At 48.9% G+C, this 143,741-nt stretch overlaps 1 protein-coding gene and 1 long non-coding RNA gene across 2 annotated transcripts; one reads left to right on the forward strand and one right to left on the reverse strand.

Moving 5' to 3' along the window:
- Positions 1 to 1,848: 1,848 nt before the first annotated feature.
- NECTIN1 (nectin cell adhesion molecule 1) lies at positions 1,849 to 72,765 on the reverse strand. The gene is made up of 6 exons (XM_033120511.1): positions 72,532 to 72,765; positions 18,479 to 18,829; positions 17,613 to 17,915; positions 17,083 to 17,200; positions 15,389 to 15,540; positions 1,849 to 6,091 (listed from the first exon to the last, which is right to left on the reverse strand). The coding sequence occupies exons 1-6, from the start codon at positions 72,608 to 72,610 to the stop codon at positions 5,544 to 5,546; spliced, it is 1,551 nt and encodes a 516-aa protein (XP_032976402.1). The 5' UTR covers positions 72,611 to 72,765; the 3' UTR covers positions 1,849 to 5,543.
- Positions 72,766 to 73,658: 893 nt separating this feature from the next.
- Positions 73,659 to 77,851, forward strand: LOC117030879 (uncharacterized). The gene is made up of 3 exons (XR_004424450.1): positions 73,659 to 73,781; positions 75,215 to 75,300; positions 77,757 to 77,851. It is a non-coding gene; the product is annotated as an uncharacterized LOC117030879 (long non-coding RNA).
- Positions 77,852 to 143,741: the final 65,890 nt, after the last annotated feature.

Here is a 143,741-nt window from a genome sequence, read left to right on the forward strand (position 1 = left end):
CTGAGAACGGGTGGGAATTCCTTCCTGGAAACCCTACGTGGGACTATCTATCACAGTGTCACACAGTGCCTGGCCCAGGGTGACCGAATGAATGAATGCATAAGTGAATAAATGAATCCCTCAATTCATCAAATTCCCTTAACCATCTGCAACCAGAGGGAGTAAGGTAAGGAGGATGGGAGAGGGGTCTTTATGGTATCCAAAGAGAGGAGCTCTGGCTGCCCAGCTGTCTTAGTCCTGGGCCCACAGCCAAGGTAAGGCAATGGTGGGCACACCACAGGGGACCTTAGCCACTCAAGTGGGTTTTGTCTCCAAGCCATCCAGCATTTGATCCTCTGCTCTGCTGAGTGTTGGATGGGGAGCAAGGGTTGAGGTTTGGGTGAAAAGAGCCTAACTAGTGCTTTACTAAGCCTAGCTCAACTAGAAGCTAGGTGTACCCTGGAGTCCTGGTATCCTGGGGAGAGGGGCTGTATCTGGTTTCTCAAGCCCAGAGGCTTGTGTTCCTTCCACTGCCAGAGAAAGTCTTAGCTAATTTGCTGGAATGTTCTAGTTAAATGCCAATTCAGATGTTTTGTCCACTGCTCTCTTCCAATATATTAATAATGTAATTAGTATTTATTGCCTGCACAAATTAAAAATTAACTTAAATGGACAGCCTGGAAAACTGAGGAAGTAACCGCTTAACCAACGTGCATCAACATCTAAGCAGTCTAGGGTGCTGGGTTGGCTATCCAGTGAAGGGCCCAGCCAGCTGCCAACAGCTGCTGGCTTCTCCATGCCCGATTCCACCTGTCCCAGGTTCTCCATTGTGCCCCATTCATAGGTGGAGAGCACATGGCCTTCCCCAGATGTGCAGTGCTTTATGTTAAGCTGCCACCTTGGCTTCCAGCATCTCTATTTCCTTTCTTCAGGGATGTATGGTATGGATTTCAATGAAAGGAGATACTACTGGGGGTGACTGGGAGGGGGCAGTCATTGAAGCCCCTGCCACTCCCACCCCAGAATGGATTTGTCCTGCATTGCAGCCCAGAAGATGAGAAGCAGATACAGCAGTGAGGAGACAGGAGTGAGAAGAAGAGCAGTAAATAAGGAACTAGGAGAACTTTCCTCCAACCAGCCCCCTGGAGAGATGGGTTGTGTCTCAGAGAGAGCTTGCAGGGGATGGGGCCGGGCAGTATCCTCAAAATAGAAGATGAAAGGATAAAGCTCCCCATCTCTTACCTATCTCCAGGGATCTAACACAACAAGTATGACAGTGCTTGTGTTCTTCTCCAAATAGCCACAGGAAGGGATTTGGCAGGAAGAAGGACAGCAGGGAATGGGGGAGTGAAGTAAGATGGGAAAATTGGAGAGGGCCTGAGTGGGACCTCTGCATATCTGGGACAGAAGGGGCCTACACTAAGGAGATCAGAGGACTCCAGCCAGCACAGGGCCCTTCCTCTCCACTGTTAGCCCCCAACCTCTGAGGACATGTACCCTGAAAGGGCTCCCTGCCTGTGCCTGCGGAGGCCAAGCCCTCCCAAGGCTGCTGTCCATAGTCTTCCTGCTTGTGTGGAAACTGGTTCAATGGTAACCTGTGAACTGCGGGTGAGAACTCAGGCTGGACCGTCACATTCTCCCTTGGGACTTTTGCACGGGTCTGCGTCACTGTTTCAGAACAGTAGAATCTGTGCACAGGGGTGGAGGCTCCCTTCCTTTCACTACCGTGCTGGTCACATCTCCAGCTTTGCCCTGTCCCCAACCCCATGGCTGTGGAGAAGGAAGGGCACAGCTACTCCAGGGAGATGAGAGGAATGACACAAGGTAAGGCAACCAGCATTGTTTTAAACACTTTATTTATAAAAAAGTACATTTTTTTCTTTAGTACATATTTCAACCCATCAGTTTTTTTGTTTGTTTGTTTTTTAATACAGGTAAAAGAGGGTGATGCAAACACCCCCTGGGTCAGAACCAGGAGAATCTGCTAGGCCATCCCTGGGACCAAAGATGAAAACAGTGACAAAGAAACTGAAGCAAAGCTTGTGCATCACTCAGAGGGGAGGGGTGGCAGCTTCTCCTGGATGTTGTTTCCATTTATACAAAAAAAAAAGATCCATTTTTTTCTGGCCAAGAATACCATCCCTCACAGCAGGGGTCGGAAGAGCAGCAGCACCAGTGGGGCTAGGGCTCCTCTGGGCGGTGGCAGCAGCAGCAGCAAGGCCCCAGAAGCCCTCACTATCTGGGCCCTGGCACAGGGTCTGCTTCCTGGGCACCCATGCCCAGAGCACGTCCCCCTGTGGGTGTGTGGAGCCTGGGAGAGACCCACCTGCTGCTCACTAGGAGAGGGTGGCTGGTGACAGTCAGACTTCAGAAGACTGTCTGGCCTCTAGGAGGCCTGGGAATACTCCCTTCGTCCCAGATGAGCTGCCCACACCCTCCTAACAATCCCTGGTTCCTCTGCTTGGAGAATGGCAGAAAAGTTATTGCACCAGTGACTTGGGCACCTGGGAGGGGGCTGGCGGAAGGGGCACGTGACCTGGGAACAGGGCTCCTGAGTGTCTCCCTTACAGCCTGAGCACTGGGAAACCGTCTTTCCTCAAAGGCTTCAGGAGGACAGCCTATTCCTCTGCGGTGTGTGCGTGTGTGCGAGTGTGTGCCTGTGCTTGGGTGTGTCGGAGCTGTGTGTGGCCCCCATGTGAGTACTTGTATGTACTGGGCCTGACGTGGCTGCACTTGCATGCTGTGTTCACTGACTCTGTGCTGTTGCTTTTCAGATCCTTCCAGTAAAAGGGCCTCAGATGGTTCTACATATTAGAATATCAAAATCGTAAGGAAATGGGTATAGGTGGAGTAGGGGGTGGGCAAGGCCAGGAAGGGCAACAAAAGGCAGAACGACAATTGGGGACGTCTTGGCACAATTAATACCAAGTTTATTTCATTTCCAGCAAGGGGAAAAGCTTAGCTCAGTCTGGAGTCATGGAGAAGGGAAACATCCTCATCTGTCTGCTAGGCCAAACCTCCCCTTTGCCAGGTGGCTGTGTCTGTGGGCCAAGTACCCACCTCTCCACAAACTTGGGGTACAGAAATCCACATCTCCCAGGCCCAAGTGCCAATCCCTGACTCATGCCCATGCTCAGCGTTGGGTAGCAGCTAACCTGCTGGACATACTGCTGCTGGGCTCCTGGTAAGGCAGGAGCTACCACGTGGCTCAGGCACCACAATTTGTGCTTTACTTGGGGGGGGGGGTGGTATGAGGAGGTGTCTTAAGGGGGACTCAGTGCTTTGGTTGGGCCTGGGCGCCTCCTAAGTCCATCATAAAGTGAGGAATAGGGGCTGGCAGTGCAGGGTAAGGGAGACACAGGAGTAGGATTCCTTTTAGTCTTATGGTTTTAGGGGACAGAGAACGATTCTATCAGGCAGGTCTCTGGAATTTCCTCCTGCCTGGGGGCAAGAGGACCAGACAGAGGTGTCATAGTGGCATGAGGTGGAATGGGGCAGTGATGTACCATGGAAAAGGGCCTCTGCCCTGGGGGGGGACACTAATACTGCTGGGAGAAGCAGCCCAGCTCCTTCAAACCCCTCTGCCCTATGGCTACAAAGACTCCAGAATTTTCTCCCACAACTCCATTCCATCCAGTACCCCCCATGCCAAGAGGGGAGAGCTGCCCCAGGGCTGGCATGGCTTCAGATTTCTGCTACGTGGCTACTGGGTGGCATGGGCTGGGACTAGGGTAGTGTGGGCCAGGTGAGGGTGGCCCAGCTGGAGGGTTCAGGGTGGCCAGGGCAGAGAGCTGGCTGGGGGTCCAATAACAGCACCAGGGAAGGGAGGAACAGGGCAGGGGCTTAAGAGCTCCCCTGGGAAGCCTATGGCAGGGCAGGTGAGTGCCCGTGGGGCACAGAGTGGTCTGCACACCCCCCTCCCCCCTAACACTTGCCATCATATAGAGCCCTTGACACCCTGGGCTGAGTTCATTGGAATCCCAATGGGGAGGCATGAACCTGCCTTTCCCATCCCAGGGTCTTTCCCATCTAGAATGCCGGCAGGGGGGTGGGGGGTAGATGGAGGAACTGAGGCACTTTGAGCTGGGGTAACTGAGAGGGCTAGGAGGGGCCTTCCCCCATTGTAGAGATGGGAAGGCCGAGTGTTGGGTGACTGACAGGAGCCCAAGGCCCATTCAGGGGGCATCTACAACTCAAAGGGGAAGCTTCTCCAAGGCCCCCCTCATCTAGAATAGAGACCAGGGATAGTGACGAGCAGGAGCTTCTGACTTGGGACCCCTGGATCCCACACACCCCTTGCACTTCTGGCCTTCATGGGCGAGGTGCTGCCTGCACCCTTCAGTCCGCGACTGTATTTGCAGAGATTCTACCACACGGCTTCCTTCCTCATGCCCTCCACATTGGTACTTTCTTAGATCTAACTCCTGGAGGCATGTCCCTTCTGGGATCCCAGCCCTGACTTCTCCAAAGAATCAAGAGTTGCTTGCACTTGACAGATAAGGGAGAAATCTGAGAAACTTCCATGCTGTAAGAAGTAGTTTAGGGCCAGTCTGAGATCCTAGGGTAGAGGTATCAGGGGGCCTAGTCTCAGCTGTCCTGGAAGTTTCTGAGGGCTGCCCCATCGTCAGCTGGGAAGGGGGACGAAGTGGAATAGAGCGGTGCAGGCCTTGGGCAGTGTCCAGCCTGGGTAAGGCCTGTGACCCCAGGGGGTACGCAGGGACAGACGGGGTGGTGTGTGTGCGCGAGTCAGTATGTGTATGTGTCAGTAGAGGTATGTGGGAAGTGTGGGCCAGAGTCCACCTGGAGCCCCACTTTGTGGGGAGCAGAAGCATAGTGGGGTAAAGAAGAGGGTCCTGCCAGAGCTGGGCCAGCTTCACTCTCTGTAGGCCAATGAGGGAAAAAAATGTAAAACCAACTCACCAGGAAAACACAGTCCATGGCCCCAAGTGGGACCTCAACTTGATTCACTTAACAAGTCAGACAACTCGGGGTGCTCTGGGGAAGACACAACACACCCCCTACCTGTTGGGTGCAGCTGCTGTCTAGATCGGGGTCAAAACTGCCGGCTGTGTCAGCCCATGGTGAGTGGTGATGTGCTGGGTCCCCTCTTCCTGGGAAAACAGGAGCAGCATCTGGGGGTGGGTGGGGCTTTTCCCCTTGGAGGCCCTTCATCCTCTCACCCCCAATGGAGAGGACACAAATCAATTCCAGTGTTGGGGGGTGGGGGAGGGATGGTCCCCAAACCCTGGAGGGATGCCCATGAGACGCGACTAGGGCTCCCTGCAGAGAGGGCAGGTGGCTATGGTCAGGGAGGAGAGGTACAGCAACACCAAAGCCACAGTGAACACAGCACCATGGGGAGGACTGGGGACAGGGAGGACATCAAAACAAAACTCGGGTGTATCTGCCCTGGGCTTCCGGGCTCCCTGGGAGTGCAGGGCTGGCTTTGGGCAGCTGGCTGAGTCTCTGTGAGCTCCTGGAGGACTGGGTGGGAGGGGGAGGGTGGGGGGCGTGCGGGTGGGGTCTGGGTAGAAGGGGAGCAGACAGAGGCTCTGGAGAGGGGACTACACGTACCACTCCTTCTTGGAAATGAAAGACCCGTCGTTCTGAGAAACCATGTTCTCGGCCAAGTCCAGCTGCTCAGGGTCATACTGGTAGCCCAGAGTCCGGTCCCCGTAACTGTCCTGACAGGCTTCTGCCTCATCCACCGTGAAGTAGGGCCTCTTGGTGTCCTCATCGTATTTGGGGTGGGGGCCGCCCACTTTGCGCTCACCCCCTCCACCGCCCTCCTCCTCCTCTTCTTCCTCGTAGCTGCTCCCTCCCAGTGGGCCAGGCTTCTTCTCATCATCTGAGTCGTCAGGGTACTGTAGGTTCTGGGCCATGGGCGGGTGGTGCTGGGGGATGCCCGCCTTGCTGTAGCCGTTGCCGTATACGTGCTTCTTAGTGCTGTAGTCACCCTTGAAGGTGTGACGGCGCCGGCGCAGGGCCACCACGATCCCGCCAACCACAATCAGCACCAGCAGGATGCTCCCTGCCACGCCCCCGATGATGGCCGTGGGCACTGGCCCGGCTCGCCGCCCATGTTCAGGAGGAGATGGGGTGTAGGGGAATTCTGGTGAGGAAAAGAGATGGAGGAGACAGTGTCAGTGTCTGCTCAGTGCAGGGAGTCATGGAGGCAGGGGAGTGAAAGCTACAGTTCCAGGGCCTCTTGGCACACCTCTCCAGACGCCTAATGTGTAGCAGTGTTTGTAGCTCGAGCGAGAGAAGAGAGGCAGAGACAGTGGTGTAGCTCAGAGCTTCCACACTGACTTTTTCCTTGGAGTGATGACAGCCCAGCTCACCCCTATTAGAAGGGCAGAGAAGCACAGGTGCCAGCCCACCCTTGACCCCAGTGTGCACTGGACGCATTCACTGTCACAATACCCTATGAAGTACGTATACTATTAGTTTCCAGTTAACACCAAGGAGACTAGTCTTGGAGAGGTTAAATAACTTGCCCAAGGCCATCAGCCAATGATGGAATTTTTGTTCTGTTTCAAGTAAAGCCTGCACAAACATCACCACTACCCCTCTGCCTGACACCTGCTGGTCACTGGGTGCCTACCTTATTTCATCTGCTCCTAGAGTACAGGGAAGAGGACGGGTTCCCAAGTGCTGGCTCCATAGATGCCCCATGAGTGCCAGAAACCAGAGCTGTGGTTCTTGGTTGCAGTCTGGCCCTGTAGGGCAAGGTGGAGGCCAGGGGTGCTGCCAGGCTGGGCCATGACTATGATGCTCGTGAGCCTGGCCGTACAGAAAGGGGCTTGAGAGCATAGGAGTATGTAGGAAAGATGACGATTATACACCGAGGACACATATGTGGGCACACACCCCTTGTTGTCATGGTGAGCCCATATGCTTGTGCTGATGTGATGGGTGTGTATACAGATACGTTCACACTGAGGACAAAGTGGAAACAAGAAGGTGGGAAACAAGAGAAAGGAAGCAGGTAGGAAAGAGCGAAGGCTGGGTGAATGACTTTCTTTGCCACTGGGGCCAGGCCAGACTGGTTCTGCTCTGGGCAATGCTGCCCCTGCCCTTTCTTTACAGGGCCCTGCCAGAGGCCAAGGCAGGCCAAGGAGAGGCTGAGGGAAGCGGTTCCCAGCACCACCACAGGGTGGCACTGAAGACCATAGCTGGCTGTGGTCAGGAGGAGTTGGAGGGCAGGTCCAGGGCAAGTCTGGAGGCTGACCTCTCTTGTTCTCACCTCTCCTCTCTTCAGGTCAAGGGAAAGGGTTGATTTGGGCAAATGCCTGGCCTCTGGGGATTGATTTCTGCCAGCTCACTCTCTGATTCAGCTTCACTCATTCCATGGGAATCCTGCTCTTCCTATGAGACATTCCCTTCTCCCAGAGCCTGAACTGCTGGAAAGGCTAATGAAAAACACTGGGGCCAAAGAAGGGACTGCGGTTTGTTCAGTGGGCTGCGCTGGGCCCACCCAGATGTTACTGGCCTCTCCACATCCAGGAGTTGGCAGAGAGAAGCTCAACCACTGAAGACTCAGCTCCTCACTTGTCCCCACTGTGTCCTCAGTGCAGGTCCTTGAGTGGCTTCCCAATAAATACATATTGAATATTTGTTCTCACTGCCTACTTCCAGAATAGTCTGGGAACCTCAAGGTTCAGATGGAACACCAGGTCCCATCTGTTTACTGCCTTTAAAAGAGCTGCACACCTGCTCTGCATGAGGTGGGAGCTGCCTCCACAAGGGACCAAAGAGGCAGCTGACCTCTTCTGTACTTGCTACCTTTTCAGTTCTCACCCCATAATGGAATGCTCTCTCCTCTCTTCACCTGCTGCATCCATGCATCTATCCATCCATCCATCTACCCACCCAATCAGCAAACGTGTATTGAGCTTCTACTTTGCTAGTCACAAGACACAAACTCATAGCCTAGCTGAGGAACCAAATCGCACTCTTAGAGACAAAGACAAAGCAGCATGCAGACATCAAGGGCATTGGCAGAGAAGTGCCTCAGGAGTGCAGGGGAAAGGGAGCACTGTGGCCTGGAGTTAGAAAAGGCTTCCCTTGCCTTCCATCACATGGGTTCCTTGACCCTTGGCTTTCCTCCCCGAGAGTTTAGTCTCTGGCTGCATTGCTGGGCCTTCTCTCTCTTCCTTGGAACTTCAGCCCTTACTCTCTGCTTTCTTTCCTAGTGACAGACCTGGTCTCAGAGTCTTGAGTTACCTTTCTCCTGCTGGCTCTTCAAACCATGTCAGGTGTCTAGCTCTCACCAACTCTGGGACTTTATCTCCAAAGGCCTCTCAGATAATATTTCCCAAACTGTAGCTCACGGAACCTCAAACCACTGGCTCAAAGGGTCAGCAAAAACTGGGGTTAAATACTTTGGGAAACATCAGTTTAGGCAAAGCATCAGAGCCCTTCATCTTTTCATGCACACTGTGAACTTTAAGAGGAATAGGATACAGTATTTCCCAACCTCTTGGAGCATGACCCCCACCCTTCTTGACTCAAGGGCCATTTTTAGGACTAGCATTTGGGTACACGCTTTGAAAACTCTCCTTTAGCACATCTTCATTTGGAATTCTCTCCACCATCTCAGACCCATCTGTCCTAACCTGGTTCACCATCTTCCCTCCAAACCCTCACCATTCAACACGACAACTCCCATTACCATTTGTCTACTCTTCCAATTTAGAACCTCATTTATCTTTGACTCTTCCTTCTTCAGCTCTTGGGTCAAAATCTATCATCAAATCTATCATCATCTTGCTGACTCTTCCTATTCAATATCTTATCACTTTATGCCAGGTTTTACTGTTGTAGTAGATTCCTGAATCTCTCACCTTCATTTGGTCTCTGCCCTCCTTTAGCTACTTCATCCAGGTTTAATTTCCACTCCCTTTCTCAAGACGAGCAGTGACTTCCACACTACCTGTTAGACATGCCAGTCTGGTCTTCAAAGCTTCCATCATGCAACTTGATCTTGGCTTTGGCTAATGCACTGTCCTTGCTGTCCAAGTTGATTCTTTACGCAAACCTTTGCTCATGCAGTTCGTCCTGCCAGGATTGCCTTTCCTCATCCCCATCTGCCTATTTTAGTTCTTTAGTCCCTTCTTTGTGTAGCCTTCTCTTCTCCAGCACACACTTATCTTTCTCTTTAGAATTTTTACATACCAATGGTCTGCACCTCTCATTTTGGAATAAACAGTAGCTAATTCTATTCCATTAATCATATACTGACATGGCGCAGTACAGCCTATGATAAAACACCCTGCAATACATGAAAATTAGCCATGATGGGCCCCAGTCTTTCTGCCAGTGTTCAAATTGCTAAAGTTCTTCTTTTCTTTTTCTTTTTCTTTTTCTTTTTTTATTTATTGGGGTGACAATTGTTAGTAAAATTACATAGATTTCAGGTGTACAATGCTGTATTACATCATCATAAATTACATTGTGTGTTCACCACCCGGAGTCAGTTCTCCAAGTTCTTCTTTTCTGCAGGAACGATGAGAGGTTTGAGGGAATAGCAGCTTCACAACAACTGGGATTGGCTCAATTTAGTGTGCTACAATTGCATACAATGTAAGTTCTAGTACATTTACTTTCACGCTTGCGGTGATGGCAGAGACTCAATGAAAAATGAAGCTCTCCTACATTTTATTTGACTAGATTGAATTTCTTGGACCCCACTAATCACAGTATGGTAGAGTTTACAGTATTACATGTTTCACGAGAGTGGCTGGTGCCCCAAACTAGTCTGTATACTCAAATTCAAAGTAAATCTAGAACCTGACCACTTATCACCATCTCCATCACCACCACCCTGACCTAAGCCACCAAAATCTCTCACCTGGATTATTGCAATAGCTGCCTACCTGGCTTCCCTGATTCCACTCTTTTCCTCTATAGACTATTTTCAACACAACAGCCACAAAGAATCCCGTTAAATCTGGGAAGCTTAAACGCTCCATGTGATCTGTGCCTCTGCCCCCCACCTCTAACTTCAGCTCTTGCTCTTCTCCACCCCAGGAATTCTCAGGGCCTTTGCAGTGGCTGCTCTGCAACTCTGGAAGGCTCTGCCCCCAGGTGTCCCATGGTTACTCCCTCACCTCCTTCAGGGCTTTGCACAAATGTCCCCTTCTCACCAAGGTCTTCTCTGATTGTCCTATTTAAAATTGCAGCTCATGAACCCCCATCCACAGAATTTGGGACCCCCTTACCCTCCTCTTCTTCTCTTTTCCATATCTCCTTCAAAATGACTACACAATTTTTCAAATGTATTTTATCTACTGCTTGTCTGTTCCCCTTGTGCTAAAACGTAAGCTCCACAGGAACAGGGACTTTGGCTCACTGGTGTAGCCCCAAGTACCTAGATTGCCTGGCACATGGCTGGAGTTCAAGAATTAGTTAAATGAATTCTATAAAGGCAAGGCTATGCCTTAGAGGTGAGCCTTGCTCTAGGCAGAGCAAATATTCAGGAGACACGTAAATAAATGCATGCATTGGGGACCTCATTTCATTGGAGGGACAGGAGGAGTGGAGTGGAGTGGTGGCTTGGGGACAGATGATACTGGACCTCTTTCTTTTCTAGGCCCTCCTGTTTAACTTACTGTTTTTCCTAGTTCTAGGGAGGTTTGCTCTACCCTGGAGATATTTTGGGACCAAAGGAACCCAGGTTGTTTGGCTTCTTTAGGGTCAGGCTTGTGTAGAGGCAGAAGAGTGACTAAGATGACCTTCCAGCATTGCAGACTTCAGAGTGAAGATGCCAAGCGAGGGTACAAAAGAAAGGATCAGATACAGGGACCTGATTAATTCGTAAGCAGAGGGGCTGCTTGGGGTGGAACGCACCCCCCGCCCCCACTTCTGTCCTTCCAGCTGTCACATTCAGCCAGTAGCTCGTCTTTGTGCCAGGAGCAGAGTCTCAAGAGCTGCAGCTGGGAGGGGAGAGAAGAGCTAAGCAGTGGAATAGGGTAGCTTGTGCTTGCTGGCAGGGGTCCAGCCTACACCCCTCCCCTCCTCTGACAATGGGGGCAGCTCAGCCCTGTTCCTGAAGGATTGCAGCTTCCCCTCTGGGGCAGTATGGGCTCTGCATTCCTGCCCTGCTTTCCTCACTGAAGTAGGTGGACTGTTGCGGGGGCTTTGGATGGATTTGAGGTAGGGTAAAGAGTTAGGGTTTATAGTCTGGATCTGGGATCTGGAGGTGGCTTGGGGTTAAGAAGAATATTTGGGCTTGCTTCTAAAACCAGTGCAGGCAGGCAGGAAGTGCTCCGGCATCAGAAGATTGAGCTAGGAAGCTGTGAGAACTACACCTCCCAGCATGCAGTGGGGTGGGCCACAGGGAAAGTGGGAAGGACTGAGGTCAAACTCTGGGAAGCCGTTCTCCTGCAGCTGCAGCAGCTGTGCATCTGTCAGACCATTGGACAGGCCCTTGTCAAGCTGTAGGAGAACCGAACCCTCCCAGGCTGTGGGTGCACCTGCCCTCTCAGACTCTTCACACACTACCATTTGCCAGCCTAGAGAAAGGCACATCTGCCCACAGCACAACCATGGGCTCCCATTTGCACACTCAGCACGTAGAGAGTCACTCGCCTGCCTGCTGGTGCACGTTTACATGCTCAGAGACACACACTCATGCTCCAGCATGCACACTCGGAGGCTCACAGCCCTCCTCCCTTCTAGATGTGCCTTGAAGCCCCATCAGCCCTTGGTCTGAAGAACGCCAGGCCTAATGGGGAGACCCTGTTACCTTTACCCCCAAATGACGATCCCCAATGGATGAGCCTGGGACTTCACCAGAAATGGGAATTAGGACAGACACCTGCACCCTAGAGCCTCCCTGCCCTTCTCTGAGGGTGGCCTAGACACTCTCCTCCTGACATCCCCAGTCCCAGGGATACTGCTGCCTAATTTGGCCTCTTTAGTCTTGTAAAAGCCATAGCCTGGGCACCCCTCTCACCTTCAGCATTACCCCCACAGGGAAAAGGGAGGGGAGATCACTGAAATTGCTCCTCAGTAGGAGGGCCCCAGACCCTATGAACATTCTGGTGAATTTGTTTCCTCTGCTATCTCATCCCCATGGCCACAGCCCAGGCCTCTTGTCCCATGAGGGAAACCCTTACTGTACAGCCCCTAACTAGCCCCCGATGCCACACACAAAGCTTCTCAAACGCTCAGTCTAAACCAACCTGCCTTGCTACCATGTTTCCATGAAAATAAGACCTAGCCGGACAATCAGCCGTAATGCGTCCTTTGGAGCAAAACTTAATATAAGACCCGGTCTTATTTTATAATATAAGACCGGGTCTCTGATGTGATGTGACGTGATGATGTGAGGTGATGTGATGTGATGTATAATATAATATAATAATAATATAATATAATATAATACAATATAATACATAATATAATACCGGGTCTTATATTAATTTTTGCTCCAGAAGACGCATTAGAGCTGACTGTCCGGTCTTATTTTCAGGGAAACACAGGATCCTGCTTCTCTGCTGAGAGCCCCTCAGGGGCTCCCTGTGGCCAACAGTGAGAAGGTCACACTCCTTCCATTTTCCTCCCATACTTCCCCTGCCTGGGAACACCCACCCTCCATCATTGCCCACTTACTTATCCTTGTAGGAACAACTGAAATACCACCACCTCCAGGATCCGGGACCTCAAGTGTACCACAGTGGTTTGTACAAGTGGTACAGTGGCCTGGGACATGCGTGCTCTGCACACCTGTGTGTCTCTGTCACTGTCCCTGTTGTACACCTTCTTCTCCTGCCCCCGCCTCAGCTGTTCTTCATTTCCTTCTCCACATGCATCCTATTACCTGAACGGATGGCCCAAATGAAAAATTAAATTTCCACTTATCTGTCTTACTTATGCATTCCCTCCAGACCAGTGAGGCTTAGAGGTCAGGGCCTGGCTGTGCCCCTCAGAGTGGGTCCCTAAAGAATGTGACAGGCACTAGCCAATATGGAGTAAAGGCTGCTGGGGTTGACTGCTGCTTGGAAATTGCCCGTGAGCACAAGAACAGGCAGCTCTGAGAAAGCTCAGGCCACTTGGCTGAGTCCTCCTGAAGGGGCTGAGGGACCTTCCCTCGGGACGGCCAGCTAAACAGCTCCCGGGCCATCAACGATTCAGTGAGTGTCACGCTTCCATGCCTCCTGCCTGCCAACAACAGGGCCTTATGCAAGGCCCACGTCTGTCTTTGGTTACCATCCTTGTCCTCCAGGAAGCATAGGAGGGCATTCCGTGTGCCTTAGGTGGCCCTGGCCTACCTGCCCACAAGGCCGCCTAGGCCTGCCCACCAGCACCATGGAGTGGGGGGCACCACTGCAGCAATCCCCTCAAAGCAGACAGCCACCTCCACAGCCGGTCTCTCTTTCTTCCTTTCCTCTCTTCTCGGTAGCCATGGCCTGGGAAGTTGCCCCTTGCCTTCCTGCTCGCCCCTAGACCTGGCGTGACTTCCCAGTGAGCAGCCCTGCATTCACAGTTGTCTTGCATCCTCCTTGGCTTTGGGAGAAGGGAGGCCCGAGCTTCCTGTCCCAGCCTGGCCTCTGAGGTGGCAGTGCTGCTTAGCCCCTTACGCCTGCAGGGCTTTCGGCCGTTCCATTCATGCTGGGGCGTAGGGTCAACTGGAGGATGTTGCTTCTGGTTTCTTGGCCTCCTCCCCTGACTTTCTAATCACCAGTTTCCCCAGAGGACCTGGGAGGTGGAGGGGGCTACAGTATGCAATGGTGGCATCGGGGGAAGGTACCCCCATGTAGGGAGTGCCCGCTGTGTGCTGGTCTGTGGGATACGGATTTGGGGTGATTGTGAGAAGCCTGAGACAAATATGATCATGTCCATAGTCCAGACTGGGACGCAGAGGCTCAGAGCTGAAGGACTGGCTCAAGGCCACAGAGCCAGGAAGAGCCAGTAGGTGGACACACTCCAGCCAAGTTGGTACGGTCCCTCATATGCCAGGCCTCTCTTTGGGGTGCTCGTGCTCTCTTATGACTACTCCTCGAACCCTCATCCGCCCCAGGGCAGAACTCAGGCACCTATGAGGCTCTTCCTGAGCTTTGCTCAAACTTTCTCCAGGAGGGAGAAGTGTATGTCTCTGGGGCCCTCTATTCCTTGCCAACCTTTGGGAACCTTAAACCCTCGCCTGGGGAAGGGGCTGCCTCAACTTTCTCCAGGCTCCACCTCTGACGATCCTTCTCCCTTAAGCAGTCTGAAGGCCAAAGGCAGGGAGTTGAAGAAAAGAGCAAGTAACAAGTGGCTAGACACTACCCCACTGCGGGGGACAGGCCGATAGAAATGCCCGGAGGACAGGTATGCGCGGCCCCCGGACAGCTTCTTGCTGCTCTTTCTGCAGTTGTGCCTCGAATGTACCGACAAACGGGGTCTCTCCTTCCTGAGACAGGCCTAGAGCCAATGAGTCCTCGGCGTTTGCCCAAGTCCTGCGTCTGCAGCCCCGTAACCCTTACCCAACTTTCTGAGGTTACTTCCTATGCATGACATGCATCCTCTGATGTTACTTCATGTCCATCTGAGCAGCAGAATGACACCACTTTCTGTTCTGACTGTCACTATCTCACCCTGAACCTAGCTTAGTACAATTTTAAAGACACTCCCCTTTCCAGTTGTGAAGTTGTGATGGCAGTTTACTCCTCTATTGATTTGTTTTGTCTTTTCATTAATAATGACAGAGGTCAAGATAATCATAGCGCATAGGCCATTTATTGGCAGATGGGTCCATGCTAAGTACTTGGCCTACATTATGTATAATTCTGACAACAACCCATCAAGGCATCTTGTATTAGCTCCACTTTACAGATGAGGGCTTGTCCAGAGTCCCACCCGCCTGGCATTGGAGCCCATGGTCCGTCCATGTACCATGTGGAGTCTCCTCCATGACATCTGAGTCCAGGCCCCCACTTTGCCCTAAAAGGTCAGGTGGCTGAACCTCCTCATCTGCACTGACAGAGAGAAAAATGCAGGGAAAACAGCAATTCAGTGGCAGGGCACAAAAACCACCCTAGCTGGGGCTATATATCCTTGCTTTCCCTCCAGGATCTCTGCTGAGGCAAGCCTTGCCCTCCAGCCCATGCGGGTTTCCTGAACTGCAGGAGCAGAGCTTGGAAGACACGAGCTCCGCCTACAAACCCACCTCCACCACCAACAGCACTGCTGTAAACAACATTTACTTCCTCCCCTATTGGGGATCACTGTGACTATCTCACACACAGCCTTAAACAGGAAAGAGAAAGTCAAAGCTAGACCAATAGCCAGAGCTCAAAGGACAACAGGAGAAGCAGGAAGAGGAGACAAAAGCTTCCTGCAATGAAAGAACCAAAAGGTGGGGGACATTGGCAGTGGAGCAAGCAGTGGTTGAGGAGAGGTAGGGAAGGGTGCAGCTTCCTACCTGTGATATTGACCTCCACCTGGCCTGAGCGGGTGCCAATGGGGTTGGTGGCTTTGCAGATGTAGGTTCCTGCCAGGCTATAGTTGATAGGCCCCCTGAAGAAGAGGGTTCTGTTCTGGGCCTCCACGCCCTTGGGGAGAGAGCCATTCAGCCTGCAGGGATTGGGAGACATGGCAGAGAGGATTATGATTCTGCAACCCCAAGAGGCTGCCCCTGTGTCACCCCCCTGGCTCCAAACCCACCAGCCCTTCTGTTGAGTTCATAGGTAGGGTCTGTCTTGGAAGGAGTGAAAATAGTACAATAATAATCTCTTGCATTTGGCAGTTTTATATTATTCAACATTTCACATTTGATCATCATAGCACCAAAATGCAGACAGGATAGGTAGATACAGGTCCCACTTAACAGATGAGGAACCTGAGGTTCAAGTCCAAGGAAACACAGCTAGTAAGTGGCAGAACTGGAGCTCTAGCCAGATCTTTGGACTGCTGGCATAGCGTTCTTTCTATTAGGTTGGTGCAAATTGTGGTTTAAAAGGTTAAAAATAGTTGCAAAAACCTCAGTTACTTTTGCACCAACCTAATAATACTCATGGTTCCTGATCGTTGGTCCTTGGTTTCCTGGGTAGCTGGTTAACAATACAGATGTTTGAGTTCTAACCTCAGATCTACTGAAGCTGGACCACTGGGGCCATAGTCTGGGAATCTGTATTTTAACAAGCTGCTCAGGTAATGAGATGTGACCCTATGTTTAGGAATTGTGTTCCATTTCACCATCTTATGTTCTTGTTGGGTATGTTACAGGCCTTTACATGTTGGGAGTGTCCTGGAAGTTTCCAGACTTCCAGGATGAAGGGGACCTTTATCCTTCCTCCTGATCCCCAATGCCACAAAGCAATTTTTCTGTGGGACCTAGTGGGTCCTTGGTTCAGAGCTGCAACTGGCAAGTAGGCCCTACCTATTCATATGTTCAGAAGCATTTTTGGTTCTAGGAAGTAAAGGGTAATAGCTAGGGTATCCAGTGCCTTCCACTTCCTGGAAAAAAGAGTATAGACCCAATCTGGAGAGCTGTTTTCTGGCCACCCGTGTCAACCTTCCCCTTGGCTACACCCTTCTCTCTGCATGTTCCATCCAGTTCTTCTCTGGGAAGAACTGTGGCGCAAGCCATCAGGACCCGTCAAGGGCCTGCAGCCAAGAATGGGATGACACAGGAGATGAGCACGGGCTGACTGCTGCCTCCTCCTGAGAATCTGGGGTTGCTGGAGAGAAGGAACAGGAACAAAGAAAGATTTGGAATGCTCTAGAAAACCAGCTTCCTTGGGGACACCTTGATAAAAATAAATACTGGGGGCTAGGGTGGCAGTGACTCAGCCTGAATCACCAAAGGAAAATGACAAAATTATTAGGGAGAAGAAGGGAGGCAGATCACAAGGGAAGACCCCTCTGGCAGAATAGTTTGTCCCACCAATCCTGATGCTGTCAAACATGGGTGTGTGTGTGTGTGTGTGTGTGTGTGCGCGCGCGCGCGCGTATGGGGGGGGATTGTCTCTCGTGGCCCCTCCCCTTTTCACTGAGAAACCTGAGGCTACACCCTAATTTACTCCCTGCCTAAGCCTCCTGGAGGTAGAGTGAGTGGGCCTCTCTGTGACCAGCAAGGTACCTTGCAAGGCAAGCAGCCAGCCCCACGACACTTACGTGGTCCAGTGGTACTCAGTGGCTGGGGGGTTAGCGTCAGCTTTGCACGTGAGCTTTACATCCATCCGCTGCAGGTACCAATTCCCATCAAACCCCTCGATGGTCACCTCGGGCTCGTCTGATGTTTGAAAAGGGTGCGGTCAGGAGAGCAGGACTTGGGGCAAGGGAACCTCAGGCAGTGAAGAGATGGAAAGTAGCAGTGACATGGAAACAACCAGAAGAGGGCGGAGAGAGGGAGGGTGAAGATCACGGACTCTCAGCATAGAAGCAGCAAGGGGAACAAGGAAGGATGAGAGAAAGGATGAGTAATGGGAGGTAAAGAGAAGAGAGGAGGGGAGGACAAAGAAACCCCAGAAAGAGAAAGGGAAAAGGAAGAAAAAGAGGGGAGGAAGAAGGATAGAGGAAAGAAAGGGAGTGGGGAGAATGACAAGAGATGGGAAGAAAAGGAGGAGGAAATACTGGCAAGGGTGGGAGCAGTGGAAAGGGACAGTGGTGCCCATCCCAGGAGGCCCACCGCCTCCCCCACTCACACTGCACACTGACGGTGATACTTTCCCGGAAGCGGTCCATGTGGTAGTTGACTATGCAGGCCAGGGACTGCTGGTGGGCTTCCCGGCTGGGCACCAGGCGGTAGCGGCTGATGACAGTCACTGTGCCATTGGGGTTCCGGATCTCCTGGAACTCCGCCTCACCCTTCAGTCGTGTTTCCCAGGACACCACACTGGGTGGCTTCCCATTGGCAGAGGTGCAGGTTGCCACCAGGACCTTATCATCGTGCCCCTTCTTGGCTCGAAGCACTGCCTGGGTGCCCTCTATCCAGTTAGTGGGTTTGGCTGTGGGGAACCAGAGAGAGCCATAGGACCAGGTCTACTACCGGGTCAAAGATGCACAGGCCCAGGAGGGTATGCACCTGCCAGGCCTTGCTTCAGGTCACCCTGCCCATCCTTGCCTCTCAGCCAAAGCGACTCCAGCATTTCTCCAGGGATGTCTTCATGTCTAACCTCTGCCCTTCCTGCTCTACTATTTGTATCCCCTTTTGTCAAGTGCAGGCCTTCTTAGAGACTTGTCATGATCAAGGCAAACAGCTCAAGCAGCCCTTTTCCTTACCATGGTGTCTGATGCTTCTGCCTGCCTCCTGGCCACCCACAAAGTACCCCATAGTGGGGTTTCAACCTGAATACTGATCCTCAGCTCTGTCTACAGCTAAGGCCTGCCCCCAGTCCTTAGTGAACTGCGAGACAGCCTGGCTAGAAGGGATTGGGAGTGCCATGCTTGGGGCTTTGGGAGCATGGCAACCCAAGGAGAATGTCTGGGGCCATTGAGGCACACACCCAGGATGCTCAAGTCCCCAGCCCACAAGCCTCTCAGAAGGAAGGCAGAGGTGGGGCCAGCTTACCCATCACAGTGAGATTGAGCTGGCTCTCTCGATTGCCAGCAGGGAAGGTGGCAAACTCACAGATGTAGACACCCTCATCTTCCAGCTCCAGACGGGAGAGGCGGATGGTACCATCAGTGAAGGAGGGCCGAAGGAATTCCACGCGCTCGCGGTAGGGAATCAGCACAGAGACACCCATGGCTGGGTTGTAGATGGCCACATTTTGCTTGGAGCCATTGGTGGCCTTCTGCCACGTGACCTGGGTGATCTTCACACCAGGCAGTGGATTGGCGAAACTGCAGTGCAGCACCACATCTGTGCCGATGAAACCATACATGGAGTCGTTCACCTGGACCACCTGTGTGTGGTTACCTGGTCAAGGGAGACAGCAGGGAGGAGTCAGCGACAGACACAAACCCCCTCCTGGTGAACTGGTCAAACTCCCTGTGAGTTCACAGGTCTTGTCTTTTCTAGCAGTCATTATTCTTTTTATTCTGATTATAAAAAGAATAATTGCTTGTTATAAAGGCACTGAGCAATACTGAAAAATACTGAAAAAAAAATGACAATCCGCGATCCCACCACTCAGAAATATCACTGATAATTTTCTAGGAAATATCCTTTTACTTTTTTCTCTGTGTCTACATAACCATCTGTTTAATTAATTAATTTTTCTTTTTTTTTTTTAACAAAATCAGAACCTTACTGTACATATTGTTCCATGAGCTGCCCTTCACCTGGTGAGACACAGTATCACCCAGATTGCCCCATGGCAGTTAATATACACCCACACCCTCCTTCTTGATGAGGACAGTTAGATGCACTGCTTTTTTTTTTTTTTTTTTAAATCTATCTAACAGTTTTTTTTTTTTTTTTTTTTTTTTTTAAGATTTTATTGGGGAAGGGGAACAGGACTTTTATTGGGGAACTGTGTACTTCCAGGACTTTTTTCCAAGTCAAGTTGTTGTCCTGTCAATCTTAGTTGTGGAGGGTGCCGTTCAGCTTCAAGTTGTTCTTTCCGTCTTAGTTGTGGAGGGCGCAGCTCAGTTCCAGGTCCAGTTGCTGTTTTCTAATTGCAGGGGGCACAGCCCACCGGCAACCTTGTGGTTGAGAGGACGCGCTCCAACCAACTGAGCCATCCAGGAGCTCAGCGGCAGCTCAGCTCAAGGTGCCGTGTTCAATCTTAGTTGCAGGGGGCGGAGCCCACCATCCCTTGCGGGAGGAATTGAACTGGCAACCTTGTGGTTGAGAGCCCACTGGCCCATGTGGGAATCGAACCGGCAGCCTTCGGAATTAGGAGCATGGAGCTCTAACCACCTGAGCCACCGGGCTGGCCCAGATGCACTGCTTTTTGAGTAGAGCCCCAGCCAAGGAGCCACCCAGCTGCTTTACCTTCCTGTGCCTCTGTTCCCTCTTCTGACAAATGGGGCAGATAATCCAGTGGTCTCTACCTAACAGCGTTGCTAGGAGAACCAAATGGTATGATGGATGTGAAAGTGTGTCAGGAGGCAGGAAGTGCCGGGGGAGCACAAGGGCCCATAGTGGCTGTCACTGTGGCCACCCCCACTGTCTTCTCCCTCATGGCTGAGTCCCGTGCCCTGAGGTGCACTGGCTTGGCCCCTCTTAGCCAGCGGGGCAGAAAGAAGTAGGCGCTACACAAAGCTCAGCTTCCTTTGGCTCCCAGTGGCCTTCATAATCAGGTCTAAATGCCTTTACTTGGCATTTGATGTCCTCAGCATCTGGGCCCTGCCTTTTTGTCTACATCTCTCCATATACCACGCCGTCCAACCAAGTCGACTGGGCCCCTCCTCAGAACATGCCATGTTTCTGTATTTCCCTCCCGCCCTCCCTCCTCCCATTTATTCAACCACCATTTGCTGAATCCATTTATCAGCTCTTGGATTTTTATCAAGGAGTGATTCTGTCCCAGCCCCCAAGGAGCACAGAGCCTCTCTATGCAACACTTTCAGACTCTTGCTCATGCAGTTCCCTAGAAAGCCCTTCTCCTTCCCCACCTGTGGATAATCTACTCAGGCCACCCCCTCCTGGAAGCTTCCCCGATCTTCCCATCTGTGTTAACCTAGCCACTGAGATTCAAGCTCTTTTCTGACTTGGAGTGTGGGTGTTCACATCTCTGACTCCCCACCAGACTGAACCTATCCAGACCAGGGTCTGTGTCTGTAACATAACTGTACCCCAGTGCCCAGCCCAGCATCTGGCACACAATAGGTGTTTAGTAAATATTAGTTTTAAAACTATAATATTTACAAATCAAGATGGAAGCAGTGAGAGTGGAGATTTAAAAGGAAGGAGGATCAGTGAAGTTGAATGAATAAATTTCCTCTAGTTTCCCTGTCAGTTGTCTTCTCCCCTCTAGAATGTTTGTTTTGTCTGAGCTTCCTTAATCCTGGACTTGGCTCAGCCTCCTTAACTTGGGGCAGCCATCTCCTCCAGTGGGTGTCTTCAGCTCTCTCTAGCCTGAGCTCATTCCTGAGCTCTGTCATTGGCCATGCATTTATTTGTACATATCATGTCCCTGCATCCTTACTTCACTCAGTCAATTTATGGAGCGCCATCAGTAATAGCAATGCCAGGCTCTGTACTGACCCAGAGGCAAACAGATGGCTCAAATGGCTTCCCAAGGGAGTCTGAGATTCAAGAGTCGGAACGTGGGGCTCACACTTGCCTCTGGGTGGTGGAGACACGGGAGCAGGACACTCCTCTGAGAGCTCCAAAGCCCATCCTCAGCGAAGCAGGCTGCCCTCCACTCCTCCCCTCGAGGGCACGGACTAGGTCTCTCTAGATCACTATGGTATCCCTTGAACTTGACACACAGTAGGTACTCAAGAAATGCTTGCTCAATAAATATCTCTTTGGACTCTCCAAGCCAGGCCCTTCCCTGATGCCCCCTTCTCTACACCTACTCACCTCCACACAGTCCTTAAGGCCCACCTGGGGTATGCACACCCCACCCCTCCAGCGGTCCCCTTTGCTGGTCTGGGGGTTCTGACATGTCCCTGAGTAGATGCACTGTGGGCTGGTGGGAGTCTGAGGGAGGAGCACCCATCAGGAAGCGAGGAGGGCTGTGTTCCAGCCACTCTGTCATGAGCTTGCCTGGGAATCTTAGCGAGGAACTCCCCCTCTGAGCCCCATTTTCCTCCTCCATGAGGGCACAGGCTGGACTCCCTAATCTCAGTGGCTCTAACTGTCCGATTCTCTGAACTGGAGCCCAGCCCAGCTGTGGCCCCACCCCAGATATAGTCCTATGGTGAGGTCAGTGGGTCAGACAGCCCAGGACTCGAGCTGACTGGACAGGTGACAAGCAGTTAAGCCCTAGACTCGTCCAGCAGAATAAGTGGGTGCTCCCTGACCTCAACCTGTACTCACCAAGCCTGCCGAGCAGCTGAGATACTGTGGGTATACTTGGAGAACTTTCACTACACAAAACTAAGAACAGGAAAAGCCAGTTGGGAAGGCTTGGGACATGGGCACACGTTTGGAGGTGGGAGAGGGTGTGGGCACTAGAAGCCATCCTGGGATTGGTGTCAAGGCACGGTGGGGCCTGCTGTGGAACAAGGCCCACCCATTTCCTCTCATCTCCCCACAGGTACGGGGACAGGCAGGGTTCAGTGCCTGGCGCACAGACTAACATTCATTTGTGGCATCTTCAGCAGTAATCTCACCCTTCAGAGCTGTGAGTACCAGGAGAGGAGATCGCTGATAGCAGGTGTGGGGTGGCGAGGGCACTGAAAGGGGCTCAGGTACCCCAGAGATCGCTCTTACCCATTCATGTTCACCAGGCACAGGTGGCCCTCCCCACCCCCACGTCTATTTTAGGGTGAAGCCGCTCCCTTCTCTCTGGTGTTGCTCTCTCAGAAGCAACATCATGGCATGGGTCAGTGTGGAAATTGCCTGGTGAGCCTGCTCACCACATACAAAGCGGGTTCTCCTGGCCCTTGCCCCCTTTGCCCCAGTGATGGGTGGGCAAGGTGGGGCGGGAGGACTCAAAGGAGCAGCCAGACTCATTTTGATGTTAGCATCTGTGCGCACCGTCCTCTGTTGGCAGGCATGGGGAGGTGGCCCTGAGGGTAGGCATAAGGAAGCTCTTGGAGTATGGGGTTTGGCGTCACTAAGGTTGGGGATCCAGAATTCTGGAACTGAGAGCAGCTGGGAAGACTGGTAAGGTCTGAAGACCCTCCCTTTCTTCCCCTATCCCACTCCAGGCTTAGAAACTCAGAACCCAAGCTTCTGGCTTAAGGCTGCCTGTCTTGGTCTGAGGATGCAGGGTCAGGGAGAACGTCTCAAGTTCTTTACAGGGGGCAGATTGGGAGGCTTTCAGAGAGTGGGGGCAGACCCCTGGTGACCCTGACAGGCACGGTCAGAATGCTAGTCAATGGCGGAACAGGGCTCGCCACTGAAAAGGGAGAGAAAAGGCTGATGGGAGCAGGAACCCAGGGACAGGGCCCTCGTCTGTACAGGGAAAGGTGGGCCGTCAGCCTCATCTGGAAGCCTGAGACTGAGGGAGGCTCCTTAGAGATTATACAGCTTCTCTCCATGGTCGTCCAAGCCTCTCCATCAGTCACTCTGGCCCTGACAACCTGAAAAATGATGCTTGTGTCTCCCCTGCCCAAGCACTCCTACCCTCTGAAGGGCTGTTCCGTCACCATCCCCTTCAGGCAGTATGGTGAGGTTGTGAAGACCCAAACAGTGTGGGTTTGCATTCTCCCTCTGCCACTTTCGAGCTGTTAAACCTTGGGTAAATGACTTAACCTCTCTGTGCCTCAGTTTGCACTAAGGTTGGACGTCTGTAAAATGGGAATTACATTAATACATACCCCATAAAATAGTTATAAGGATTAAATGAGTGAGTACATGTGAAACTTAGAGAAGCAGCATTTAGCACAAATTATATGCTCAATAAATGTTAGTGGCTGTCATCATCATCATCATCTCTACCACCACCATTGTCATCACCACCGTCATCACCATCACAATTATCATCACCACTATCATCGTTGTCACCATCATCATCATCATCATCATCACTACCACCACCATTGTCATCACCACCGTCATCACCATCACAATTATCATCACCATCATCGTTGTCACCATCATCATCATCATCAATACCATCACCACCGTCATCACCACCGTCATCACCATCACAATTATCATCACCACTATCATCGTTGTCACCATCATCATCACCATCATCACTATCACCACCATTGTCATCACCACCGTCATCACCATCACAATTATCATCACCACTATCACCACCATTGTCATCACCACCGTCATCACCATCACAATTATCATCACCACTATCATCGTTGTCACCATCATCATCATCATCACTACCATCACCATTGTCATCAGCACCGTCATCACCATCACAATTATCATCACCACTATCATCGTTGTCACCATCATCATCATCACTACCACCACCATTGTCATCACCACCGTCATCACCATCACAATTATCATCACCACTATCATCGTTGTCACCATCATCATCATCATCATCATCACTACCATCACCATTGTCATCACCGCCATCACCATCACAATTATCATCACCACTATCATCGTTGTCACCATCATCATCATCAACACTACCATCACCACCGTCATCACCACCACAATTATCATCACCACTATCATCGTTGTCACCATCATCATCATCATCATCACTACCACCACCATTGTCATTACCATCACAATTATCATCACCACTATCATCGTTGTCACCATCATCATCATCATCATCATCACTACCATCACCATTGTCATCAGCACCGTCATCACCATCACAATTATCATCACCACTATCATCGTTGTCACCATCATCATCATCATCACTACCATCACCATTGTCATCAGCACCGTCATCACCATCACAATTATCATCACCACTATCATCGTTGTCACCATCATCATCATCATCACTACCACCACCATTGTCATCACCACCGTCATCACCATCACAATTATCATCACCACTATCATCGTTGTCACCATCATCATCATCATCATCATCACTACCATCACCATTGTCATCACCGCCATCACCATCACAATTATCATCACCACTATCATCGTTGTCACCATCATCATCATCATCAACACTACCATCACCACCGTCATCACCACCACAATTATCATCACCACTATCATCGTTGTCACCATCATCATCATCATCATCACTACCACCACCATTGTCATTACCATCACAATTATCATCACCACTATCATCGTTGTCACCATCATCATCATCACTACCACCACCATTGTCATCACCACCGTCATCACCATCACAATTATCATCACCACTATCATCGTTGTCACCATCATCATCATCATCATCATCACTACCATCACCATTGTCATCACCGCCATCACATCACAATTATCATCACCACTATCATCGTTGTCACCATCATCATCATCATCAACACTACCATCACCACCGTCATCACCACCACAATTATCATCACCACTATCATCGTTGTCACCATCATCATCGTCATCATCATCATCATGTCTCATCTATGAAGCATTAAGCTTCCCTTCCTGAAACTTCATTCAACATATATTTATTGAGCACCTACCGAGTACTGGGTGCTCCTAGACTCCCTTTTCCAGGAAGCCCTTCTGACTCTCATGTCTTCCTACTTAGCTGACATCTGTATGTATACCCCAACCACATATAACTTGTACCCCATTATTTTTTGTTTTCTGGCATGTGTATCTAGTGTGCTTCCTGTTGTGTGTTCCCCTGTCTCCCAACAGATTGCAAGCCCTGTGGGAGAGGGAAGGAGCAGGCTTGGCCTTGGGTTGAGTTGACCATGTCACAGCCGACACTGGTAGGGTCCAGAGATTAGAGACGACTCTCTTCAGTTCTTCAGGCAGTCATGGCTGGTCCACACAAGGTACTCTCTCTCCTTGCCTGCAGGAGCAATCCCAGATTTGGGAATGGGACCACGAAAATGCTAGCATATTGGAGCTCCATGGACCATGTAATCCATCATTTTACAGAGGAGACCAGAGTCTGCATGGGTTGGGTCACTTGTTCAGGGACACAGAACAGCAGCACCCAGCCCAGTGCTCTTCCCACTCTGCCATAAAAATAGACTCAGCTTCTCAATCTAACTCCCCAGGGCCTCATTCTGGGTGATATCCCTCCTGGAATGTAATCTCAGTGCCTCCAACACTCCTTTGGAGAAATGGCATGAATACCAGTTACAATGCCTGTGGGCCAGGGATGGAACCCCAGCTGGATCCCAGTAACTGGGTGTCAGATGGTGGATAAGAAACAGGGACTTTTGAAAGCAAATGTGGGGGTTACCCATAAGAGGCTGTTATGTACAGAGCAGGAAGGAGCCAGAGAGGTGGGGAGTGAAGGGTGGAGAGATCCATGGGAACCTGTGCCCTTGGTAGAGAGGTTCTTGCATCCTGTAGATATCAAAGAATGAGTCTTTTTGTTAAGCACTGCCTTTATTCTCCCTGACCACTCTAGGGATTCCAGGGTCTGGGACCCAGGCCTCTGGGACTGTGTGCAGTGCCTCAGTTTCCCCTCTAGAGCTTGGGTTGGGCAGTTCAGGCTGCCTTCATGCTTTCCCAGAAGTGCTGAGCCAACAAGGCAAGCATTGGGTTGGGCCTCTCCAGACGGCACAGACCTGCAAAAGCCCAAGCTCAGCAACAAAACACAAAGGATCCTCAGTTGTGGCCGACAAACCTGCTCCCCAGGGCCCTGCCCGCCTGCCCTGCCTGCCGTGGAGCTAATCCCAGGCGGGGGCCACAGGGTTCCCACGCAGCAGGGTGTGGTCCAGAGTACGGAGGAGTGGCATTCTGCTCCCAGTACCCACCTTGAGCAGTTTCTCTTCCTGCCCTTTGAAACCTCAGACCCCTCTCCCTGGTCAAGCAGGCCGGGGTTGTGCCTGCATGGGTGGGTGGGTGGAAGGAAGGGCCCAGGGGAGGGAAACTCGGGGATTTCTGGCATGGACCATCTCTTCTTTTGTCCCCACTCCTTTCCTGAGACTGCCTGAGTGTCCTCAGTTGTGTGGGCAGAAGTGGCAGGCCCGGCCTGGAGAAAAGTGGGAGCACATCGGGAGAGGGACACTGGGCTCCCCAACAAGGGCCTCTCTGAAACCAAAATCCTTTGGGATGCTACACACCCCTCCCCCTGGAAACTGACAGAAAAGAAGAGGACATCCGGTGAGAAACCAGTTAAGTGGGAATGACTCACCCTTTGGCGGGGGGTGGGGGGTGGGGGTGGGGCCCTCCAGTTGAAACCCTGCTGAGTCAGCACAGTGACCTAAAGGTAATATACGGGTCCCTCCTCCCAGTGCAGCTTCTTTGAAAATGTCAACTCCCAGGGCTGGCTAGCTCCTCACTTTTGGAGGCCAAGGCTGGTCCACCTGTGGGAGATGCTGGCTAGTGAGGAAAAGGGTGAGATCAGGAGGGATTCCCCTTTCTAGAGTCCTCTTCTCTGGGAAGGTTATGCCAGTCAGTGTCACCTGGACACAACTGTTCTGCTAGCAAGCACCTACATAAGTCCTTTGAACTTGTCCTGTCTCATCTCTACACCCCAGGCACATCTCCCCATTATCTGGGAGCTCCTAAAGTGCCTAGGCTGCATCTCGAGCCTCCCTTCTGCACCCAGGACAGGGTCCAAGGTGACCCAGGTCAGAGGGTTCAGTGAGGAAACAGAAAGGCAGCAGCTGACCCAGTTCTTGTCCCGCACCCCCAGCCACCTCTCACTGGGGCTGAAAGGCAAGGGGGCGTGAGGGGTGAGTCTGGGCAGAGCGTCCCTGCCCTGTGCCAGGGCCGTTGTTAGCCCAGCGGTATTGCTTCCCCTGCCTCCTGCAGTGCACGGCCTTTGCCTGCTAGTAGTGGGGCCTGGGGAATCCTTTCTGGGCGCAGTGCCTGCTGGATGGCTCCAGGTTTCCTGGGGCCTTGAATCCCTTCCACATCCACCTTGCCAGCAGAGATGATAACATCCCGTAATCCCACAGTCAGGGGCTAATTGCTACTGTCCAAACTCAGGCGCCTCCGTCCCTCACTTGGGGTCACAGAAGCTGCCAATGTTTTCCTGTGGCTGATACCCCTCCCACCCCAATCCCTACATGGAGCTAGTTAATGAAGGGCTGTGGGACTGGCGCCCAGTGCCTTAGGCGGGTGAGTGCAGTGCGTGGGAGAGGAAGGGGTGCGGCAGGCTGGGAAAAGCCCCAAGAAATAGCCGGAGTGCGAATCCAGCATCTTCCAGACAGGCTGGGTCAGCCCTGCTCCCGGCATCACGGAAGCCCGAAGGTGGGGGTGGATGTGGGGGCTACTCTCGCAAGTCCCATCTCTCTCTGAAACCTGGCAGGACAGGTTGGGGGACAGGGATGAATCAGGGGGCTGGATTTGCCTTCTCACTGAGGAGCAAGAGCTGGGACACCTGGACTTCTCTCCTACAGGCTTGTTTCATGCTGGCTACCCCATGTCCAAGGCCTAGGGCAGGGCTGGTCCTGAGCAGCCCGACTCTAAGTTTGCACCTCAGAAGAGGGAGCCTCTCAGCTCTGCCCCTTTCCATCACTAGACTCAGGCCCTGCCTCTTGGTCCTCTCTGGGCTGCTCATCCTGAACCTGCCATCTTCCCTCTGGCCAAGTGGAGGGGAGGAAGGGTATCTACTGGACATTGGGAGAGGTGGGCTCTGGTCCCTGATACTCAGTCACTTTCTTCTGTATGGCCTTAAGTAGGGGAGCTTCCCCCCGACTCAGTTTCCTTTTCTGTAAAATGAGAGTGTTGGACCCCCTGATCCTGGAGGATGATACTTTGGACATCAATTGTCCAGCTCTCTCTCTGTCCCAGCTCTGCACCTTCCCTGAATCAGCCTCTTGGTAGACACTTCTCTACCAAGTGGCTGCTCTACCTCCGTATGCTGCCCAGGAAGACCTCCCAGATTCAGTGGGATGCCCAGAAAGACCAGGCTGCACACGGCTGAGCTAGGGTGACAGGGCTCTTCCAAAGCCACACAATCATCAAGTGCAGCTGGTGCTCGCTCCTCAATGCTTTTGAATTCCTCTTTGTTGTCCATCTCCACTGGCCCCAATCCGGACTCCTAAGCCCATCCCAGCAGCTCAGCCCCCACCTACCTCCAAGCAGAGTCTTACTTCCTTTTTTCTCAACAGTCCTGGGCTGGGACTCTACCCCAGTTAAGTCAATCCCAACCCCTTGCCTTTCAGTCTTAGCACCCACCGCCTCATCCCTCCCACCACGTCCCCTCCTGCTCCCCACACCTGGCCTCTGGTGCAGGCCACAGTCATCTCTTACCTAGTCTACCGTAGTATAATGCCGAGTGTACATACCTGCGTCCAGGCCCCCTCCTCTAACCCATTCCCCACTCTCTAGAAATCATTCTCTATTTAAAATTCTTCCATGGCTTCCTGCAGCCCTCAGGATCTGTCCAAAGTCCTTTTGGGCTCTGGACCTCATCTGGGGTATCCCAGCCTCCAGCCACCTCCTCTCCCTGCTCTCTCCTGCCACATGGAATAATGCCATCAATTCCCTGCCATGCTAGTCCCTCCGTTAAAAACACACACCCTGTCCCTGAAGTGGTCTCCCTAATGAGACAAGTGTCCATCAGATACCCTACAAAATCTCTACAACAATATTGATTATATTCCCCAAACTGTCTTTCGTACCCCCGTGGCATCTTGTGGCTACCAACTGTGCTGTCTAATCCCCTCACCTTCGCCCTCATCCCCACCCCTCCCATCTAGCAACCCTCAGTTTTTTATCTATATTTCTGAGACTGTTTCTGATTAGTTTGCTCATTTATTCTATTTAGATTCCACAGATAAGTGAGATCATATGGTATTCGTCTTTCTCCGTCTGAATTATTTCACTTAGCATAATGCTCTCCAGGACGCCTGACCACTACAGTATACACCTGAAGCCAAAGCTGAATAATACTGAATGTCAACTATAATTTAGTATATAGTCATGGGATGTGGAGTAGAGCATAGGGTATAGAGTCAATGGAATTGTAACAGCTGTATACGATGTGAGAGGGGTAGTAGATTGGGCAGGGGGGGTCATCACTTTGTGAGGGGTGTAAATGTCTAACTATTATTGTTTTGTACGCCTGAAACTGAAAAAAAAAGAAAAAGAAAAAGACAAAAAAAGTTCAAAAAAACCCCAAAACGCACACCCTGTTACCTGCGGCAGTCCTCTTCATCGGTCTGGAATAACCTTAGCCTCCTTGACTCGAGTTTCCTGGAGCCTCCCCCTTCCCTCCATGAGTGACACCCTGAGGGCTCCATATTTCTGTCACAGCATTTCCCCTACTGAGGGGAAAAGCTAGGACTTCTGCCCAGTGCTGGCATATAGTAAGTAAAAGGGGGCCCCCAAGTGGTTGGTGGAGAAGGCTATGAGCCAGTTTGGGTCCAGGGCCAGGGCTAGTTGTTTCTCAGGTCCGACTACAGCTTCCTGGAAATTGCACATTAGCCAAGGAGTGGGCCTATACAGGAGGACACAGCACAGTGTGGGCAGGTAGGGGAGGAGGACAGAGATAGAAGGTAAGGCCTCATATCTGCATGGAAGGGAAGCAGGTCAGGGCCTGAATCTTTTCCTTCTTGACTGAAACCAGGAAGCTACACCAGGAAGCTACAAAAGGGTTAGGTCTGCCTAACCTCTTGTCTACCCCAACCCATATCCTTTGCTGGCTTCCCACTTGCCAATTCTTGATCACTTTCCTCTCTCCTCCATCCCAGTTCCTCATACCCAGCCCACTCCCACCTACTTCCTAACTCCAGACCATGAGGTGAAAAATATTCTTCACACTCAAGCAAGCTGTAGCCCTGAGGCTCTGCTCCCAAAGTCAGCCCTGCAAAGCCTGCATGACCCCGAGCTCCACAACCCTCCCAACACAGCCTGGGTTTGTCCTGGCCTGCCCTTTGAGGCCTCAAAGACCTGGAACAGCCTGGCTCTAAGGCCAGGATGCAGATAGGTCCCATCTCTGCAGCCAACGCCAACGTCGTCCACCCTAGTTGCGGCAAACAATTCCCTCTCTCTCTCTCTCTCTCTCTCTCTCTCTCTCTCTCTCTCTCTCTCTCTCACACACACACACACACACACACACACACACACACACAGGGAAGACTGGATTCCCCTCAGCAAGGGTGCATTTTTAAGGACACATTTTGGGAAGTATAGGCAGCAGCCTCTTCAGAAGGCCTGTGTTGGCGTGGGAAAGGCTGGGGGCTTCGGAGAAAGCAGAGGGAGAATTCCCTAGGCCTCCCTAGAAAAACTTTTAAAAGCTAATATTGACATATGCATTGCCTCAGCCCTGTGGGTTCTGTGCTGATATTCACCACCTGTTTGAATGCGGAGGTCTTCCAATCTGCCTCTTACCAGGAGGGGCCTATTGAACCGCCTCAGTGCCCAGCTCTGCCAATGCCCCATCTAGCTCCAGGCAGCTGCCTGCACAATGGCCAGGGGCTGGGACTGTGCAAGAGGGGAAGGCAGTCAGGTGGGAACATGGTACCTGCTTTAGGGTAGGTCATTCTAACAGAAAAGGGTTGGGTGGGAAACTGACAGGGAAGGGGTTAAGAGGAATATGGTGGGGGTGAATAAAGTAATTGATCCATGAGCACTGACTTTGATTAAGATAGACCTCGGCTTGTACCTGCTACTTATTCGCTGGGGGACTGAGCAAGCTGCATCAACCTCTCTGTGCCTGTTTTCTCAAGTATAAAACGGGGACAATTGTAGTACTGTATCCTAGTGTTGATATGAGTATTAAATGAGATAATTCATATGAGCTGTTAGCACAGTGCTTGGCACAGTTATGCTACACAAGTGGCTGCATTATTGCTATTTTTATAGTTTTGGGCAAAGATGCTGCCTAGGAATCAGGTAAGCTGGTCTCCATCTCAGCTCTACTAATGCATCGTGTGATCTTGAGCAAGTCCCTGCTGTGTCTGTCCCAAGGCCACTTTCCCAGAGCAGAGGTCTTCAACTAACGGCACTGTTGACATCTGGGGCTGGATAATTCCTGTGGGGCTATCCTGTGCATTGTGGGATGTGTAGCTGGCCTCTGCCCACTCCCTGCCAATAGCACACCCTCTCTCAGTTGTGACAACTGAAGACATCTCTAGACATTGCCAAATGTTCCCTGGGGGGCAAAAGTGTCTCCAGTTGAGACCCCTGGCCAAGAGTAAGGGGTATGAAGCTCAGGCAGGGGTGCTACATTATATGATGGAAATGCAGGGCAGACTCGAGCAAGCTAGATGTAGGAGGGGAGTGGGACCCATGGTTGGGGGCCACAGTGCAAGGGAAGAGGGTGCAGAGGTGGGTAAGAGCTGGGGTGCAGGCCTTCCTGTCTGGAGCACCTACTCTCGGCTCTGTAGGAGGAGGGGTGGTGAGGTGCTTGTTTGGAGAAGATAGGTGGAGAGGACTGAAAACCCTGGCGAGTTTGGCCCAACTGCTGTTTGTGAGGGTTATAGAGTGGCATTCATGTCCTCTGAGGATGAAGAGCATGGGGAAAGGGGAACTGGGGGAAAAGACACAGATGGAGACACGCAATAGAAATGTGGCTGGAACTCTTGGACAGGGAGGCAGGAAGCTGCGAAGATGAGGGGCTGTGTTTCTAAGAGCAGAAAGAGGTCAGCAGTGTCTTCCTTTGCCTGGTAAACTGTTATCATTTCGGAAGGATTTTCACCTCATTTGGTTCCTGCTTAAGTGAAATCCACAACATGTGTTCCCTGCATTAGTGGGGTGTTTGTGCTTAATTAGTGGCAAATTCCTTCATATTAAAGTCATTAAGTTTTGCTGTTTGCTCTTCTCACCCCAGGTCTGGCTCTCTTCTGTCTTTCCTTTTAACACAGGCGGCAGACTGCAGGTTCCAGATACACACACACACACACACACACACACAACCTCCCTTCCCTGTGGCATTCGAACCCTACAGCACCAGCCCTTGTGCCTGTCCCACCCTGGACTGGCATTTGTTGCTCCTAGCACCTCTTTCCACGCCCCAATCTCCTCCACCTGGGCTGGCAGCTTTGCCTTCTGTCCCAGCACCTTCTGCCTCTGGGGGCTCCTCTGAGGCAAGGCTTGCTGGTCAGAATTCTTCCTGCCAGGAGGGACTCTAGGGCTGGACTGGGAGGGACCATGTGGGCTTCAGGGTGTGGGCTGTGGCACTGCTGCTGATCCAACAATGAAGAGAAGGAGACTACAGCTCAGGACACCATGTCCGCACAATCCAACAATGCAACAGGACTAAGCGCTCGACTTGCACTCCTAGTGTGGTATTGAGGGTCCCTGGAGGGGTACTGGGATGGGGTGGCAGAGACTGCCTTTTGACCTCATTCTCCAGGAAGGCTTTGGTCTTACCAGTCCCAAGTACTGAAATACAGTGACCCCTATGAAGATGCTTTGTGGCCACAGCACAGTGGTGACCCTGAACTCTTAAACAGGGAGGTGGGGTCACTGATTAGGGCCCAAGGCAATCTCCTCCCCTCTACCTGCTTCTGAGGCATCTTAAGGAGGAGAAGGTGCCTACTGCAGGCACCAGATGTACTGTTTCACTTCTGGACGGGATTCACTGGTTTGGATTCAATGAGTGGTGCTGTAGTCAAACTGCAGCCCAAGGTTGGGTTAAACACAAGATTCCCAGGCAGGGCTGGAAGGGCTAGGTCTTTGCTGAACTCCTCATTGTACACATGATGCAAAAAGCTGAACCAGGCCTCGGGGATTAGCTGCTGGGACTCTTTCTGCAGACTTTGTAGGGGGCAGTGCAATGAGGTGCTCTGGGGCCAGCAGAAGGGGCCTCCTCTGGTCCTGGACTCAGAGGTGCTGGGAGAGGGAGCAGTGATGCACAGCCCCTTGTTGGTGAAGCCCCTCCTGGAATGTCTTAGTTGCCACAACCTAGTCCCAGACTCCAGCAGTTTAGCTTCCCTTTCCACATCTCCTGGTTCAGGACTGTCTCCATCCCCCAAAACCCTTCCTTGTCACCTTCCTATGAGCTCTGCTCCTGGACTTCAGGTTGAAGGGAAGCAGTCTTTATGCACTCCAGGCAGCATTAAACCTCTTTAAAGGGCAGGGTCGAACGAGCACACAGGAGGTGGTGGCAGGAAACGGGGAACTGGCCAATCTCTTTGATTGGCCTTCCTTAGCTGGTATTGCCCCAGGAGCCTCCTCAAAGGGTCTCTCCAGCAGGGAAGCTGGAGGTGGGCCAGGAGGGCAGGTCGCCCAGGTTCCAGCAGATCAGGGTCTTAGGCCTGCTGGAGTGGAGGAGAGGAGGCAAACCCTTAGTCCTCATTGTCCTTTGACTGATGAGAGAACCCAAACCCCACAGAGGAGTGACCTCTGGATGCCTCTGAAAGTCAGGCTGATGTCCAGGCAGCATGTGAGTGGAGCCTGGAGTAGACTGGATCACAGGATGCGACAGAGGTGAGTGGCACTTAGGGAGGGAAAGTCCTTTAACGACCCTTCCATTACACTCAGAACCTACCTCTTTTTCACACCCCCATACTCAACCTGCTCAGGCTTGGCTATCACCCCCAACCCCGATTTTCTGTCCAGTCTAAGTCTCACGTGAAAAATGAACATTTCTCCTCCAAATATAAGCAACAGGTGCTAGACCCCACAAACTCCCCAAATTCTCTGATACTATTACACCAGCCTTACTGTAGCATCCCCAACTCACTGTACACCCCCGTGTTAACCCTGAAAAGCAGCCTCCCTAACCACTGAGTAAACCCCAATGCTAGCCCCAGCCCACTCTCAATGGCAGTGCCAACGTAGCCAACAAGACCTGGGTTATGATCCTAACCTCTTCCAGGTTTTAACCACCAGGTTAAAACTCTACGTGTGGCTGTCATTTCAGTCCCAATCTCAATTCACTCCAGGTCTGAACTCAGCCTCAGCTTGGTGGCACCCCAGAAGGAAGGCAGTCATGGCTCACAGTTTTCTTTCTACCTGACAGCCCTCCCCCTTGGGGTGGCCAGAGAAGCCTGGGTCATCAAAGGGTCCTGACATGGTGTTGCAGGGAGAGGCTGGCTGAGCTTGAAGGCTACCCCTGGGTATGGGGGTCCTGCCTGACTAGGGGCTCTGTGCGTCCCATATTCTCCTGCTCACGGCAGGGCCTGACAGACACATCAATCCCTGGAAAGCCCTCTCTGGGCTGGCTTTTCCCCCAGTACCCAAGAGGCTGAAAGGGGTGGTGGGAGGGCACATGTTTTAGTTTGTCCTGCTGCTAATTTCAGCTTCAGCGCTTACTAGTGGTTAAACCCACACACAAGTCCCACAACCTTCTCGAGGCCCAACCTATTCACCTGTAAAATGGGCTGAGATCAGCTACCTTATTTGCTGGGGTGAGGGCAACTGTACACAGTGACCTCCATGGTTCCAGGGTCTCTTGGGACACCTCCTGCCTGGCTTCACTGTGCTCCTAACACCAGATGCCATCTTCCCTTCCTCCACCTCCCTTCTACTCCTCCCTTTCTCAGCAGCACTGAAATCATCACACTCTACTTGGCAAAATGCTGAGAGGAGCAAGTGCCTGCCATTGTCACAGCCTGTTTTCTTCCCACCCTGCTGGGCAGGGGCATGTGGGTTGAGGAGACCTAAGAGGCAGGTGGTGAAAACCCCACGTCCCAGTCACTTTCCCAGCCCTACACCCCGTCTCCCAGTTTCCCCTATCACTGGCAGTGTCAGAGTTTCCAGTGTGGGGTCTTTTTCATCTTCCCCAACCCCTCCTCCCTACCAACATGAATCTATCGGGAGCCTCACCCAGCCCTGCTTCCAGCTCAGACTTGTTGGGGCTTCAGGAGTCACTGGGTAGGGGCCCAGCATGCCAGGACCTGCTTCTCGTCCTGCCTTGCAGAGACAGCGAGCACGTAGGCAGCAAGGCACAGCGCCCAGCGGCAGGGAGGCAGCCCAGGCTCTGGGGCCACCATCTTCCCTCCCTTGCCTCCCCTCCGCTCCCTTTCCCTTCCCATGCCCTCCCTGCCCTGACCACTACACTGCCCAGAGTGGCCTCTGAAAGCTCAGCTGTGGTAGGTGGCAGCAGTGTGTGTGTGTGTGTGTGTGTGTGTGTGTAAGAGCAGATCCCCAAGTTCTGCCAAGTCTGGGAAGGGAGTGGCCTGCCTCCTTCAACCACCCCAGGACTGGGCCCATCCCCTTAGCTGTAGAAACTAGGGGTTTCACATGCTCCGCTCCCTTCCTTGGAGAGAAAGTAAGAAATGATGACATTCCCTGCTGGCCCCTTCTAAAGGATGGCAAGAATAGTTAACATATGTGTATCAGTTATGTGCGCTAGGCCCAGGTCTGGATGTTCACATGCATTAATTCAGTTAATCCTCACAACTGTGGGAGCTTCATAGCATTACTGTCTCCACCTCGGAGGTAAGGAAATAGATCAAGTAACCTGCCCTAGGTAACCTGCCCTAGGTCTTCCTCTGTCTGTGGGACTCTCCACCTAGGAAACGCTAGTGGTCACACCTTCCCCCATCGCCTGTGAAGCTGATTCAACATGGGACAGTCTTGCTCTGGAGGCTGTGCGCTTCACTACCACGCTGGCTGCCCACGGCCTCCCTCTCCCCTTCCTCCGGAGACAAATGGTGGGCACACACCTACCAAGCCCCACAATCGTGCTGAGGGTGTCCAGTGTGCACGGCCCCTTGCTTGCCGGCAGCCATGCTGATGGCGCTGGGAAGGCTCCTTCGTGAGGAGGGCAGATGCCATCACCTCTCTGCCTGTCACCCTCGCTCTGGACGAGGCTGAGCCCCACACCCTCCTCCTGCCCAGCTGGGCCTAGGGCAGCCCTGGCCAAGGGGATATTACTGGGAACTCCTAACACATAAAACCTCCCTTCTGCCCTTGCTCCCTTTCCCTCTGGGTCCAGGAGTTAAGAAACTTAACTTGCAGTCCAAACTCTGCCAATCTGCCTATGGATCTTCCTCTTTCTGTCTGTGGGACTCTCCGCCTATGAAACGCTAGTGGTCACACCTTCCCCCATCGCCTCTGGGGCTGTGGGGCTGGAAGGACCAGATATGCCCAAGCACTTCCGGAATCTGCGACCAGCTAATGAGGGCTGCCATTGACTAAGCACCTGTGATGGTCAGGCATTTACATATATAATCTCACTTCATCTTCACAACCATCCCATGAAGGGAGTCCCCTCAGCCTCAGGCCCAGAGAGAAGACTGACTGCAAACTCTGTCCTTTCCCGAGGCCCCAGAAATGCGAGGTTCTCATTATTTTCCTTCTCATTTTCCGTCCTGCTCCTCCCACCTGGCATGCATGGCTCCCCTTCCACCAGCCCAGCCCCAACCACGCTTGTTTATTAGATGCCCTGAAGCCCAGGAAGTGGGCAGCAGGTGAGCAGGTGCTAATGAAGAATCTGCAGACTCTACCTGGCTCACTGAGCAGGAGCTGGAGGCCTTGAGGAGATTCTCTGGGGCTGGCTCAGTCCCCAAGGTGAACAGGCAGCTCCAGCAGCGGGCTTCTCACCAGAGGTTGCTGGGATAGCATTTCAAATTAGCTTAATGAGTGAGGCCCTAGCTTTTTAATTGGGGCCCTCCGCTTTGCAGCGTTGTCTCCTGCTTTCATTTTCAATGCTGGGAAAGGGTGAGCTTTTTTCTGTCTTGTTCCCGTGCATCTTCACACTGGCTAACGGCTCCTCGTTCAGAAAGGCCCCTATAACTACTAACTGGGTTTAATTACTGGAGTAATTGATGATTCTATTGGAAAACTGAAATGTTGTAGGTGAATTTTGTGTATAAATAAATAGGAAAGTCCAAGGGACAGAGAACTCAGAGTGAGACCCAGGCAGAGCCTAGGGTGGGAAGGATAGGCTGAGAATCCTTTAGCTGGCCTAAGCTCCTGTTTACAGGTGAGGAAAAGTAAGTGCGGAGAAAAGCAACTCACCCAAGGCTGCCAAGAAGTTGGTGGGGATGGGGAAGGAGGAGGTGCCAGAGCTGGGCCCTAGAAGAACAGGGGGTGGGAATGTGTGACGTTAGCCTGTTGATGGCTCAGTAATGTAATAATGGACATGAGAGCACCTGGGGAAGGTTCTCAGTCAGACACCAGGCCACAGAAAGTAATGTGCTGGTTTCTCTTGTGGGTACAAAGGCCTGGTCTCTGGGTCAGTAGATAAGTAAATAAGTAATCAAGCAGGAGGCAGATAGGAGAACAAAGAAAGTGCAGTAGGCGGGTAGTGGAAGGCTACCCTGTTTCCCCGAAAATAAGACCTAACCGGAAAATAAGCCCTAGCATGATGTTTCAGGATGGCATCCCCTGGACATAAGCCCTAATGCGTCTTTTGGAGCAAAAATTAATAAAAACATAGACTGTGTAGATACCTGACCAATGCGCTATACACCCAAAGAGCTGAAATAGAATAATATTGAGCGTGAACTATAACTAAATATATAAGTATATATAGTCATGGGATGAGGAGCACAACATAGAGAAGATAGTCGATGGTATTGTAACAGCTATATAAGATGTCAGAGGGGTAGTAGCTTGGGGGGTGGGTTATCACTTTGTGAGGGGTGTGAATGTCCAACTGTTGTTGTTTTGTACACCTGAAACTAATAAAAAAAAAAGAAGAAAAAAAATTAATAAAAGACCCGGTCTTATTTTCGGGGAAACAGGGTACTACCTCCACATCCCACTAACTGCGGATCTTTCTCCTGTGGCCCATATGGAGGAGGTGTCTCTTAAGGTGTGTCCTGTATCTGTCCTGCTTGGCTCACCTCTACCAGCCTCCTCCTGAAGAGTTGGGGAGGAGGGTGAAGGCGGGTAAGACATGTCCCCTTGAACTTCCTGGTGACCTCTAGGTTTGTACTCTTCCGGGGAGGGAGGAGACTGGGGGAAGAAATAGGAGATGAGAAGGGGTGAGAGAGGACTAGCTGCTGGGGGGTGGATATTTGGTCCACTGTAGGGTGGGCCCAGTGTCCCCATGGCCTCCATGATGCCTCCATGCTCAGGGCCCCAAATCCGTATGTCCAGCTGCCAAACGGGCATCTTACCCAGCGCGTGCCCACACTGAACTCTTCTCTTTCCAGCTGCTCCCTCCCAGGGCCCAATCACATTATATCCATTTGATTTTCCTTCCTCTGAATTTCTAGACTGCAGATCCCCTGATCTTCGGATCCTTACTGTAGCTCAACGAGGAGTTTAACTGCCCCCCCCACCTTATGTGGAACCCTGGCACAGATAACAGTAAAAATAGCGAAGCTGTATTGAGTACTTACTATCTAAGAGGTATTATTAGCACTGGATCTCATTTCATTCCCACAAAAATCCTCCAAGAGGTCCTGCAGTTAATGCTTGGAAACTGAGGCTCAGATAGGTGAAGTGGTCAGTCTGCTCAAGCCACACTGCTGATAAGTGATTAGAATACAAATCAGATATTGTCACACAAATCCCAGCTCTCCACTGCCTTGGGGTAAATCTAAGCTACTTATCAGCCTTTATGATCTGTACCTGCCTACATTCCCAGCTTCTTCCATCCCTTCCATGTCCCCACTCTCCACACCAGTCCCTGTGGAAAAACTCCTACCCGCATTGAACATTCAAGTCCCTTATTGCCACCATCTCTGAGCTCAAGTTTCCACAGCACCAGCTTTCCCCACCTGCACAGTCGTGGGCTCTGCCAGGAGACACATTACCTCTGAAGCCCCAGTACCCAGCACATGGTAGGACTTCAATTCATGTTTGCTCAATGAATTGGGAGCCAGGCTAAACAGTGAACAGACTCAGGGACACGGGAGTCTGTCGAATTCTCCGGGTCACTGAGATCTTTTAATCAAGACTTCTTAGGAAGTTCACGATCAAAGGAGGATCAGACTTCCTGGAGAATGCCATGATTATTTGTAAACAGGGAGGATTCTCTATAAGAGAAAGGCTGAGAGGCCCCATAAGCGGACATGCATCCAATCCTAGCTCCCAATGGGAGGTGGCAGACCCCCTATCTTTGCTATCCAGTCCAGCCTGCCAGGGCTAATCTCATCACTCTGATCTTCTAGGCCCATTTACTCTCATGATGCTAGCTTCTGGAATGATCTAGAGGAAGGTGCTGTCCATTTTTTAGATGTTGAAATTGAGGCCCAGAAGGGGGAGGTGACTTACTTGAGGTTATACAACAAGAGACTCTGAGTCTCATGACCTTTTACTTCCCTGGTCTCATAAGGATGAGGAAGAAGGTGGGATAGAAACAGTCCTGGCTGAGTGAAGGCTTCCAGGTTAGGAGTCTTTGGAGGGCAGGTTGGCATCCCATGCCTAGTGCTCAGAGACCCAGACTGGCCTAGATCAAGGGGAATATGGACATCAACCCTCTCCCCCGCTGCCCCCCACTTGGCCTCAACAGCCAGCCAGTCTGGGCCCCTTGTGGGTGCAACTGGGAGGTGCTTTGGAGTTCAGCCCCCGCTCCCCCCCCACCCCGCTCCCGCCCCCCACCCCGTAGGGTGGAGGAGGGAGGGAGGGAAGCCTGAAGAAGCAGGTCAGAGCAATCCTCCCATGTGCCCCACCCCCACTGCGAGCAGGCAGAGCCAGGGCCTGCAGGACCAGAACCCAGGCACCCTGTCCTGACATGTCCCAGAGAACAGCATGAGTGTGAAGTGAGGCAGTGAGTCAGGGCTGGGTGGCAGGGGAGCGAGGGGGAGGTCAGAGAGGGGCAGGCAGGGGGCTGGGAGGTCTGTCCCACCTCAGAGAACATGGGGACTGAGACTGGCAGGAACCAGGGTGGGAATGAAGCAATGTTGGCTCAGCAGGTCTTTGGCCCAAAGTCTCTGCCTCCCGGTTACAGGCCCAGACAGGTCCTGGAAGCAGGGCTGCTGGCTTCAGATAGAGGCAAGGTGGGAAGCAGCATCTCGCCTCCGTTGTCTGTGGCAGAACCTCACCAAGGTCTGATAGTACTGAGATAGCAGCACCACTTCACCTTGACAATGAGCTACAGTCAACAGGAGACCTGGCAGGCCAGGGTGGGGGAGGGGCCGCCTTCATCTGCCATTTATTTCCCCGCTTCCCATTAGCCCTGACAACTCTGGATGCTGTCCACCACAGTCGGAGGCTGGTCTGGAGAGGCAGCGCCCATGCTGCTGAGGTGAAGGCCCTTTCTGCCACAGTGGATGTGGGGGCTGGGGAGGTCAGGCTGGGGATTTGGGTGGTGAGTCACTTTGAACCCAAGAAAGACTGGTTCTTGACTCATGGCAGAGAAGGCAGGGGGGTGGGATGGTGGATGGTGGCTAGAGGTTATGCTTTTTTTTTTCTTAGATGTGAACTCAAGCAATTAAAATATGCATTTTTTTTTTATACAATCTGCCCTGCTGTGTACCTTCATCTTTGCTCCAGCCCTGGTCCCATCAGAATGGTTGGCATTTCACAGAACTTTTCATCTTCAAAGTGATTAGACAGATGGAGTGAGTCCCTAAATTCTTACAAGGCTCAGCTCTCCTTCCTTTTAGGCATCCTCATCCCTAAAAATAAATCCTGTCTAGTATCTATGCCTCTTGCCTCCCAGAATTTTAGCAGCAAGTTATTACCGCCAATATTGACTGAACACCTTCTATGTAACAGGCACTGGGATGTGTCTCCCGTTTAGGATCTATATCAATTTCACTTCCATCCAGTGGAGAAAGTATTGATATTCCTATGTTACATAGGAGGGAACTGAGGTCCAGTGGTTGAGAAATTTGCCAAGTTACATTGCTAAAAAGTAGTGGGTCCAGAATTTGAGCTGCAGTCTTCTGGCTTCTGTGTACTGTACTCACTTTCAGAATGAGACCATCTTCTGTTTCTCGGTCTGCTCAATTAGAACCTCTGGTTCTCCACAGATTTGCTGAAGTATCTAGGATGGATCTCCCCAGAGGACAGGGTGTGTATTAGAGGCTGAAGTCCTCGGGGACCTGCTCAGTCCAGATCTCCTCCCAGCCCTGTTCTGGGAGCAGAGAAGGGAAAGGAGCAAAGACTGCGGTTTTGGAGTAGCTGAGCTCTTGCCATGGAGCCACATGGTGCCCGAACAGGTAGCTGGGACCACCACCTGTCCAGGCCCAGGCCTTGTCTTGCCTGACACACTGCCCCAGGCACCAGTTGGCAAGGGCTCCCAGGTGGACTTGGGCAAGAAGTGATATCTGTGCTTGACCCTCTGGGCCAGGCGGGCAGCAGCAGAGGGCAGGTCATGCCCAGCCAGAGGTGGGGGGGCTTGAACTTCTGAACTGCCCAACCAGAGGTTAGAGAGAGCAGCTGTCAAATACTGCCTCTACTGTGTTTCCCCAAAAATAAGACAAGGTCTTATATTAATTTTTGCTCCAAAAGACGCATAGGGCTTATGTTCAGGGGGATGTCATCCTGAAAAATCACGCTAGGGCTTATTTTCTGGTTAGGTCTTATTTTCGGGGAAACGCGGGGGGGGTAAGGTAGGGTAGGGGTGGGGGTATGGTATGGTGGTGGTGGTGGAGGGGGTGGGGTAGCAAGGTTTTTCCCCAAACAACTCACCCAGATGAGCATATAAATCTCTTCCCTTTCTTTTAAGGTCTTTGTATTACAGAATATTTGCCAATTTTCCCTGGGAAACTGCTGAAATGTTCTACACTCTTCACTGACAGAGAAGTTCTTACTGATGCCTGTCCTCGATTCTTCTTGCTTGCAATGCAAACCACTCCGTCCTATGGTATGCTTCGCCCTGTGGGATCAGGTACCAGAACTGGAGCTCTGGCAGGGCCTCCTCTTAAGGAGAGACCAGGAGGGCTAGAAAGGGGACTTGGGTGGCAGACAGACCTGGGCTGGGCAGTTCCACTCACTGTCAGTAAGCCCCAGTGAGTCTCAGTTTCCTCATCTGTAAAATGGACTTAGTATTTTACCACAAAATGGCTATAAGGATTCAATAAAATAAAGTATGGCCATGGTTAGTGTGACATAGAGTAATTGCTCAGGAGGTGGCAGCTGGTATATAGGTACTTGGAGGTTGTGGACAAGCTGAGACCATCCCTTAAGTCTGGAGGAGTCCCTTTCCAGCACCCCAAAGTGGGCTCCAGGCCCTCCCCAAAGGCCAAGGCTACTCCTATTTGTCTGGATTCTAGAAGCTGCCCTGTGCCCTCCTGCAAAAACTGGGCAGCCTCAAAGATCTGTAATAGGTCTCAGATAGCTTGATTGTTTTCCCTCCAAAATCAGCACCCTCACTGTCTGGCCTGGTCCTGGAGTCCTACGGGAGGTAGGCTGGGAACCCAGCAGAGCTCCACAAAGCACTGCTTCCTGCAGAGAGTAAGAGGCAGTGCCCTGTGTCTCCACCAGCCGACCTCCTGGGTGGGTGCCAGCACAGAAGTGTATCACACTGTGGGCCCTGAGGATGCAGAGAACAGAAGGCTTGGGACTGCCAGATGTTTGATGTGGGCTCAGGGGCTTCCCCCAACCTCCTTGCCCAGTTCTGAGAGTCTAAGAAAGTTCTGAGTGTCCTCACAGGAACTCTGGGACTCTTTTTCTCATGTCCACAGGCAGACACCAACTATGCCAGCTCCTCCCTCTCCCTGCACCCCAGCCTGGCCACACCCAGCTCTGTCAGTGCCCAGCCCTGAGTCCTGGAGAGCAGAGGGTCCCAGTCCCAGCTGCCTGCCACACCTCTGCACTCTGGCACCTCAGGCGGGTAGGCTCGGCTTGGCCTTGGGGGCTGGCCGGAGTCAAAGGATGGCTGGGAGGGCCCCATTCCAACATCTCTTCCCTGCTCCCTCATCACCCACAAATGTGCGAGGGAGTGTGGTAAAAGCCAGGGACAGGGCCTTTCGAAAGACCATGGGCACTAACTCACCTGGCTTCTAAGTCCTCAGCATGACCTTCCAGAGCAGGTGGTAGGAAACAGCTGAGAAAACTGGCTCAGCGGTACTGGGGACTGTGCAAGTCAGTCAGTGGTGGAACCAGGATGAAAACCCAGGCCTGTCCGTTCACTCACCCCTCCTCTCCAAGATCTCCAGAATGAGAAGACTGCTTTTCAGGCCCACGAAGGTGAGAAAACCCAGAGCCTGTCTGCGTCTCTATTCCCCATCTGAAGAGTGGGAATTACAATCACCACCACTCCTGCACTGGCAGGTTTGTGGAGGCATCAGCTGAGACAAGCTGTGAGAAGAGAACTGTGTTGCTGGAGAAGAGGTGCCTAGCTGCTACCATTTCATAATATGAAGGCATGGAACAGGACCATATGCCCCTGTAGGGGTGAGGCCCCTCCTGAGAGTTTTGCCAGGAAGCCTGGAAGGGTTGGGGGTAGTGACATTGCCCCTGGATTGGGGCCTGTGGTCTGACCCCACTGGGCATATGTCCTACTCCTCCCCACCCCCCACCCAAGGACGTTGTACTATCTGGCTGCCACCAGCCTCTCAGACTGTTCTTGGCTCTGAGGGTCCATGACTGACAAATCCGTTTCGTTGTAATGATGTTATTTACCAAGCACTAACACCTACTTTATGAAAGGGGCCTGAACTGGGAGTCAGGAGACGCAGGCTCTAATCCATAAGCCAGTGGAGCATGTGACTTTCTCTTTCTAGGCCTCAGTGTCCTCATTTAAAATACAGGAGCTGGTCGGTTAATGCTTCCTTCAGGTTCTCTCCAGCTCAGCCAGTCTGGGAATCACTGATCTGTAGCCAGCCCCAATAGGCTCCGGGTGCAGAAGGCACAAAGTTCTTGGGCCTCAGTGGGATGCTGCTGGTGTCGGGGGTGTTTGCATCCACGTGTTCCCAGGGTCCAGAAGCTGCAGGTGGCAGAAATGGACCCTCGGAAATGCTATCACAACACAGCAGGATAGAGAGCATACTGGGTTTTTCAACTCTCCAAGGCGTACAAATAAGGTGTGGCTGATTCTCAAGGGCTTCTTGTGTGCCTGTTGTGGAGAGGCGTTTCTCAGAGCCAGCAGTTCTCTGAAATGGCAAGGCCGGGCCCTGTTCTGGAGGGCACGTGGAGAAGAGAGGGCATCAACTTTACCAAATGAATCCAGGCTCTTGCCCAAGTCAAGGGGCGGCCTGCAGAAGCGCCTGAACTTTAGTAGCTAGGGGAGGCTCCTTGGCTGGAGACCTTGAACTCACACCCAGGAAGTGAGGCATCTGTTAGTAAGCGAGACTCTGGCAGTGGGTCAGGTCTCTGCAGAGCCCAGGGATGGGGTGGAAGGGACAGGCCAAGTCCAGGGAGCAGAGCACTTGCCCAGCTGGGTTCTGATCCTGCCTCTGCAGCTATTCCCTGTGTGGTGTCAGTAAGGTACTTAACCATTCTGCTTCCATTTTGCCATCTGTGAAATGGGAATACCAATGATAGCTTCTTAATACCTCCTGAGATTATTGTTAGGGTCAATTCAAAATGACCTTGTGAGTATGAAGGAACTCGAAGACCTTTCCAGTGTTTTACTTAAGTTCCATCTCCCAAAGTGAAGTCCCAAGGAGCTGCCTTTGCGCCAGGAAGGTACTTGCTGCTTCATAGTCTCCCAACACCTTGGATGAGGCGGGGGGGTACTAGCTTGGTTTCACTGATGGAATGGTGGAAGCTCAGAGAGGTGAAGTAGCTGAGACTTGGTGCTAGAGGTTTTCTGGGGCTACATCCCCAAGGTGCGTCATCTACCGTGTTTCCCCGAAAATAAGACCTAGCCGGACCCTCAGCTCTAATACGTCTTTTGGAGCAAAAACTAATATAAGACCCGGTATTGTACTATGTTATGTTATGTTATGTTATGTTATGTTATGTTATGTTATGTTATATTATATTTCTTATATTAAAATAAGACCGAGTCTTATATTAATTTTGCTCCAAAGACGCATTAGAGCTGATGGTCCAGCGGGTCTTATTTTTCGGGGAAACACGGTATGATGGGACTTGGCACCCCAGTAAGCGAACAAGATGGCTTTGTGGGTCCCTCTCAGTGTGCAGTCCCTAAAACAGGACACCGAAGTTCGAAGTCTGCCTTCTCCCAGACTCCTCGTTCCTCCTGCTTGTGGGGGGCATCTGGCGAGGAGATGAATCTGGGGGAGATGTTAATTAGTTCTGACAAATTAATAAAGAGAGAGCCTAATTTATTCTCCAGATTTCATTTCCTTTCCTGTGCTTTATTTTCCTACCCAACAAGCTGCTGTAAGGAAACGGAGGGAGAGAGTGGCGATGGTAGGTCACTGTGAGACAGGCGTCGCCCAAATCAACGTGCCTCCTCCTCGCTGGCTACCCCCCCACCCTGTATCCACCCCGCCCCTGCCACTGCTTCAGGAAGCCAACCCCGGACATTAAGCTGTCAAACAGCTCCCAATTATCTCCCTCTATGCCTGCTGGCTCCAGGGGGTGACAGCTGTAGCAAGCTGGTGTTGAGTCATTCTGTCACCAGCCTACCCTGCTCTGGGAAAATGCAATTTAATGAAGTCCGATGGCAGGGCTGGGGCAGGACAGGGGTCCCAGGAAGAGGGTGGCACCAGCTTGGGAACGGATTGTAGTCTCTTTTTTTGCAGGACAGCATCTTCGATCTATCTGACATTATTTCACCTTCAGCTTCAAGCCGAGACCCAGCAGAAAGGCGATCCTACACCTTCGCCTGCCTCCATTTGCCTCTTAGCCACTCTGAGCAACCCAAGGCATTCACCTTCTCCAGGAGGGTCTCTACCTCCATTGGCTGCCTGTTTAGTAGCGTATAGTCATGACAGCTGGGAAATTCTTCCTGCTGTTTAATCTTGATCCCTTTTGCAGAAGAGCAAGTGCATTACCCCATGCCTTTTGATACAGAGCCCAAAAGAGGGTCAGCCACCACCAAATGCCATCTAGGCCAGTCCAGGGCTAGGGAAAGAGGCTGTTGGTGTCCTGCCACGCCAGCTCCAGTGCTAGAAAAAAGCGCCTCTTCCCTTTTGATTTTGGCAGGGTCAGGCATGGCCTGGCCACTTGTCCCCTTCCTGGTCCTACCCCATCAGAGGCATTTGCTGGAGACCCACATTCTCTCTAGCTGTATAGCAGAGAGGCTCTGGCTCCGGGCTCCTGGGTTCAAATCCCAGTTCTGTCACTGGTAGCTGTATGACTTTAGACTTTCTGTACCTATAAATATGGAATAATAGTAGTAAACTCCTTGTAGGTTGTTGGGAAGCTTAAATAAACGTCTCTAAACAAAGCACTGAGAGCAGGGACCGGTAGCAGAAGAGCTCAGTAAATGTTAGCGTGTAGTGCTGCTGACCACGAAGCCTTCTCAACGCCTAAAGGTACCTGCCGCCTTTAGTTGATGCAGGGCCCTTCAACTATTAAACGGGCCTTCTCCCCGTTTCTTCCCACTCCCCTCTCTCCAGTGCCCCTCACCCTTCAGGTCTCCCTAGACTAGGCTAAACCCCCTTGCTGTGTGTTCCCACCAGGCCATCTCCTTTGGCCATTGCCATACCCATAATAACTTGGTCAATGTCCCCCAATAGACCATAATAAGCTACATGAGAACATGGAGGGCACCTGCCTGCTCAAGCTGGGTCCCAGCACCCTTGCCGGGCGTGCACACGGTGATCCATCGCTAAGACTTCATTGATGCTCTGCACGACAGGGAGGCCAAGGTACCTCAAAGCTTCCCTGGCCCCAGTGGAAAGAGTCTGGGAACCAGGCAGGTTTGAGAAATGCTCCAGAGCAGGGATAGACGGGGCCAGTACCAACCACGAGATTCCCCCCCGATTCCACTCTGTGTCTCTCATGCTGGGTGCCAAAAGGACAAAGAAGACTTACTTCAAGGGCACTCAGACATCTTCAGAATCAGAGACCAGCTGGACCCTGGGAAGTTGCAGCACCCCATTTCTCTTGTGCCCTTCTTGGTCCCTGAGTGCCCTGGACCTGGCCAAGGGGGGAGCATAGTCATCCGTCCTGCACACCTCCAGTGCACGCCAAGGATGGGCCAGAAGAGATGGCATGAGAACGACTAATCCAACCCTCTTGCTGTACAGATGGGACATTGAGGACAGACAGTGGCCAGCAAATGGCTGAGGCAGGACTCCTCACTCCGAGGCTGAGGCTCTTTCCCCAAAGCACACTTAGCTCACAGCAGCAAACCTGCTTCCTATCTGACTCCCACACTTGATTCCCGTTACCCTGGATTACTATTAGAGTTACTCCCCTCTTCAGTGCTCCAAGTGAGGTCCCCAAAGGATCAATCATGTCAATGCAAGGTGGCTCATTGCCAGGTTAATCAAATGTGTGTTTGGCTCTTCCAGACTGTCCAGCCCACTACATTCATGCCTCTTCTCCAAGACCAGTCACTGCTCTTGCAGGAAAGCATGCTCAGTGAGCCCCACCAGCTTGCATCTCGGGGACCCTGCTTTAGGCATCAAGGGACATGGATCTGGGGCAAAAGCAGCACGCTGGTGGCTCACTCAGCGCCACACAGCTGGTATTCCCTGGTAGCCATCACATTCTGGCACATGCACCTGAGGGCAGGGCTGTCTCCCTCCTCCCTCTGGATCTTTCCGGGAACTACCCCAGCGTTTCTTGAGATGCAGAGAGCCCAGAGCAGGGAGAGAAAGGCTTCTGGGGACAGAGGGCCACCCAGAGCATAGTTAGAGGTTCCCCCGGGGCCCTCCCAGCTTCCAACCTCCCCATGTATAACTAAGGGCTCAGAGCCAGTCTGACTCTCCTCTTTGGAGTAGGGCAGGTCATGCAGGCACTGAGAATGCCCTGGCACTACCAGGAGGTTCTCTCCAGCTAGGTGGACAGATGCAGAAAAAAGGCACAGATCAACTGTCCTTGTGCGCATGCCAGGGTGGGAGGGAGGGGACCCAGATAAGCAGGACACATGCCTGGTGCCAAAGGGATAAAGACCAAGGTGGCCTTTGGCTGTGGGTAGAGAGCTGCTCCCACGACAAGACAGCATGCACCCTGGGCCAGGGTATCAGACCCAAGGATGGGGCAGGGCTTGGACAGTTTTCCACTTACAGCCCAGGTGGAGCTTCTATGGAAAAGGTGGATAGCTCTGGCTAAGAGCCTGCTACTCCCATGTGGAATTCTCTAGCAAGTCCTGAGCCTGTCTGAAAGTTCCTCAAATGTAAAACAGGGATAACCACCTTGACCTTGGAGGTTGCTAGGAGGACAAGGTGAGAGCACTCTGTAGATGCTGTAACCTCTGCAAGGAGCGGGGCACTGTTAGGGTGTGCCAGTCAGGGACGGAACAGGCTGTGGTGAGCAGGACTGAAGGAGGGTGTGTGTGTGTGTGTGTGTGTGTGTGTGTGTGTGTACAGAGGACTATTTAATTTTAGATCAAGGGTGGCCAGGAAGGCCTCATTGAGAGAGGGGACATTTGAGCCAAGTACCAAAAGCCAACCATGTGGCTGTCTGGGAGAAGAGCATTACAGGCAGAAGAAGTAGAAGGTCCAAGGCTGTAAGGTGGGAGTGGGCCTGGTAAGTGTGGTCAGCGTAGGTGGATGGGAGATGCAGGGGCCAGATGATGGAGGCCCAGGCTTCTCTGAGTGAGACGTAAGCCACTGAAGAGTGTGAGCAGGTGAGGAACACATCTGACTGCTGACAACTACTGAGAATACACTGTAGGTGGGGAGCAGGGGCCTAGTTAAAAGGGTGCTGCAATCATCTGGGACATCTTAGCAGCCTCTGCAAGGCTGGGGAGAGAGAGCCAAGGCCAGAAGCAGGGCGGGGTTGGGTAGTGGTGGTGCATCAGGTCTCAGGAGCCGACCTCCCCACCTCCCCCCTCTCCATCTCCAGGTGGGACAGCTGGCAGCCCACTCCCTCTCCCTACAGACAAGCTGTCTTCCCCACCCTGCGCTTGAAAGGGAGGTGGGAGTGGCAGAGGTGAGGAGGAAGCCCTGCATAAAACAATGGCCTTGAGCCCAGACAAGAGAGAGACTTGTTCCCCTTTATTTATGATTGTTTTGGGGGAGAAATGAAGTTCTCCACAGTGCCCCTCCACTAGGCTGGCTGGGAGCCAGGCCCTCGCTCCTCTCTCCTACCTTTCCCTTCTTTGGTCATAAGCTTTCGTCTGACACACACAGATCAAATAACTTTACACTCAAAGGGAAAGATATTATCTCCCCATACAATTCAGCACCAACACCAGCAGACCGACATCCACAGATTAAAAGGCAATTAGATGACTTTGTTTTCGCAGGGGCAGAAGGTCTACTTGGCACCCTCCTTGGGAACTGGATGCCACTGTGGGGAGGGCCAGTGGCTCTGGTGACTCCCTGTGGGGAAGGCGGACTGCCTCACTTGGGTCCCACCTCCAGCACCCCACCAACAGCCTAACCCAGGAAGAGGGAGAGATCCCCCCACAACCGGGCACCACTGCATCTTTTCTCTACATACTGAACACTGGGAGTAAGGATGGAGGCTAAGTTCCCCCCCCCCCAAGGAAATACAGTACTGATTGCTTTCAAGCACATTTCAAATAAACAGCATGGAACTGTCCCCGTCAGGTTTCTACTCGCTTGGAAATGACATAAAAGACAAGAAACGAGAAGGGACCTTTGCCATTCTTTCAAACCAGAGACCTGGACCTCTAGCTCCTTCACGCAGTTAATTTGTGCTGATAGTACACCTGAGAATAAATGCTCACACAGCCCTTTCACAGCATTTGTATGCCCTATCTCATTTAATCCTCATGAAAACCCTCAGAGTAGGTATAACCCCACTTTTATACACAGTTGGCCAATATTTATAGGAGGAGAAACTGAGGTCGGAGGTCGAACAGATAGTCCAAGGCACAAAGCTAGTATGTGGCAGGGGATCCAAATCCATCCCTGTCCCTCAGTTCTTCCCCATGGGGCTGGGTGAGGAAGGAGAGGGTTTAAGAATCTATCGTTTGCCTTCTAGTAGTTTCCATCTGGCAAGGACAGTAGGACCACTGACACCCCTGCTGGCGGGGGTGGTCAGGAAAGGTCCATATGTCCTTAAGTGACCCTGGAAGGATGAGGAGGTTTTCATCAGACACAGGTATAAAGGTGTCATAAACCTTATAAACCTTTTAAAGCTCCCTGGGCAGCTGGGCTCCTGCTCATCCCCCAGCCTAAGCCTCATGCTGTCCTTTCCTTCTCCCATGCTGGGCTCTTTCCTTCAGGGTATTTTAGGCACTGGCTCTTGCCTGCTTTGGGGAGCACCTTCCTCTCTTGTGCCCACCACCCCCCTTTTCTAGCTAGGAGGCACCCCTCACTCTCTCTTTTGCTGCCATTCCCCCATTCTGCTCCCACCCCTGCCACTCCCTTTGCCAGACCTTCCCTTCCATCTCTCATGCCAGAGACCACCTAGGTGCTCCACAGAGGCTGTCTGAGGGAACAACCCCTCCCCACCTTTTCTCACCTCCGAGCATCTATTAGGCAGCTCCCAGACCCAGCCATTCCCACCTAATCTCTACTACGTCAGGTTGCCCAAGCCTCACTTCCTTCTGGGTCCTTCTTCAGGGTCACGTCTCTCCAATGAAATCCACTGGCTCTGGCTCTTCTGTTCCTCTTGTTTGTATGTATAGCACACCTGAGCGCATACTATGTGCCAAACACTGCTAGCTTCATTTGGGTAGAGGTGATGGTTGCAAGAGATAGGAAGGTAGAAAAATAAGAAGGAATAAGGCATTTTCTTTTTCTCTAGAAGCTCAGTCTAGCAGGGGGCCCAGACATGAAAACAAAGAATTACTGAGTGATAAGTGCTGTGTTTTGTTTGTTTTTTAAAGTATGAACAAAAAGCAGTGGGAGTTTAGAAGGGAGAATGATTCTGAGGGTGATGGAGGGATCACAGAAGAGTGAGATTTTAAGCTGAGTCCTGCAGAATAAGCAGGAGTCCCTCAGAGGGAGAAGAGGAAACAGGAAGAAGACAGTGTCTTTAAAAGTATGGATGTGGCTAAAGCGTTGGCTATTTGGTACAGAGGTGAATGGTCACGGGAGGCGGGCACCAGCTTACAAAGGGCCTTGATTACGGGTCTGCACTTCACCCTGTAGCAATGGGGAGTCACTGACTCTCTTTAAGCAGGGTAATGACACGGAGGGAGGCACGCAGAATGCTCAGTGAAAGACACCAGTCACAAACAGTCACAAAGCATACGAGTTCATTTATATGAAATGCCCCAGGATAGGCAAATACATAGACAAAGAAGCAGATTAGTGGTTGCCAGGGGTTGGGAGGAAGGAAACATGGGGAGTGCCTGCAAATGGGTACAGGGTTTCCTTTTGGGGTGATGAAAGTGGTGATGGCTGTATGACTTTGTGAATATACTAAAAGCCACAGCATTGCACACTGTAAAAGGATAAATTTTATGATATGTGAATTATATCTCAATGAAAAAAGAAGAGGCACATGAAGTAGGATGGACACCCCCCCGATGGAAGCCAGCAGGCCACCAGGAGACCTCTGCAAGGCTGCAGCAGCCCCCAAATGTGGGGGTCCCCTGCTCAGCACATCTGCTCTGAGCAATGACCGTCTGAGGTTCAAGACTGTTGTCTTCCTCCCTCCCCGCCCAGGACTGGTTCTGCTGGGGTGGGGGCACGGGACAGATCCCGGGACCCCCATCTTTGCGCGGGCTCCCCTCTTCCCTCCCATGCAGGACTGTGGCGACACGTGATGCCTAAGACAAGAGTGACAGACAGGTCACCTGACAAGCCACACCACTTATTTCTGAAGACAGTCAGGTCCCCTGGTAATACAGTCATGGAAGAGGCTTTGCCATAGACGAGGAAATTAGGGCAGAAAATAATACCATGAAAATAGAACTATCTGTCTAGAAATAGGAGAGAAAGAGCCTCTCTCACACCTCAGTGTGTCAGGGTCTTTCAGGGCTCCTGGGAATCCAGGGACCATCTAGCTTCAGCGCTGCCACATTTTCCCCATCAGGCTCAGAGCTCTTCTCTCTGCCATGCACTTGCCACTTGCGGGGGCCCACTCTGTTCACTAGGGATGGGAAGGGAGAGTCCTGGGGCCAGGGGCTCTGACAGTCCTTTGTGTGGGGTTGTGAGGAAGCATTCATTCCTGGGGGACAGAAGCAAAGGACCCCACTGTCCAAGCCCTGTCACCTGGAAGGTCTGTGGGGACTGGGATTCTCTGAACACAAGCTGGGGAGCGGGGGATATATCAGCCATCACAGTGGGCTGAAATCCCTGGTACTTGTAAAGTGGCGTGTGTGTGTGTGTGTGTGTACGCGTGAGAGAGAGAGAGAGAGAGAGAGAGAGAGAGAGAGAGAGAGACATTGATTGATTCCCGGTTCCTCAGTTGAAGGAGATTCTGAGATACCTGGATGGGGTGAGGCAGTCGTTTAGAGATGGGTGGCTGAGGCTCAGAAGTACAGGCACAAATGCCGGCTTTCATGCCCCGGTTCCCCTCCAGTCCCAGGTGCCTGCAGAAGGGCAGAGCTAGCTCCCCAGTCTGTGTGGTGGCAAGAGCTTATGAATGGAAGGGGTGGGAGGAGTGTGTGGGAAGCCCAAAGGAGCCTGAGAGAGAGCAGGGTTGGGGCTGGGATGAGAGAATGAAGCTGCGGGCCTCCTGACTCCCGGCAGGCATTGACTTTATTTTCACTCTGGGCTTGGGGAAGGCAGAGAGGCGAAGGTGAGGCGGAGCAGGTTACAGGGGGAGGACCTCGCTTATTTTTCCCAGCATCCTCCAGGCCACTTCTCTCACCACAAACCTCAGTCTCAAGCCACTTGGTTGTCATGGAAACAGGCCGGAATAGAACAGATGGTCTCCACTAGCCAAATTCCAATTAAACAGGGCAGAGATAGATAGGAAAGGGGGTGTGACGTGACTAGGCCACAGAGGACTCTGGTCCCCAACCATGCTTGCCCTCCTGGCCTACCCCAGGGTGGACAGGAAACCTCTGGTCACTTCTAGTGGATCAGGGGCTGGATCAGAAGGAAATTCTGAAAGGGGGAATCTCAGGTGGGAGGAGAAAGATGCCAGGGTGGTGACAGTGGGGGGAAGTCACCACCCAGTCACCCCTACCCTACCTCTTCAATTCTCAAAGGTGGGGGACTGGAGGTTGAGCGAATGCCGCCTGGAGAGGGGCAGCATCGGGGGGGGGGGGACACATTTAGATCTACAGAAACACTGAAACAGAGACACCTGGATGCATATGTGTATACCCGAGCATACGTATGCAAACAGTGCTGTATATGTAGGTATGTGTATGTATGTGCACGTTTACATGCATAGAAACATATGGACCACATGCAGAAAGGTTAAGCAAAATCATTAATCAGAGACACACTCTTAGAACAGTGCAAAGAAAATGCTTTGGAAAACAAAGTAGTTTAATTCAATTTACTTAATAAACAAGTATTAAGAATCTATCCAGGAATTACAAACACACACACACACACACACACACACACACACACACACACACACACGATATGGTCCTGGGCTCAAAGACACAGCATAAATTAACTAATATGGTCATTATGTTATGGCAGGAATGTTCACAACTGCCCTGACAATACCAGGAGGAAATGATGAATTTGGGGAGGGGGATTAGAGAAGAAAGGGCCTTGAAGGCTGAGTGGGAGTTTGCTAGGCAGTGAAGTAGAGCCCTCCAAACAGAGGAGAGAGAGAGCACAGGCCTGCTAGAGTGAAAGGATGAGAGGTGGCGTGTAGAGGGGACAAGCCCAGAGTGAGTGGGGTTTGGAGTGCAGAGCAGCTAGTGGGAAGGAACACCCCGAACAAGCCCTGGTGTGGACGGCATAATTTCTGACTCAAACAAAAATACCTACACATAGAAATGTGACAGCACACACCTGCCTGCGAAGCTATACATCCATGCACAGCCTCATACACACAACCACAGAGCCTCTGGTCCCCAGAGCTCGATGCATAGGAGGTATTTAGTAAATACTAACTAAATGGAAAAAAGATGCTTTTGTTTGCTGCAAACAACATGAGGTGAGTAAGGGAGATGTCAGGAGAGGGGAAAGCATCAGAAGTTTGCCCATCTTGGCTACGGGGTTAAACAAAGTGCCAAGAAAACAGAGAGAGGTGTACAGAAGAAGGGAACCTCGTATCTTACTGGCGTTCAGAAAGACGGGAAGTTAGCCAGCTCCCATGTTTACTGTACATTTATGGAGCACCTACTGTGTACAAGGCACTGAGCTAGAGCCTGCAGAGATTTTGAAGCCGAATCCTCTCCTTCAAAGAGCTCAGGGACTAGGGTAAAGAGAGGAGAGAAAGAAAGTACCAGACAACACAGTACCAGGAGCCGGGGGGAGGCCTCCTGGGTGGGGCCATTTGTGAACTAGGTATTTCACAGGTGGATATGTTGCGGCTCTGTGCTCAGCCAGCAGCAGGAGCCAAGGCTCAGGAGCAAGAGTGAGTGGAGGAGCTGTGAACAGCTACCTTTGGCTGGAACCTAGTGTGTGTCCACGGCAAGTAATGGAAGATATTTTTGGAAAAGTAGGTTCCGGGCACCGCAAGAGCCTAGACCAGTGGTTCGTAACTGGGGGTGACCTTGCCCCCCAGGGAATATTCAGTGATGTGTAAAGACATTTTTTATTGTCACATGGTGGGGGGTAGGGCAAAGGATATACTGGCATCTAGTGGGTAGAGGCCAGGGATGCCACTACACGTCCTCCAATGCACAGGACAGCCACACAGCAAAGAATTATCTGGCTCAAACGTCAACAGTGCTGGCCGGAGTTGAGAAATCCTGGCTTAGATCATGGGGTCTGTACTTCAGTCAGCAGCACTGGGGAGCCTCTGAGGGCTCAGACCAAGCAGTGGCATGACAGGCTTAAACTTCTTGTACTGGAGGTACTGTGTAGGCGACACAGGACGGGGGAGAGGCCTCAGGATGTCCCAGAGGCAGGGTGTTGGTGGAACTAGGGAGGGGTCCTGCAGAAATGGAACCAGTAAGAACTGATAACAAATCAGATGAGGGGGATGAAGGGGAAGGCAGAATTGGGGTTCCGAGCATGAAAACGGGGAGAGTCCATCAAGGACCATGTGCTGGGAAGAGGACGGGGTGGCTTTGGACTGCACACAGGCATAAAGCGGCAGTGTCCAGCTGGTGGTTAGAGAAGCTGGCCTGGGACACAGGTCAGGCTGGAATCACACAGCACAGATGGGAGGGCTGTTCTCTGAAATCCCGAATCTTCTACATGGCCTTGTCAGTCTCCTCCACGGCCACACGCTCCTGCTCCCTCATCCAGAAGACACTCAAGAAGATGCTAGTCTTCTTCCATGTGTGCCCATGTCTGGCTTCCCTCAGGCTGCCCTGGTCACTGTCCTCTGTGGCATTCTCCAGCCACTCTTACTCAACCTCTAGGTGTCCAGTATCAAGGTCACTCCCCCAGGGACACCTCGTCCAAGTGAGGGCCTGGGTTTCCTTCCAGGCTTTGTGCATACTTTAATCACTTGGTAATTCTCTGGACTGCTCTGTGCATCACTCAGGGAACAGGGATGACACCTAATTTGAGTACAGGACATCACTACTCAACTTAGCCACAGCTCACGCAGAGGATTAAAACAGGCAGGAGAGACTTGCTTCCACCCCTTGCTTCCTTTCCCTTTTGCCCTTTCTTTGCCACCTCCCCCCCCCCAACCACATGGATTATAAAAACAGCCCTAGAAAAAAACTGTCCTGACAGCCATCAGGATGGGATTGCAGCAGGGACTCTGAAAAAGAGGCACAGAAACGCAACCTCCAATGGGAAGTTGTCCAGCAGTTAGAGTTGAAAAATGCCACCAGAAGGCCAAACCTCAAGGATATGTGGCCCCCTCTCCTCATCCTAAATCTCCAATCCTGCCTTAACCTGGGGAGTTACCTGGTCTTTGGGTGCCCCCTGAGGCACATCTGCCTTTGAATAAAGCCTTTATACTGCAATTTGCGTTGCTTAAAGTACTTTTTCTTTACACACAGTAAGTACTTGGCACATACTAGTAGATGTTCAGAGAACATCTGTTGACTGACTAACCTCATCTAAAGGATTAGGGAAGAGTTACCCACAGGGTCACCCCAGGACCTCATGTATCCAGCAGAAAGGTCCCAGCCAAATGAGGCAATGGGGCCAGTGTCACTGCCAAGGAGAGTACCTAGAGACACCCTCTGGGGTGGTCACAGGGCCAGCCCTCCCGGCAGGAAATATCTAGGGGCATCCAAAGAGCCTATGCGGGGAGGCCAGTGAAAGCAGGCCAGTAATCTCTCTTAAAGATTACATACCAGGCTGGCTCTGGGGGCCAGAAACCAGATGGAGGACAGGAAAGGCGGAGGAGGCAGCCCAGGGCGGGGGTGGAGATGGGGTCCTTTTCAGAGGCTTGAGAAGAGCCTAGAAGTTATCCTCAGGGTGGGCAGTGGGGGAGATGAAACTGGGGAGAAAGCACCAATGATTTATTAACCACAGTTACTAATTATAAACTAGCTACACTCTCGGGCTTTAAGGCCCAATTTCTGGCTTCATCTTTCCCCAGCGTTGAACTGAATCCCAAGCACCTCTGGAACTTCTCACCCCCACTCTCCCCTTCTGCCCCTCCCCTCCCTACAGGCTATCTCCAGCCTGGCTTTGCTCTTTATCTCCTGCTGCTCTTCCCAGTGGCTGCTGCTACTGAAGAGCAAAGCCTGCTCCCAGCCCCGGGGTGTCAGGAGAGACTGGGATGACTGACCGAAACTATTATTTGGGGCACCTGGCAGCGCTAGTTCGTCTGAGTCACCTGGAGGCCTTCCTAGGGACCACCCCACCCCCACCCCCACCCCTCAGGGTAGCTCAACTCCTTGTCTTTCTCTCTCCCTGCTCAGCCTCAGGGGGGAAGCTGGAGGTGCCTGGAGGAGGGAAGAGAAGACACTGAAGTATGCCACGCCCCTGGGTCCTGAATCCGTGGCTAGGAAGGGTGGCAAGGAGCAGCACGCTTGAGGCACACGGGTAAAGCGGCTCCAAGCCCAAAAGGCTCCTGGGCTTTGGGGCAGGGGCAGGAGCTGCATAGGGCAGAGGTACCCTGAGTAATCCCCTCTTAGGGTTCAGGAAGGAGGCTTCTGGGTTACCCTTAGGATGAAGGGAAGCTCAGACTCTCCAGGGCTGAAAGATTCATTTAATCACTGGCCATGGGAATCCATGGCTAAGCCAGTCTCACCAAAGAAGCGAAGAGGCCACGGGGGTTATTAGTGCCGGGGCAGTAATGAACTGCTTGCAGGAGGTGGGCTTCCGACTGCAGAATCTATACCACAGTATCAGATAGTGAGGGGCCTCATCCTGCCACACCCTGGCTCCCTTGACCAGTGAAGTGACATGCCACAGAACTGCTGCACAATCTCTGAAGCCCCAATGGGGGACATGAGAGGACAGCAGATCACCCCACATATGGCCTCCCCCCAGGTGACCACATCCACTGCAGCGGGTCTTCAGGTAAAGTGGCTGCAGGAGGTCCTGCACCCGCTCAGCCCACTGCCCCCTGCCCTCCCTACTGCCTTCTCATGCCCCAAGTCTCTGCAATATGCTCCCTGTCTCAGATCCCTCTCTCCCCATTACCAACTTAACTCCTTAATTCCCACTGGAGCTAAACAGACCGACCACAGCAATTTGTTGTTAAACCAAAGGATAACAGCATGGGGAGGGGTGAGGTGCAGGTGGGGAAGAGTGAACGCAGCTGACCCGTCTGCCTCCTCCCGAATGCTGGGGCAGCTGTGGGGGGGGAGGATCCTCGATCAAAATCTCTGGGTCCGTCGCCCATGTTGGAGCAGCACCCTTGTGACGGGACCCAGACACCTCGCTTCTGAGGAGAGCACCTGAGATGGTGAGATGATTCAGACTTGGATGAATGAGCTAATGGGAGAGAAGACCCTGGGAGCCAGAGGCCACCTTTCAAAGCCTGAAGGACATCATGCAAAATCCGACGTAAGGGCGTAGGAACAGGACTGATGGGTCAGAGCTTCAGGCAGACAGATATCAGCTCAGTGTAGGGAAGAATTTGGGGGCAGTCAGAGCTGTACAGGCTTCCCCGTGGGGTGGTGGGTTCTGTCTCACTGGAGGTATTAATGCTGAAGCTGGATGATGAACCCCATGCAATCTGTAGGGACGTGACTGAGGGGTTTTAAGATGTGAACGGGTGATATATTATTTGACTACCCTTCAAATGCTGAGACTCTAGGATTCTCTGACTTACCCTTTCTATCCTCTCCTACCTTCCCCTGCAGGGCATGGAGGTACCCTCAGCTGAGGGCCCAGCTGGGAGGGGAACAAGTGAGCTCAGAAGTTTAAACCATCTTTAAGGGTGAAGAACAATGTAGCCCCCTGCCTGGCCACACCTGCCCCTTAGTGTCTAAGCAAGGAGGGCTTAGGGAGAACAACAGGCTTACGGGGGCTTTTCCCCACCAGGACTCAGGTCCTTCTCCATCTTCCAGCCAGGCCACTGCCTTGTGGGCATTCAGAGATGGCCCCATCAGGTGTCACCTGCTGTATGGGAGGTCAGAGGGCTGATGCCATCCCGTGCTGGACTGGAAGCTCCAGGAGGGTAGGGATGTCATGTTTACTGCTCATCCCCTGCTCCCCACTCAGTGTTGGGCTCACTAGAGAAACTAGTGTACACACTGTCAAGCAAGTGCAGAAATGAAACTGTCTGCCCCTCTCCCACAATACCACACCAGGGCAGGGGGCTTCCCACAGTGCTGGCCCTGGGCACTTAGGACAGCCAGAATCCTAAACCTGGGATTCCTTGGTTGAGGGTGCATAACTCTTGCTTCCAACTACTCTTTAAGTAGGGAGCACAGGATGGCTCCAAAGGGCCACCAGGCAGCTTCCCAGGTGACCCTCTGGACATGGGGGTAGTTTTCCAGGAGCTCATGGGCCTAAGCCCCTGATGTAGCCTGCCCGAGTTGGTCACCCTGGAGAAGTCAGAAGAGCCCAGCGGAGGGACCTCCTTGCCCCTCCACTGTGTGCCAGGTCATGAACTGCAGGAAGGGCTCTTGGGCCTGGCTTCCCAGCCCCAGGAACTGACCCTCCTCTAGATGCAGGGTCCCTGGGTGTGCAGTAGCTAGTAACAGCCAAGTGTTGTGAAGACTTGCTCATATCAGATACTGCGCTAGTCACACCACTTGCGTTATTTACCTTTGAAACTTCCAATTATCACATCGCCATTTTATAGTGAAGAGAACTCAAGTTTAGAGAAGACAAGACATAAATACACACACCAGCACATGTTAGTAATAAAAGGCGGAGACCACTGGCTCCAAAACAACCAGTGGGTTCAGTCAATTTTCTGGGGGAAAAAAGTCAAACCAGTTGTTTGTGATTTTATAGACAAAACAATTATCTAAGATTGACCTCCAGTCTTTAAGTGGCTGCTGGGGGGCAGTGCAAAGCCTGCCTCAGACAGTCATCATCTTTGATTGCCTGCGTCTCCCCCACCTCAGGGAGCGGGGTGAGAGCCCCCCACTGCCGTGGGGGGGAGATGGTCATCAGAGTCCAATCAGGAGCGGACACACTCCCCACATAGAACATGAGACCTTGAGCACACATACACAGCACACGACCTCATTTGCACACACACACACACACACACACACACAGAAACCATAAACCTCTGTCATACACACACAGAGCACATAAAAACACTTGTAAAGAAACACATAAATGAGCACAAATTATCATTACCTCACCAACTGTACACAAGTGCCAAGAGATAGGAGCAATAGGAGATGGGAGAGGAAAATAGGGCCACTGCCGGGGAAAGGTGCTTCCGAGCACATCTGGGGGGCTTGTCTCCAGAGAAGCTGTCTGGTGGCACCGTCCGCCCCCTGCCCCAGGCTCCCTGGCAGGACGGGGGAGCCATAGAGACCTCCCCAGCTACCCACACAGCAATGCTGAGGGATGTGTGCCAAGGATTGTCGCTGCCGCCCCTCCTCTAACACTACCGACCCTGAAGCCCATTATCTGACTCTTGGGAGGAGAAAAGGGTGGGAAGGCTGCTGGGGCCTGGCAGGGCAGGCCCAGGGGAACAGGGGGCTGATGCCTAAGTTCCCCAAAGGCCCATCCATCAACCGAGTGGGGATAATCAGAGAGCTGAGCCCGCCCACGACACTGATTGCTCTCTGGGTACCATAAAGACAGGGAACAAATCTGGGAAGGGGCTGTGTAGGAGGGTGTCTTGGTAGCAGGGCCAGCCACCCTGTCTGGGAAAGGAGAAGAGGCCCATCCATCTATCATTCTGAGAGACGCAGCAATCTAGGCCAATGAGATCAGGACAGTTTGGAGGGTGAGGGAGGTGGGCAGTCAAAATAATCCAGTGCAGTGTGGCCGCTTGGCTCTGATCTTATTTACACTTGGGGAAAAGGCTGTCCCTGCTTCCACTCCAGTTTTTACCCAGAAGTTGCTGTAGAAGCCTCTGCCATTGACTCAAAACCCTCAAAGGAGGCCAGGCACAGAAGGCAGAGAAGAGGGGCATGAAAGGAACTTAGCTCAAGAGCACAAGAGTCCGCAGGTCCTGGGCCAGGCAGGCTGTGGGCAAAGCCGGTCCCTTTGTGCTGACAAGGCAGTCCTTAGGTTTGGGTGGCGGTCAGGTGGGTCTTAAGCTTTCCTTCCAAGCAGTTCCTGGGTGCAGAGCACATTCTAGCCCCAGGAACTGACCACATAGCTCTGGCCTGTGTCTGGGCCATAGAGGCTGCACTGTAATTCAAGCTAATGGAGCATGGATAATCTAGAACAGTGGAGGGTCTACGAGGAATTTCTCTTTGGCATTGAAACATATCAGATGACTATTTTGCAGCTGAGTTACCTTCCTAATTAAGCAAGGGAGTTTGTGAAGCCTGAGCCTGGTGACATCTGGAGTCCATTTTTAGTCCTCAGCCACAACACTGGGAAACAGTTTTGATTTTCTGCACCCATGGTTCTCTTTCCTATGAGAGTTCTCTCCCCCAGCTGCAAGGCTGCTGAAGCCTCTGTCCCAGCTCCCTGTCCTGAACCTGCCTGCAGCACAGGAAGCACTAGTCCTTTCATCCCATGAGATGAAAGCAGACAGCACAGGTAAACACCCTAAATCTTTTCTCTGTCCCCAGCCCCAGGTAGGGACCTTCTCCCTTGCCATCTTTTTCTGGGTGAGGGCAAGACAGACTAGAAACCTCCAGAAGCTTAGGGCAGGCCCTGGCATAGGGTCACCTTGCTAAGCCAGGGACCCTCCCAGGATCTAAGGCCAGCCTGGGAACACCTGCTGGGGGTAGTTCCAGGCACATTGTTTGGGAGAAGCTATTATACTTGCCTCTAGTCTCAGAGTGAAACATGATAGGAGGCCCCCAAATGGTATCGGTAATGCCCAAAGGCTCAGGGGATGAAAACGTGATAATATCAAGACATTTTCCTCCAGCATAGCCACATTAATACTCCCAGGATACCACAGTGAAGCTGGCAGGATAGAATATACCAGGAACATAAAGGTGGTACTTGTAGTACTTGTAAGTAATCCCTAGGACACAGCAGTAATGACCGCTGAGACTCTCTGATGATAAGCACTGTAATTCCCCAGATGCTCTCGGGATGCCCCAGGTTATTTCTGTACCATCAAAGGGAGTAGGAGGGTGAACAATAAGGTACTAGGCAGGGCTGGTGGGCATTTTGGAGGCAAGGTCTGTGTTACTCCAGGCTTAGTAAGCATCTTCCTCCATCACTCACCCACTCAGAAGAGAGGCAGCTTAACCGAGTGTATGATCACAGACGTAGTGTGATCTTAGATCCTAGATCTGAATCCTGGCTCTGCCACTTACTAGCTTTGTGACCATGGGCAAGTTATTGTATTTTGCAGTGTATAATGCATATTTTTGCCCAAATTTGTGAGGGAAAAATAAGGATGAGCATTATATATGGGTTGTACTAATTCCATATCTATATAAATGTTTTTAATTCTGTTTTTTTTTTTAGATTTTATTGGGGAAGGTGAACAGGACTTTATTGGGGGAACAGTGTGTACTTCCAGGACTTTTTTTCCCAGTCAAGTTGTTGTCCTTTCTGTCTTAGTTGTGGAGGGCGCAGCTCCCCTCCAGGTCCAGTTGCCGTTGCTCGTTGCAGGGAGAGGAGCCCACCATCTCTTGCAGGACTTGAAGAATCGAACCGGCAACCTTGTGGTTGCAAGCCCACTGGCCCATGTGGGAATCGAACCGGCAGCCTTCGGAGTTAGGAGCATGGAGCTCTAACCGCCTGAGCCACCGTGCCGGCCCCCCCTTTTTTTTAAATTAAAGTTTATTGGGGTGACAACTGTTAGTAAAGTTACATAGATTTCAGGTGTACAATTCTGTATCACATCATCTATAAATCCCATTGTGTGTTCACCACCCAGCGTCAGTTCTCCTTCCATCACCATATATTTGATCCCCCTTACCCTCATCTCCCACCCCCATCCCCCTTACCCTCTGGTAACCACTAAACTATTGTCTGTGTCTATGAGTTTTTGTTTCTCATTTGTTTGTCTTGTTCTTTTATTGTTTTTGGTTTATATACCACATATCAGTGAAATCATATGGTTCTCTGCTTTTTCTGTCTGACTTATTTCGCTTAGCATTATATTCTCAAGATCCATCCATGTTGTCACAAATGGTCCTATTTCATCTTTTCTTACCACCGAATAGTATTCCATTGTGTATATATACCACAACTTCTTTATCCATTCATTTATCGAAGGACATTTTGGTTGTTTCCATGTCTTGACCACCGTAAACAAAGCTGCAATGAACATTGGAGCACACGTGTCTTTATGTGTAGATGTTTTCAGATTTTTTGGGTAGGTACCCAGGAGAGGGATTGCTGGGTCAGACGGTAATTCTATTCGTAATTTTTTGAGGAACCTCCACACTGCCTTCCATAGCGGCTGCACCAGTCTGCATTCCCACCAACAGTGGATGAGGGTTCCTTTTTCTCCACAGCCTCTCCTTAATTCTTTTATTTATGCTTATGAGTTAAAAGTGTAACTATAGAAATCAATAACGATATCTGTATGCAAAATAATAGCCTGGAGTATGATAACCGGTTTTGTTGAACTTACGACGAACTTGCAATGATGAAGAGTTCTTGTTTTATGATGCATAAATATTGTAAATTTGTACATAGATTTGTACATAAAATTTATTGTACCATAATGTTAAAAAGTAAATGCTAAAATTCCTTTATAATACAAAAACAAGTACCTAAATGTAAACAAATACAAATTTGAATTAAAAAATTAAAACAAAAGACTCTTCCCTGAAAGTTTGGGCCAAAAATGCGGGTGCACATTATACATGGGAGCACGCTATTATACACAGCAAAGTATGGTACCTAACCTCTGCCTGGGCCTCATTTCTCCACATGTGAAAATGGGGAGAACAGAAGTAACTTCCATATGAGTTGTTATGAAGATTAAATAAGTGATTGTATGTTATTATACATAAGATTCTTACAAAAGTATCTGAGTGTCCAAGAACTCTTGATAAACATTTGTTATTATTATCATCATTGTCAACTGTCCAAAGAAGCAAACATGTGTCCACGCAGCATGCACTACCAGCCCACGAGGGGCTGCCCCTGCGCTCGTCCCCGACGATACCAAGCCCTGTTAGCAAAGGACCCTGTCCTTTTGGAACTCTGTCTTGTGGAAAAGATAAATCCCAGGCCCAAATAACTATACAGCCAGATGCAGAACTATATCGTCACGGGGTGGCGTGGATGAGGTGCTGAGGGTGGACTTGGAGATGAGAGGGGTTATCCCAGCGGGGGTTCGTGAAGCCTCCTGCCAGAAGTGGATTTTGACCTCAGTCGTTAGATATGGGAAACAAGAGAGAACTTTAGGGGAAATGGCATGTACAAAGGCACTGAGGTAGGAAAGCATGGGACATGAATAGAGGGGTGTGTGGCTGTGTGGGCATGCTGGGAAGATGAGTCAGGGAGGGGCAGTCAACAAATACTTCTGGGCCTGGGAGTGTCTTTCTCAGGCGTGCTTTAGGTATATTCATCCAAGAAGCAGTGAAGGCAGAGTGGACCCAGAGAGCCAGGAGGCAGGGAAAGAAGTGAGCCAGCAGCTGCTGCCAACAGTCCCACAAATGAGCATTTGCTACCAGCCCCTCCTGCAGTGGGAACCACATCTAGTGGCAGCAAGGCTGGCTTAGTTCAGAGGAACCTTCTCTATGTCCTTTGTCTAAGTAGCTGACAGCATTTGCCCACAAGACACCAGGAGTGAGGGAGGGGGTGTCTTGGGTGCTGCTCAGGGGCCAGAGAATGGAGCCCACAGAGGGCAGCCTCACCAGCCTCACCTGGGGTTTGCACTCCAGACAAGCTGCAGACAGGGGCCTCACAGGTGAGTGCCAGGGGCCAGTACAGGTCTCCAGTCCCCTTTTCTCTAGAGCAGGGCTAGAATGAGGTCTTCACATTGGGGCTTCCATGTCCACTGGCTTATTTGGCTGGAACACGAGCTCATGTGCCAAAGTGTGGGCTGGGCTGTGTGACCCCTCCATGGGTGCAGACCAATTCAGCCCATGTGTCCTAAGAACTAGTTATTCGGGCCTGGCACTTACTTTCCTCTGCCGTGACTGAGGTGCTGAGAAGGGGCTAGCTTTCCTTTGCTTTTGCCTCGGTTTTTTCATGGCGACATCTACTGAGTCTGGTGGTATTCTGCTGACCAGCAGGTATGCAGGATTGCAGGGGAAGAAAGAAAAGCAGAGAGGGGAGGATATGGTCAGAGAGCAACCTGGCCGTCAATAGGCACTAGAATCTGCTAAGAAAAAAATAATCCTGTCTTCAGTGTGAAGAACCCCAAGCCAAAGCTTCATTGTAGTGATGGTGGGAAGTCACCACACCTCAGGGGTGGGGGTGGGACCAGGAAGCCCCCGCCAAGGCAGCCAGCTGGTGAGATTGTATCTGTAGGGAAGGGGTAATGCTTCTACCATGGGGTTCCCAGGTCTCTACGTATATCTTCTGAACACAAAGATGGGCCAAGATCAAGGCCAAGGACATAGTGAGATGACAGACTCCATCTCTGCTGCTAGGACATGTCTCTAGAGTGTCTCCAGACCTACAGGTGTGGGTGGGCCTGCTGTCTCCCATCCCCAAGGCCCTCCACCATAGAATGGTTATTTGCTGAGCTTCTCAGCCAGCTCCTTCCAGAGAAGGCAGACTCATATTAACAGCCCTGGAGGGAGCTGTGTCCTTTTGGCCTTCAGGCAGGCGGCAGAACGGAGGGTCCCAGTGGACAGTGGGATGCATATTTCCAGTTCTGGAAACTCGAATTCCAGGACTTTGGGGAGGGAGAGATTTCATTTAAGGCTACAGATCAAACTCAAACTCCCAATGGGACATTCTTGTGCCCATGGCCACTGGCCTGTTTTGCTGCTTGGGCCATGCCTGCAGCTGTGTCCCAACGGAGTCACCAGCCAGCGGAACTAATGTTCTCTAATGAGATCCGGGCCAGAGTGGCCGGGTGGGTTTTATTGTCTGTGGCTTGGTAATGAGACTCCTCATAAACTGGGAATAAAACTGGGGTCTGCATAGAACGGGGGAGGCGGGGGAGGCCCAGGAGTGGGAGTCGACTCTGCTTGCCAAATCTCATCCCCCTTCCCCTCTCCGTGGCTTTGTCTAGTGCTTTCTGAGCACTGCTGTTTGTCCCCCGGGGTGGGGGGGCCCCAGACCCACACCCTGGCCATGTGCCTGCCTGTGCCCTGGGGCTCTGTGTTCACACCTCAGGGACCCTGCCCTTGTCTCAGGCCAGACCCCAGGGTGTGATGCTCTAGCTTCTGGGAGGATACACCTCCACCGTGGTCCCCCTGCCACTCTGTTGTTGGGCATTCTATACCTTGCGCAGACCTGGGCTCTGTGGTCAGCTCTGGCTGGGCCACCCTCCAACCTATGTCCTCAACTTACCCCCTACGTCCCCAAGGAGGCCCCACGCTCTGGCTTATGAGAGGAGAGGAGTCGTGGCTGTTGAAGCGAATGACCACCTCACTGGACATGTTCTATTGTGACCTGTCTCAACCTCTCCTGTATCTGTCCATCCTAGCCCATTTCATTTCCTCACCTACTGGACTGGGAGTCAGAAGACCTGGCACCTAACTTGGCTACACTGGCATGAGATGGTCAGCAAATTACTAAATCTGTCTCACCTTCCTCATCTGTGAAATAAAAGGTATATTACTAATACCAGTCAACTCGGAGTTACTGAGAGGGTCAGCTGAAACTAGGAGCTGTAAGGAGTACCACAACATTTTCATTATTATTGGAGAAAAGGTTCAATCTACAACAGGAAAAACTGAGTGAAAGCAGGGAGTGACCCTGGGAGGATTCTCTACCTATCTGGCTGTATCATCTTGCTGAATGAAATGGTACAGTGGCCTGCTGGAGAAGGGTCCCATTGCTCACCTTTCCCCAAAATGTGGGAGTTTGAGGGAGGCAGGGGTTGGTCACTGGCACTTCCTGGCAACCCCAGGCTGCTGCCACAGTGAATGCTCCAGATGGGCAATGGCACCCAGCTGGACCCCAGCCTGGGAGCGAGGTTCCTGCTGGGGAGAGCCCTTGGCAACATACTGCAGAACAAAGGCCGCACAGCACCTGCTGCTCGTGCTGTACCCAACCAGCGGGATAGGTGCTTGCAGCCAGCCAAGCCCCCCAAGCCCCCCAGGGCTGCTGCAGCCTCTGCCATCATTTCCAGGTGGGGGCAGAGGCTAATTGTCCAAAGCAACTCCTGGTTGGAGACAAGGGAAGTGAGGTCAGCAGTGGGCAGGCAGCTGAGTAGCTCTTTCTCAAGGGAGTGCAAAGTTGGCACTGCCCAGCTGGCAGCCACAGAAGGGGCCAGGACAGCTCAGAAGAGAGGCATCGGGAAGAGGAGTAGTTACCATTCTGCTGTCCATTTATTTCCCACATGCCTGGTGATATGCTAAGCACTTTTCATACATTATTGTCGATCTAGCCTGGTAGAGCTGGGATTCAAACCCAGTACACCTGGCCCCACTTTGCTGTCTCGCTATGTCGGGCAGCCCAGATGGGGAAATATCCAGGTTGTAGGGAGAAGGACTGAACTATCTGCTGCTCCCTTTTGACTATGGCCTAGTGCCACTGCTGCTCAGCAGTGGAAGGCTGAAAGGCACAGATGCCGTGAGCCTCTGAGAATACATACCTTTGCCCCCTCCCCCCCCAGGATAAATTTTGGAATTATCCTTTGCCCTGAAGTGTGCTGTCAGGAAGTCGTTCTTTGTGTCCTTCTTGGGTCTTTCCTGTTGTACTGAGTTCATCTTTCATTGTGGAATGGATCAGGGTTCAGATATTACGTTTGATGTATTTCTTTTTTCTATCTCTTCCCTTTCCCTATCTCCCAGCCCCAAACAGCACAACAAGAGTTCAGGGCTTAAAGGGTTAACTGGACTAAGAGGTGTTATCTACAGCTCAGGGCATTCCCTTTGCAAGGTGATCCCGACTCAGATCTTAAGTTACCTCCTGCCCCAGCAAGCACATCTGCTGCTGGCTCTGCAGACCAGGTCTCTGTGGAGAGGGGTGGGCATCAGAGGGGAGAAACACTTGCCAGCTGGACTTGGGTACAGGGTGCTGGGCTCCAGGATGGCTGTCTTCCCCACTCCTTGCCGGTCATTTCCACTTCCCTTTCCAACAAAGGGCTCCCACTTTCTGCCACATGGACCAGGGATGCTTCCAGGAACATGTATGTTGCCCACCTGGACATACATATGGTTCTGCAGGGCTGTCCATGGAGGACCAAAGCCCACACTCACACCCCTTTTTAAATGCCCAGAGTATGCCGCCTTTCCCCTGAGATGATGCTTTTCCCCAAGTATTCACGCAGGAAGCAAAGATGCCAAATTAGTAGCTGAAAACCTATCTCCTGAGGCCCCTCCCAGCCATTCAGAGATCCCCAAAAGGCTCAGGGCAAGCCAGGCCCTAGTTAACACAAGGTTCCAGCAGAGCTCTGTTTGCCAGGGAGGCTGACAAGGGAGGAAAGTCTCTCTAGGTGAGCGTCTCCCTGAAAGGACACGAGACCCAGTCTAAAGTCAAGGGCAGAGCACAAAAAGAAAGCAGTGTCCAGGATTCCCACCCACTAAGGACTTCGCAGCTGTCTTGGAAGGAACTGGCTAAGGGCACGTCCTAGGTCTCCTCCTAGACTCATCCTCACGGACATGGACAGAAACCCAGGCATCACTAAGGCTCACAGCCACTCACAAAATCCTAGTTGCAAAGACACAGGAAATCAGTTATATGAAAGTATGTACATTTGATACTATACACTACCCTGTTTCCCCGAAAATATGACCTCGCCAGACCATCAGCTCTAAGGCGTCTTTGGGAGCAGAAATTAATATAAGACCCGGTCTTATTTTACTGTAATATAAGACTGGGTTTTATAATATGATATCCGGTCTCTTATTAATTTTTGCTCCCAAAGTCGCATTAGACCTGGTGGTCCGGTGGGGTCGTGTTTTCGGGGAAAAGGTGTTTATAGCCCCAGCCCCACGGTGACCCACAGACACCAGTGCACACACCTCCTTGTCCTAGCCCCCATAGGCTTGCACGCGCACAGTAAACGGTACATAACCAACACAAGCCTTGCACATGTGAGTGCATGCGCCCACTCCATACTGACGGTGAGACTACACACACTCAGAAATGTTATAGCCTAAGCCCCACAGCTGGCTGACATCCATTCTAGTCTGGTACACCAGCTAACATTCAAAGTTAAAAAAAAAAATCAGCAAAACAGGTGAACATACAGATACCCTCTCTGTCCCTCCTCCAGGTAGGAGCCATTCAATTTATCAGGTTAACCAGCAAAGAAACAATCAGGAAATATCAAAGGTACATTCACACCTCCCTTGGGTGTTTTCTGTTTGTGAATGAACAATGAATAGTTAGCTGCTAAACAATGGCAGACTCATAAACATAGTAACTGGGGCCCATGCTCTGCCCCCATCCCGGCCCCCTCCCCCAGCCTTGCCCATTTGCTCAGCCATCAGCACAAGGGTTCTGGCCTGTGTGACCATCCTGGCAGCATACAACTGGGTCCTGGGGTCAGACAGTAGCCAACAAGGAGGATTCACTGTGCAAAGCTGAGTGGCCAAGAAGGGGACCGATATCACAGTCTTAGCCAGCCTCAGACAAAGGGTCACCTGTCCCAAAGCCCAGCAGTTGAGATTCAGAGACATCTTCTAGGCCACTTAGCTGGGGGTGCTGGTTCCAAGCTCTGCAGTATCTCCTCCTCCATTCCAGCCTAAATCATTAGGCCTTGAATCTGATTCTGAGACACTCTCCACACTGCCTCTGAAACAGGAACTGAGATTCCCGTTTACACATGCTGCAAACTTCAGGCCAGCAGAATTGGTTTTGGCATAACATCCTGCCCAGCAAGAAGACCTCTCTGTGAGAAGTGGGGAGAAGAAAATAAGCCTACAGCCCTGACGCTGAGTTTCGTAGGAAACCACCATAGGCTGCAGAAAAGGGGTATGCTGCAGCCAGACTGCTCTTCTGAGGGTGTGCATGACACCTGAGGTGTGTGTTCTCTTTCCAGACAAAAGGTTTGGGGAAGCCAATTAGGGAGGGTGTGGTGTAGGTGGAACACCACCTCAGAGTACCTGTTTCTAAGGCAGGTTCTCTGTCTCCTCCCTGGGCTCCTCCCGTCCTTCTTTGGGATGTAGCCCCTATGTCTCACTGAACCTCTTCTCTGAGCTAACAGGAGGGAGATGTCACTCAGAGGCCTATGGGGCTTTAACACCCTGCCTGGTAAAGCTTGTGATGTTGAAAACATACTTCTGTGCTTACACTTCAATAGCCAGATTGGGCGTGTTTTGGAATCAGGGGGCCATTACACACTCCAGGGGCACCTGACCCCACTTCCCCCCTGCAGGCTCCTCTCTGCACCCCTCCATATTCCCTGCCACAGCCCAGGAGAACCCAGAAAAGAGCATCAGCCTGGCAAGTCCCCTGAGAGAAGCAGCAGCAGGCAATCAGGAGGGAGCCTGATGATGGTGGAAAGGGGGGTGCGGGAAGGGCAACTTCTCCACCTACCAGCCTTTGTTCAAGTGTCAGATGGGCACGACCACATATACACCTGCCTCCCTTCACAGAGGCACCAGGGGCACAGGCACTGGGTGCAGGAGCTTGGGAGTCTGAGTCCGGGGACTCTGGCAGCTACTGATGCTATCCAGCGATAGCAATTACAATCAGTAACGAGGGGCTAGTGCGCATTAAGAGCCTTTCTGAGCTGCGGTTCCTTCTCTGCATCCCACCCCCTCCATCTGGAGTTTTGGTGGGGGAGTGACCACACTTGAGCCAGGTGAGGCTGTCACCTCCCTGCTTCTACTTCCTGAGTGGGGTGGAGTAGGGTAGGCCTCCAGCCCCCCAGAGCAGGAATTAACCACTAAGCATCCCAAATCTGGGGGAAGGGAATAACCAAAAGAGGGGAGAATGGGGATGAGTTGCCCCCCTCTCCTGAACCTTCCCAGACTTTGACCCAGGCTTAGATTAACCCCTAGTGTGCCGGCTGGACCAACCAGAGCTCCAGGAAAGCTCCCTTTAGCTGGGTTCAGGGTGTGGGCAATATGGAATTGAAGGGTTCCCGGAAGCCCAAACACCGGTGGTCAGAAGTATTTCCTGCCGGCTTGGATGGCAGGGGAGGGGCTCAGTCAAGCCCCTTTGAAATGGGCAGTGATACCTGTATGCCCCGGAATTACCCCTCCCCTCAGGTCAGCACCCACAGGCGGCAGGGGTAGGGGCATTATGGAGCCGGCTTCCACAAAGTGCTTTTGATACCTTTGCCACTCCCCAAGATTTGCGGAGCTGGAGCTGGCAGCGAGCTGACGGTAGACCGCGTCTACACGCGAATGAGGCCAGGTTCCTGTCTTCCAGGAGTGCACCCCAGCCCAGCAACTCAGCAGCCAGGCTAGCCGCTTGAAACAAACCCCCGGCGAGTCTGCGGGCATCGCCAGCATCTCCTCCGGGTCGCTGCCACGGACGCCCGCCATCTAATATTCTTGCCCCACGCGAAGCTGGTCTCTTTGTACTCCATCCCCTTATGCTGCCACCCTAAGGCCACGACCACGTGTTCCAGCCAAGTTCCCATCCTGCCCCCAAACCCTTATCTAGCTAGAGAGGCCGGTGGTCTCAGGTTTCTTCCCGGAGGGCTGGAGGAACCCCCCACCTCCACCCCGACCGACTATGGTGTCGCCAGCCACCCTGAAACCAGCCAGTGTGGGCGCTGCACTGTGTGCAGCTTCCCATGGACACAAAGGGTTAAATCCAGGCAAGGGACTCGGTCGGATTTGCCTCCTAAACGCATTTTCCAGTTAATTCCCCAGCACCACACTCCTGGGCCAGTCCCGGCCTCCGCCCCCACCCCAACGGTCAGAAGGGCCACCGCGGGCCACCCTCGAGGTCGGGCGTCGGGTTAACCCCTTGGCCGCTGGTACTTCGAGGAACGGTACCCTCAGGAAAGTGGGTCATACAGCCACCTTGCTGGCACGAAACCCGTAGCGCCTCCTCGGAAGAGAGCCCCCCAAACTAGGAGCGGAGTTCCGAGAAGAAGCTCAGCCCTGCCAAGGCCCGGAGGTTGCGCTCGCGTGCGGGCCGGGCCCGGCCGGGCCTCACCCTACGGGAAGGGAACCGCAGGTGAGCGACAAGCTGCCTGTGCCGCAGGAGCGGGCTCCGCGCGCCCACTGGGGTGCGACGTGCTGTAGGAGGGGCCCGAGCGCCCGAAAGTGTCTGGCAAAGGGGCCTGAGAAAGAAACGAAGCCCCCCTGCCATCCTGCAAACCCACAGCCTGCCAGCTCCGAGACCGACGCCCTCTCCCTGGGGCTGTTGTCTCATTCCCCGAGACGGTTATTACGGTGATTATTTTGCATTTATGTAACTTGCAGTGTTTCCAAACTGCTTCCCGAGCTGAGAGCTGGTTATTAAATAAATAGAACGCTATTACATATTATTTTTGTGAAAACCTGAGCGGAGAAAGTGCTCTCTTGCTACATAGTAGAGACGTGCATCAGACTGCTTCCCTGCAGGGCAGGCTGCTCGGCTTCTCAGTCTCTCTTTCCCGGCGGTACTCCCCCACACCCTTACCTAAGCCGTGGCCCAACTTTTCTGGCTCCTTTCACTGCCTGCCACCCAGACGTGCCCTCCATCCAGCTCCCAGCCCCAGGGAGGCACTGGATGGGAAAAATATACATATAATAATAATAAAAAGGCAGAGGCGGAACGGTTTACCTGGGAGGAAGAATGCGGTCAAGCCGAGAGCGAGTCCCCACCAGCGTCGAGCAGCACCCGCAAGCCCCATCCGAGCCATCTGGGTCCTGGGGTCCGGCGAGAGCGGCCGCGAGCAGAGAGCTCCTAGCGCTCCGAAAACCAGCCGGAAGACGAAGAAGGATCACCGCCGGCCGGCGCGCGCTCGGAGGATCCAGGTCAGCCGCAGCCGTCGGCCGGGGCGGGGTGGGCTGGGTGGGCTCCGCGCCGCCGCAATCCCGGGCCCCAGCCGCCAGCGGCTCAGAGGCTAGGCAGATGCCCGCCGCAAGTTGCACGAGTCATGCCCCCTTCTCCACCGCTTTCCTCCTCAGGCCGGTCCCCGCCCTCTTCTTCCACGCAAAGCTGGGCTGGAGAGAGGGACCCACCCCCGGCGCGCCCGGCTGCCGTACAGTGCCGGCTCCTGGCCCCGGCGCGCTCACACCCTCCCGCTGGGCTCCAGCTTGCAGGCGTCCATGGCCGGCGGTCCTCCGAGGGTGGCGGGAGGCTCCCAGGCAGCGGGCGGGCGGCGCGGTGGGCTCGGGGCCCAGGCTGTAGGCGCGGGGCTCTGCGGCCAGCTGCTGGGGCGGCTCGGGCTGGGATGCTCCGCGTGAGGAGAGCCCGTCGCTGCGCAGCGCGTCCCCGCCGCCGCCGCCGCCGCTCCGCGGGATCCCAGCGATCGGCAACAATGTAGAGCTGCCCGGGCACCGAGTGGAGCCGCGCTCGCTCCTCTAGCTCTTTCTCTCCCTCTCCCAGCGCCAGCCTCTCCCCCTCCTGCCCGGTGATGTCAGGCTGAGGGGAGGGGTTAGCGTTAACCCCCGCCTGGCTCCGCCGCGCGGCTGGCTCGCGGCCGGGCCTCCGGTCGACCAAGCGCACCTTCCGGCCTCGGGCAGAGGCGGATCCTGAGCGAGGGTCGTGGGGTCCGTCTCAGGCCCACCGGCTCAGGAGATGCCCCTTCCGTCGCCTTTCAGCCCGGGAGAGGGCGGGAAGGCTAGCCACCTCCTCAGTCGCTGACAAAGGGAGGCAGTGACCCCTAGTGGCCGGCGTCGGGGGAAGAAGCTGCTCGGTGGGGGCGGAGTTAAGACGGCGTACGGGGTGGGGGTTGGGGGCTGTGGAAGAAAGCGTGCGGTCTGCGGAATACCGGATCTAGCAATGTCTGAACTGAAAGTGCTTCCACAGACCGTGTACTCCAATCCCGATCCCATTTTACAGATGAGGAAAGAAAGTCCCAAAGAAGGGTAAGGCCATTCGCCCAGGGGTAGAAAGGCAGAGAGGCAGAGCTCAGATTAGAACCCAGTAGCCAGAGCTCCCTGTCCTCTGGATCGTCTGGACGCCGAATGGAGAGGCAGCTAGGCGGGGACCAACTGGAAGCTACTAGAGAAGTCGGTGGTGGGCTTTAGTGGGTGAGATGGGGCCACTGAGGTTTCTGGTCTTTTCTAATCTCTGCTACCTCCAGTGGTTCTTTTCATAAAAATTGAAGCCCCTTCCCCTCCCCCAAATAGAGTGTGAATGGAGCTCTGTTCCCTTTGCCAGCACCTTTGTTTGGAGTGATTCTCAGGATTCCCTCAGTCAGTGTCCATGGCAGGGCAGGCACTCTCTGCCCCATCCCGTTTACCACCCACCATATCCGGGTGTGTTCAGCTTCCTGCCAAGGTGACTGGGCCCTCTGAGCTCCTTGCAGCCCTAAGCCTACCCTCTCCTCCTTCCCTCTGGAACTCCTTCTCCCACCCTTCCCCCCCCAGGAGGAAGTGGACAGATAGGGTTTCCCACTAAGGAGAACCCAGTTCTCCCCAGACGCCTGGCAGGAGATGCTCCCTTTGCCCACTGCTGCCCTTTGCCCAGCGGGCCGGAGCAGAGAGGAAATGCCCTTCCTGATCAATTGTAAATTCCAGTTCCTGGGAGAAGGAGGAGCAGGAGGCTGGGCAAGCTGGGCACCGGCTTTCCCAGTATTTGGGATATGGCCCTGGCGCATCTCTGGGTTTCTGGCTGCAGCAGTCTAATTTGGCACTCACAGGGACACTACCACACTCATGAATTTACATTTAAAAAATCGTATTTTTAAAATCGTATTCTTGGTATCAAACACTGTGCCAGGCTTGGGGATACAGAGACATCATCATTGCCCTAAAGGTGCTCAGTCTAGTTGGGGAGCAGGAGGGGAAGACAAACATAAACAGATGTTATAAACAAGCATTTAATATGTGCTGTGTCCCAGAGATGTACACACAGGATTTGGTGGGTCTTGAGAAAGTGCCCAGTTCAGTGGGGAGGTGGTGGGGTGAGGGGTGGGGGTACTCCACAGGGGCTGAGTGAGTCATCCATGGGACAATCTGACAAAGGCATGTACTGGAGAAAGGAGGCATTAAGGAGACGGGATTTAAGCTGTCTCGGTCAGCATGAAGAAAGGCACAAAGGCCAGGAACAGCTGGGTGAGTAGGGACCAAAAATGGTTGGTTGCAGCCTGAGCCTAAGACTTGGGGAAAGGAGAGCTCTGCAGATCCACGAATGCCGGGCGGCCACCAGGTAATTTTTACACTGGGCAATGCCTTATCATGATTTGTGGTAGCCCAGTCTGGCAGCCAGGCGCCTCCCCGCTGGCCTCTGAGTACTTGAAGGGCCAGTGCTTAATTGCGTTCATTGCTGTGATCTCACTCTGCCTGGCATGTTGCAGAAGCTGAATGGATGTGGAGGGGCAATTCCAGATGTGCCGCTGCCTGTTCGTTTCCCACTCGTGTCCTCCCACCTCTCCATCTTTGGGTAAGACTTTGATCTTCTGCTCTTAAATGGACTTCCAGAGAGGGTGTATCTGGGGGTTGGCATGGCTGCCTGGGGATGGGTTGGGTGGAGAAGATGGAGGCAAGTAAATAAGATAGCGTAGCCACCCATTCATCATCTTTAAACAGGCCCCTAAAACATGCAAACCAACATGGGTGCCAGGTGGGGGGGGGTGTGTGTGTGTGTGTGTGTGTGTGTGTGTGTGTGTGTGTGTGTGTAATGGGTTGCAGGGGACTGAAAAGGGAGCCAGAAGGGGACAAAGGAAAATAAAGTAGAGCTTGTTTACTCACAGAGTAAATAGATGCCTTTTTGAGTACTTACTATGCTTGGTGCTGAGGATACAAAAGTGAGCAACCATCAAGACCCTACCCAAATAACTCTGTTATAGAATGGAAGGACACTGCCAAAGAGAGCCAAAACATGCTGGCATCTAGAGGTGAGAGTGAGTTCTTCTCATTGTGGAGAGTAGGGAAGGCTTTCTGGAAGAGGTGACATTTGACTGAGCCCTGAAGTGTGGGTACATCAGATTTGGACCACGGGAGATCGAGGAGAAAATTTTGCTAGAGGGAATAGCTTGTACAAGGACATGGAGGTGGGAGAGGTCAGGGCCTGTGTGGGAACATCAAGCGGTCCAGTTTGTTTTGCATTCTGGAGATGTGTAAGAGAAAGGGACAGCTAGATTGTGAACTGTCTAGAAGGTTTCCTTCAGTGGTGGGAGGAAGAAGCGCAGAACCAAGCATCAGGAGACTAGGTTCTGGTCCCTACTCTTAAGCTGGAAGTCCAGGAGTTATTTCTTGTTTCTTCCCTCTTCTTCAACTACCATATTCCAATTCAAAAGCAAATGTTGTTGATTCTGCTTCCAATATATATCTTAAGTTTAGTGATATTGCTCCATTTTTACTGTTATCACCCTAGTCTACGCGCTCATGATTTCTGCCTGACCCTTGCAATATCCTCTGTCAGTATATAGTCTGTGCACACCGAGGGTAGGGAGTAAAATGTAATGGTCAAGTACTCAGGATCTGCCTGAATTCAGATCCTTAAACCCCCGCTCTGCCACTCAGTAGCTGTGTTATCTTAGGCAAGTGACTTACCCTCTCTGTGCTTAGGCTCCTCATCTGTATAATGATGGGAAATAATAACACCTACCTCATGGAGTTGTGAGGATTAAATGAGTTAAACACATTAAGTGCTTGGAATAAAGCCTGTTGTACAGGAAGAACTGTTCAAGTGTTAGTCATTGTTATTACTGTAATCTCTCTCTCCACATCCAATTTTGCTTCTCTCTGCCACAGTGCCAGAGGGATATATGTATTTTTAAAACTCTTTATTTTGAAATAGTTTTGGATTTGCAGAAGAGTTGCAAAGATGGTATAGAGTTTCCATATGTCCTTCATCCAGTTTCCCCTAATGTTTACGACTTACATAACCATGGTACAATGGTCAAAACTAAGAACTTAGCATGGTATATAACACTAGTAACTGAACTACAGAACTTATTCAGGTTTCTCATTTTCCCACTAGTGTCTAGTTTATGTTTCAGGATCCAATCCACAATTCCACATTGCATTTAGCAGTGGATTGTCTTCTGTTTCAATGATCAGGATCCAACGCCTGAGAACCTTTCCTTCTCCCACCAGCCTCTGAATCCCGTGTCAAGTCCTCAGCAAGGCTTATGGGGCTGTCTGCTTCTGCAGCCTGTGTCACCCAGCTCCAGGGCTTTGAGTAGGAGCTGCTGGGCTTTCCCGAGGTTCTAGCTGTCAAACACACCTCCTTGACCTTCCCCCAAGCTGTTGCATCTGCATCAATGCTCTTCCCCTTCTTTTTGGCCAGTTGCTTATCTTTATGGCTCAGTTTACGTGTGTCATTTCCCTAGGGTGGCCCACTCTGCCCTTCAAACCAAGTGAGTCTACTCCTACATGCTCTCGGAGCTCCCTTTGCAAACTTGCAGCCACTTTAGCAGTTGTCTATAATACTTGATTCATCCCCCACTTGGCTGTCAGCCCCTCCTGGGCAGGACCATGTCCGTCTTGTTCTCTGCTTTATCCCTAGCACCTAGAACACGGCTGGCACTTGGTAGGCACTTAATGAAAATGTGTTGATTGACTACATCACATCCTGTACCACTTTCTACTAATCACTTTTCCTCGTTGGGCCTCTTTCTCATCTGCAGATTGAGAAAATTAATTTGTTTGGTGGTTTCCCAATAGTGTTGTGAAAAGCCCTTGGAATTTCCTGGGTTCCCCACTCCCCGCTTCCACAGGAGGCATGTTTAAAGAGCACATGGTTTTCATGTGCTTTCTGAGAAAGATTCTTCTTAATGGATTCTGTTGCTTGAACACGTTTGAACCCCCCTGACATATTATTGCATTATATATTATGCATTGCATATAGTTGCATTATTTTATAACTCCATGATTTTTTTTTTTTTCCTGCAGGCAGTGGTGAGCCATTGAAGGTTTCTGAACAGAGAAACACTTATTGGGAACTGTCGGAGCTGTGCTTTCAGAAAATGAATCTGTCAATAATGTAGGTAGGATGGATAGAGGATTGGTCAATGAGGATGGAGAGGATTGAGGAGGGAGGGTTGTCATGGAAGCCAAGTGAAGAGAGAATTTAACAGAGGAAGAAGTTGCCAACAGTGTCTGATACTGCAGAAAGCAGGTGGGGACCAGAAGGGTCTTTGGAAACAGTGGCAAAAACACTAGTGACCTTTGAGAGAGTAGTGTTGGTGGCCAAACAGGAACAGAATCCAGATCAAAGTGGGAGACGGAGAAATGGGAGGTAAAAAAGCAGACAGCAGGTGTCCACCTGCTTTTGAGAAGTTCGGTGGTGGATGGAATGAGCAAAAGGGATCAGAAGCTTGGAGAGGGTTAGCATGACATAGACCAAGGGCTTATTTTCCCCTTTTTCATGGGAAATCAAAAGCTACTGAGCATCTTAAGCAGAGGGAAAGGGGGTAGTGGACAGCGAAGGTTGGAGAAACTGTAGGAAGTGAGAGTGTACTTCATGGAGCAGGCTCTGGAGGAGGCATGGATGGTGAAACTGAGGTGAAGGAGGGGTCAGCCTTGGAAAGGAGAGGACTCATCCTTCTTTGAGCATGGAGGGAAGATGAAGAGAGCAGTGAAGCTGGAAGTTTTAGGGTGGAAAGCAGGGAAGTTATTAATAAGGTCATTGCAGTGAAGTAGGAGTTGAAGTCACCTGTAGAGAGAGGATAAAGGTGGTTTCAGATCTCAAAAAGGGGAAAGCCAAAGGCAGTGGAAGGGAGGTGTGTTTAGCAATCTTCTAAAACCCGAAGGGACAAGGAATGATTGTAGTCTGTGTGCCTTCATGGAGAAGAATCAGGACCGATGAGCATGTGTGTTGGGGAAGTAGATTTTAAGTTAGTCTAGGGAATTGACAATGGAATGAATTCCCTGTCCCCTTTCAGATTAAGGCCCCAGGTCTTTATCGGGGATGCCATAGATGGGATTTTTGCCCTCGCATTGAGAATACACCAGATGAATTCCACGTTCCCTCCTGGCTCTGAAACTAATGACTGGAGAAATGACAGCCTACTCAAAGGACAGGCGCTTGGACTCAGCTTTCTCACATACCCTGTGGTTAGGGTCAGTGAGCAGACAGAGATCAGCCCTGTGTAAGATGCCATGCTCAGGAAACTGTCTCCAAAGCCCTGTCTCTGATTCCACAGGCTCTTTTAGAGAGGCAGCTATTGGGTTTGGAAAAGTCCCGAAGTCAATACAATAATGACGTCCTCTCCTGGCCATACCCCAGGCGTCTCTGTGTCACTCAATAATTGACTAACAAAGCTCACTTTGATGTGAGAGGTACCCTATTAAGAAGTCCCCAAGATTCCGCAACCCCCTAAAATCTGTTGATAAGAGAAGATAAACTTGTACATATATTAGAGTGGTATGCTGAATGGGGTCACCTACTCCTGTGTCCCCAGTCCTCAGTCCTGAGTCAGTTGAGGCTGAGGCCAAGGAAAGAGGAGAAGAGGAGGAGGAATCCCATGGAAGAAGTATAACTGAAGCCCTAGCCAGCCCCAGAGAGGATCCACTGGCATGGATGCCCCTGTCTGTGACCTGACAGGCCAGCCTCACCCCGCAGTGCTCCTGTGGGTTGCTGGGAAACCATAGCACCTAATTACTGTCATCATCCAGTAGCAGTGGTGATGATGATTGTGCCTCTGTATGCCACAGTGCATAGCAATATTTAGTTATTGTTATTCTTACAGAGATCACTGCAGAGCCTCCCTATTGCCATGGCTGCCATTGCTCTTGGGGACAATGGTGCAGCTGAACACAGCTGTCCCCCTCCCTCCCCAGGTCCAATGATCAAAGTGGTAACACAATGGCTCACAGGCAGTGAGCCTCTTGCTTATAGGCCATGGTGTCCAAGGGATCTCTGTGGCTTTGGGAGCTGGAGCTCTGAGCAATGATACAAAGGCCCAGTTCCATCTTGAACCACCCAATTCTCCAGAAAGAAAGGATTCTGGAAGGTAGATTCATCTACGATCTGCCTCTGGTCAGAAGGCCCTCAAAATGTTCCTATGAATCACCACACCCCAAATCCTAAGGAATTCTAGGTGTGACTAGAGGCAGCATTCTCTCTTTTTTTTAAAAAAGATTTTATTGGGGAAGGGGAACAGGACTTTATTGGGGAACAGTGTGTACTTCCAGGACTTTTTTCCAAGTCAAGTTGTTGTCCTTTCAGTCTTAGTTGTGGAGGGCGCAGCTCAGCTCCAGGTCCAGTTGCCGTTGTTAGTTGGAGGGGGCGCAGCCCACCATCCTTTGCGGGAGTCGAACCGGCAACCTTGTGGTTGAGAGCCCACTGGCCCATGTGGGAATCAACTGGCAGCCTTTGGAGCACGGAGCTCCAACCGCCTGAGCCACTGGGCCGGCCCTAGAGGCAGCATTCTTGATTTGGGATGGGAATACTTAAAACTCAGCAGTCGTACTGAGAAAACGGTTTCAATCAGAAGTTGCATGGATCACGGAGCTTAGACCCTGGAGATGGGAAAGGCTGGTAAGGGCTTCGGCCTGAACTATACACGATGTAGAAAAAGGCAAAAGGGAAAAGAACTTAGAGGAAGAAGACACTCAGCCTCCCAGCCATGCTCTCTTTCAATGGTCCCTTTAGATCCAGGACAAGCGGGTATTGTGGTCAGAATAGTTGTCAGGATGGACTACTCATCTAGAGGAACCTGATTTTTTTTTTTTTTTTTGAGAGCCATACTGAAGCCAAGAAATGGAATTTATTGTAAGGGAGGAATAGAATTCCTGGGTCAGCCCAAGTGCAGTAGAGAATGCAGCCCTGGGAGCATGGAGATGAGGCTGTACCTCCTTCTCTAGGGGGCTGTAGAGCTGTGGGTCTTAACCTCTTTGGGCCTCAGAACTTTTCAGGATCCGATGAAAGCTATGTCCCTCTGCCCTGCAAACAGCACATGTGTACAAGGACAGTGTTTATATGGCAACCCGCAGAAGCCCAGCTAGGGCCCTGACTTAGCAATCCCTGCCGAGGAGGGGGTCCTTCAGGAAGCAGGCAGCCCTGAGCCCAGCCCCGGGCTAATGAGGGATGTTAGTGACGTGGAGGATCCAGAATGAGGAAAATCTAAACCAGGTTTATATAATGTGAAATGAAAAGAAGAACAAGCATGATATATAACACTGCATTATAATTCTGTTAAAAAAATATGCACTTATAAAGAGAAAAATGCAAGGCAACCTAGAGAAGTGAAAACAATTTGTGGGTGAAGTTTTTTACTTAAAAATTTACTTTAATATCATTATAGTTACTTTAATAATAGATATTAATTTTTTTCTGTATTATATAAAATGCTTTTCCTCCAGAAATAAACTTTTGGATTATATTTGACTTAGGTGAATATGAATGCCCTATGCTCCTTGAGCACATGCTTATGGGAAATGGTGCTCCAGGAGGGTGCCAGGTGGCCTGGAGGTGACATCCAAAGGGTAGACAATGCCCAGGCAAGTCATTGAATTTTTAGGAACCTCAGGAGGCAGTTGAGCAGGGAGAAGGCATGTGATTTAAAGTTGAGGAGTCTGAGGTCTGAGTCCTGGATCTGCCATGACTAACTGGACAAGAATGTCACCAACTGTCCCAGTTTGCCTTGGATTGAGGGGTCTCCTAGTACATGGGACTTTCAGTGCTGAAAGCGGGAAAGTTCTTGCAAACCAGAATGAGTTGGTCATCCTAATAATGAACCACTTTAACCTCTCTGTACGTCAGTTTCCTCATTTGTAAAACGGTGTTGATGACTTCCAGGACCTTCATAAACTCTAATCTTCATACCTTTTGGGGATGATGATTACTGTTGGTGGTGGGGGGAATGGTGGAAAGGGGGCAGGGGAAGGGGTGGTTCTCCCCATCCTTGAGATCTGAGAGACCAAGAGCCTGTTCAGACACACACCATGATTTAGATATGGAGACCCTAACCACTGTCTCACAACAGGCTTTTAACAATAATTTATTCAATAACTATTTATGGAATACCTTTGAACAGAGACCATTCCAGGCATTGGAATAAAGCCATGAACTACTGAGCCATGCTCCTCTCCTTCCTGAGGCCGAGGTCTAATAGGGAAGAAAGGATCTGCAGGAAGTGGGATGCTAGGGATATCCAGGGACCTGTAGGAACTTCAGTTGTGTAGGGGTCCTTCCTTGATTTAGGAAGTCAGGAAGGCTCAGAGAAGCATTCCTGTAGAGGGAGCTGAGCCCCAGGTGATGTCATTTGGAGAAATCAGGCAGAGGGAAAAGCCTCAAGAAGGCCCAGGGAGTGGGGTGTATTGAAAACTAAGAGTAGTTCAGTCTGGGTGGTGCAGTACAAGAGGAGAGGGAGAGAAGGGGCTGGGGAGGCGTGTGTCCAGGTTGTATGGGACTGGAAACTGCGGTCCCATACAACCTGAGGGCAGCGAGGAGGCAAGGAAGATTCACACCTGGCCCCTCAGCAGCCCCAACCCCTACTGTGCTGAGATGGTGTTCCTGGGCCAGGCACCGACCCTGGGCCCGGGTTTCGCCTGTCAAGGCCAGGTCCTATGGACCTAAAGTTGCCAGCTCTGTCTCTCCTGCTCCCAGAGTTCCTGAGCCTGGCCCATCTGTTGAGTGTACCTGTGGCTGTAAGCCTGGTGTAGTCAATCTGTACCTCCCCATTAGGGGCCCTGCTGCCTGGCACAGACTATGACTGAAGAGAGCAGAGTGCCCCGCCCCCCGCCCCAGCGTGCTGCTGTCACCACAATGTGTATGGGCTTGATGGCTGCAAGGCACTGAGCTCAGGGCATGCCAGGGATTCACGAAGCCCAGGCAGCTGATAAAAAAATGAACAATTATACCAGTTGGCCCAGGTATAAGGAGGTGGGTGTACACCCATATGCAGATACGTACACACACATGCATATGTGCACATACTCAGATTCACTGATATTTATGCCCATACTTTCATTGAAACTTACGCAAGCACATGGAGAGATTACACATTCATTATGTTCATCCAACACTGACATGCATGTGTTGCAAATGCTCTATGTACGGCCTCACATCATGCCCGTCCACCCGAGCTGTCCCACACCCTATATTAAGTATTTAGCAAAGTGCCTGGCACATATGACTATTGTATTTTAATATGATATTATATTAAGACACTCAAATGTGTGCACATGTACCGATATGCTCATAGACGCACATACATTGCCCCATACTGTCCTTTAAAGGCAGGTGCAACTACAAAAACTCCATCCTTCCATGAAACTGGTACATATACTCCCATGTGCACCAATAAGCTCACTCTTACACAGATTGCCATAATTTGCTCTCCCAGTTTTACCTACACACAATCACAACAGTAATAATAATAATAATAATAATAATAATAATAATAGCAAAACCAGGTTGGGTGATTGCTTGATATTTTTCAAATGGCTTTCAGGCCTATAATCTCATTTGATCCTCACAGCAGCCTGGTGAGGTAGGTGGGTGGAGCAGGCATTAGTACCCCAGGTTTATGGTTGAAGCAGCAGAAACCAGAGGTTAAACACGCCATCTGGGAGGTGGCCTGAAACCTAGGTCTGACTTGTCCATGTAAGTGTCCCGTGGCTCTCATCTGTGTTTGACAACTTCCAGCTCAGTTTACTATGCAAAGCAGGAACCAGGACTGGGCCTGTCTAGACTCTGGGTTCTGGTCACATCATGCCCTAGAGTCACCCCCAGCTGGAGGCCAATAAAGGGAAACCGCCATCATCAGAAGTCCCATAAAGTCTCATTTACAACTCCCATCAGATGAAAGGAAAGGAGCAATGGACTGTGTTAGAGGGGGAAAAAGTTCTGATTTCCTTTAGGATGGCCCAGCCTCACGAGCTGATCCTGGGAGGACCTTAGGGTCCTGGGGTCGGGGTGGTGGTGGAGTGGGAAGGTCTTGTCCCATCTGGACTCTCCCCAGCTCCATGCACTTCTTCTCCCCTCTGTCTGGGCTGTCCTTAAGCTCTGATTCTAGGAGAAGGGGAGAGAAAAGGACAAGAAAGATGCCCCCTCCCTCAGAGCCCCTGTCTCCTCTCCACCACAGTGAAGCTCCCCTCAGCAAAACCTCAGTGCTGAGCCTTAAGGACTGTTCAGCACCCTGTCCCCTACCTGGCTAGGGCAGAAATGGGGAACAGGCTGCTGGCCCCCTTACACCTGGCCTGCCAAGTCCATGGAGGCCAGACCCTTAGGCCTCAGATCCAACAACTTTGAAAAAGTGATGAGACAGCTTTCTTCCAAGTTCCATTCCCTGTAAGGGAGGTGGCCTGATGGTGACAGAACAGGCAGAGAGATCATCTCTTCTTTTATTTCTGATGCTGCTGCTGCTTCACTCTGTGTACATTAGTTTCTACAGCTGCAAAATGGGGATAGTAAGACCAGTCTTATAGTGGTGCTATAAGGATCAGATGAGATGAGGTATGGAAAGCCCCCCAGCACCATGCCTAGCACAGTGCTGGGCCCCACTGTTTCAGCTGCCTGATGAGGGCCTCTACTACCAGTGCTGGAGGGGTGACATGGCAAGAGGCACTTCCCCAGCCTCCTGGGTGTGCTTCTCTGGCTGGGAGGGTGGGAGGCAGAGCACATCTGTTTGACACTTCTGTCAGCACCCGTTACCTGGTGTGTATTTTCCCAGTAGCTGATTACATTACGGCATGTGTTGATAAACATTTGGAATTGGAGCAAAGTAGTAACTGAGCAGAATAGTAAGCATGTGGTGGTTTGGTCAGGAGATGCTGGAAAGGGCCGGCTGTGATGCATGGGAGGTGGTGATGAGGGCCCCACTCTGGGAGCTTCTTTGCTGCCTGCCCTTTTCTCTTTCTATCTCTCTAATTCCCTATTTCCCTGCTTTGGCCCCCAAGCAGGAAATCCAGGCGTGGCCCCAGAAGCAGTGTATTACAGCAGAACAGGTGTGGGGTTTGGACTCAGACAGTAATGGGTTCCTATCCTAGCTCTGTCTGAAGGCTCTTAACACCTTGGGCCTATCCCTTCTCCTCTCTGAGTCTCAGTCTCCTCTTCTGTGAATTGGGTTTAACATCTATTCTACAGAGTGAAGATTGAGAAGACATCAACCATGCCTGGCACATAGAACTCAGCGCTCAGTAAGTGTTGGTTCTTTTCCCAGTTTACCTGGAGGAAAAAAGTCACCCTAGCCTGATTGTGCTTTGGATGTTAGCAAGAGTTTCTTAGGTCTACTTTGGACCAAGAGGAGATGGGCTCATGTTCTTCATAATGCAAACTTCCCCACTTCCGACCATGGTTAGGACTGGAGCAGGTGACCCAGGGTGCATGTGGAACCTTCCTCGCTAAGTCTTTATATACCTGTGCACTTATGACAGCTGTAGTTAATTATTTGTGTAGTGATCTGTCTGATGTCTTTCTTCCTCACTAGTCCGCAAACACTCCGAGGACAGAGACTGTTACCTGGTCACAGTTAAAAGCCCAGTGCCTGGGACCTGAAAGAATGGAGCCCTCTCACCTATCTGATTGGTCCAAAGTAGAATGGTCAAGATAACCCTGCTCAGAGTTCTGTGCTGTCTTATTTCATTTGTTCCTGAGCTTAGAGCACTAGTTGTACTTCTCACCTGGCCGTTGCATAGATTGCCTTGGATTCACTTCCGGTGAGTATCTCTTGTCTCTGAGTGTGGGCTTCCCAGGACTGGGAGGGCATTTAGACCTTCAAGAGAAGCACGTGAAACTGAGGGCTGAGGCGTTGGAAATTCAATGGGAGTGAATAAATGGAGGAGGGATGCTTCTCCTAGCTCCGTCTCCTGCCTCTGTGGGCCTTGACTAGTACCTGCCACCTCCAGGTGTCCTGGGCTCCTCCATGATGCTGGGGCTGCCCTGGGGTGGGAGGTGCACGACTGCTCAGCGCCACCTAGCGGGCGTGAGCGGGGGAAGAGCGCGTCCTGGTCTTGACTGCACTGTGGGACTGGAGACGGCCCGACGTCAGAGTTGGGGAGGCTCCAGACACTGCCCCTGTGCGCCTTATTCTCTATTTCCAGAGAGTATGTGGAGACTCTCCAGGGCAGGGGGTGTACTGCTCCCAGGTTCCGGGGAGCCCTGGGCCCAACGGCAGCAGGTACTCTCTAGGTGGCCTCCCACCCCGCCCCCTACACGTGGAGTCGTTCCTGCCCCTCCTCAGTCACAAAGAGGCCCCTGATTTGGAAGAATAGCCAGGTTGCGGTAGGAAAGCTGGAGGGGACACGTAGACATATCCCCCCCAACCACACACACGCATACACACCCTCCCTGTGTCCTGCAGCGCCCAGCACTCTGATGCGACTGGCGGCATGGGGCTGAGTATCGGGGTGTTGAGGAAAGCTCTGATTCTGCAATTCCAGCTCCTTGTCCCACGACCCCTGCCTAATTTTTATATCCACCTTTGGGTGAATCTGCAACAAATGGTTCATCCCAGGTTAGCCTACCTACCTGCCCTCTCCCACCCCATCCGACCCCCACCCCTGTGTGTGGTCTCCTTCCCCTGCAAAGATGTTTCGAAGCACTTAGGGGCTCTTTTAAATACCAGTGAGGCTAATGTTATGAAGGAGACACTGCCGTGACAGCTGCTGCCAAGACAAATGCTGTGTAGTAACGCGCCCTGGGCTGGTGGGAAGGTTTGGATGTGCTTCCTTCTTGGTTAAGGGCGCCTGGTCCTCTCCACAGAATGGCTAACACGTGGCTCCCAGCTCCCAGAGGAAGAAGTGTGGGGGGTGTGTGAGGGGGGGTGGGAGGGGAGAGAAGGCAGGGGCAGGAATAGTTTTGGCAGCAAAGATTCCCTGAATGTCTCTTCCTATCCTACCCCAAAGGTGGAGCTGGATTTGACCCGTGGCGAGAGGTGATACTTCTGAGCCCTCTTCAAACTCTTGCTTCATCACTTCCGTGCTAGGGGAGTCCTTACCTCTCACAGCGTCAGAACTCTGGGCACCCCGACCCTTTAGAGGCCAGGGCTGCCAGGACCGCCCCAGGTTTCCTATCATCCACCTACATCTAAGTAGAACCCACACCCTAATACCTTTCCCTAGTCCTGGTCCCTGCCTGGACCCTGTCTTAGACTTAGGCTGTAGTAAGGGCAGTGGGGGTGGGGGTGGGGTTGAGGAGGCTGGCAGTTGGTGCCCATAAAAAGACAACTGGGTGTGGTAGGAAACAGGCTACTTGAAATCCTGCTTGGTGCCTGCCTCAAAGCTCCTGCTTGCCACCTGGATGCCTATCTGTACATAGGAATTGGCTGGGTGGGGCTCCTGGCTTGCCTGGTTTAAAACACTCCTTCAAAGCCAGTGTGGAGAGTGTGCCCTTATATGTGTGTCCCCATTTGTGGTCAAGGCTGTGCCCACGTGGGTGCCAGGAGATGTGGGTTTATTCACATGTTCACAGTCTTGGGGTTGGAAGGGACGTTGGAAGCGAGTCCCCACTCCCACTCCACTTTTGCCACATCCATTCCAAATTCTCCTCTGGATTCTGCCTGCTTGCTCCCAGTGACAGGGAACTCACTATTTCTCAAGGTAGTTCATCTCTGCACTATTGAAATACTGAATTGGAAACCGCTGGGCAGCCTGGACAACGCCCTTCTGCTCCCTCCACCCCACTGCAGGAAGACAGGGTCAGGACAGGTGTGAAGAAACAGCACCCCAGTATAGTTACAGCCAATGTTTACTGAGTACCTGAGTACCTGCTATCAGCCAGGCACTGTGCTAAGTGTTGCCCATATATTCACTGTCATAATCTTTATAAAACTCTATGAAGTCGTTTGTTGTTATTCCATGGTATTGAGGAGGAAACTGAAGCACAAGGAAGTTAAGGTACTTGCCTGAAATTTCGCAGCCCAAAGTGACTCTGCCTGAGCTTAGTCACCACATTATATTACAAGGACCACCCAGAGAGTGAGAGAGTCAGTGAGCCTGTGCGCGTGTGTGTATGTGTGTGTGTGTGTACACACACATATCTTCACCACCTTTTCTGGAAAGCAGAGCTCAGTGATGTTATAGGTACTCGGGAACCCTGGACAAGAAATTGAGACACCAGGACTTGTCTTCTTCTTCCTTCTTTTTCTTCCCTTTTCTTTCCCCTTCTCCTTCCCTTCCTCCTCCATCATGGTTGCCTCACCTTCACCTGAATTAAAAATCACCTTCTGAGTACTTTTGTGTTCAGGGGTTCTGAAGCAAGAAACTCTGGGAGTTTCTAGGCCAAGACAGATGTTCTGGCCTACATAGACTAAAGGACATACTCACAGTGACGTAGCATAGGATAAATGTTGTCAGTAGGTAGGAAATAAATGGGGAAGATCTGTATTTCTATTCCACACTAGCCAAGGGTTAAGTGGTACACGCTTCAGAGAGTTTTATGTTCAATTTTATGTCTAGACAGATTTTGGGGGTGAGGTTATCACTTCTAGTCAGTGCAAGAAGACTCCCCCAAGCACTGCTTTCAGGAACTCTCCTGCTGTCCTGGCTTTGTCATCTGTCCTCAAGACTGAGGCTTGAGTAGAATAGGGCAAGGGAACAAGCACTAGATTGGGAGCTAGGACACTGGGATCTTTGGCCTTGGATCTGACACCAGTTTGGTGTGTGACCTTGATAAATTACCCTGCCCTTTTGGGTCTCTACTTCCTCACTTGTAAAATGAGAGTTTAAGACTTGTTGGTCTATCAGGCTCCTACAATGGGTGTACTCCCTGAAATCTGTCAAATAGGGCTGCTGTGTGCAGGTGGGCAGGTTGTGTACTGTGCAAAGACACTTGTCCAAGAGGTGGATGGGGGCTGAAATACAGCCTATGCTCTTCTCACCAGGCATGTGCCCTGGTGGGACCAGTATCCACCTGGAGAAAGAGGCACTTTTTTCTAATTTGTGCAGAGGCACCACATGGACCAGCAGTGGACCTACAAGGTCCCCATGTAAACTGGCTCCTCGTGGCTGGAATCAGAGTTGGAGGGGAGGTGACAAAGGGAGTTTCTTTATCAGAAAGTGAGATGGTGGGTTGGGGGAATGGAGCATAATGACTATGGAGGGAGGAACAAGAGGAGGTTCCACTGTCCATGAACTGCCCAAGAATGCTGATTGAGCGGGGAGCAGTGGGGAAATATCAGATCAGAGCTCAACTTTGGACAGAAAGGGAGGTTGGAAGTGGGGGAGAGAGACATGAAGGTTGGCAGGTCTGAGCTGATAGCCAGTGACCCACTTGGGCTGTGATCAGGGTATCCCTGGGAGCCATGGTTCTCCCTGTCCCCTCAGCCTAGCTCACTTCTGTCTCCAGTCACCCCAAAGCAGCTGGTCTCCTTAGAGTGGCTCTTTCTGCTGAGCTCCCCTTTAGAGGAGATGGGAAGGGCTTGGATTTTTTCCTGGGCCCTCTGAGAAGGCTGTCCACTCTTTTAGAGGGTGTTTCTTTATTCAACAGGTGGTTTTGGAGGCCTACTCTTTGCCGGGTCCTATGGTGAATAGATAGGAATGAACCCTGCCCTCAGGGAAGTTACAGTATAATAGTGCTTTTGTCATGGGTCTAAAGGGAAATGGCCCTTGTTCCCTGAGATAGGGGGAGGTCTGAGGACATTGTCAGACAGTCTGGTGTCTGCACTGGGGTCAGTCTGAAGTGAAGGGTCTTATCTTAGAACTGAGGCTATGGGAAGCTACCAATTTGGGCTTCATTGGCTCTTGAGAAGTAGAAAATCTAGTAGGGACAGATTTCTGAGGCCCCATCAGTATCCAGGGAGGATGTGGAACCACTGAGGAGGAAAACGGGCAAAGGGCTTCTGGAATGGAGGAAGGAGAGATAGGCAGGCTGGGGGGTTTCTATGGGGCAAAGCCTCACTTTCACTTGGTCAGGGGAGGGACTGAGAATGAAGGGAGTGTGGCTGTGCTAAGTGACATTTTGTTTTGAGGATGTTCTCTACCCCCTGGCTGCCTTGCACTCAGACTCCAGTACCCAGTGGAGGGAGATAAGAGGCCCTGAGCAGTTCACGCTGGAGACGCAGCAGCGCACGGTGGTGTCGCATGGGATAAATATGGTTGGGAGGCCCTGGGGTGGAAGCACTAGTGTGTCTCTGTCCTTCACTTTGTATTATAACAACAATGATATTCATATTAAAGAGCTAACAGTCATTGAACTCTTACTACGTGCCAGATACTGTTCTAAGTGCTTCCACATACATATTAATTTCCTATTTCTGCTGTGACAAACGACCACACCCTTAGCAGTTCAAAGCAACACAAGTTTCTTACAGTCTGTAGGTTAGAAGTCTGACACAGGTCTCACTGGGCTAAAAATCAAGGTGTAGGAGGGGCTGCATTCCTTTCTGGTGATTGTTGGGGTGACTCCATTTCCTCACCTGTTACCGATTCCTGAGGCCTGCGTTCCTTGCTCTGTGACTTCTTCCTCAATCCTCAAAGCCCACAGCATTGCATCTCTTTTCTTCCTCTGTCGTCACTTCTCCCTCTACCCCAGTTGGAAAGGTTCTCTGCTTTTAAGGAGTCGTGTGATTAGGTTGGGCCCTCCTAGACAGTCCAGGAAAATCTCTCCGTCTCAAAGGCCATACTGTAAACACATCTACAAAGGCCCTTTGCCATGTAAGGTAACATAGTCGCAGGTCCCAGGGATTAGGGCATGGACATATTTAGGGTCCATTATTCTGCTACCACAACATGCTTGAACTTTTTTTTAACTTGGTGATATTTAATGCAGGCAATACATTTCCATTTTTGAACATATAAAATTAGATATACATATATATTTTTCCAAGATTTTTATTTGTTCTTTTTCTTAACATTTAAAAAAAAATTAAAATTACAGTTGATATTCAATATTATATTAATTTTAGGTGTACAGTATAATGGTTACACATTTATATAACTTATGAAGTGATCCTCCTGATAAGTCTCGTACCCTCCAGACACTACACATAGTTATTACAATATTATTAACTATATTCCCTATGCTGTACTTTACATCCCTTTGGCTATTTTGTAACTGCCAATTTGTACTTCTTAATCCCTTCTGCTTTTTTACCCATCCCCCAACACTTTTCCCATCTGGAGACCATCAATTTGTTCTCTGTATCTATGAGTTTATTTCTGTTTTGTTTGTTCATTTGTTTTGTTAAATTCCACATATAAGTGAAATCATATAGTATTTGTCTTTCTCTGTCTGACTTATTTCTCTTAGCATAATGCTCTCTAGGTCCATCCATGTTGCTCTAAATGGCAGTAATTTTTATGGTTGAATAATATTCCATTGTATACATGTACCATATCTTTTCTATCAGTTTGTCTATTGATGGACACTTAGGTTGCTTTCATATCTTGGTTATTGTACATAATGCTGCAATGAACATAGGGGTGCATATATCTTTTTGAATTAGTATTTTGGATTTCCTCAAATAAATACCTAGATTTGGAATTGCTGGGTCATATGGTAGTACTAATTTTAATTTTTTGAGGAATCTCCATACTGTTTTTCATAGAGGCTGCACCAATTTATAATCCCACCAACAGTGCACGAGGGTTCCCTTTTCTCCACATCCTTGCCAACATTTGTTTGTTGATTTATTGAGCAGAGCCATTCTGACATGTGTGAGGTGATATCTCATTGTGGTTTTGATTTGAGTTTCCCTGATGATTAGTGATGTTGATCATTTTTTAATGTGTCTATGGCCATCTGTATGTCTTCTTTGGAGAAATGTCTATTCATGTCTTCTGTCCATTTTAAATTGGATTGTTTGTTATTTTGATGTTGAGCTGTATGAGTTCTTTATATATTTTGGATATTAACTTCTTATCAGATACAAGTAGTCTCACATTCAGTAGATTGTCTTTTTGTTTTGTTGATAGTTCCCTTTGATGTGCAAAAGCTTTTTAGTTTGATATAGTCCCATTTGTTTATTTTTGCTTTTGTTGTCTTTGAGGAGACATATCAAAAAAATATTACTAAGAGTGATGTCAGAGAGTTGACTGCCTATTTTTTCTTCTAGGAGTTTTATGGTTTCAGGTCTTACATTTAAGTCTTTAATCCATTTTGAGTTTATTTTTGTATACGGTCTAAAAAAGTCATCTAATTTCATTTTTTTTTTGCATGCATCTGTCTAGTTTTACCAACTCCATTCATACTTGAACTTTTTCATCTAATGGACCACTGAGGTATGTAGTGTTATTACCTGCATTTATTTTATTTTATTTTATTTTAAACTTTTATTTATTTAAGTGTGTCCTTCCAGGACCCATCAGCTCCAAGTCAAACCGTTGCCCCAATCTAGTTGCGGAGGGTGCAGCTCACAGTGGCCCATGTGGGGATCAAACTGGCAACCTTGTTGTTAAGAGCACTGCACTCTAACCAACTGAGCTAACCACCTGCCGATTATTACCCCCATTTTAAAGATAAGGAAACTGAGACACAGAGAAGCTAAATGTCCAAGGTTACCTTGTCAGTAGTAAGGACTATGAGAAGCTACCCATTTTGGGCCTCTTGGGTCTTGAAAAATAGAAGATCCAGTAGGGACAAATTTCTGAGGCCCCTCGATATACAGGGAAGATAGAGGGGTCACTGAGGAGGAAAACTGGAGACAAAGGTCTTCTGGAAGGGAGGAAGGAGAGGGGGGCAAGCTGGATTCGGGAATCAAATTAAGGCAGCCTAAATCTATAGAGTTGTATCTTAGTCAATGTGGCAACAGCAGAATCAGAGAGCAGGAGGCAGACGATGTCCAAGTTTCATATGATAAAGGCTTAAGTCCTCCTAGATCAGCCAAGCAGTGAGCAACATGTATTTACTGAGTACCTACTATGTGCCAGGCCCTTGGAAGGGGCTCTCAGGAGGATGTGACAGAGCTCCTCCACCCTGAGCTCTGGTTTTAAGTTCATTCTTTATTCACATCCTGTTGCTGTATGAAGGAATGGGAAGATTAACTGCAGAGGTTAACTGGGAGAAAGGATTGTGCTCTTGTGAGCTAGGGGCCTGGGGCTCTGGGTGGGCCCCGGTGAAAGACTAGGTTGCACTGCACCCTGCAGGGCCCTCCTGGATCAGCCCAGAGTCCATGAAGACTGGCTCACCAGGCTCACTCTTCTTGCCCATCCATCATGAGGTGCAATGGTCCTCAGTGAACCTGGGACCTGCAGATCATGGAAATTTATACCAATTGGAGAGGGAACCAGCAGCTCCTTGGTAGGGCTTCTGGTCACAGAGGTGGCTCGGGAACTTTATGGATGTTTCCTCCCATTTTGTGGTCTAGCTGGGAGGCAGAAACATGCGAGCTCAGCACAAGGCCTCATTTCAATGCTTCTGAGCAGCTAGGAGGGAAGGTGCCACCTCAACAGGATCCTCAACCTACCCCCCAGCCCTTGGCTGGTCCTGCTTTCCTGTCCACGGGGACCAAAAAGATCAGCACCTAGTCCGCCTGTGGCGCCTACTCAGCCTCACACTTTGGGCTCCTTTCTCTTTATGATTTGCTTTGTCCTTCACACAAACCTCTGGAGAATAGAGCCCAGGGAGCCAGAAGAGGGAGAAAAACAATGATAAGTCATCTTGCTGGGGTGTGGGCTGCTCGCCTACCCCTGCTCCTGCCTCCTCTCCCTCTGTGCTCCCACATCAGCCAGCTGCTGCAAGGGCTTTCCACTTCCCTGCCAGGGGCAACTCCTGAGCAAACCCTTGCCCTTATTTTTTTCCTAGGGAAAAGGAGGCTAAGCTCTCAGAAGGTGTGTAAACCATGGTGTGCTGGTGATGGTGGCAGGTGATGGTACAAGGACAAAAGCAAAAGTAATAATCCAGTCTCTCAGGCCCTTCCCCTCTTATAATCCTAGTGTCATGCCCAGTCCTACCATTCTGTGATGCTCACCATGGCAGCTCTGCCTTGTGACTCATCTGCCTGGCCGTGGGCGCGTGGTTTCACCTCTCTGTGCCGCAAGTTCCTCACCTATAAACCGAGAATAACAATAACATCTCCCTCAGAGGGTTATTAAGGAGAGTAAATGATTTAAATATGTAAAGTGTACAAAACTGCACCTGCCACATAGAAAACGTTATGTAAGTATAGCTACTATTATAATTATTTATTACTATTCATGTTATTAAAAATACTATATTATGTTGTTTTAAGACTGCTGGGTCTAGCGTTAGGTAAACCTAAGTTGGTTTGAGTCTTAGCTGTTCCACTAATAAGCTGAGTGACCTTTAGGCAGCTGAGGACCTGGGAAAGTGGCTTTACCTTTTGGAGCCTCAGGATTTTTTATCTGTAAAATAGGTATAATAATAATAACGATAATACCTACTTCATAGAACTGCTGTGATGATTAAATGAGACAACTGAATAAATGTGCTAAGTTAACTGTAAAGTACCTACCACAATAATGGCTTCATCCTCCTGGCTGGGGATCAGATTTAGGACAGTGTCTAAGGGAGCACGTGGGACTTCGATGAATAGTTGGGACCTTCAGAGTGACCAAATTATGCCAGAAAATTCCATAGGAAGAGTGTGTGCTCTTGACTGGATAGTGGGAAGACTCAGAGGGGGACTCCTGGTTCTGTTCCCAAGCCACCCCAGGACCAGAAGTGGGGTGGTGGTAGTGGGGATCGGGCCCTGCCTGGACTTCTCATGCTGAGAGTGAACAGACACACTAGCAGACCTGTGAAGGGCACAGATGGGCTTTGTCACTGGTGGACACCTGCTTCCTGTGATGGCACACCCAGGGTGGTTGGACACAGGAGGGGTGGTGGGGAGATGGAGTAAACATCACACCCACTAGAGCCTCCCCTGACCTGCTAATCTGTTAGGTTCCTGGTGATATACTCTCATTGCTCTTCTCTTTGCCTTTATAGCTCTTATCACAATTTGTAGATATGTAATTTTTGAAGTGATTATTGAATATTTGTCTTCCCCACTAAAATGGAAGCTCCCTGAGAGTACAGGCCATATCTGAGGGATCCTAGGGCTTGGAACAGTACCCAGCACATAGTCAGTGCTCAATAACTTCTTGATGATGGAATAATAGTAATAGTAGCTAGAGCTTATTTGGCTTCTATTATGTATCAGCCATTATTCTACGCTCTTGACATATATTAACCCATTTTAAACTCACAATACTCCTGTGAGGCAGTTACTAATATTACCCCTGTTTTACTGATGAGAAAACTGAGGTACAGAGAGGTTAAGTAGCTTTCCCAAGGTCACACAGCCATCAGGCAGTTTAGCTCCAGAGTCCATGCTTTTAGCTGCAATGCCATAGTGGCTCTCTAAAGGAATGAATGCATGAACCATATTATATACCTGTAATGTGCACTGCCTTTGGACAAATGAGTTTTGGGGGAGGGAATGGATGGCATGACTCCTGCAAATTAGGCTGCGTGATACTAGTGAGCAGGACACAACTGGCCTCTGCTCATCTGGAGAGAGACAGGGAACCCAGGATGCGCTTTTTGGAGGAAGTCTCCTTCCCGTTGTCTGTCCCCTCCCCATTCAGGTGTTGAAGTATATGGGGTGACTGCACACTCAGGGTGTCTAACTTGCTGTGGTTCCTGGCTCTCTCTTTCTAAGACTAAGGAAGTGCATGGCTGTTTGAACCTCTGAATTCCCTGTCCTGATCGCTGCCTCCTCCCAGGCCTCCCATGTCCCTAGAAGCACCTGCAGCTGGGGTGGCGGTGGGGGGGATTACTTTGTCATTGAAGGAGAGGTAAGGAAGGAGTGTCTGGAAATGCTTCTACTCATCTAGTCCCTGGTTCCTGCCACATTGGTCCCCCAGCTATGCCCCCTTCCTGCCTGATATCCCTGAATCCCTTCAGCATTTCTCTTCCCAACTGTTTGGTTCCTGGCATGTCCTGTTTTCTCTTCTGGCCAGACCTCGCCCTGCAGTCACCTCCTCCCCATACACTAGCCTCCTTAAGGAGCAGTCTTACTATTGTGTGTGGTGAGCAAACACAGGAAATACGACCTCTGCTGTTCTCTTGGCAGCCAGTTTTAGCTCTTTCTCTGGGATTCCTGTCCTCCAGCATATTTCAGTACAGTTCTGTAGTTCTTAGCACTGTTGATTCTGTTGGGCATGATTGGAGTCTGCTAAGGACACAGACTCAGGATAAAGAGCCAGACTTACTTATAGGTTACCTGGAACTGGTCTGTGCTACAGAAGTCTTCAGTGGAGAAGCCTGCAACGACTTGAGATCTTTCTTTCAGGGAGAGTACAGCATGTAGTTGGGAGAAATCCTTTGTTCACTTACTATGGGTGGGAACTAACCTCTGTGGGACACAGTAGGGCACTAAACTGACTACTTAGTGACAGTGAGGGTGTGGGAATAGGATAGGTTTCCCCAAGCATTGTCCTTCTTAAGTAGGAATGCAAGTTTGGGGCCAGAGCTGAATTGCTCAGGACTCTGGAGGGGGGCATGACTCTGTTCTGTGGAGTCCTTCTTTGACCTCTGCCCCAGCCCACACCTCAGGGCTCAGTTTCACCTCCAAACCAATGGGGAACAAACCTTCCAAGAATACTTCTGTGAATATCCTCTGGCTCTGGCTGAAGGCAGAAAGCTGAAGGATGATGGTAATGAAGTGGGATATCTGTATTCTGGTCTTGGATCCATTATTAATACAAGTTAGTCTGTACAAACCTCATGTCTTCTCTTAAAACATGGTGATGAGGTGGGACTTGGTCAATGTGACTACTAAAGACACTTCCAACATTAGGATTTCAAGAAGTTGGAGCTATTTGGGAAGCTCTTAGGGCTTTAAAACAAAAACTTACCTGTGGGAGAATAAATTAAAAAGACTGGAAAAGAAAGTAGTTGGCACAATGCCGAGATCTTCACATATGTCATCTCATTTAATCCCCACAAGAACTCCATTCTTTTTTTTTTCACAGAAGAAACTAGGGCTTAGAAAAGCCTAAGTATTGCTCAAGGTCACACAATATAAGACGTAGAGACAAAATCTGAAGTTGGGGTGTGTAACTTAAGGTCTGTGCTTAGTGCACTGCTTAGAGACAGAAGTGGGTGCAGGGTTGGGGATGAGCTGGGGGTGGGCAGGTTTTTGGGAGTTGCTACACCAAGAGCAGAGAGACTTATCCAGGGATGGAGATTGTCATATTCCAGGTACATTAACTCCTAGGGAGGAAGGAGGGAACTCCAACAGAGGGGTGGAGTGGTGAATATGGGCCGTAAAGGCAGGAGAGGACTGTGCAGCAGCTGAAGGAGGCTATCAGCAGGGGGCCCGGGGAAGGCGACATGGGGAGGGGGCTGCCTCATACCCAGAAGTGTGAGAGCATGTCTGCGAGGCGTGTCCAGTCCTTTGGGCTGCTGACTGCGGGAATGCCCACGGCCTGCCTGGCTTCACTTTCTCTCCAGGTCCCTGGGGCATGCCCCATACTACACATATGCACAGACATGCTCTGTCATCCACCGTCACACACCTCACCACAGATACAAGCATGCTTGCACCCTGGCTCACTCTGACAGCACTTCACCTCCAGGTGCCCTCCTGTTTCCAGCTCCATCCATATCTGACGTGTGTGTGTGTATGTGTGTGTGTGTGTGTGTGTGTGTGTGTGTGTGTGTGTGTGTTATCTTTCCTCTTCACCTGCATAATGCCCTGCTGTCTGTTGGCCTCTCTTGGGTTTGCACAAACACACATCCACAGTCTGATAATCTCCCTGTTGTGTGCCTCCATCACACACACACACACACACACACACTCGTGCACGCGCACATCATATCTCCCTGCTCAGCTGCTTATCTGCTGGTCTTTCGTTTTCTTCAACCCATGCACAACTCTGGGCCCCAGAGAACCCCATTAATCTTTAAAGGGTCTGGGCTATTTCTCCTCTTATTTTTCTCCTCACTGCTTTTTTACAGGTTCTCACAGTCTGGCTGCAGCCTGGCAGGCCCCTCCTGAAAGTGGCACTTAGGAGCAGCCGGCTGGGTAATGACTGTGTGGGGGGGGCACGCAGAACTGGGAGGGGATCTGTTTGCTTTGGATGCTTTTTCGTGAACATTTTTGTTTATTTGCCATGATGTTTCATTGATTTCGGCTGATGTCATTCTGGTATGTGGCAGGGGCTTTGACATAATGTAGAGTGGGAGCAGATCACAGACCCAGGAGTAAGGAAACTCTGGTGCAAGCTCCAGAGAAACCACGGTTTTCCTCATTAGATATCTGAGGGATTTGGGATTGATGATCTTTAGAAGACTTCTACTTTATTTAGAATCTGTCTGCACCCTGATCATTCCAATTAAAATCTCTCTCTCTGCTACCTATTTGTATGCAGAGTCGTCATACATGCAAATATGCAGATACACATACATGCCCCACCTCTTACCCCGTCTAAATGCAGCTTAGCTACTCTATGTTTTCTAGGAACTTTTCGACTCATTCTCAGGGTGGGGGCTGCAAGCAGAAGGGTGTGTGTGTGTGTGTACATGGGCACACACACATATTCCATACCACTGTGAAGTACATCTCTGGGTTAGTATGTGCCTCCAGATGACAGTGATTACCCAGGAACTCACAAGCCTCTGCACCCATCCCCTGTGAGAAAAGACCTGAATCCTCAGACTTGTTCTTGCTGCTCCCACTCCCCTTCTTGACTCTAAAGAAGAAAAGGGAGGTAGGAGAAGCCCAGGAAGGGGTGTGGAATGAGCACAGGACCATGGAATGTCATAGCTGGCAGGGACCACCCTGACTGCTAGTCTAGTTGACAGGTTTCCAAACATTTCACTTAAAGCATGGGATCTTGGTTCTGACCAACTCTTCCCTGGACATGCAAACAAATAAAAACGATTAAAGCCAAACTGCTGCGGGTCAAATAGGTGAGCGCTGGCACCACTGACTCGGCGTCGCCCTGTCCTCCATCACCACTCCTACTTGCCCCTGGAGTAAGTCAGCTCCCTGCAGCCCATTGGAGCTCTGACAAATACAGCTTTAAATCCATTCCAGCTAGCCCATTGCTTCTCCAGTGTGGTGCCTGGACCAGAAGCTGCACGTCAGTTGCAGACTTATTAGAAATGCAAATTCTCAGGCCCCGCCCTAGACAGCTGAATCAGAACTCTGGGGTATGCCCAGCAATCTATGCTTAGGTCCTCCAGGTGTCTCTGATGCAAGCTGCAGTTTGAGAAGCATTGGGCTAGTACAACCGCTTTGTTTTACAGATGAGGACTTAGGCCCAGAAGGGGGTGTGTCTTACTTATCCAAAGTCTCAGAAAATGGTACTATTGTCAGGCCATGACTCTAGGCTAAATTGTCTTTAAGAGTCCATGTGTGAAGTGTGGAGCATTCCTGCCTTGGTGCCCGTCCTTCCCCTGGGCTGGCATGAACACTCCACAGGCTACGTTGGAGCCTGTTTCCTGCAGGGAGGCTGCACTGAATGATGGCCACCGAGGGCACCCCTCAGCCTGCACATGAGATGGGTTATGTATAAGGGCTCCATGGAGGGCAGACGAGGTGTGGCTGGTGCATCTAAAGTTTTCTTAGAAGAGGCAGATTCCAGAAGACAGGACTTCAGGAAACAGTGTCTGAGCACAGGCCGATGACAGGGAGTCAGGAGGGCAAGCTGAGCATGGAGGAGTAGATCTCAGAGGGCCCAGGCCGGCAGGGGAGGGGTGGTGTGGGCTGGGGAGGGGGATGTAAAAGGAGTGCAAGTACTGAGCTTGACAGTCTTGCTACCAGATCCCCAGGAGCCTGGGTCTTCTCTGATGAATTAGGGAGCGGTTATCATCTCCAGCTAATTAACCACTGCCTGCTACCTATGAAGGAGGAGAGAGAGACTGGAGCCAGGTGGTTTTGAAGGGCAATGCTGCTCCTTGACAAAACCGGTCTGAGGAGGTTTCAAAGACAACTTCTGAGCAGCCCTCGCGTTTCATGTTCATTAGATCCTGGCTTCCCAGGCTCCAAAGACAAACAGAGGGATTTAAGGGTTTTCTTCCCTTTTTGGAGACATTTCATTCTGAGTTGTGAGCTTTCAGCTGGGGAGGAGGTGGAGCTGGCTGAGCTCCTTGCTCCTCCAAATCCATAGTCTAAGCAGAGCTTGGTTCTGTTTTCTCTGCACATTGGAAGCTTTCCAGGGCCCCCCAGAAGCGCTGCACCACCTCTCTTCCCCAGCTGGCTGGGGATGGGCAATGGGAGATATAATCCAGGTACTGCTGGACTTCAAGCTCAGTGAGGACAGAACCCAGAATTGTTGTTTGTGGTTACCTCCCCAGCATCTAGGTGCTCAATAAATGTTTACTGAATGAGTGAGTGAAAGACTGAGTGAATGTGCTGGTATTTGCCTGTTGTTCCCAGATCCATTTCTTGCCTTTCTCTGCCCTGTTTTGTGGCATAGGGAACTACATTTCCCAGTCTCCTTTACGATAGGCTTTTGGGTAGGTTCAACCAATCAGAGCTATTGGAAGAAGGTGGAGCGTGGGAGGAGGGAGACAGCCAGGATTTTTATTCTTTTCTCAGTTTCCAGCCAGGTCTCTGAAGCATCTATGTCTCCTCTTGGGGTCCTGCTGAGCAGCCCCTTCCCGCATGGCCCAGCTCCCTCTGGCAGGTCGACAGTGGTTCCAGCTTCAGTCTGGTGGCCTCAGCTTGTGGGCTCATGGAATACTACCTCCTCCTCCAGCCCCAGGAAGGTGGCAGCTTCCTGCCATTGCTAATCTCTATCTCTTCTGTCCTATCTCTTCTGTCACCTGTACAACCAAATCTCTGACTTCAGTCCCTCTTCTCAAAGGGCCTAAAGTGGTTTTTGTTTCCTCAGTGGACTCAGTGGGATGAATGAGTGAATGTGCTGCTCACCCCCTGCAGAAAGAAGACTGCATGTGAGCAGCAGATCTGAGCAGGTTTGATCTGCCTGGGACCTGGGGTCCTACAGACGTGGCAGCCTTGTTCTGGGCAGGACACCCTCTTCTACCCCCAAGGTTCGTGCCTCTGGCATGTAGGTGCTGCTGTAGCCCAAGGAATATCTCCCTCCTAGCCCAGTATTGTTCGTTTCCTCTGAGCTAGACTCTGCTGCATGAGCAAGAGTATGAGATGGGCACAAAGGAACAGCAAGGTGCTAAGAGAAAAACCATCTACTGCCTGCCAGACCCTGTGCGGCCTTTCTAGTCTTGGTCTCTGTGAAGGCTCACAATGACCCTGTCGGTAGATCATCTTATCTCATGTTAAGGAGGAGGAGGCTGAGACTCTAAGAGCTTGAGTGACCTCTTTGCTCTCTCACAGCCGAAGGGTTACTCCGTTCTGTCCATTTGGTCTCACTTTTATGCCTCTTCTTGCCAAACTGTCCATCCTCACTGTTTCTGCTCACTTTAAACACTCACAGTCCTTCACCAGACTTCGAACTGGTCTGCCGGCCCCCATGTTCACCTTCTTCCAACGCATACTCCACAGCCTGCCAAGGCCATTTTCTGAAACAAATTGAACCACGTACCGCACTGCTTAAAACCCTGCCAGAACTCCTTATGCTTCAAGAATGAGGTCCAGTGTCCTTGGTATGGCCCTCAAGGCCCTCTGAGATCTGCTCTAGTACCCCTTCCAGCTGTGTCTCTTGTCTCCCTCCACACTCACTCCCCACCAATAATTTAGCGTTGTGAAGCCACATAGAGTTTCTCCAACCCAGCTGGTGGGTCATACTTGTGTGCCTTTTCCAGGGCTATGCTGTCAGCTCTGAGCACCCCGTACCTCCCTGGGAAGTTTCTGCTCTTTCTTCAAGACATGGTTTCATCACCTCGTTCTCGGGAGCACCTTTCCCAGCTCCACACTCCAGGTGGGTCCCTTCTTCCTGCTCCCGTGCACCCTTTGTCTTCTTCTTCCTGTTGAACTTATCACACTGTATTGCAACCACCTGTTCATATCTCTATTTCCCCTCCTAAACCGCCAGTTCCTTGAGGACAGGAACTATGTTTCATTCATACATTTATTTACAAATACTTACTGAGCACTAAGTTTTTGCCAGGCACTATGCCAGATGCTGGGATCACGGAGTATGTGATCTAGTGTAAAAGAATCAATCACACCAGTAACCATAACAAAGGAACACACCAATAAATATTTAATTATAGATTATGAAGGAAAAGTAAAGGGGTGATATCCTTGGTGTCTGGTACTAGTAGGTATTCAATAAATACTGCTTTTCTACCCCTGCCCCAGCCTGGCACCAGGATGTGCATTTATTGCTGTATTTATAGGCTGTTCCCACAGTAGGCATGTTGGCTCATGCTGGTCTGTGAGCTCCCTGTGGGAGGGACTCTGACTCTTCAATTTGTGTCTCTAGGGCCTGGCACAGAGCAGGTGTGTGATAAATATGGGTTGACTTAACAATGGAATTGCATCCCTGTTTGTGAGACGGGATGGCGTAACTGTCAGAGGAGCCTGGGCCACTGGGGAGTGGGGCCAGAGCTCTGAACATGGCTGCCCTTCCTCTCCCTAAACACTCCCTCCCCCGTGGCCGTGGAAAACAGGAGAAGCGGAGTCCTTACTAGCTGTGTGACCTTGGGCAATTCATGTAGCCTCTCTGAGTCTCAATTTCCTCACCTGGAAAATGAAAATAATTATAGTGCGTATGTCATCATTTTGCTATGAGGAAGCTTAATACACAGAAAATGTTAGAGCCATGCCTGGCATAGAGCAGGTGCTCTGTGAATCTGCACTGTCATCGTCGTCATCATGTCTACTGAATGTTCTCACTGAGTACCTCACTGTCTGTCATCTGTAGTGTCTCCCACCACATCCTGTACCCGGCCCCACCCCCTCTGGTCTGGCATGTGACTGTTGTCCTGTCCTCCACTCTTGCTAGGGAGCTGTGGGTCACTGGGGCTTAATTAAGCATGTTTGACTAGGGTGTGATTAGCAGCTGCTAGGAGTCTGCTGAGGGCCAGGCTGGGGAGAGGACTGGAGGGAGTGGAGACAGTGGAGCAGAAGGCTTCTGGTGCCTGGGGCTGTATTTCCAGGCCCAATCAACCCGTTTTGTTCAACAACTGAGGGGGACAGGGTGAAAAATCCCTCGGCTCCTCCAGCCACTCTACCCGAGCACTTAGAGCTGCAGTTCTGTAGTTCTTATCATCCATCCATCCATCCATTCATTCAGCAAATATTGCTTGCTTACTACTGCCACTCCTTGTCCTCGGGGCTGGAACGCTGTAGTGAACAACATGGAGATAGGCCGTTGTCCACATGTAATATACAGACTCCGGGGCGGGGGGCCGGGCATGGGGAAGTAAATGGAGATTAAAATGTGCTGTGATGTCTGCCACCATGTGGGGAAGCACATAGGAGACCCCACGAAGAGCTGGCTTTTCTTTGTTCTGGGTGTCCTGTCCTGCATAGCCTCTCATCATGTGTTGAGGTGACATTATTTCCTTATCCGTCTATCTTGCCCACCAACTGTGGACAACCCAAGGGCATGTGACATCATTCTCTGAACTGCCCCCCTTGGCACAGTGCTTGGAACATAGCTGGTGCTCAGACAGTTGGTAAGTTGGTTGGTTGAATGGTGCTCAGGAAGCAGCTGCCTGCATGGTGCCCTACAACGGGGGAGGCAAACTATAGCTTGTGGCTCTGTTCAGTCCTGAAGCTAAGAATGGTTTCTACATTTTTAAAGGGGTGGATTGTGTAATTAAAGAAAAAAAAAAGTCCAAGAATAATATGCTGGAGGGGCACATGTGGCTGCAAAGCCTAAACTATTTACTCTCTGGTGTTTTACAGAAAACGTTTGCCCTCCCCTGGTCTAGAAGCCACTGCCTGCACCTCGCTCTCCTCATCTATGAAAAGCAGAGCCTGAGTTCCATACCACAAAGTTTCCTTCCTACTGTGAAATGATGTGGGTCTGCATTCCACAGTTCTTGTCTCTGGCCTTGATGGTCCGTGTTGCGCTCATGCGTCTGTCATCGGCAGCCCCCACAACGCCTGCACCTAGCAGGTGCTCAGGCAATATTGCCTGTTTGGTACTATGGTTGGACAATAGAGAGCTGAGAGCCTGGCTCTGTCACTGCACAGCTGTGTGAGCTTATGCAAGTAGTTTAACTCTCTGAGCCTCAGTTTCTTCACCTAAAAAATGGGGATAATAATTTAGCCCCTACTTCCTGGGGTTGTGATAGGAATAAAGGAGATAATTAAACATGGAGATGCTGTGTCAATTCTACAGTGCTGTGCAAATGCTGGTAACTATTGTTACTATTATTACTGAACATATTATGGGTGCTCAGCTTTGTTACTTAGTTCCACTTAATACAATTTAACTCATAGGGCGATTTTGTAAGAAAAATGGTTTTGTTCTTGAAGATCAAGGCAGATTCTAATGATAGGGGTATTTGTGGCCTGGGGGTACCCCCTGCCTAATCTACGCTTACTCCTTCAGTTGTGAAGGCTAATAAAAACTATGGGGAGGGACAATTTATTAAGGCTTATGGGGGGTGAACCCCCAGAGTCCTGATCCCCCACCATTCCCAGGGCTGGGGTTGGAGCCAGACCCACACAACAGTCTTAGCACTGGCCCCACCATCGCCTCTGCTCACTCGGAGGGAGAATTTGGCTTCCCTGCCCAGCCCGGCCACCCCCCATTCACACTGCCATGGGCTCTAACCTCTTCTCTCCATACACTTGACTGATCCTTGGTTAGCATTTGCTACGAATTCTCTCTTCTATACTCACTTTGCTTCCCACAAGAACCCTATGTGGTAGGGATGATTTTCCCCCTTTTATCGATGAAGATACGGAGGTTCAGAGAGTTTACATCACTTGCCCAAAGAGAGTGTCCCAGTTAGAATGAGGTCTGGGTTCCTTACTTCCAAGGATCTTTCTATCATACCAGGCTATCTTTCTTCACCTGCCTGAGTTGTACCAACCGATCTGTCTTCTTCCTTCCCTTTGCCCCAACTGACTCACATCCCCTGTTTCCCCGAAAATAAGACCTGGACAATCAGCTCTACTGTGTCTTTTGGAACAAAAATTAATATAAGACCCGGTCTTATTTTGCTATAATATAAGACTGGGTCTTACATAATATAATATAAGACTAGGTCTTATATTAATTTTTGCTCCAAAAGATGCATTAAAGCTTTGTCCGGCTAGGTCTTATTTTTGGGGAAATACCTGGGAGAATCCCCTTATCCTACCTCCTTGTGCTGGTATAGGGACAGGCTTGCTCCTGTAATAGAAACCTGGTATGACAATAGTAGGGTTTGGGGCCCTCCTTGCCTGACCCTGAACCCTTGGGTCCAGAGGTATAGATCGCTGGGGAAAGTGCACGTCAGGGTGCCAGGGAAGAAATGTCAAATTCAGTTACCATGATGTAGAATATTTATGCTGCCACAGGGGCCTGGGTGTCATATTACATTAAGAGGGCACTTAGTGCCTACTCCTTCTAGCCAAGAGATCAGCTGCCTGCCCCTCTCTCCCTTTTCTCCTGCTGGATGCCATGCTCAGTGGCACTCCTGACCCCGGGGATACAGCTGGGTCTCCTGGGTGCCTGACCTTTGAGAGGTGCCACTTTCTAGGAATTCGGTTTTCAACTGGGGGCAGGAAGCCCTGACCCCTTAGCAGTTCCATCTGGCCTCCTCGGAGGCCAGGCTCCTGTTTCCTAGTTTGGTGGGGAAAGTCCAGGCTGCAGTGACCCATGAATCCCTCTCAGTTCAGGGGTATCCAGCAGAGCCCTGGACATGGGTAGAATCTCAGGGCTTGCCTCCCAAAAAGAGAAGGCCCTATTAGGCTGACAAGAGAACTAGCAGCACTGGGCCCATCAGCATGGTATCTATCCTGCCTTGCTCATCTTCAGCTTTATCTTTGCAGCTCTCCCCCATTCCCTTTGTACACAGTATTTGGTGGAGAATGGCAGGGTGGGTGGATAGCAAGGGATAGCAGAAAGGACACATGTCTACACTCCAGAGGAAGAAAGTAGGTTGTTTTTGATGGGGGGCACATGGCTCTGTGGTGTACACAACATGAGGGGTCGGAGTGGGGGAGCAGATAGAGAGCATAAGCTGAGCACAAGCTGAGCTCCAGAGTACAGGGGCTGTCTGTGTCCCTTTCTCTCCTCTCCCAGGGTCTTCCTAATTATTCACTCAGGGTCTGGCCTGAGCCTTTCCAGCCCCATTACCCTACACGTCCTCCTTGCTCATCCAGACTCTAGTCTTCCACTTCCCTGACTGCCTGCAGCCTTGCCCCCGCCTTGCCCCCACTGCACCCACTAGGCTGCTGACATCCTAAATGCTGGCCGTGTCTTCTCCCGGCTCCACATCCTTCAATAGCTCCTCATTGCTAACAAGACCACATATACCTTCTGGGCACTGCACCATGGCTGTGATGGTTCAGCCCTGCTGCCCTCTGTGCCCTGCTTCTCCCTAGTCACTATGCTCAGGCTGTACCCCAGCCGCATGAACCAGTGCAGCCCCAGACACCCCATGCTTGCTCTCATCTTGGACCTTAGCGTCTGCTGACTCCCTGTAGGACTGACTGTTACACCTTCACCTCCTAGAAAGGTTCGACTCATCCTTTGTGTCTTTTCTTAAGATCCACATCACTGTGAGGCTACCCCTGGCCTCAGCTACCATGAAATGTCGTCCAGCAGGGCACCCATCTCTATTGTAACTACTATCTGCTTGTTTGTTTGATATTTCTCCCTGACTCTTGACAGTGAGTGACCGAGTGTTGAGACAATCACCTTGGCAGCCTCAACAACAGCTCTGTGCTGGCCCACATTGGTGACATTTACAAATGTTTGTAAAATGCTTGAAGTAATAAGCAAATCAATAATCCAGGCCATGGGAGAGGTGCTCACGGGGGCATTGGGAAGGAAAAGAGAGTGGGGCAGTCTCCATGGGGCAGAGGGAGACAGGGCTCAGTGCCAACAGTCCATGATGCCCATAAAGAGAAACTAGATTCTGGGCTCCCAGGAAAAGAGTAGAACCTCCAAAAAGCTCCCCCCCCCCCCCGTCTGTCCTCCATCATTCTCAGATATCACTTTGGACAGCACTCTACCAAATTGCTGGTATTCAACGCTGAGCCCAGCACACTAAGCCTGTCTCAGGAGCTGCATTTGCTCCAGCATCATCAACCTTGGCCAGCTCCAAACTAGGTCAGGCTCTGCTGCTGGCTGGAGTAGGCCAGCAGTGATTGCCAGCAGCCTGGCCACATGTTTGTCGCTTCTGTGTAGTGAGAGCAGGAAGGCTGCTGACGTCAGGGGATAGTATCTGGGGATGCGGTGGGACAGGGGGTGGAGAAGGTCTGACACTGAGGCCAAGGCAGGTTGACATGTTTCTCTTGCTCTGCTCTCATGAATTAATTAGTGAATTCACCATTCATTCTTTCACTTATTTATTTATTCAACAAATATTTCTCATATGCTTGCCGTATGCCAGGCACTATACCAGGTGCTGGGGTAGGAAGACGAGACCTTTGGCCAGAGAGAGAAGCAGACACATAACCAGTCACAGTAAGGTGAGCTTCAGTGATGCCAAGGCTTTTACTGGATGCCCTGGGCTGCCCAGGGAAGAGGACAGTTGAGAGGTGGAGGTCAGAGCCACCATGTCCCGAGGGCCGGCTGCTTGCGCTCATGCAGGAGCCAGAACACCCCACACCCACACATGTGCTGTGCAGCCTGTCCCACAGTCGCGTCCCGGAGGCGGCCTCCTCCCCTGCACGGCTCCCACCCCGGTCCCAGTGTTCTCTCACACTGGTGGCTGCAGTTGTATTGGAACGGGCCTCCCTTTGCAGTCTGTTCTCACCAGCAAAAATGATCTTGTTCTAAATATGTATTTTATTTTTAATAGATAATACATGCCCTTGGTAAAAAAACAGAATGATTTAAAAATACAAGGCTCAGGTCATGTCACTTCTTTGTTTAGGATCTATCCAACAACTTCTCATTTATTTAGAATAAAACCCAACTCCCTGCCTGGCTTACAAATCGCTCCCTCATCTGGGGTCTGCCTGCCTCTCAGATCTCACTTTGCACTGCTCCCCTCCCCCCACAGCAATGAAGCAGTCCTCAAACATGACAATCTCCTTCTTGCCTTCTAAGGCCTTTGCACATGCTGTTTCCTCTGCCTACAGTGCTTCCCCAGACATCTACTTAGCTGCTGCTTCTCGTCAATTGGATCTCAGCTTAATGTCACCTCCTCAGGGAGACCTTCCCTGATTACTAAGCTAAAGTAGTCATGAGACACTTTATTCTACCTCTGTATTTTTAAAAATAGCTTTATGGAGATTTAATGGACATACAATAAACTGCACGTATTTAAAATGCTTAGTTGGATAAATTTTGACATATGTATACACCTGTGAAATCATCACCATAATCAAGGTGGTAAATGTATTCATCACCCCCCAAAGTTTCTTCATATACCTTCATAATCCATGCCTCCTGCCCTTCCCGCCCTTTCTCTTTCCATTCCCTGGCATCCACTGATCTTCTTTCTGTCATTATAGACTTTTTTGGATTTTCTAGAATTTCATTCAAATGGAAGCACCTTTTTTTTTTTTCCCCCTAGAGTCTGGCTTGTTTTCCACTGAGCATAATTATTTGGAGCCTTATCCGTGTTGAATATATCGATAGTTTATTGCTTTCTATTACTGAATAGTATTCAATTGTATGGGTACACCACCATTTGTTTATCTATTCACCTGTTCATGGACAGTTGGGTTGTTTCCAGGTTCTTGTTATAAATAAAGCTATATAAACATTTATATAAAAATCGTTTCTCTTTGGTAAAAACCTAGGAGTGGAAAGGCTGGATCATATTAAACTTTTAAAGAAACTGTCCAAAATGTTTTCCAGCGTGGTCCTATAATTTTACATTCCCACCAGCAATGTACGAGAATTCTAGTTTTTCCACATTCTCAACAAAAATTGGTGTGGTCTGTCTCTTTATTTTTAGCTACTCTAATAGCTATGTAGTAGTTCCTCATTGTGGTTTTAATATACATTTCCCTAATGATTAATAATGTTAAGCATCTTTTCTTTGCCATTTGTAAAGAGTTCTTTGGTGAACTGTCTGTTCAAATATTTTACACCCTGCTTTTAAAATTGGGTTGTTTGTATTCTTATTATTGAGTTGTGGGATATACTTTTATTCTGGATACAAGTCCTTTATCAGATATGTGATTTGCAAATATTTTCTCCCAGTCTTTGGTTGGTCTTTTCATTCTCTTAGTGTCTTCAAAGAACAGAAGTCATTAATTTTTCTGAAGTCAAATTTATCAATTTCTTTTTTTATGGATCATGCTTTTGGTTATTATATTTAAAACAGCTTTGCTAATCAATGGTCAGGAAGGTTTTCTCCTAAATGTTCTGTAGATAGTCTTAGGTTTTACACCTAGGTTTGTGATCCATTTTGAGTTAACTTTTGTAGTTTGCATTATTTTATAGAATAATTTTGCATTTTGAGTATTTGGTATGAAGTATAAATAGAAGTTTCTTCTCTCTCTCTCTCTCTCTCTCTCTCTCTCTCTCTCTCTCTCTAATATCCAGTTGTTCTAGAACCATTCGTTTGTTGAAAGACTCCCCTTTCTCCACTGAATTGCCTTTGCACTTTTGTAAAATACCAATTGACCAGACATGTTTGGGTCTCTTTCTAGTCTTTCTATTCTGTTTCATGGATCTATTTGCCTGTCTGGATGCCAATACCACAGTATCTTAGCTACTGTAGCTTTATAATAAGACTTGAAGTCAGGTATTCTGAGCCCTTCCAATTTTGTTCTTCTTTTTAAAGTTGTTTTGGCTCTTCTAGGTCTTTTGCATTTCCACATAAATTTTAGAACCAGCATGCCATTTTCTATATATCTCTATATAGCTGTATATCTATATCTCTATCTACATAGAGATATAGATATAAACCTGCTGTGATTTTTGGTTGGGATTGCATTGAATTTAGTTAAATTGAGACCTTAACAATATTAAATCTTTTAATCCATTAACACGGTATATCTCTGCATTTATTTAGGTTTTCTTTACTTTCTCTCAGCAATATTTTGTAATTTTCAGTGTACCAGTCTTGCACATTTTTGGTTAGATTTATCTCTATTTCATATTGTATAATGGTATTGTAAAACGCATTTTAAAGTTAATTTCCAATTGATTGATGATGTTGTATAGAAACGCAATTGATTTTTGTGTATTGACCTTGTATCCTGCAACCTTGCTAAACTTATTTGTTAGCTCTAACAACTTTTTATGTAGATTCTATTGGATACTCTGCATAGATGACTATACCATCTGTGAGTAAAGATTAAGTATGAGTTCAGTTAATAATTGTGGAATGAATAGATGTTATTTTGATCTTTATAAGACACTGCAACATGAATATTCCCATTTTATACCTGCGAAAACTGAGTTTTAGAGAAGTTAAGTCAATTGTCCAGTCAGTCATATAACCTGATAGGTGGATCATACATATGAGTTTGCTCTTACATGGTTTTCTCTCTGGATAAGTATTTACTTGGTAGCAAAGTATCAGAGTAATGCCTGTAGAGAAGGTAGACAATGGGTCTCAAACTTCAGTGTAAGGAGCCTCACTTGGGGAACTTATTAAATGGGTCAGGAAGCTGCACCTCTAACAAGCCTCCTGGGGAGTTCTGGTGTGCATCATCAAGAGATTGCACTGTGACAGGCTCTGACCCAGCCTGTGCAAATGCAAGGGAAGTAAAAGATTTGCTCTGTTCAAAGAAGGAGGAGACACTTGGTGTGGATGGACTTAGAAGCACTGGAAGGGATGGTTGTAAATCCTGAGAGTTCAGGACCCCAGCCTCGGAGGCATTTGTAAATATGTACAAACAAGGCCCAAAGGCTCTAAATCAACCCTAGCAGTGTTTTATCAGAGTCAGTGGCTTACTGACGAGCCAGTTCCTTTCCCCTCCACGCCTGTGTTTTTCAAGTGCCCAGCAATAGGGCCAGTGCTATTTCCTGCTTTTATTAAAAGGATAAACCATAGAGGTCTTTCAAACTCTCTTTGCATAAGGTCCTAGAAACCTCACTGCCCCATCTAGCCCCATTCCTCACTTCCTGCCTGGTTCATGAGGATGTGAGGACCAGGATTGTGGGAAGGAAGACAGGGAAACAGAAGTCCTGGGCTGCTTACTAGGGACAGCTTAATTGGCAGATACCTCTGCTCAGGGGCTTGGGGGTAGCTGCCTTCTTGGCACATTCACTTGACGGAGGTGAGGCAGATGAAGAGACTCTAGGCCCTGGGACTGGCCATAGGGTTTCCTCATCCCTGGAGTTCTGGCTCCCTCAACCTGTGAGGATCCAGGAAGGAGTCGGGTACATGTAGTGGAGGTGAGAGGAGGTTGGGAGGGGTACTTGGATAAGGGGATAAGGGTCTGTGCTCCACCACCATCCCCTGGGCCTCGGTACGGCACATTCCAAAGCCTCAGCTGGGTTACCTGTCCCCCATCCTCTGGTGTCACATTGGGTGAAGCTTCTGTTGCAGTAAGGCAGAAGTGGCAGGTAGAGGCAGTGAGGGCTGGTGTCCCATGGGGAAGGCAAATGGAAGGACAGGAGGGAGAACACGGAAGGAGGAAGGGCAGAGGGCAGGCATCTGTGCTAGGTGCCAAGATGCTCTGTTATGGAGGTAGGAGTGGATACCCTCCTGGAGGCAATTTACATAATGCATGGTTTGGCTGTCACTTGGCCTGGAAGCTAATAGAGTTATTTGCATGCTATTACCAGATTGGCTGAGAGAAATAGAAGGGCACTTGTGCCCTGGGGTGGTGTCTGCCATCCTGTGTTGGCATAGGGCTGGACAGATGTCATTGCCTTCATGTGGGAGAACGTAGAGGAGCTGTTCATCTTTATGGCCTAGTCTCAGCGATTGGGGTCCAGGGGAGGGGTCTTGGTCAATTCTCAAAGAATAAAGAAGGCAGGCCACTTGGGCTTGGCATTAGAGTGGGATACAGGCAAAATCCTATTAGGAGGTGCTATTGTATAATACTTTATCTAGTTAGATATTCACATTCCTTTTCTATTGCTGGGTAACAAATCACCACAAACTCACCAGCTGAAAACAACACACATTTTTACCATCTGTGAGTCAGGAGTCCAAGCACAGCCTTGCTGGGTCCTTTGCTCAGGGTCTTACAAAGCTGAAACCTAGATGTCAGCTGGTCTGCGTTCCTCTTCCAAGGATCCTCTTCCAAGCTCACGTGATTATGGGCAGATTTCAGTTCTCTGCAGTTGTAGGACTAAAGTCCCGTTTTCTTGCTGGTTGTCATTCAAGGGCGCCTCTTGGCTTGAAGATGCCGCTCATTTTCTTGCCTTCTAGAGCTCTCATCAGCTCACTCACCTTATGATAGCTTACGTCTCTAAGGTCACCAGGAGAATCTCTCTCTCCCATGAAGGGCTAGTTCCTCTTTTACGGGATTTTACCTGATTAAGTCAGGCCCACCCAGGATAATCTTCCTTTTATTTTATTTATTTATTTATTAAAACAACAGTAAGATGTTTTTTTATTTGATTGTTTGTTTGTTTGTTTTAGACCCCATTGTTCATAAGGGTGTGAGACACCAGAAAGCTCATTTATAGCTGGTGAGAATATAAATGAATAAACAGTTTTCAAGGGCAATTTTCCCATATCCATCAGTATTTTAAATGTGAACCCTCCTCTTAGCCCAAAATTTCCACTTCCAAGAATTAATCCTACATAAACACTTGTGCATAGAAATATATGTGCAAAGATGTTCAATGTAGACTTATTTATAATAGCAAAAAAATGGAAACCACTTAAAAAGCCATCAATCGGAGTTTGGTTAAGGATGAGCTTTCCATGGAACAGAATACCTTGCAGCAGTTTAAAAGAATGAAATGGATTTCAATACAGGAACAAAAAAGATGTCCAAGATACAGTAAGTGCAAAAGTCATGTTGAAAACTGTATGAATAACATAAATCATATTATGTATGTCTACAAATGTAAAACTAACATCTGGAGGGAAACATAAGAAATTGTTAAAATGGGTTACAGGAAGTGAGGAAATTAACATATGAGTGGAGGAAGTATTTCCTTGTTATTCCATATTCCATATCTTTGTTTGTTTGTTTGTTTGTTTATTAGTTTCAGGTGCACAAGATAAAGTAATACTTAGACGTTTATCATTTCTATCCCTCACACTGTGTGAAGCTCCCTCCCCACATCCACTGACATCGCGCTGAGCCATTACATTTCCACTGTCTCTATTCCTAATGCTGTACTCCGCTTCTTGTAAGTATATACATACATATACATACATATATATATAAAATTATAGTTGGCATTCATTATCGTTCAGCTTCAGGTGCACAGCGCAGTGATCAGGCATCTACATTATCCCTGATGTGGTCTCCCAAATGGGACACAGGTCCATCAGATACCCTACAGAATCTTTACAACATTATTGATGACATTTCCCAAATTAATTTTCAAAACCTCGTGGCCATCTTGTGGTTACCGACTGTTTTCTTTCTTTTCTTTTTTTTTTTTAAATTTATTGCGGTGACAATAGTTAGTAAAATTACATAGATTTCAGGTGTACAATTCTGTATTACATCATCTATAAATCCCATTGTGTGTTCACCACCCGGAGTCAGTTCTCCTTCCATCACCATATATTTGATCCCCCTTACCCTCATCTCCCACCCCCCAGGCCCCTTAACCTCTGGTAACCACTAAACTGTTGTCTGTGTCTATGAGTTTTTGTTTCTCATTTGTTTGTCTTGTTCTTTTGTTATTTTTGGTTTATATACCACATATCAGTGAAATCATATGGTTCTCTGCTTTTCCTGTCTGACTTATTTCGCTTAACATTATACTCTCAAGATCCATCCATGTTGTCACAAATGTTCCTACATCATCTTTTCTTACCGCCGAATAGTATTCCATTGTGTATATATACCACAACTTCTTTATCCATTCATCTATCGAAGGATATTTTGGTTGTTTCCATGTCTTGGCCACCGTAAACAAAGCTGCAATGAACTTTGGAGCACATGTGTCTTTATGGATAAATGTTTTCAGATTTTTTGGGTAGATACCCAGGAGAGGGATTGCTGGGTCATATGGTAATTCTATTCGTGATTTTTTGAGGAACCTCCACACTGCCTTCCATAACGGCTGCACCAGTCTGCATTCCCACCAACAGTGTATGAGGGTTCCTTTTTCCCCACAGCCTCTCCAACACTTGTTACTATTTGTCTTGTTCATGATAGCCATTCTGACTAGGGTGAGGTGATCTTATTGTGGTTTTAATTTGCATTTCTCTGATGATTAGCGACGTTGAGCATTTTTTCAGATGTCTATTTGCCATTTGTATGTCCTCTTTGGAGAAATGTCTCTTCAGGTCGTCTGCCCATTTTTCAATTGGATTGTTCGTTTTTTTGTTGTTGAGTTTCATGAGTTCCTTGTATATTTTGGATATTAGCCCCTTACCAGAGGCACTGTTTGCAAAAATCTTCTCCCATTCAGTTGGTTGCCTCTTTATTTTGTCGATGGTTTCTTTTGCTGTGCAGAAGCTTTTAAGTTTGATATAGTCCCATTCGTTTATTTTAGCTTTTACTTCCATTGCCTTTGGAGTCAAATTCATAAAATGCTCTTTGAACCCAAGGTCCATAAGTTTATTACCTATGTTTTCTTCTATGCAGTTTATTGTGTCATGCTTAATGCTTAAGTCTTTGATCCATTTTGAATTATATTTGGTACACGGTGACATATAGCAGTCCGGTTTCATTCTTTTGCACGTGGCTATCCAATTCTCCCAGCACCATTTATTGAAGAGGGTGTCTTTCCTCCATTGTATGTTTTTAGCTTCTTTGTCAAAAATTATCTGTCCATATTCATGTGGTTTTATTTCTGGGTTCTTAATAAATGGCATCCAAATTGGGAATGAAGAAGTTAAATTATCACTCTTTGCAGATGACATGATGCTATGTAGAAAACCCTAAAGACTCCACCAAAAAGCTATTAGAAACAATCAACGAATACAGTAAAGTTGCTGGCTACAAAATCAATGTACAAAAGTCCATTGCATTCCTATATACTAACAATGAAATCTCAGAAAAAGAAATACAAAAAACAATTCTTTTCGCAATTGCAGCAAAAAGAATAAAATACCTAGGAATAAACTTAACCAAACAGGTGAAGGACCTGCCGAAAACTATAAGACATTTCTTAAAGAAATTGAAGAAGACACAAAGAAATGGAAGGACATTCCGTGCTCATGGATTGGAAGAATCAACATAGTTAAAATGGCCATATTACCCAAAGCAATATACAGATTTAATGCAATCCCCATCAAAATCCCAATGGCATTTTTTAAAGAAATAAAACAAAAAATCATCAGATTTGTTCGGAACCACAAAAGACCCCAAATGGCCAAAGCAATCTTAAGAAAAAAGAACAATACTGGAGGTATCACACTCCCTGACTTTAGCTTGTACTACAGGGCTACAATAATCAAAACAGCATGGTATTGGCAGAAAAACAGACACATAGACCAATGGTATAACAATACCTGACTTCAAATTATACTACAAGGCTACAGTAATCAAAACAGCATGGTACTGGCATAAAAACAGACACATAGATCAATGGAACAGAATAGAGAGTCCAGAAATAAATCCATGCCTATGTGGCCATTTCATCTACGACAATGGAAGCAAGAATGTACGATGGGGTAAAGACAGTCTATTCAATAAATGGTGCTGGGAAACCTGGACAGACACATGCAAAAAAATGAAGCTGGACCACCTCCTTACACCATATACAAAAATAAATTCAAAATGGCTTAAAGACTTAAATGTAAGATCTGAAACCATAAAATACCTAGAGGAAAATATAGGAAGAAACTTCACAGACATTACCCGGAGTAAGATTTTTACTGATATATCCCCTCGCGCGAGGGAGGTAAGAGAAAAAATAAACATGTGGGATTATATCAAACTAAAAAGCTTTTTCACAGCAAAGGAAACCATCAATAAAACAAAAAGGGATCCTACTGAATGGGAAAAGATATTTGCCAATGATATATCTGATAAGGGATTAATATCACAAATCTATAAAAAACTAACTCAACTCAACTCCAAAAACACAAATGACCCAATTAAAAAATGGGCAGAGGACTCGAAGAGAGATTTTTCTAAAAAGGACATACAGATGGCAAACAGATATATGAAGAAATGCTCAACCTCACTAACCATCAGAGAAATGCAAATAAAAACCACAATGAGATACCACCTCACCCCAGTCAAAATGGCAATCATCAATAAATCAACAAACAACAAGTGCTGGCCCGGATGTGGAGAAAAGGGAACGCTTGTGCACTGTTGGTGGGATTGCAGATTGGTGCAGCCACTATGGAAAACAGTATGGAGGTATCTCAAATATCTGAAAATGGAACTACCCTTTGATCCAGTAATTCCACTCCTAGGTATCTATCCGGAGAAATCCAAAACTGCAATTCAAAAATCTTTATGCACTCCTATGTTTATTGCAGCACTATACACAATAGCTAAGACATGGAAACAACCAAAATGCCCATCGGTAGATGACTGGATTAAGAAACTGTGGTACATTTATACAATGGAGTATTAAGCAGCCATAAAGAAGAAAGAAATCTTACCATTTGCAACAACATGGATGGACCTAGAGAACATTACGTTAAATTTACCTTCAGGAACACGACAGGGCTGTCCCCTATCACCGCTGCTTTTCAACATAGTGTTGCAAGTCCTTGCCAGAGCAATCAGGCAAGAGAAAGAAATAAACCCGGTGGCCATCTTGTGGTTACTGATTGTTTTCTAATCCCCTCACCTTCCCCCTTACTCCCACCCACCTCGCCCATGTAGCAACCCTCAGTTTTTCCTCTTTGTCTCCAAAACCGTTTCTGATTAGTTCATTCACTTATTCTATTCTTTAGATTCCACATATAAGCAAAGCGCTTCAGTTTTTCACCATTAATTATGAGATTAGCTGAGGGCTTGTCATATAAGGCCTTTATTATGTGAAGGTATTTTCCTTCTATACCTATTTTAAGTGTTTTAACCATAAATGTATGTTGTATCTTGTCAAATGCTTTTTCTGCATCAATTGATATAATCATAATATTTTTGTCCTTTATTTTGTTTATGTGATGTATCACATCGATGAATTTGCAGATGTTGAACCATCCTTGTGCCCTGGGGATGAACCCCACTTGGTCCATTGTTGTGGATTAAATGGCCACATAGGCATGGATTTATTTCTGGACTCTCTATTCTGTTCCATTGATCTATGTGTCTGTTTTTATGCCAGTACCATGCTGTTTTGATTACTGTAGCCTTGTAGTATAATTTGAAGTCAGGTATTGTTATACCTCTCACTTTGTTCTTATTTCTCAAGATTGCTGAAGCTATACGGGGTCTTTTATGGTCCCATATAAATTTTAGGATTATATGTTCTATTTCTGTGAAAAACGTCGTTGGTAGTTTGATAGGAATTGCGTTGAATATGTGTATTGCCTTAGGCAGTATGGACATTTTAACTATATTAATTCTTCCTATCCATGAACATGGCATGTGTTTCCATCTATTTGTATCTTCTTTCATTCCTTTCTTCAGTGTCTTATAATTTTCTGAGTACAGATCTTTTACTTCTTTGGTTAAATTTATTCCCAGGTATTTTATAGTCTTTGGAGCAATTATAAATGGGATTGTTTTTTCAATTTCTCCTTCTGATGTTTTATTATTGGTATATACAAATGCAACTGATTTCTGAAAATTAATTTCGTATCCTGCTGCTTTACTAAATTCATCTATCAGCTCTAATAGCTTCTTGGTGGAGTCTTTAGGGTTCTCTCTATATAGTATCATATCATCTGCATATAATGATAATTTTACTTCCGACTTACCAATTTGGATGCTTTTTATTTCTTTTTCTTGTCTGATTGCTGTGGCTAGAACTCCCAGCACTATGTTGAATAGAAGTGGAGAAAGTGGGCAACCTTGCCTTGTTCCTGATCTTAGGGGGAATGGTTTTAGCTTTTCCCCATTGAGTATGATGTTAGCTGTGGGTTTGTCATATATGGCCTTTATTATGTTGAGGTATGATCCCTCTATTCCCACTTTCTTAACGGTTTCTATCATAAATTGCTGCTGGATTTTATCAAATGCTTTTTCTGCATCTATTGATATGATCACGTGATTTTTATTTTTCATTTTGTTAATGTGGTGTATCACATTAATTGATTTACGGATGTTGAACCACCCTTGCATACCAGGGATGAATCCCACTTGATCACGATGTATGATCTTTTTAATGTATTGCTGAACTCTGTTCACTAATATTTTGTTGAGGATTTTTGCATCTATGTTCATTAGCGATATCGGCCTGTAGTTTTCTTTTTTTGTGGTGTCTTTGTCTGATTTTGGGATCAGGGTGATAGTGGCTTCGTCAAAAGTGTTTGGGAGTCTTCCCTCCTTCTGGATTTTTTGGAAGAGCTTGAGGAGAATAGGTGATAATTCTTTTTTGAACGTTTTGTAAAATTCACCTGTAAAGCCATCTGATCCAGGGCTTTTGTTTGTTGGGAGATTGTTGATTACTGATTCAATTTCCCTGGTGGTAATCAGTCTATTCAGGTTTTCTGTTTCTTCTTGAGTTAGCCTTGGAAGGTTGTACGCCTCTAGAAATTTGTCCATTTCTTCCAGATTGTCAAATTTGTTGGCATATAGTTTCTCATAGTAATTTCTTAAAATTTTTTGTATTTCTGCGGTATCTGTTGTCACTTCTCCCCTTCATTTCTGATTTTATTAATTTGGGTCCTCTCTCTCTTTTTTTTAATGAGTCTGGCTAAAGATTTGTCAATTTTGTTTATCTTCTCTAAGAACCAACTCTTGGATTCATTGATCTTTTGTATTGTTTATCTGGTTTCTATTTCATTTATTTCTGCTCTGATCTTTATTATCTCCTTCCTTGTGCTCCCTTTGGGCTTATTTTGCTGTTCTTTTTCCAGATCCTTTAAGTGTGACGATAAACTGTTGATTAGTGATGTTTCTTGTTTCTTTAGGTAGGCCTACAATGCTATGAATTTCCCTCTTAGGACTGTTTTTGCGGCATCCCTTAGATTTTGGGTCGTGTTTTCATTTCTCGAGATATTTTGTAATCTTTTCAAAGAACCTGCTCTTTGTCACATTAATTTTTTCTATTGTCTTTTTGTTCTCTATTTCATTGAGTTCTGCTCTAATTTTTGTTATTTCCTTTCTTCTGCTGACCTTGGGTTTCACTTGTTCTTCTTTTTCTAGTTCTTTGAGGTATAACATGAGGTTATTTATTTGGGATTTTTCTTGTTTCTTGAGATAAGCCTGTAATGATATAAATCTCCCTCTTAAAACTGCTTTTGCTGCATCCCCAAAATTTTGGTAGAATGTATTTTCATTGTCATTTATTTCTATATATCTTTTGATCTCTCCTCTAATTTCTTCTTTGACCCGGTCTTTCTTTAAAAGTATGTTGTTTAATCTCCATGTATTTGTGTTTTTTCCTGCTTTCTTTTAGCAGTTGATATCCAATTTCAAAGCCTTGTGATCAGAGAATATGCTTGGTATGATTTCAGTCTTCTTAAATTTGCTGAGGCCTATTTTATGTCTCAATATATGGTGTATCCTTGAGAATGTTCTATGTACACTAGCAAAAAATGTATAGTCAGATGTTTTGCTCTATATAAGAAGTGCTCTATATATGTTCCTCTATATATGAAGTGCTCTATATATGTCAATTATGTACACTAGAAAAAAATGTGTAGTCTGATGTTTTGCTCTATATATGAAGTGCTCTATATATTTTTCTCTATATATGAAGTGCTCTATGTATGTCATTATGTCCATTTCATCTAATGTGTCATTTAGGGCTGCTATTTCGTTATTTATTTTCTGTTTCGACGATCTATCCATAGCTGTCAATGATGTAGTTAAGTCCCCTAGTATAATTGTGTTTTGGTCAATTTCTCCCTTTAGTTCTATTAGTAGTTGCTTGGTATATTTTGGTGCTCCCTTATTGGGGGCATAAATATTGATTGCTGTTATGTCTTCTTGTTGTATAGTCCCCTTTACCATTATGAAATGTCCATCTTTGTCTCTTGTTATCTTTTTCACCCTGAAATCTGTTTCATCTGATATCATCATGGCTACATATGATTATCTCTGGGTACCATTTGCTTGGAGTGTCAATTTCCACCTTTTCACTTTGAGTCTATGCTTGTCCTTGTAGCTGAGATGTGTCTCTTGGAGACAGGATATGGTTGGGTTTAGTTTTTTGATCCAATCTGCTTCTGTGCCTTTTTATTGGTGAGTTCCGTCCATTTCCATTTAGGGTGATTATTGATATGTGAGGATTTCCTGTCATTCTATCTTTAGTTTTCTGATAAGGCTGTGTCTCCATTGTTTCTTTGCCTTTTTGTTGTTGTCTATTATTTCTGTGTGGTGGCATTCTATGATGTTTCCCTCTGTTTCTTCTTTTATTACAGTATGTATTTCAGTTCTGGATTTTTCTTGAGTGGTTACCCTTAAGTTTAAGTAAAAGAAAGTTTGATATTTAGAGTATTCCATTTTCTTCAGCATGCTGACTTTCTCCATTCCCATATTCCGGTTCAGGCCTTTACTCTCCCACATTTTATGTTTTGGTTGCCACAAATTGTCCCTGTTGATGGTGGTTGAATAGCCTCCTTTAGTATTTCTTGTAGTGCAGGTCGTGTATTAGAAAATTCTCTCAGCTTTTGTATGTCTTGAAAAGTCTTTATTCCTCCTTCATATCGAAAGGATATCTTGCTGGAAATATTATTCTTGGCTCATAATTTCTCTCTTTCAAGAGTTTGAATATTTGGTTCCACTCCCTCCTGGCTTGTAGAGTTTCTGCTGAAAAATCTGATGGTAATCTAATGGCCTTTCCTTTGTAGGTTACCATCTTCTTTTCCCTGGCTGCCTTGAGGATTCTTTCTTTGTCGTTGATTTTAGACAGCTTCAATACAATGTGCCTTGGAGAAGGCCTGTTGGGATTGAGGTAATTAGGTGTTCTATTTGCTTCTTGGATTCGAGGATCCAGTTCTGTCCACAAGTTTGGGAAGTTCTCATCGACAATTTGTTTGAATATATTCTCTGTTCCCTTCTCTCTTTCTTCTCCTTCTGGTATGCCCATTATTCTTATATTGTTCTTTCTGATGGAGTCAGAAAGTTCTTGTAGAGTTCTTTCTTTTTTTTTTAAGTGTGAAGTCTCTTTCTTCTTCCATCTGTGTAATTTCCAGGTTTCTGTCTTCGATGTCACTGATTCTTTCCTCCATGTGGTCAACTCTACTACCTAAGCTGGTTATTTCATTCATTATTTCTTCTATTGAGTTCAAATTCTGTTTGGTTCTTTTTTAAAATTTCAATCTCTTTCGTAAAATGCTCATGTTGTTCTTTGATTGTGTTTCTGAGTTAGTTAAACTGCCTTTTTGTGTTTTCCTGCATCTCGTTGAGTTTTTTCAGAACTGCAATCTTGAATTCTCTGTCATTTAAGTCACATATTTCCATATCTTTAAGTTCCTTTTCTGGAGACTTTTCACTTTCTTTCTGAGCTGTCTTGTTGCCTTGGTTATTCATGGCAATTACTGATTTATTATTTCTCTTCCTAGACATCTACAGGAGTGGCTTCAGCAACAGGTTGATAGGAAGAGGTCTTTCTTTTGTTTTCTAGTACTTGTTGGTAGAATGTTTTGTTTTCTCTCCGACTGCAGCCTTTTTTCTCTCTCTCACACGGTAGTGCTATATTTTCTCTGCACTATTCCAGCTTCTCACACAATGGGGGGATTCCCTGGGAGACGGGCTTTTCCTCTGTTAATAGTTCGCTTGGGTCACAGGGCGCATTGTCCGTGTGTGTATGCGGAGAGCTTTTGAAGTTCCAAAGCTCTTCCTGCACCAGATTCAGAGCCCGTATGTTTTCAGCAGTTCTGTTTACTCCTGCAGGGATCCGCGCGGATAGGTGGGGTCTGGGACAGGGTGAGTTGTAAGAGGTGGCCCAGAGCAATGGCGGCGACCACCACCATAGCCAGTCCTGCTTGCACAGCTCCCTCCCCTCTGCCGGAACTAGGTGGGCTGCAAACCTGTGTCTGCTGTCCACAGTTCTCAGAACAGCAGATATTGATTTGTTTTGATCTGACACTGCTTCTGTTCTGCTTCTAGCACTGTGCAGGGCTGGGTGGGGCGAACTCTGGGAGGGTAGGGATGGGTCAGCTAGTCTCAGTGCCTAAGGCTTTCATTCTGTGGCCAGCAGTGAGGGCTTAAACCACCGTTTTCAGCCTTCTTCCCTAAGTCTTTGCTCTGAGGTCTCTGCCATGAGCATTGGGTTTAGCCGTGTTATATGCTGCCCCCTCAGCCCTGTGGGCCATAATCGGATCCCTATCATTCCAAGTTCGTCCCTCTCCCGCAGCTGTGATAGTTTCGGGATGCAGCGAGCTCAGAGCACTGAGCTAGGTCTGCGTCCTGCGCTCATGTGGCTCCGTCCCCGCACTTTTCCCTTCCCTCCTCCCCAGCTCGCTGGATTTGCCCACCTTTAGGTGAATTCAGTAGTGTGCCTCTTCGTCTTGCCTGTCTGCTGTGCATGGAGTCCTTTGTGGAGCTATTGTTGTTCGATTAGTTGTAAATTCCAGGGGAGCTTTACAGGGGCTCACCTCCCGACATCATTTTGATGATGTCCCTCTGCCTAATCTTCCTTTTAATTAACTCAAAATCAATTGATTGGAGACCTTAATTACTTCATCTCATCATATTCCTGAGCCTGCCCACACTACTGGGAGGAGAATTATACAGGTGGTATATACAAGGACTCAAGAATCTTGGGACTGCCTTAGAATTCTGCCCATCATAATATTTAACAGAGAGGGGGAGGGGGGAGAGAGACAGAGAGAGAGAGAATGAGAGAGAGAGAGAGAGAGAGAGAGAGAGAGAGAGAGAGAGAGGGGATTTGGATGTTTAAAGATAAGGAGAGGTGGGTATAGAATAAAAGAGTTATAAAGAGCCCACTTGTAATTCTGTACGGTTCTGCTGTACTCTACCCTTTCTTGCTTATTATAAAAACAGTTGATAGTTCAGAATTTTAATTATAAACAGTGACTGTTGCATGGATAGGAACCAAAAAAAGCATTTGCTGTATGTGCTCATTTCTTACAGGAAATTGGTGGGAACCAGCTCAACCAATGACTATCGCTGTTGACCATCTGCTGGGATGTGCAAATAGCTTATAGAATTAAGAGAATCACAGACTGTTGGCACCAGCTGGGGCTTTGGGGATCTTGTAATTCAATGCAGTCATTGCACAGATGATGGAATTGAGGCCTAGAGAGGAGATAAGAGGAGATGGGAGTCACACAGCTAGTTGGTAGTAAGGTTTACCGGGAACCAACCAATGCCAACTCATTCAGAAAACAGGTCCTATGTGAGGACTGGAAGAGGGCAGATGTGCCCTAGGCCATCTCATACACTTCCCATACATTTCCCACTGCTTCCCATTATATCACTTTGCCTCATTACACAGTCCCTGCCCCTCTAATGGGACTGGCTTTATAGAATTCTTTTTTTGTTTAATTTTATTGGGGAATATTGGGGAAAAGTGTGTTTCTCCAGGGCCCATCAGCCCCAAGTCATTCTTCTTCAATCTAGTTGTGGAGGGTGCAGCTCGGCAACAAGTCCAGTTGCCGTTTTCAATGTTTAGTTGCAGGGGGCGCAGCCCACCATCCCATGTGGGAATTGAATCGGCAACCTTGTTGTTGAGAGCTCGTGCTCTGACCAACTGAGCCATCTGGCCGCCCCTAGAATTCTTAATGTGTAAAATATTAAATAGCATTTGCATTCTTTGTCTGGCCATGGGGAGTAGACAGAGGGGCTGTAGCCTGAGCACAGATGGGGTAGCAGCAGGAAGAGGGGGATCTGCAGCCTACAGAATGGCAATGTTCGTGTGTGTGTGCGTGCAAATGAGATTAAACCCTGAAAGCAGGATTCAGCCTTGTCTCCTCCTTCCCCATGCACTCAGATCCTGCCTATGACTGTGTCACCTCCATCCCTTCAGCAACTGTGATCAGTATCACAGATGCTGATTCATAAGATGCAGGTTGCCAAGGAAGGTGATTAATGATGACAGCTGTGGTCCTCTTAGTTTCCCAGCCTCCCTCACCTTGTTCTTCCCTCTCCTCTTCCCAGTTCTCCCTGTCTCCACCATCCTTTAAGAAAAAAGATAAACATTCAAGGCATAAGAGGGAAAGAGAAGAGTATTGGGCTTTTCTGGAATAGCTTCTATGGGTCAGGCACTGTGCCAGGCTCTTTTATTTGTTCTCATTAACAGTGTACATACGAAGATGCTTCAGAATGTCTTGGGATGCAGGGGATGGCTGTGTTCTTACAATGTCCCCATAGAGGGCAGTGCCAGGCTGATTTCCTGCAGACACATTTGCCACCCTTTGGCACATGTTCCTCATGTTGGCTCTGATGTGCATGTTGTCATCATTCCAGGCTCTAGAGGAAAAACCCATGTAACCCTGAAGCCTTCAGTGTCAAGGCTATCAATGGCCTTAGCAATCATTCACTTCTCTAGGATGCTGAGATGGAGGCCCAGAGGAAAATGACTTGCTCAAGGTCACTCAAGTCTTGCCTCTCCTGATTCCCATTCTAGAGTTTATTTTCATATCCAGCTTCCATTACTCCTGCTACACTTTAATTCTCCTCTGGAAGCAGGGACATGGTCATTGAGAGGTTCAGAGCTGCAGGGTAAAGGGTAAAGAAGGATAAAGGTTTTTAGTGAAGGAGATTTAAGGCACGAGAATGGCTTCTCTCAACACCCACCTCTGAGCAGCTTCATCTAGTTCCTTCCTTGAGTGATGGGCCTTGTTTTCATAGTGACTAGAATGGGCTGCCAGCCTCCTGACAGGACCTAGGATGTGACAGAGCCTCTTATACAAAGGACCTCCGTACAATGGGCTGTCTCCTTAATCTTTTTCATATTTCCCAGTGTGTGGGTGGTGGGGTAGAGGAGATCTGTAGATTATGTAAAGCTCTAGTACTAATGTGCATGCAGAACTGGAAGCCCAATTTCTTTTTTTCTTTTTAAATGAAGTTTTATTTTTATTTATTTATTTATTTATTTTTGAGGAGGGTGCAGCTCACAGTGGCCCATGCGGGGATCGAATTGGCAATCTTGGTGTTATCAGCACCATGCTCTAACCAACTGAGCTAACCAGCCACACCCAAGCTTAATTGCTTTTTCTTTTTTTTTTTAATTAAAGTTTATTGGGGTAACAATTGTTAGTAAAGTTACATAGATTTCAGGTGCACAATTCTGTATTACATCATCTATAAATCCCATTGTGTGTTCACCACCCAGAGTCGGTTCTTCTTCCATCACTATATATTTGATCCCCCTTACCCTCTGGTAACCACTAAACTATTGTGTCTATGAGTTTTTGTTTCTCATTTGTTTGTCTTGTTCTTTTGTTGTTTTTGGTTCATATACCACATATCAGTGAAATCATATGGTTCTCTGCTTTTTCTGTCTGACGTATTTCACTTAGCATTATATTCTCAAGATCCATCCATGTTGTCACAAATGGTCCTATTTCATCTTTTCTTACTGCCAAATAGTATTCCATTGTGTATATATACCACAACTTCTTTATCCATTCATCTATCGAAGGACATTTTGGTTGTTTCCATGTCTTGGCCATCGTAAATAAAGCTGCAATGAACATTGGAACACATGTGTCTTTATGGATAAATATTTTCAGATTTTTTGGGTAGATACCTAGGAGTGGGATTGCTGGGTGGGGCAAGCTTAATTTCTGATTTGTGGACTATGACAGTGGGTCTTCACCTCACCTTGTTTTTGGGAAACCCAAGGAGTTATACAAATGGGTGACAAAGTCCAACTCATGAGGGCCCAGAGCACTTTTCCTGCCTCTGTTGGCTTCCTTTGGGTCAGGCTCAATGTTCGGGGAAAGAGCTGGGCCTAGTGCGCATCATCCTGCTGTCTGCAACTTGGTCCTCCAGTGAACTAGGCTGAGGGAGAAATTAGTTCAGAGAAGATAGGACTGAGAACGCAAGTCTGACAGGTCGGAGGACATGAGCTAAAATCTGTGGGTGCCATTTTTTTGAGGAGAGTTTGGTTGGGCAGTAGAGTGAAACAGTATTTCCCCACTTTGGAGAAGCGAGTCCTCTCCGTGTATTCAGCACCACGGGCAGGGCTCGTGACAGGGCCTATGATGGCAGGAGGGCCCTCAAGCCTTTTGGTGCCTCCACTACGCCTGTGTGCCATGCAGTCATGGGTGCCAACACTCAGAGTTTCCAGTACATCCATATCTGGGTCTCCGGGCTAATGGGTGGACTGGTCTTTCATGACTGGATTCTCAGAAGACTGCCGAGGACTGGTCAGCAAACACAAGGGAGTCATGAGGTTCGCCTGTTCCTTTGGGGAGGACTCATGGACATGTTGCCAGAACTGCAGTTGCTAGAACTTGGTTTGAGGAAGTCAGTGAACAAGCATTGTCATATTGTGCCTGTTTGGCTACCCTACTGTAAGTTCCTGAAGATCAGGAACCAGGTACATCTTGTTCACTGCTATGCCCTTGCCACCTAACAGTGTGACTGGCACATGGTAGGTGTTCTTTGATGATTAATTATTGATGGAATTTTTAGGAAAGAGTACACAGAGAGTTAAGTGTGGATTGGGAGCTTGACGGGAACAGAGACAAGACCTTGGGTAGGCCTCTGTGGGGATATATCTTCCCTGCCCTGATTCCCTTTCTACTGACCTCACCTGGAAGCTTCTTCCCAAACACAGCAGTCTCCCCAGTGGACCTCACTTTTCCACACCATGTATATCCTTTTCTCTTGACATCTGCCTACCTCTAACTTATTGTTCCAGGCTTTTTCTAAGGCCACCACCTCGCCCCTCCCTGACCGTGCCCTCACACTGCAGTGAATTTTCTCTGTCCTAAACTCCCAGGGCTCTGACCCCCTGGACTCCTTAACACTTACAAGGATTTTGTATTTTATGTATGTGTGTCTTAGGTCCATGTTGGAATGCCATTGTTTAAACAGTTTTTAAAAATTTAATAGTATATTTTATGTAACACAATAGCATTATTTTAACATGTGTTCAATATTAAAAGATATTAATGAGATATTTTACATTCTTCTTTTCAAAAATCCATGGTGTGTCTTATACCTGAGCACATCTAATTTCACACGAGTCGCAGTTCCAGTGCTCAGTAGCCCCAGGCAGGGTGGATAGCTTTTGGTGTTGAGAGCTGGTCACCTTAGTGCATGCAGTGCAAAGCACCAGCCTAGGCTTTTTCTCTGGGTGTTAACAGGTTAGATAACCCCTAAGAGCCAGAATCTTGGGTTCCTGCTCCATCAGTCCTGCTCTTCACTCTGTAACTATCACCTGGAACTGGTCCTCTGTGCTTCTGTCACCTGCTCCTATAAAGGTGAGGCTCATTTTGGCTTTCTTTCTATAGCAGCAGCTGGCTCTAACCTGCTCTCTCAGGTCCCCCACAAATACAGGGCGCCGTATGTCCTTTTGCACAAAGATGTTAACTTGTATGGCTACACATTCTACCTCGTATCACCTTCCCCTCTTCCTACCCCTCCCCAAACAATTTGTCCTAGAATATTGAAAAGCTCTCATTCCAATGGAATTATCCCCCCGCTGCTGGAATAGGTACCTTAAATGGTACTGAGCTCATTCCTGGAGGTGACCAATGTACTCTTGTAGTTGGGATGATGCAAAGAGGATGTATGCATGAGTTAGAAGTCGAGCAGGAGAGCCTCGGGAGTCATTTCCTACTTTGGGATTCCATGATCCCATCAAGTGCCCAGAGTGGAAGTAGACAATGGGAAGATCTGAAGAGACATAAAATACTGTCTCTGGCCTCAAAAGAGTATATAGCGTTCAGTTGGAAAAATACAACAGATACACAGGAACTCTCTAGCAAAACTAGGAGCTGACACAAGTGCCCTAGATGACTTGAACAGTGGGAGAGCATGGGAGCCTTGGAAGCAGCAGAAGAAGCAAGAGTGAAGAGGACCCATCCTTCCTCGTGCAGAGCTGGATTCTGCCCCCTTCCCCATTACCTAATGCCCCAGACAGCTGTCTTCAATCACCCAGCACAGATCCTGTGTGCTGCCTGTGTGGCAGGCAGTACTGTTCCCTATTTGCTGCTCTTGAGTCTCCTTTGTAGGCTAAAGACGCCCTGTTCGTTCACAGCATTTCACAGGAGGAGGCAGCAGAGCATAGGGGTGAGGAGCATGAGTGCTGGAGCCGGATCTCTGGGGTGTGAGTCCTGACTACACGACTTAGCTGGGGATGAACTTGAGCAAGTCCATGAAGCTCTGTGCTCCTGTTTCCTCCCTGCAAGTGGGCTGAGAACAGCGCCTGCCTCGCACGGTCATCATGAGGGTGGAAGGACTTGACGGTTGTGCTGGGGATACAGAACTATATAAGCATTGGTAAAATCCAAGCAGGACATAGCTTCCCTCCCCTCCCCCCACTCTGACTGTCTTTTGCAGGTGCCTTGGTTGTCAGTGTCCCTTCCATGATGGGGGACCCAGGACTAAGCACTTCAGGAGCGCTGGACCCTCACCTCCCTCCTTCTGGCTACTGTTCTATTAATGCAGCCCAGCCCAAGATACAAGGTGTAATAAAAAAAATTGTGAATGTTTACATTTAAAAAAATTTATTACGGTAATATACACATTGCCATTAATTCCCCTCAAAATACTCCCCCTCTCTTTGAACACACTTATCCCATCACTCTCGCCACTTTCTGAAGCAGTTCTAGAAGTCCTCTTTTATGTCTTTAGTTGTACTGTTGTAGCTCCCTCTATGCTCTGAATCAATTCAAAACGTTTACCTTTCATGGTTATTTTGACTTTGGGGAAGAGCCAGAAGTTGCATGGTGCCAGATCCAATGAATAAGGTGCATGAGGACACACTGTAATGTTTTTATTTGACAGAAATTGCCGTATCAGAAGTGATATGTGACATGGAGCCTTTCGTGCTGTGGTAAAAAAACAAAAAGCAAAAAACAACCCACAGTGAATGCTGCTGCCAAGTGTAATCCAATGGAAAGGCAGGGATCTTCAATATGGGAAGCGGTGCATCGAACCTTAGTAACAGTGTGACAAGTTTCAACTTGTTCAATGCAGTCTGTCGGTTGTGAGCTACAGTTGAAAGACGGTGTGTTTTAAAGTGTGCCGTAAATCATCCTCCATCCTGACAACACTGTGTCACACATTACTTCTGGTATATGGCAATTTCTGTCAAATAAAAACATTATGGTGTGTCCTCATCCACCGTATTCACCAGATCTGGCACCGTGCCACTTTTGGCTCTTCCCCAATGTCAAAATGATTCAGGACATCAAGGCAGCACGACAGTACAACTAAAGACATTCGCGAAAGAGGACTTCCAGAACTGCTTCAGAAAGTGGCAAGAATGATGGGATAAGTGTGTTTGAAGTGAGGGAGAATATTTTAAGGGGGATTAATGGCAATGTGTCTTTTACTGTAATAATTTTTTAAAATTTAAACATGCACTGTATTGTTTTTTATTTATTTTATTTTTTATTTTTTTATTTTTATTTTTTTAAATTTATTGGGGTGACAATTGTTAGTGAAATTACATAGATTTCAGGTGTACAATTCTGTATTACATCATCTATAAATGCCATTGTGTGTTCACCACCCAGAGTCAGTTCTCCTTCCATCACCATATATTTGATCCCCCTTACCCTCATCTCCCACCCCCCACCCCCCTTACCCTCTGGTAACCACTAAACTATTGTCTGTGTCTATGAGTTCTTGTTTCTCATTTGTTTGTCTTGTTCTTTTGTTGTTTTTGGTTTATATACCACATATCAGTGAAATCATATGGTTCTCTGCTTTACCATATGACCCAGCAATCCCTCTCCTGGGTATCTACCCAAAAAATCTGAAAACATGTACACATAAAGACACGTGTGCTCCAATGTTCATTGCAGCCTTGTTTACGGTGGCCAAGACATGGAAACAACCAAAATGTCCTTCGATAGATGAATGGATAAAGAAGTTGTGGTATGTATACACAATGGAATACCATTCGGCGGTAAGAAAAGATGATATAAGAACATTTGTGACAACATGGATGGATCGTGAGAGTACAATGCTAAGCGAAATATGTCAGACAGAAAAAGCAGAGAACGATATGATTACACTGATATGTGGTATATAAACCAAAACAACAAAAGAACAAGACAATCAAATGAGAAACAAAAACTCATAGACACAGACAATAGTTTAGTGGTTACCAGAGGGTAAGGGGGAAGGGGGGTGGGAGATGAGGGTAAGGGGGATCAAATATATGGTGATGGAAGGAGAACTGACTCTGGGTGGTGAACACACAATGGGATTTATAGATGATGTAATACAGAATTGTACACCTGAAATCTATGTAATTTTACTAACAATTGTCACCCCAATAAATTAAAAAAAAAAGAAAAAGATTATTCATCACGACCAAGTGGGGTTCATCCCCGGGGAACAAGGATGGTTCAACATCCGCAAATTCATCAATGTGATACATCACATAAACAAAATAAAGGACAAAAATCATATGATTCTATCAATTGATGCAGAAAAAGCATTTCACAAGATACAACATCCATTTATGATTAAAACACTTAAGAAAATAGGTATAGAAGGAAAATACCTTAACATAATAAAGGCCATATATGACAAAACCTCAGCTAATCTCATAATGAATGGTGAAAAACTGAAGCCCTTTGCTCTATGTTCAGGAACATGACAGCGCTGTCCCCTATCACCTCTGCTTTTCAACATAGTGTTGGAAGTCCTCGCCAGAGTAATCAGGCATGAGAAAGAGATAAAAGATATCCAAATTAGTAATGAAGAAATTAAATTGTCACTCTTTTAGTTGACATGATGCTATATATAGAAAACCCTAAAGACTCCACCAAAAAGCTGTTAGAAACAATAAACGAATATAGTAAAGTTATCGGCTACAAAATCAACATACAAAAGTCCATTGCATTCCTATAAACTAACAATGAAATCTCAGAAAAAGAAATTGAAAAATATAATTCTTTTTGCAATTGCAACAAAAGGAATAGAATACCTACGAATAAACTTAACCAAGGATGTGAAAGACCTATATGCTGAAAACTATAAGACATTTTTAGAAGAAATTGAAGAAGACAGAAAGAAATGGAAAGACCTTCCGTTCTCATGGATTGGAAGAATCAACATAGTTAAAATGGCCATATTACCCAAAGCAATATACAGATTTAATGCAATCCTTATCAAAATCTCAATAGCATTTTTTAAAGAAATAGAACAAAAAAGTCAGTAGATTTGTGTGGAACCACAAATGACCCCGAATAGCCAATGCAATCCTAAGGAAAAGAACAATGCTGGAGGTATTACACTCCCTGAATTTAGCTTGTACTACAAGGCAACAATCAAAGCAGCATGGTGTTGGCAGAAAAACAGACACACAGATCAATGGAATAGAATTGAGAACCCAGAAATAAACCCACATAAATATGGACAGATAATTTTTGACAAAGAAGCCAAAAACATACAATGGAGAAAAGACAGCCTCTTCAACAAATGGTGCTGGCAGAATTGGAAAGCCACATGCAAAAGAATGAAACTGGACTGCTATCTGTCACCATGTATCAAAATTAATTCAAAATGGATCAAAGACCTAAACATAATACCTGAAACAGAATACTATTTGGTGGTAAGAAAAGATGAAATAGGACCATTTGTGACAACATGGATGGATCTTGAGAGCATAATGCATAGCGAAATAAGTCAGAAATAGTAGAGAACCATATTATTTCACTGATATGTGGTAGATAAAACTGAAAACAACGAAAGAACAAGACAAACAAATGAAGGAACAAAAACTCATAGACATAGACAATAGTTCAGGGGTTACAGGGGGTAAGGGGGAAGGGGGGCTCTAGAAGAGGGTAAATGTGGTCTAATGTATGGTGATGGAGAAAGAACTGTCTCTGGGTGGTGAAAACATAATGCGAGATATAGATAATATACTACAGAATTGTACGCATGAAATCTATGTAACTTTACTAACAATTGTCATCCCAATAAACTTTAATTAAAAAACAAAGAGAAAAAGAAAACAGTATAGGGAGCTTTAAGAAGGCATGAGGAACATCACATATAGATGGGGTGGTGGATGGTTAGAAAGCCTCCCGATGAATGAATATTAAGATGAGACCTGAAGAACAGAACAGTGAGGAAAGCATTCCAGGGAGAGCAACCAGCACATGCAAAGGTTCTGTGGTCAGAAGAAGCTTGGCACTTTAAAGGAATAGCAAGGAGTGTGGTTGACATACAGTAAGCAAGGGGAAAGGGAGGAAAGATGGGGCTGAAAAGAAAGGAGGGGCCAGGGCATGTGGGTAGGGGCGGTCAGGCTAAAGAATTTCAAAATTCATCCTTATGGCCAGTTCTGCAGAGAACTGACCCTGGGTGGTGAACACACAATGTGATACACAGATGATGTAATACAGAATTGTACACCTGAAATCTCTGTAACTTTACTAACAATTGTCACCCCAATAAACTTTAATTAAAAAAACAACAAAAAACAAATAAAACACGTAAACATGTCCTTATATCCAGCAATTCTATTCCAATTACTGTTATTTATCCAAAAGAAATAAAACTATGTACACAAAATGACTTGGATGCAATATTCATAGCAGTTTTATTCATAATGGCTCTCAAACTGGAAACAATGCAAACATCCATTAACTGGTAGGTGGATAAACAAATGGTGGTACAGCCCTACAATGGAATATATAGAGCAATGAAAAGAAAAACTGTTGATATATGTATATGTCATATATGTGTGATATATGCAGGAACATGGGTAAATTCCAAAAATATTACTGAGTGAAAGAAGGCAGACAGAAAAGAGTACATACTACATGATTCCATTTATATGAAATTCTAGAAAAGATGAAACTAATTTACAGTGATAGAAATCGGATCAGTGATTGCTCGGGGTGGAAATGTTGGGGAGTGTGGGGTGTTGACTGAATAGGGGTGTGAGGGAGCTCTCTGCAATGATGAAAATAGAATGGGTGGTTGTTACATAAGTGTATATATTTGTCAAAATTTATTACCTGAAGTACCTACAATAGGTACATTTTTGTCTTATGTAACTCATATATCAATAAAGTTGATTTTTGAAAAAAACACTTTTTTTTGTTTTGACATAAGTATAGTTTCTATTACCCAAATAAAGAGACATACCATTTATAGATAAAAACAAAACAAGGCAAAAATGGGTTATCATCATTAGATCTTTTTTTTTTTTTTTTAAGTTCTCTGGCTTGTGTAGGGAGACAGAATTGGAAGGGAGCAGGTGTGGAAGTGGGAAATTACTGCACAAGGTTAGATAAGCCAGGATATTGGCGGAGACTATGAGAGAAGGAGGAGACAGGAGGAGACTGCATATTCCCTCGGTTGGGACTTGGAGATTTCTCCTCAAGGTCGATGGACCTTGGCCTTCAGCTCGACATGGCCCCGGGGTGGAGACTGTGATCCCAGGTGAGACCAGCATTCTCTGAGGTGCACACCTGGGCAGACACGTTCCCACAGCCCCCTGCCCTGGTACACATGTGAGCCACGCCGTCTTCACACGTTCACAGACACTCAGGTATTGCATCCCCTCCTGTTGCCACACTTGTGTGAACTCACATTCAGACTCACACTCATTGACTCCCAAGCCCCCCACACACCTCAGGCCATATACCACAGAACTTTTACAGCCCAAAGGACTCAGGTTTGAATCCTGCTTCCTTCCCCTGTCTGCTGTAAACTGGCAACAACAATGGTGCCTGCCTCCCAGGTGGCTATGAAGACCTGCGGAGGTAAAGAATGGAAGGATTTTGCACTGTTCCAGCACATCTTAAATGCTTGATGGTGATGATTCACGTTTCACGTTCGCTCTCACTTTCATTCAACACTCCAAAATTAGCAGAAGGTGAGGCAGGAAAGAGGAAGTAATTTCTCTGTGGAATTGTTCACTCGCCCGGTGCATCCCCTTCCTGTCCTGGGGTCCCCAAATCAGCTCCCACCCCACTTCCCCTTCTGCTGGATCTCTCCTGGACCTCCCCAGGAGCCCAATCTCATCTTGCCAGAGTGGGCATTGCGGGTCCTCCTTGCGCCCCTGCATGCTGTCAGGCGTGTGGGTGCAGAGCACAGCCTCTACGCCTCTGGGGCCTGGCTCCCTCTCTCAGCCCATCCTGCAGCCTCACCCCTGGTCCCTAGGAGTCAGGCCCACTCCCAGCCCTCCTGGGAGGTTGAAGTAATTGGCTTAATTAATCAGCTCAATTAGCAGTTTCTGGATGATCGATCAGCTCAGAGCCTATCCAGCTGCTGTCCAGTGGGAGCAACCTGTGTGCCAGCCCCGAGCTAGGCATGATGACAGGAACAGGGGGGATGGTGAGAGTGGCAACCTGCCTTGGACATGCTGGCTGCTCAGCGTGGGAGTCCAGCTGCCAACAGCAGGGCACCTGGGACGCTGTCCTTGGAGAGTGCTCCCACCACTTCCTGTCATCCACTTCCACCATCTCCTCTGCCACTCCCTGCCCCACCCCTCCTTTCTGCTCTGGCCCAGACCCTCTTCTTCCCAGCAGCCTACCATGCTGAGTCCCCAGGCTCTGCTTGTGCCTTCTTTGGGTCCCTTGTGCTTCATCCAGAGGTCTGCTGTAGTAGGAGAGATGGCTTGCTCTCCTCTGTCTACTGTCATCTCCAGATGGATTTACAGAATGGTTTTTATAGTTTTTGTCTTATTGGGGTTCCCAATCCTTTGAGAAAAGTGTTGTTTCTATCTTTATTTTACAGATGAGGAAAGTGAGGTTCTGGGAGGTGAAATGACCTGTTCAAAGTGACACAAACATTATAGTATTAACAGGAGAAGCCGTGGGCTCAGCTCTGTGCCAGCTGCCTCTGGGGGTGGGGGTTTGTAACCCTCTTCCTTTAGAGAACCCCAACACCTCACACAGATTCCACCAGGGACCCTCTCTCCATCCCCTAAAGCTGAGCCTCCCTTCCTGGAGGCATAGCCTGGGCTGTGGATAGCTTCCAGGCTCCCTACTGTCCCCCAGCGTCTCGCACTCACTCTTCCAAGTCATGCTTCTGCCATCCCCTTGAGTACCTCGTGTACCTGGACTTCATCTCTCCCCATCTCCCCACATCCCCGGCTGCTCAAGAGGCAGATGTAAGCCCAAGGTTTGGAATTCCAGCATTAGGACAGGAACTCCTTCAGCTCTATGTTGGGTACAAGGAGGGGTGTCAACCAACCCAGGAACTGTCTGGTGGCTAGTGCCAAGAGAAGCCCCTAGACTGTGGTGGGTAGAGCTTTATTCTGGCTCTGCAGGGAGCATCTAGGAGCTATGTGAAGAGTGAGGTCACCTCCCATGAAGCCACAGAAGGAGTACAGTCACAGTGGCAGTGGAGGAGGGTTCTGGATATCTAGTGCTTCTTTGGAGGAGCCCTGAGGTGGAGAAGGAAGAGAGGAGGAGGAGAGGAAGGAAAGGGGATAGTCCTCTAGCTTTCACCCTTATTTCAAGTTCCATTCCTTAGTGCATTGAACAACATAATAGGGTTTTCAATAAGATTGTTACGGTGGGTTTGAATGGGTGGTCCCTAAAAGATGTGTCCATGTCTTGTCCACAGGTTACCAGAACCTGTGAATGTGATTTCATTTGGAAAAAGTTTTAAGTTAAAGGATTGTGACACAAAATCATCCTGGATTATCTGGGAGGGCCCTAAATTCAACGACAGGTGTCCTTATAAGAGAGATGCCAAAGAGACATGTGGATAAGGACATTTTGACGGAGGCAGAGATTGAGTTATGTAGCCCCAAGCCGAGGAAAGCCTGGAGCCACCAGAAACAGCAGGAGATCAGGAAGAATTCTCCCTTAGAGCCTAGGGAGGGAGTAAGGGCCCACTGATACCTTGATTTTGGATTTCTGGTGTCAGGAACTACGAGAACAAATTTCTGTTGTTGTAAGGCACCTATTTTGTGGTAACTTGTTATGGCTAGGAAACTAACTAATCGAATAATGTTTAAAAAAAATAAGAGTTCCAATTCTCAAAAAAAAAAAAAAAGTTTAAAAGTCACCTATTTGGTCATCATAGGAAGGCACTGGCAGAGGCAGGACCAGAACCCACCTCACACCACGGCTCCCCAAAGGTGTGGGGGTGGGTCATAGGTAGTCCAGTGCTGACACCCTCAGCAGCCTCCTTTCTGGGTGAGCTGGGGGGTCTTTGTTCATTTGACTGTAGGAGGGGGCCGGGCTGAGGAAGAGGTTGGGAGCCCCTGACTGGACTTGTGCTGTACCTCGGCCCAGGATGCAGGTGACCTACCTGAGGTTGTTTCAGACACTCCCACTGGTGCCAGGGCAGATGGAGATGAGCCAGTAATGGGAGAGGGGAAGCCCAGAGCCTTCCTGGGCTGGGGGTGAGATGTGCAGAGCCTCTGAGACCCTTTTTATTTCTGGGTGCCTTTTCAGAGCACCTGTCTCAGGGTTGTATTCCTAGAGTCCCTCATCATCCCTCCTGGTATGAGCTTTCTACCCCATCCTGTAGCTCCTGAGATTCACCCAGGCATCTGCTGAGCTCAGGCACACCTGCTTCCTTAGCCCCTGGTGATGGGTTTTGTGTGGGGTGAGTCAGGAAGCGAGGGCTGAAGGAGGGGGAGCAGGCATCCTTCCCCTACTGTGCCTCTTGGGTCAAGACACCTACGTCCCATTGTATTTCTTGATTCACTCTGTCTCCTCTCAGAAACGTCTCTTGGAAACAGATGATCTTCTGGATTAGAAAAATTCAGGATTTCTAAGGAAGTGTGTGAGGAGGCAGCAGTGTGTTGTTGGGTGGGATCAAGATAGCAGCTAGCTCTGAATTGTGGACAGAACACAGGGCCAGGAACCAAGGACTCTGGTCTCAGCCATTGGGTGATCTTGGGCAAAACACTGTTCCTCCTTGGGCCTCCGTTCCCTCCTCTGTCTTATGAGGAAGGGGGATAAGGGACTGAGTGGTTTCCGAGGTCCCTCTCAGCCTTCAGTTCTATGACTTAGACCAGCAAAAATGGAAAAGGACTTTTAGGGGCCAGCCCCTTTCTCAGACTCTCCCTGTCTCCACAGTCCCTGGCTGGGTACACTTTCCACTCGTCATGTTAGGCCACACTGGAGGAAGCTAGGCAGAAGCACAAGGCCCAGTGCTGACGGAATGCTGATGGACAGTTCACCTGAGTGGATGAGGTGTCCCATCCTCTCTAAGGGGTTTTATCCCTGCAGCCCTGGCTTTTCATGTTGGTTGCCAGGTTGGGAGCACATGCTGCTTTCTCCTCAGAGAATTACATCAACGATAATAGCAATAGTCATTCACGGAGAGTCTGGGGTGTTTCAGGTTCTTTGCCGGCATTATCTCTAATTTTTATAATAACGCAATAAGGCAATCATTACATCCCCATTTCATCCATAGATAAGGACATAGAGGCTCAGAGATGTTTAGTGCCTTTTCTGAGGCTACACAGTTAGCAAGTACCATAGAAACTTTGCTTCTTATATTGTAGCACATAGGTTCCTGTTCAACAATGTGTGTAAGATGAGGGTGGACAGGAGGGGACAGGTTCGGGGCTGGAATGCCCCAGTCCTGGGTGGAAGCTACTAGGGTTTCTGATCAACACTGTGCACCGAGTGCTGCCCACCCTTCTTCTGGTGGACTACTCACTGGATGGGCTGAAGAGAGACACAGAGGAGGGGAGCCAGGGTCGCTGCCTGGTGCAAGGTGGGAGATAGGGCACAAAGGGGAGAGCCAGGAGTTGCAGAGGGCATCTTGCTGGCTGTATCAAGCAATGGGTAGGCTCAGGGAGAAGCAGGCAGCCCCTGTGGTGAAAGCCAACATGGGGGGAGTGTGATGACAAAGGCCCTGGGGCACTTGCGGGAATGGTCCAGATTGGTCTCTTCTCTCTCAGCTGTGTCCTCCATCCTCAAACTGCTGACACTCCTCAAATTTCAGAGATCAGCTCAAGCATCAGGATGTGGAAGCGGTGCACGAGGATTGCTTAGTTTTTTTTCTTGAGGGAGGGTATTGTTTGGGCTAGTTAGGTGAATTATTTTTTCATCTCCTGTGTCCCAAGGGCCCCTGTGTCCAGGTGCCTGTGGGATGTTTACAGCTGTCCTAGTGGCCAAAGGGTCCAGGTTGAGCTCAATGGGCACTGGGGAACAGAGGACGGGGGTGGGGTCTGCTTGAAGCCTCCTTTCCTGACTGACTGACTTTCTGACTGATTGGACTGACTGACTGACAGGACTGATAGCATCTCTCCCAGCTCTTCCCCAAGAAGCTGCATACAGAGGAGTTCAGCCCGAGTCATCTCTGGCGTCAGATGCAACTCTTTGTCCTGTGGAGATAGACTCGTCATTCAATGGTAGGCAGGGGGCTGAGAGGGCTGTTGAGACACGCGTGCCAAGCGGCACAGCTGCACATGTGTGTGCTGGCTTCTTGGCCCAGCTCCCAGTGCCTGACGGCTGGCAGGGTGGAGGTCATGCCAGGAGCACTTTTTTCTTCTTTTGCTCTTCACAAAGGGCCCGGCAGAATGGTTGGTGAGAGGGCCCCCACCCAACAGTGGGAGAGGGTGGGCGAATGTGTAGGGGATAGAAAAATGAGGGGGTGAGGCTGTCACTCCAGAAAGGGATAGAGAAGCAGAGACCAGCTGGGACTCTGCTCTGTGTGGGTCCATAGGGTAGTCCCTTCTGGTCCTCTGTACATCCCTGACTGAGGAGCTCAGGCTATCCCCCAGGAAAATGGTCTGAGAGGTGATCTTTAGGGGGATCTACTTTCCTCAACTGCAAAATGAACTAATAGTATAGGATAACAATTCTTCGCTTTTTCCAGTCATATATTCTGATAAAGGCAACAGACCCTCTCCCTGTCCAAAGGCACATGTGTGCACATGTGTGGACAAGAGCATTTGTGCACACATATACACTCTTGCCTACTATTAGTGGGAATTCACGGGCCCCTGGAAGGCTCCCAATATTCTCCAGATTCAGAAGTCCTGGACGAGACAGCTTGTAGTCTAGTTGCATACGTGTGTGGCGCATGTGTACGGCACAGTGGACCTGGAGCCTGAGAAGGCCTGTGCCGTCCAGAAGTCTCTGGCTGGGACAGGCATCTTGGGCTGACCTCAGCCCAGTCCTGCTTTTTCTGAGGGTGTCCATATGACCACAGGCTGGGACTAGCACATCTCTGTAGGGCCCTGACATTTTCCACCAGGGCTGCCCCCTCTTTCCAGCTACACTCCCTCCGGTTCCCTCATGCTCACTCCCAGTACCCCATTAAGTGTCTTACAGGCTACCTGGTGTGCATTTGGGGGTCGGGGGTTGCCAGGGGCCTGCTGGAGCTGTGTGCACTGAGGAAGGGCTCTCTACGGGAGTGAGAGTGCACGGGCATGGGGACTATCATTGTCCTAGGCATGTCCCAGATCCCAGCAAGGCAGAGCCTGCCCAAGCTTCTCTTGTCCTACCCTGAATTGGAGGATGACATTGCCTGGAGAGACTGGACATGTTGAAAAAAACTCGTTTACTGAGCTGAAATTTGCCCTCAGCTACATCATCTTCTGAATCCTTTACAAAGGGACGATAATGGAAACAACTGTTATTGAAAGTTTGCTATGTGCCATGATCTCATTTAAGCCTTATAGATGCTGTGAGGTAGTTCTGACTGCTTATTGTCCCATGGGTAGATACGGAGCCCAGGCATAGAAATAGAGGTATGTGCCTAAAACTTCACAGTTAGACACTATCTGGGCAAGAGTTAGACCAGATCTGTCTGCTCTATCACATGTGTACTTAATCACACAGTGTCCCAGGAGCCTTGTGAGGCGCCAGGAAAGGAGTGAGTTCATACTTGGTTATACTTGGGCACCCCACAAGCTAATGCCCTCCCACCAGTGCTGATAGAACAGTAGAATAATGGCATCTGAAGGTGGAAACTGGGGGCAGGAGGCAGAGCACATTCTGTGTGTGTGTGTGTGTGTGTGTGTGTATGCACTTGCACACATGCATGTGTGCACAGGCATGCATTTGTATCTACATATATGTGCACTGTGCATGTAAAATTCACTTGAAGACTGAAGAAAGTTTTTCAATTAGATTTCATAGCATATGTGCTGCTGCAGCTCTGCCCCCTGCAGAAGTGGGGGAGAGGACTGGATGGGGGAATCCAGGGAGGCTTCCTGGAAGAGGTGGAACTTAATCAGTGCCACCAGGAATTGAAGAAGATTGCCACACCAGGGCTGTAGCTGAGGTCGGCATCTTTGTCTGCATTACAAAAAGTTACTTCCTGTGCTGCCCTGCTCTGGGCCCTGCTTGATTTTATTCCAGCTTCAGTTCCTTATTCATCTAATTAGGATCCCCTACTTCCTTGGCTTTGTGTCTGTGCACATGCTGGAAGGAGCTGTGGTGAGGAGAGACATGTGTGTGGCTTCCAAGTTTCATGGGGTTTCCTCTGGTGTGCTCAAGGGCACATGTGTGGGGCAATAGTTGAGGCTCCCTCCCTGGTCCTGTCCAGACCTTCCCAGCCCTTCCAAAGCCAGTCTACATGTCTCTTATTGGGATGGGATGGGGGGAGTGCATGGAGCTCCAGATGTTCCACTGTCCCAACATCTGCTTAACGCATCGCCTGGGCACACTTGATCTCCAGCAGGGCCCACCCCCATTTCCTGAGCAGCAACAAGTTTCCTGCTCTGGGCAGGCTGATCCTGCTGTGTGTGTGTGTGTGTGTGTGTGTGTGTGTGTGTGTGTGTGTGTACCTGTGTGTAAGCAGGAGAAGGAAATGGAAAAGTCTGAGAGCAACTTGTTGTGGGGTGGCATGGGGAGAAACATCCATGGATGCAAGAAGTGGCCAACATGGAGGCTGGGACAGTGTCCTTCTGTTCTCTCTGTCCCTTTCCCTGGTCTGGACTGAGTGAGAGCTGTGCTGGGAGACCTTTGCTCTCAGTTGCACTCCCAGGTGCAGCCTGGCCCTGAGATGGTAACTCCCACAGCCCCAGACACCAGATACATGGCCATTTAACCAATCTCCGGTGGTCAAAAACCCACTGGATGCCCCACTTCCCCTGTCCTCCAACTGATGTTCCATAACCTCTCTGGATGCATGTGCCGCAAACTGTATAGGACGGTTTATAAGCTAACCTAAATCCCACACTGCACAGCTAGGGAAGGCCTTTCCCTAGTAGGCTCTAGGGCCCCAGACGTAGGAGCAAGAATGTGGGTCTCCTGCCTCCCAGGCATCCTGGATCTGTGTTGGAGGCCTGGGCTGGGATGACTTCCCAGCTCAGTGGGTGGCTAAGAGTTACTCATCCTCATATCCAAGAGCAAACAGCAGCAGCTCAGCAGGGAGGGCAGAGGCGGGCAGACCCATCCTGAAGTTGTTTTGTCAAATTTATTTGTGTTTATTTTGGTTCCTCTGCATAACATGGAAACAATGTGTTCCATCTTTGCTCTTAACGGGTGGTGACTGGTGGAGGGTGGGGAAAAGGGGGTGGCTTGGCTCAGGCCTGCCCCTTTTTTCATGGAGACTTCCTCTCTCCTGCCCTACTGCCAGTTCCCTAAAGAGAGGACAGGGATTGAGGTGTAGGGCTGAGGAGTGAGTAGGAGGAGAGAAGCCATGCTGATGGGGCACAGAAGGGGTGGGCAGTGGCCTGGCACCAGGAGTCAGGAATGTGGGTTTCCCACTAGCTTTGCTGGAATAACAGTGGTTACCATTTAATGAGCACCTACTAAGTGTTAACATTCATTCAAAGATACTATCAAAATTACCTACTGTAAAATGATAATTATGTAACATGATAAAGATGCTAATTATTGTTGCAATGGCCATCATATTGCAATATATAATGCATCAAATTAAGAATTGAACACCTTATAAAATTGAAGGAGAGATAAAGAGCTTCCCAGAAAAGAATAAGCTAAAGGAATTCATTACCACCAAGCCAGCATTGCAGGAAATGTTAAAAGGGCTTCTTTAAGAGAGGAAAGATGAAAACAATGTAACTAATGAAGACCAGAAATACAAATAACAAAATGGCAATAACTACAGACCTCTCAATAATCACTTTAAATGTAAATGGATTAAATGCTCCAATCAAAAGGCATAGGGTGGCTGAGTGGATAAGAAAACAAGACCCTTGCATATGCTGTATACAAAAGACTCACCTCAGATCAGAAGACACACACAGACTGAAAGTAAAGAGATGGAATAAGATATTTCATGCAAATGGAAATGAGAAAAATCTGGAGTAGCAATATTTATACCTGACAAAATAGACTTTAATATGAAGACATAATAAAGGACAAAGAAGGGCACTGCATAATAATAAAGGGATCGATCTGACAAGAGGACATAACCCTAGTGAACATGTATGCAACCCAATGTAGGAGCACCTAAATATGTAAAACAGGTACTGACTGACATAAAGACAGAGATCAACAGCAACGCTATCATAGTAGGGTTCTTTACCCAAGAGACAGATCCTCCAGACAGAAAATCAATATGGAAACAGTGACCTTAAATGACACATTGGACCAGTTGGATTTAATGAATATTTTTAGAGCATTTCACCCCAAAGCTGCAGAATATACATTCTTCTTGAGCACACATGGAACATTTTCCAAGATAGAATATATTTTAGGCCACAAAATAAGTCTCAATAAATTTAAGAAAATTGAAATCAAAGCAATTGTCTTCTCTGACCACAGTGCTATGAAATTAGAAATCAATTAGAAGAAAACCTGGAAAACACAAATACACATGGAGACTGAATAACATGTTACTAAATAATGAATGGGTCAACAATGAGATCAAGGAAGAAATCAAAAGATAGCTCAAGACAAATGAAAATGAAAACACAACGACCCCAAATCTATGGGATGCAGTGAAAGCAGTCCTAAGAGGGAAATTCATAGCAATGCAGGCCTATCTAAAGAAAGAAAAAAAAATCTCAAATCGACAGTCTATCCTTACACCTAAGGGAACTGGAAAAGAACAGCATAATAATCCCAAAGGGAGTGCAAAGAAGGAAATAATAAAGATCAGAGCAGAAATAAACAAAATAGAGTCCAAAAACAAAATAAAACAAAAAAAACAATACAAAAGATCAATGAAACCAAGAGCTGTTTTTCTGAGAAGATAAACAAAATTTACAAATCTTTAGCCAGACTCATCAAAAAAAGGAGAGGACCCAAATTAATAAAATAAGAAATGAAAGAGGAAGAGATGTCATCAAAATGGCAGCATGAGTTGAGCCTCTGGAAATCTCCCCTGGAATTTACAACAAATTGAAAAACTATAACTCCACAAAGGACTCCCTGCACAGCAGACAGGCGAGACGAAGAGGCTCAAATTGCAAGAGCGGGGGAGGAGGGAAGTGAGAAGTATGGAGACGAGTAGGGTAGAAGGGAAAGGAGAAGTGCGGCGACAGAGGCGCGAGGGCACAGGACGCAGACCTAGCTCAGTGCTCCGAGCTCGCTGCATCCTGGAACTACTGCAGCTGCGGGAGAGGGAAGAACTCGGACTGCTAGGGCTCTGCTTATGGCCCACAGGGCTGAGGGGACAGCATATAACACGGCTGAACCCAACGCTCATGGCAGAGACCTTGGAGCAAAGACTGAGGGAAGAAGGCTGAAAACGGTGGTTTAAGCCCTCACTGCTGAGCTTAGAACGGAAGTCGTAGGCACTGAGACTAGCTGCCCCCTCCCTACCCTCCTAGAGCTCGCCCCGCAACACCTGCCCAGTGCTAGAAGCGGAAGAGTAGCAGTGTCAGATCAAACATAACGCTACAGTGTGTGAGAGAAAAAAGGCTGCAGTCAGAAAGAAAATAAAACATTCTACAAACAACTACTGGAAAACAAAT

Source organism: Rhinolophus ferrumequinum, chromosome 11 (genome assembly GCF_004115265.2).
Source record: "Rhinolophus ferrumequinum isolate MPI-CBG mRhiFer1 chromosome 11, mRhiFer1_v1.p, whole genome shotgun sequence".
NCBI lineage: Eukaryota > Metazoa > Chordata > Mammalia > Chiroptera > Rhinolophidae > Rhinolophus > Rhinolophus ferrumequinum.

What these genes read in the sequence shown, in the direction of transcription:
- NECTIN1 (XM_033120511.1), bottom strand. Translation starts at nt 72,610, where the DNA reads ATGGCTCGGATGGGGCTTGCGGGTGCTGCTCGACGCTGGTGGGGACTC. An exon ending in ACTGAGTACCACTGGACCAC is followed by an intron (nt 15,541 to 17,082) that starts GTAAGTGTCGTG and finishes CAATCCCTGCAG; the next exon opens with GCTGAATGGCTCTCTCCCCA. An exon ending in GGTGGAGGTCAATATCACAG is followed by an intron (nt 6,092 to 15,388) that starts GTAGGAAGCTGC and finishes TTTCCTCACCAG; the next exon opens with AATTCCCCTACACCCCATCT.